The sequence below is a fragment of the Salvelinus alpinus genome, chromosome 8 (genome assembly GCF_045679555.1).
Source record: "Salvelinus alpinus chromosome 8, SLU_Salpinus.1, whole genome shotgun sequence".
Lineage (NCBI taxonomy): Eukaryota > Metazoa > Chordata > Actinopteri > Salmoniformes > Salmonidae > Salvelinus > Salvelinus alpinus.
In genome coordinates, this window is record NC_092093.1 from 69,590,299 (window position 1) to 69,712,194 (window position 121,896).

The window sequence follows — 121,896 nt, forward strand, 5'->3', positions numbered from 1 at the left end:
CAGCCGACCACTGTCGTCATCAGGGAAGATTGCCGGATTGTCCCAGTCCATGGCTGGTGGCACTCTGGGGGCCCTCTCCTTCCTCAGGCAGGCCACATTGTGGAGGACAGCACAAGCCACAGTAATATCACATGCCCTAACAGGGCTGACCCTTAATTTGTGAAGGCAGTGAAAGCGTGCCTTCAGGAGGCCAAAGGTCATTTCAACTCTGGCCCTGGTCCTGGCATGGGCATGGTTGTAGGCCTGCTGTGCTTCCTGGGGGTCTGTGAAAGGTGTCAGGAGAAAAGGCTGGCAGCCATACCCCCTGTCTCCCAGCAACACACCAGAGAATTCACCTGTCAACACAAAATCTCATCATTACTACCTCATAAACACAGTGATATTCTTGACACAGCCATGATGGTTATAAATAGGGGTTGTGTGGCTTACCTTGTGATAGGCACTGATAGATTTCAGAGGCCCGAAAGATTCTGGAGTCATGGACTGAGCCAGGCCATTTTGCCACAACATTGCTGATCACACAGTCAGCATTGCAGACCATCTGAAATCATAAGATGAGGAATATTACACCAATCAATGCACATCACTGGCAATGCAGAGTGTTCGTCAATGGACAATATCAAAAAGTTATGTTCACCTGAACATTATGTCATGTTTTGTCTTTGATCTTCATGTCTTGTCCCTGTGCTTCCCTCTGCTGGTCTTATTAGGTTCTTTCCCTCTTTCTCTCTCTCTCTCTCCTCCTCCCTCTCTCCCTCTCCCGCTCTCTCTCTCTATCGTTCCGTTCCTGCTCCCAGCTGTTTCTCATTCTCCTAACGACCTCATTTACTCTTTCACACCTGTCCCCTATTTTGCCCTCTGATTAGAGTCCCTATTTCTCCCTCTGTTTTCCGCTTCTGCCTGGTCGGATTCTTGTTTGATGTTTGCTGTTCCTGTGTCCTTGTTCCGCCCTGTCGTGTTTTTGCCTTCTTCAGATGCTGCGTGTGAGCAGGTGTCTATGTCAGCTACGGCCTGTGCCTTCCTGAAGCGACCTGCAGTCTGTGGTCGCGTCTCCTGTCGTTCCTCTCTACTGACGAGAGGATTTCAGTTTCCTGTTTTGGATTTACCTTTGATATATCCAGGAGAATCATTGTTTGTTTGATACTGGAATAAAGACTCTGTTACTACTTACGTCGCTGTTGGGTCCTCATTCATCAGCATAACAGAAGAATCCGACCAAGATGGACCCAGCGACTATGGATTCTCTCAACACTGCCGTCGAGTTCCAGGGAGCAATGCTCGGCAGACACGAGCAGGAATTGTTTGCTGCTCGTCATGCCGTTGAGACCCTGGCCGCTCAGGTCTCCGATCTCTCTGGACAGTTTCAGAGTCTTCATCTCGTGCCACCAGCTACTTCCTGGTCTTCCGAGTCTCCGGAACCTAGGGTTAATAACCCACCATGTTACTCTGGGCAGCCCACTGAGTGTCGCTCCTTTCTCACCCAGTGTGATATTGTGTTCTCTCTCCAGCCCAACACGTACTCAAGAGAGAGAGCTCGGATCGCTTACGTCATATCACTCCTTACTGGTCGGGCTCGGGAGTGGGGCACAGCTATCTGGGAGGCAAGGGCTGAGTGTTCTAACGATTATCAGAACTTTAAAGAGGAGATGATACGGGTTTTTGATCGTTCAGTTTTTGGGAAGGAGGCTTCCAGGGCCCTGGCTTCCCTATGTCAAGGTGATCGATCCATAACGGATTACTCTATAGAGTTTCGCACTCTTGCTGCCTCCAGTGACTGGAACGAGCCGGCGTTGCTCGCTCGTTTTCTGGAGGGACTTCACGCTGAGGTTAAGGATGAGATTCTCTCCCGGGAGGTTCCTTCCAGCGTGGACTCTTTGATTGCACTCGCCATCCGCATAGAACGACGGGTAGATCTTCGTCACCGAGCTCGTGGAAGAGAGCTCGCGTTAACGGTGTTTCCCCTCTCCGCATCTCAACCATCTCCTCCCACCGGCTCAGAGACTGAGCCCATGCAGCTGGGAGGTATTCGCATCTCGACTAAGGAGAGGGAACGGAGAATCACCAACCGCCTTTGCCTCTATTGCGGTTCTGCTGGACATTTTGTCATGTCATGTCCAGTAAAAGCCAGAGCTCATCAGTAAGCGGAGGGCTACTGGTGAGCGCTACTACTCAGGTCTCTCCATCAAGATCCTGTACTACCTTGTCGGTCCATCTACGCTGGACCGGTTCAGCTGCTTCCTGCAGTGCCTTGATAGACTCTGGGGCTGAGGGTTGTTTTATGGACGAAGCATGGGCTCGGAAACATGACATTCCTCTCAGACAGTTAGGGAAGCCCACGCCCATGTTCGCCTTAGATGGTAGTCTTCTCCCCAGTATCAGATGTGAGACACTACCTTTAACCCTCACAGTATCTGGTAACCACAGTGAGACCATTTCCTTTTTGATTTTTCGTTCACCTTTTACACCTGTTGTTTTGGGTCATCCCTGGCTAGTATGTCATAATCCTTCTATTAATTGGTCTAGTAATTCTATCCTATCCTGGAACGTTTCTTGTCATGTGAAGTGTTTAATGTCTGCTATCCCTCCTGTGTCTTCTGTCCCCTCTACTCAGGAGGAACCTGGTGATTTGACAGGAGTGCCGGAGGAATATCATGATCTGCGCACGGTCTTCAGTCGGTCCAGAGCCAGCTCCCTTCCTCCTCACCGGTCGTATGATTGTTGTATTGATCTCCTTCCGGGGACCACTCCCCCTCGGGGTAGACTATACTCTCTGTCGGCTCCCGAACGTAAGGCTCTCGAGGATTATCTGTCTGTTTCTCTCGACGCCGGTACCGTGGTGCCTTCTTCCTCTCCCGCCGGAGCGGGATTTTTCTTTGTTAAGAAGAAGGACGGTACTCTGCGCCCCTGCGTGGATTATCGAGGGCTGAATGACATAACGGTTAAGAATCGTTATCCGCTTCCCCTTATGTCGTCAGCCTTCGAGATTTTGCAGGGAGCCAGGTTCTTTACTAAGTTGGACCTTCGTAACGCTTACCATCTCGTACGCATCAGAGAGGGGGACGAGTGGAAAACGGCGTTTAACACTCCGTTAGGGCATTTTGAATACCGGGTTCTGCCGTTCGGTCTCGCTAATGCTCCAGCTGTCTTTCAGGCATTAGTTAATGATGTACTGAGAGACATGCTGAACATTTTTGTTTTCGTTTACCTTGACGATATCCTGATTTTTTCACCGTCACTCGAGATTCATGTTCAGCACGTTCGACGTGTACTCCAGCGCCTTTTAGAGAATTGTCTCTACGTGAAGGCTGAGAAGTGCGCCTTTCATGTCTCCTCTGTCACATTTCTCGGTTCTGTTATTTCCGCTGAAGGCATTCAGATGGATCCCGCTAAGGTCCAGGCTGTCAGCGATTGGCCCGTTCCTAAGTCACGTGTCGAGTTGCAGCGCTTTCTCGGTTTCGCTAATTTCTATCGGCGTTTCATTCGTAATTTCGGTCAAGTGGCTGCCCCTCTCACAGCTCTGACTTCTGTCAAGACTTGCTTTAAGTGGTCCGGTTCCGCCCAGGGAGCTTTTGATCTCCTCAAGAAGGGTTTTACATCCGCTCCTATCCTTGTTACTCCTGACGTCACTAAACAATTCATTGTCGAGGTTGACGCTTCAGAGGTGGGCGTGGGAGCCATTCTGTCCCAGCGCTTCCATTCTGACGATAAGGTCCATCCTTGCGCTTACTTTTCTCATCGCCTGTCGCCATCGGAACGCAACTATGATGTGGGTAACCGCGAACTGCTCGCCATCCGCTTAGCCATAGGCGAATGGCGACAGTGGTTGGAGGGGGCGACCGTTCCTTTTGTCGTTTGGACTGACCATAAGAACCTTGAGTACATCCGTTCTGCCAAACGACTTAATGCACGTCAGGCTCGTTGGGCGTTGTTTTTCGCTCGTTTCGAGTTCGTGATTTCCTATCGTCCGGGAAATAAGAACACCAAGCCTGATGCCTTATCCCGTCTCTTTAGTTCTTCTGTGGCTTCTACCGACCCCGAGGGGATTCTCCCTGAAGGGCGTGTTGTCGGGTTGACTGTCTGGGGAATTGAGAGACAGGTAAAGCAAGCACTCACTCACCCTGCGTCTTGGGCAGAACAGCTCCCCTGGGCTGAGTACGCTCACAACTCGCTTCCTTCGTCTGCTACCGGGCTATCTCCGTTTCAGAGTAGTCTTGGGTACCAGCCTCCTCTGTTCTCGTCCCAGCTCGCCGAGTCCAGCGTTCCCTCCGCTCAGGCTTTTGTCCAACGTTGTGAGCGCACCTGGAGGAGGGTCAGGTCTGCACTTTGCCGTTACAGGGCGCAGACTGTGAGAGCCGCCAATAAACGTAGGATTAGGAGTCCTAGGTATTGTCGCGGTCAGAGAGTGTGGCTTTCCACTCGTAACCTTCCCCTTACGACAGCTTCTCGCAAGTTGACTCCGCGGTTCATTGGTCCGTTCCGTGTCTCTCAGGTCGTCAATCCTGTCGCTGTGCGACTGCTTCTTCCGCGACATCTTCGTCGCGTCCACCCTGTCTTCCATGTCTCTTGTGTCAAGCCTTTTCTTCGCGCCCCCGTTCGTCTTCCCCCCCCCCCCCCGTCCTTGTCGAGGGCGCTCCTATTTACAAGGTACGAAAGATCATGGACATGCGTTCTCGGGGACGTGGTCACCAGTACTTAGTGGATTGGGAGGGTTACGGTCCTGAGGAGAGGAGTTGGGTTCCATCTCGGGACGTGCTGGACCGTTCGTTGATTGATGATTTCCTTCGTTGCCGCCAGGGTTCCTCCTCGAGTGCGCCAGGAGGCGCTCGGTGAGTGGGGGGGTACTGTCATGTTTTGTCTTTGATCTTCATGTCTTGTCCCTGTGCTTCCCTCTGCTGGTCTTATTAGGTTCTTTCCCTCTTTCTCTCTCTCTCTCTCCTCCTCCCTCTCTCCCTCTCCCGCTCTCTCTCTCTATCGTTCCGTTCCTGCTCCCAGCTGTTTCTCATTCTCCTAACGACCTCATTTACTCTTTCACACCTGTCCCCTATTTTGCCCTCTGATTAGAGTCCCTATTTCTCCCTCTGTTTTCCGCTTCTGCCTGGTCGGATTCTTGTTTGATGTTTGCTGTTCCTGTGTCCTTGTTCCGCCCTGTCGTGTTTTTGCCTTCTTCAGATGCTGCGTGTGAGCAGGTGTCTATGTCAGCTACGGCCTGTGCCTTCCTGAAGCGACCTGCAGTCTGTGGTCGCGTCTCCTGTCGTTCCTCTCTACTGACGAGAGGATTTCAGTTTCCTGTTTTGGATTTACCTTTGATATATCCAGGAGAATCATTGTTTGTTTGATACTGGAATAAAGACTCTGTTACTACTTACGTCGCTGTTGGGTCCTCATTCATCAGCATAACACATTAATGCTGTGAAAGGATTTCCTATTCACAAAATCGGCCTCATGGGCACCTGAGGGTGCTTTTATCCTTATGTGTGTGCAGTCCACTGCACCAATGACATTGGGGAAACCTGTCACACAAAGTAATGAGTATCCTACTATGTGTTAACAGTTGTCCTGTAATTTGTAGATCCTCTTACCTGCAATCCTATAGAACTCCTCTTTGATGTCACAGAGTCTTCTGTGGCCAGGGAAGGAGATGAAGACATCTGCTAATGCTTTGATAGCCAGACACACACTCCTTATTGTGCGGCAAATTGTGGCCTTGTTCAGCTGTTCTGCATCCCCCACTGAGTACAGGAAGGCTCCACTAGCAAAAAAGCGCAAGGCCACACAAACCATTTGCTCCACACTCAGTGCATGGCTCCGTGCAGTGCGGTGCTTAATCCTGGGACCCAGTAGTCTGCATAGATACCTGATGCCATCTGCAGAAAACCTGTATCTTTCATATAGATGGTCATCAGGGAAGGCCAGTGGGTCCAACCGGTCCCTGAAGACCCTTTCTCGCCTGAAGGCTCTCCTCAGCACAAGTGCTTCTTCATCCACCACATCTCGCACGAATGGGCATGCCATTGTCAGAGCAGAAAGGAACACACAATTTTGGACCTTCATATAGGCTAGTGGCCACACCTGGTGCTGGGGGGGTGGGCAAAAGAGGGCGATGCCTTATAACGATGACTTGGTTGTACTGATTGCTGGGAAAATAAAAAAAACCTTAGAAAGATGCCACCGTCCTGTGTGCTCACAATAAGAGCTCATATGTCATGGCTCACTTGACTTTACGAGAATATACCTAATTTTTATTTTGAGCTGTGTCATCTTCTTGGAGCTGGGGGAGGAAAGAAAAATAATGATTAATACATTTGTGTTACAGTTAGCATACAGTGTACATTGAAGGCATATCTCACCTCCCTCTCAAGTTTTTTTATTTCAAGGTCCAGTTTCCTAATTGTCCTCTTTTTTATTTCGGACTCCAGTGCAAGATTTTCCATCTTTTTCTTCTTGTACTGAATGTCTATGTCTGCCAGTTCTATTTGGCGCCGGAGGTGGTTGCCATACAACTTTCTGATAGCTTGTGAGCTCTGTGAACACAATACAATTAGCGCAGCTGGAATTTGGCAGGATGTGGTGTCCTTTTATTAATACGCACTATGTTGCCAGGCTGGTTTTCCCACTGTATAGCATCTGGGTCCTGTAAAAGAAATTAGATTTTTTGATTTTGATGAGGACTCCTCACCATTGTAGAGTAAATAGTACTTTCACAGTCTTAACATGATACCTCATGCCTTCTGGAATCCAGAGAGATGGTCTCCTCCTCATCATCGTCTCCATCATGTGCTGTTGCTGCTGCACTGGGGCCTTCACCCTATCACATTTAATCGGATTCATATTGAAGCTAGTAGACAAGACATGCCAGGCCTACAGTATGCCTTTGATGGAGTACTCACTGGATCAGCATCGTCTGGTGCTTGTGCTGGTGGCTCTAACAGGAACACAGTGCTGCCAGACACTGCAAGGCAATAGGTAAACCAAAGTCAGACAGTCCAAATTGATTCAATATGAATGTGGTTGTATCCCATGTAGAGATGGAAGGACATACCTTGAATGAAGCGGGTGGCATCTTGGGAGGAACCTATGCTCGTCTCTTTCCCCCCAGGGATCCCCTCTAAGACGGGCCTGCCTTTATTTAGCTCCAAGGCCATGTCCTCTGCTGGGGTAAGGTCAGCCTTTGGTGACCCACCACCCGTGCCTTGTCTGTGGGTATTCTTTTTCACTGCTAAAACAGTACAGACAATGTGTGAGCAGGCACCTTCTGGGTACAATATATGCTTGTGCTTTGTTAAATATTAGTCAGGGACCATACCATTCTGCAGAATGTTCTTGTATTTGATTTTGACCTGCTGCCATGTCCGTTTTGGCCCGTTCATGTTTAATCTACACACACACACACACACACACACACACACATTTAATGGAGTCACACTGCAAAAAATTACTTGGTATTTTTGTCTTGTTTTCAGTAAAAATATCAAAAAATTTATAATAGCTTTATACAGTGTGATGGAGTTACTTTACACAATTTCACTCATATCTGCAGTGCATTTCAATTAAAAATTTAACCGTTTCATAATTACAGTACAACTGCATTTTTGGAGATGTGAATTAAATATTTGAATTGTAATTGTGATGTTTCAGCGGAGCGGTGAGTGTGTAATTGTGCACTACTTACGCATTCAGGCGGTCTGCAATACTTTGCCACGCTTTTTCTCTTTGCTTTATCACTGTGGCGGTGTTGCCTTTCTTCTTAATTATATCTTTTACCTCCTCGTATGCCTCCATGAGGATTTGTGCTTCCGACGGGGAAAAGTATGCGGCTCTAGTTGCCATGGTAAATCAGTTAATCTGTGATCTGTGGCGGGGTCTATTTGAGTGAGCCGTGAGCGCGCACCTATCCAGGATTGGTTTCACCTGGCTTAATGAATCCGTGTCTGCTCATCCTGGCTTGGTCTTTGTGCAACCAATTAAGCCTGGACGCACATGTTTTGGCTTCATTGAGCTCAGCTGAGTCATTTATCCCGGATGTCTTAATTCTACTTTTGTGCAACAGGCCCCAGGTCTGTCTACATTCGTTTTTGTTATTTTGTTTTGTATCAAGTTTAGTTCGTTTTTTGTCTTGGTTAAATAAATATCATGTCGTATCATAACGCTGCGTCTTGGTTCAATCCATGCTCCTCCTCTTCGGATGAAGAGGAGGAGGAGAGCCGTTACATCCTTATAACTGAGTAAAAGACCCTCTGCATTTACCAGTTGGCTCACCAATAGGATATTATTTCGGAACCAATATTCTAAAAACAAAGAAGTATTTTTATACAATATATCCCGATTATTCCATATAATATCTGTGTGGAGAAAAATTGTGTTTATAAATTAAGGACCATGACAAGAAAACCTGCCGATGAAAAGCAGAAAGTTTCACTGGAATTTTGTCAATATTATAATTGCAAAACAACATGAAGTTATTAAGGCCACCAAAAGTAGAGAAGACATGATGAGGAATAAAATTCCAGATAGAAGTGGGTCTTCTTAGGTATTGTTTTATCCAATTGATCTTAAAAGTATTATTTAAGGTAGTAAAGTCCAGAAAATTCAGTCCACCATTCTCATAAGTGTTCATTCCAACAGTTTTCCTAATGTAATGGGTACGGTTTCTCCAAAGAAAGTTGAAAAGCATCTGGTCTATCTCCTTGCTTATTTTACTGTCAAGATATAAAGATAGAGCGCCATATGTTAGTCTAGAGAAACCTTCGGCCTTGGTTATTAGGACTCTACCTTTTAAAGATAAGTCCCTCTGTAGCCATTGATTTAGCTTCTTCTGGGTATTTTTAATAAGAGGGTTACAATTTAGTAAGCCTCTAGACTTCTGATCCGTTGTAATGGTTATGCCTAAATATGTAAGTTCTTCTTTTACTGGAATACCATAATATGAAGGTGTCACACAATCTTTGACAGCTATGGGTTCACATTGATTAATGTTAAGACATAGACCAGACGCTTTGGAAAAGGATTGTATCACATTGATCGATATGGGAATTTGGTTAGCGTTTTTCAGAAAAAGTGTAGTATCATCAGCCAGCTGGCTTATAATCATTTCTTTACCAGCTATGGAAATACCTTGTACAGGACTATTATTTAAAGAATTTGCAAGAAGTTGGGTGATTAATAAAAACAGGTACGGGAGATAGGACAACCTTGCCTAATTCCTCTCTTTAACTCAAATCTAGGTGAGGTGCCATATTTCAATTTGATAGAGCTGTTACCATTTGCATAGAGAGTCTTAATAGCCTTACAGAAAAAATCTCCAAAGCCAAGTCTCTCAAGGGAGTGGAAGAGAAACTGATGCTCTACTGTGTCAAATGCTTTATAAAAATCTAAAAATCATATGAAGCTATCCTCAGTTATTAGGTCTGAGTAGTCAAGTATGTCTAATACTAGTCTGACATTGTTAGAAATATGTCTGTTCCTCATGAAGCCAGACTGTGTTTCATCAATGATTGCTTCCAGGACTTCTTTAATTATTTTTGCAAGTAGTAAGGCTAATATCTTATAGTCATTATTAAGAAGACAAATTGGAAGCAGTGACCAACCACTGAACCATTGTGCCCAGCGCTCAAACGTCATGCCCTACGTGCGGCCACTGCGCCTGCCGTGCAGCAAGAAAGGTCCGGTTGCATCTGTAGACGCGAGTCGCGACGTAAATCACAGACGACAGTCGACTTCCTCATGTCGCTGTGTGATTGACCGTGCATAGCAGCTTCTGTTTGGAAGTCCTCAGCACACACAGGTACGATTTTAATGAGATTTCAAGCTTCGATTTCGGTTTGTGTTAGCTGTTTAAATGGTGCCGCTTTCGCTCTGCCTCACAGGTTGTCAAGCTACAGCTTTTAGAGAAGTCTGTGTCAATAGCTCAGCGACATTTTCTGCTGTTTTGATTTAGCCTGGTTGGTACCCGTCTCCTTGTTGTGCAAATGCAACATCGCCATACATTTGATTACAGTGTTGCCATGCATTTGATTACAGCCGGATGTTTGCTATTACAGGGTTGACACATTGTAACAACAAATTGCACGCACTGTCGCGCTCTTTAATGCACATTCGTTTGAAATGAATTAACATAGGCTAGATAAATATCATAATGACCATGCAATGATTCCCCAACGCCTTATAACTAATAGTGAGAATGGATGGTTTTGTCAGAGATGACTGGACTATATGTAGGCCTATTGGAGCATCCTTCAGTCTGGAGTACACAACTACAGGTCTGTCATCATATGTAAATGAAATGTGAGCGAGAGAGGAAGGGGGGCACAGAGGAGAGATTTCCAAGCCTTACATTTCTATTTAGCTAGATTTGGCCGTAAATACTTTCTTTCGTGCCATGGATCCAATTTGTTCCTTCAGATTGCGTCAGACCTATGAAAAACCAGATTCAATGCTGCATGGTAAATAGCCTGTGTTCATCAGTTATGGTCATTAAGATATGAATACTGAAGGATGTGTGGCTGTCTGTACACATTGCACTTGTTGAATTATTCAGCTGAAGGCAGTTTGTCTGAAGGCTATTTTAGGAAGGCTGTTGCCCTTAATGCTACAGAGACATGCTCTGGCATCTTGCAAATGGCATGTTCCTTGGTAATGACTACACTTTTGTCAATCAGTAAACAGGGAAAACACACACACAGCTCATAGTCTATGCTGATCTTAGCTCCTCGGGTGTATTGTTGTGTGTAAATTATGTAAAACATGAATATTTCAGAGTGCAGATTGCCAGGTACATCCCAGTCCCACCACTAAAACCAGTCCTGTAGCCTACACGCCACATTGAACTCTCACAGCAAAGGAATGTACAGTATGACTCTAAGATACTGTACTTCACGCCACAAATCTTAGCATAAAGTGTTTTCCACACCAGCGATGATGAGTATTGATAATGCCAGCTATCCCAGTTACAGTAATAGGTACTGTATATCAGTCGTCCTTCTCAGTCCCCCTCCAATTCCTGATTTTGTACATCTGACACAAATATGCAAGACCAGGATCACATGGACATTAAGACATATCAATAAGATGCTGTCTTTATACCGTAAACACTCAAATAAATACTTGATGCAAATACTCTGTTATTTTAGTATCAATTGTTTATTTCCCCTGCAAGTTAACCTTATTCTCAAATAAGTATTGTTGATATAACAACCAATCCAAAGGAACCCCAGTGTATGACCAGTGTGGGGTGACTGGGTTCCTCATTAGTAGTGAGTGACCCAGTGTTTACTAGTCCAACAGCTGTTTAGCATCGCTGCCACAGTGACACCATTTTGAGCATCACAGCTGACTGCCAAGCAGTTGAGGGGAGGATAGAGGCCCAAAATAGCACCCGGTGGTCACCGTTTTGCACTGCATTCTGGGTATAACCTCTCTCTAATAGGGTGTTATCATGTCAGCAGTGGGGCTTAACCTCAATCTCCCTGGCAATGGTTACTGTATATGAAATCATGTTTAGGAATTTGGATTTTGTCTAATGCATGCTAATACTAAACAATAGCGTTTCCTTCATTGGGCGAAGAATTGTAGAATATTGAGAAATATAGGTTCTTGAATTCAGAATTCAGAGGTGTTAAACTGTTCATAAGGGAAGATGATGTCAGTGATGGCAATGCCACTGACTGAGTGTGTGTTTGTAGTGCAAGTGTGAAATTGGTGTAGATATTGACTTTATAAAACGCATTTCCTGCAATTCTGCGTAGTTTGACATGACTTATTATGCCTCTATTGAGAGGGGTATATGGAGGAGTATTTTGAAAACACAATATAGAGGATGATGCCTCCTAAGGAGGATGAGATGGCCAAACAGCAGTCTACTCGCATGAATATTTTTTTTATGAACGGTATACGCCCACACCATTCTGTTGTTGGGTTATGCCCACACCATTCTGTTGTTGGGGTATGCCCACACCATTCTGTTGTTGGGGTATGCCCACACCATTCTGTTGTTGGGTTATGCCCACACCATTCTGTTGTTGGGGTATGCCCACACCATTCTGTTGTTGGGGTATGCCCACACCATTCTGTTGTTGGGGTATGCCCACACCATTCTGTCGTTGGGGTATGCCCACACCATTCTGTTGTTGGGGTATGCCCACACCATTCTGTTGTTGGGGTATGCCCACACCATTCCAACACAGAAAAGCTGCATTTTAACATACCATTTTTTGGAAGGAAAACGAAGTAATTATTTCACTTATTGTAATTAATTATAGGTCAAATTTATAGAAATCTGTAAACACTGGACAGCTACTTTAAAGCTAATTTCCTGCTATTTTTATTTTTTATTATTTTAAATAAATTACATGTCCCCCTAACCCCCATGGCAATTTCACTTATGTTGTAGGGACTGGGTCCTCTGGGTGCTAACAAAAAAAAAACAGCAAGGCTTTCCCTCTGGCTCCCCTCAGCAGATGGCTGGTTTATGGCACAGGGTAATCCCTCCACCCCCCTGGGAGACTGCATGTGTGTTTACATTGTGTGTGTGTGTGTGTGTGTTCCCCTGTCTCCCAGGCCCTGCTATGTTGAGGTGTATCAGCTATGACTGATGTGGAGGCGACATATGAAGACTTCATCGCTTCACAGCGGACCGGCCGACGGAACGCCGTACACGACATCCCACAATCCCCTGAGGCACAGGGTCCCAGCGACCTATCACCCGACTTGGCTCAGCTCAACATCAACAAATCCGGTGAAAGCATTGGACACACTCTGTTTCAAAACTTGGCTAGCATAATTCACCTGTTGGTCAGGAAGCTGATGAAAGATGCATTTGGTGTTTCAACTTGAGACAAAATCCAGACTTGCCAGGACCTGTGTTTTATAAATTGGGCTATATTATCTCTTTCTGTAGCGGTGCAATGTGTTGTTTTACATGACATATGGGAGAAAGTGTGACAATGCCAAGATAATGCCAATTTGGCCAACGCAGGAAGTTGAAACCGACAGGCGGCCAGACGAGCCATGTGTTTCCCTTGATAACTCATAGGGAGAATCTCAATTGCATACTCCTCACTCCTCTCTCCTGACCTTCTTTTCAAAACCCATTGGATGAGAAAGCCAGAGGACCCTCCTCAGTGGGTTTTGAGGAGGAAAGGCGAGAGGACGCAAGGAGTATACAATTAAGATTCTCCAATAGTGTTGTCTTGCTGTCCATATTTACATGGTGACATCATAGTCAATATGTCTTATATTCGCTTTAGCGGATGACTCAACTCAAACACCCTTCTTCTGCTCTCTCTCTCTTTCTCTCTCTCACTGACGTCAGATGTAATGATGTCATTTAGAGTCATTATTAATGCATGAATTGCCTACCCCTCTCTCTCTCTCTCTTAGGTGAAGGAGAGGATGCTGAAAAGAGCCAGGCCCCGTCAGAGTCTTCATCCCAACCAGAAGAGGGGGGTAAAGAGTAGGAGGGCTAGCAGACGATCAGTGGTCATCAGTGGACAAACTGCTGCTCTTTTTCCAAACTTCTAATCTGTGAACTGATCTCTCACCCTACTATCGTCCAGTAGTCCCTCCCCAACTTCTCTCAAAACTCTGCCCTGAGCCAATAATATGAATTGTTGGGGTTACTTAGGCAGCCGCAGCACACTGAGCCCTCTGTGCTGGTCCGCGTCCCAACAGTCTTAAAAAGTTCCCTTTCCTTACCTACTTTCCTTCTAAACCACTGAAGCTGAAATTAGACGAGACCCCAGTTCCGATTCTCCCCTCTCTCCTTGAAGTGTGTACACTTCAGGGGAACAGGAAGAAACAGAATGAATGGGAAGGAACAGAATTGGATTAATATGGTACAGCAGATGAAAACAATGTGGTGGAATCTTACCCATTGACTTTTCGGTGGTCCTTCCTAAAGGAAAGGAAGCCATTTAATGTGGTTGGGACGTGGCTGAAGATGTTTTCAATAGAGGAAGTGTAACTTACCTAACCAGCCTTGGGGATTCTCTATGGTTACCGCTCTAAACACAGAACTAAACTGTAACAATGAACAGTGATTGGACACTGACTCCAGCTCTTTCCTCTCTGCCCTGATGCCTTTGGCCCAGGCCCCCTGTCAATCATGTGGACATCCTTACAGTAACAACAACCTCCTTTCACTCTCTAAATGATTGAACCTTCATTTAACCAAGAGATCTCCTGAGTTTGAGAACCTCTTTTACCAGAGACTTGACAAGGCACGGCACTGGGGTTGGAAACTAAAATGTCATATACATTGACATGACGTGATAATTGGACACACTGACACACTAAAAGATGGCCGTTCATTTTGCTGCACTGTTTTGCTTGTGTCCAACAGGTTTGCTATGTAAGCGTACACTGCTAGCTGATGTCCACTCCATAGCGTGTGGCTGATCAGTGTGTTTACTGTCCCATGGTCGTGTCCTGTCTCACCCACTGTACCAGGAATTGAGCTGTGACTTACTCTTTTTTTGTCTGTATTTCATCAAACAAGTTATTAATCCAAACTCATAGGCTACAATTTCCGTAATGGATTATTTAATCAGTTTGGATTAGTAACTCGTTACGAGAAGAACACTAGTTTTGAAGGTGAGACTGACATCTATGCTCGACGCCATTGTTGAGTTGTTTGTTTGGATGTACAAATAAAGATCATTCATCATTAATAGGAGACTAGTGAGTTTATTGCCAGTGGCTCCCTCTTGTGGTCAACACGGTCTTGTGGTCTACATTGTCTTTTTGGCATTGCAGTTCAGACTTGGTGACAGCCAGCTCCACTCTGTTCCACTGCCATGTCTCTCAGCACAGTCCAGATGTTAAGGGTCATCTGGATAGCTTCAGGGTTTTGGCTCTTGATCAAAGTCTTCAACACCAGTAGAGCTATACGGCCCGTGGTTACAACAGGTTTGATAAGACCTAGCAATGTGCTGTTAGCTCAACCTTTATCAGGATGCGTCTATGTCACCCCTATTATCATTAGAAATGTGAACATTGGCTCGCCCATACGTTTGATATATTAATGTAGGACCAGCCCACTATTATGAGGGCTCTCCTGGCTTGCCCCGGGTGATCAATGTGTAAATCAACCCCTGACAGTAAGTAATATAATGACAGGATGGACAGCTGACCGCAGTGTCAGACCACGTGTAACAACACCTGCACAGGATTGGTACATCCGAACATCACACCTGCGGGACAGGTACAGGATGGCAACAACAACTGCCCGAGTTACACCAGGAACGCACAGTCCCTCCATCAGTGTTCAGACTGTCCGCAATAGGCTGAGAGAGACTGGACTGAGGGCTTGTAGGCCTGTTGTAAGGCAGGTCATCACCAGACATCACCGGCAACAACGTCGCCTATGGGCACAAACACACCGTCGCTGGACCAGACAGTCGCGGTTTTGTCTCACCAGGGGTGATGGTCGGAATCGCGTTTATCGTCGAAGGAATGAGCGTTACACCGAGGCCTGTACTCTGGAGCGGGTTCGATTTTGGAGGTGGAGGGTCCATCATGGTCTGGCATGGTGTGTCACAGCATCATTGGACTGAGCTTGTTGTCATTGCAGGCAATCTCAATACTCTGTGTTACAGGGAAGACATCCTCCTCCCTCATGTGGTACCCTTCCTACAGGCTCATCCTGACCTGACCCTCTAGCATGACAATGCCACCAGCCATACTGCTCGTTCTGTGCGTGATTTCCTGCAAGACCGGAATGTCAATGTTCTGCCATGGCCAGGGAAGAGCCCGGATCTCAATCCCTTTGAGCACGTCTGGGACCTGTTGGATTGGAGGGTGAGGGCTAGGGCCATTCCCCTCCAGAAATGTCCGGGAACTTGCAGGTGCCTTGGTGAAAGAGTGGGGGTAACATCTCACAGCAAGGACTGGCAACTCTGGTGCAGTCCATGAGGAGGAGATGCACTGCAGTACTTAATGCAGCTGGTGACCACACAGACTGTTACTTTTGATTTTGACCCCCGCTTTGTTCAAGGACACATTATTCCATGTCTGTGGAACTTGTTCAGTTTATGTCTCAGTTGTTGAATCTTGTTATGTTCATACAAATATTAACACATGTCCGGGAACTTTTTTGCTGAGTTTACAATTATTGCAACTTCCACAAATGTAATAACTAGTTGGATTGTAGGCTGTGCCGATGTTGTTGTAGACTAGGGTGGTTTCAGTATTATAGGGACCCACATATCTTCCATTCATCAAAGCAGTATAGAAGGCCACCTTTGGTCTGTCTGTGAGCACAGGAGATCGAACACACTGCTGGATGACTGTAGCATTCATAATTTTAAAAGATGAACATTTCAGCCTGATATTTATTTCAAATAAGTATAGGAATATCAACTATTGACTGTTCATACACTGACTATTCCAGAAGACAACATTAAAGTAGTGTATCACTAGTAATGAATGCTTCTCTACTTTTAAATTAGAGTATGAAGCAGGACTGACAGGGCAGGGATCCATGTTTTCTGGACGGTTACTTTGCTAAACTTGAAAGACTCATTAACATTATTATCCCAGAAACCCTAGACTAACTACAATTTGCATACAGCTCAAACAGATCCACAGATGATGCAATCTCTATTGCCCTCCACACTGCCCTTTCCCACCTGGACAACATGAACACCTACGTGAGAATGCTATTGATTGACTACAGCTCAGCGTTCAATACCATAGTGCCCTCAAAGCTCATCACTAAGCTAAGCATCCTGGGATTAAACATCTCCCTCTGCAACTGGATCCTGGACTTCCTGACGGGCCGCCTCCACGTGGTGAGGGTAGGTAGCAACACATCTGCCACGCTGATCCTCAACACTGGAGCCCCTCAGGGGTACTTGCTCAGTCCCCTCCTGTACTCCCTGTTCACCCAAGACTACATGGCCAGGCACGACTCCAACACCATCGTTAAGTTTCCAGACGACACAACAGTGGTAGGCCTGATCCCCAACCATGACGAGAAAGTCTATAGGGAGGAGGTCAGAGACCTGGCCGGGTGGTGCCAGAATAACAACCTATATACCTCAATGTAATCAAGACAAAGGAGATGATTGTGGACTACAGGAAAAGGAGAACCGAGCACGCCACCATTCTCATCGACAGGGCTGTAGTGGAGCAGGTTGAGATCTTCAAGTTCCTTGGTGTCCATAAGACTCCTGAACAGGTAATCAAATGGCTACCCGGACTATTTGCGTTGTGTCCCGCCACAATGCAAATTGTGTCCCGCCAACCCCTCTTTTACGCTGCTGCTACTCTCTGTTTATCATCTATGCAGTCACTTTAACTATACCTACATGTACATATTACCTCAATTAGCACGACTATCGGGATTGGCTACCCAGACTATTTGCATTGTGTCCCAAAAATCCCCACCTGCCAACCCCCTATTTTACTCTGCTGCTACTCTCTGTTTATCATCTATGCATAGTCACTTTAACTATACCTACATGTACATATTACCTCAATAAGCCCAACTAACCAGTACCCCCGCACATTGACTCTGTACTGGTACCACCTGTATATAGCCTCGTTACTGTTATTTTCACTGTCATTTTACTGTTTGGTTTTTTATTTCTTTACTTATCTATTGTTTACCTAATTTTTACTTAAAAATTGCGCTGTTGGTTAGGGCTTGTAAGTAAGCATTTCACTGTACGGTCTACACCTGTTATATTTGGCGCAGGTGACAAATAAACTTTGATTTGAATAGATTTTTCTTGGGTATGATGCTACAAGCTTGGCAGACCTGTATTTGGGGAGTTTCTCCCATTCTTCTCTGCAGATCCTCCCAAGCTCTGTCAGGTTGGATGGGGAGCGTCGCTGAACAGCTATTTTCAGGTCTCCACAGAGATGTTAGATCGGGTTCAAGTCCGGGCTCTGGCTGGGCCACTCAAGTACATTCAGAGACTTGTCTCGAAGCTACTTCTGCTTTGTCTTGGCTGTGTGCTGGCTCATAGTTCAATGTTTGTGAGTTCTAATCAATCAATCAAACACTTTTATAAAGGCCCTTTTTACATCAGCAGTTGTCACAACGTGCTTATAAGAAACCAAGCCTAAAACCCCAGAGAGCAAGCAATGCAGATGTAGAAGCACGGTGGCTAGGAAAAACTCCATAGAAAGGCTGGAACATAAGAAACCTAGAGAGGAACCAGGCTCAGAGGGGTGGCCAGTCCTCTTCTGGCTAATGGGGCATATTTTTTTTTTCTTCAATTCCTTTGTTTTCAATATTCATCCCGTGCCCACACAATTCTAAATCTGAAAGTGAAAGCATGCCTGTGAGAGGGGTCGCCCTGATAGTAGTTGTTGGTTTTTATACTGTACCCAAGCCCAATCCATGAGTTAATTTGACCATTGTAAAAATACATACTGCGTAACTACTGCAATGCGGGTTGGATTTAATTGAGCCACTAATCTTCATTTTCAATGAATGAGAATTTACATTTTTTTTGGCGCGCCATGGGCATTCGAACTTACACTGCAAGTGGCAATAGTTATCCGTAACTCGGCGCCTTCCAATATGACCAAACTGTACAGAAACATATTTTTTTGCGATGCACATACTTTTATTATCAGAGCGTGTCAGTGGACTTCTGGTAAGTAATGATTTAGTGAGAAAGCGTTGGGATCAGGTACAACTACGTTTACCCAATGGTGTATAGTACTTTTAAGTATAAATACTTTAAAGTTCGACTTGAGTAGTTTTGGGGGGTATCTGTACTTTACTATTTATATTTTTGACAAATTTTAACTTCACTACATTCCTGAAGAAAATAATGTACTTTTTACTCCATACATTTTCCCTGACACCCAAAAGTACTCGTTACATTTTGAATGCTTAGCGGGAGAGAAAATTGTTTAACTTCACTACATTCCTGAAGAAAATAATGTACTTTTTACACCATACGTTTTCCCTGACACCCAAAAGTACTCGTTACATTTTGAATGCTTAGCGGGAGAGAAAATTGTTAAATTCACACACTTATCGAGAGAACATCCCTCGTCATCCCTACTGCCTCTGATCTGGTGGACTCAAATGCTTTGTTTGTAAATGATGTTGGAGTGTGCCCCAGACTATCCATACATTTAAAAAAACAGAAAATGGTGACGTTTGGTTTGCTTAATATAAGGAATTTTTATTATTATTTGTACTTTTACTTTTGATACTTAAGTATATTTTAGCAATTATATTTACTTTTGATACTTATGTATATTTAAAGCCAAAAACTTTTAGACTTTTACTCAAGTATAATTTTACTGGTTGACTTTCACTTTTACTTGAGTCATTTTCTATTAAGGTATCTTTACTTTTACTCAAGTATGACAATTGGGAACTTTTTCCACCACTGCGTTTACCTACCCCCAAAATGTATATTTATGACTGGTTATAAGAGGTCCCTACCAGATTTCAACCAGTAAATGACATCTTTATCACATCTGATTGTCAAAAAATCACTTCAGAGGGCTCCTTTATTTATTTAACCTTCATTTAACTAGGCAAGTCAGTAAAGAACAAATTCTTATTTACAATGAAGGCCTAATGTATGGAGTAAAAAGTACATTATTTTCTTTAGGAATGTAGTGAAGTAAAAGTTGTCAAAAATATAAATAGTAAAGTAAAGTACATACACCCCCAAAAAATACTTAAGTAGTACTTTAAAGTATTTTTACTTAAGTACTTTACACCACTGGGTAATAGTTGTACCCGATCCCAACGCTTTACTAGGCTGACCGCGCACGTTAATCCAACTGCAACATATTTCCAGCCTCCAAACAGTGGTGAATGGAAAGAGACATCTGTTACACAAAATAGCATAATGGCATTTGGCGATGGTCATTAGGCCCGAATTTATGAGACCAGTGCTGTCCGCGCTCGTCTGTGAAGTCGGCCACACGTCTCTGCATTGGCAAAATCTCAGTGTTTTCGTGGAACCACATCGCATTTAATATAAGTAGGCTATACCATCCGTTTTCAAGTAGCCTAGTTTTCTTGACAGTTTGTTATTGTGATAGGCTCATGCTTTACTGGTACAGTACCCCCACTATTTATTTTGCCGTGATGCGGTACCAGACCGTACCGCTTACTTTCACCCGTTTATTAGCAATTCCCCCCACCCACAACTTCTAACCTGAATACATGTTTTTATATTTTATTTGAAGGGCGTAGGCAATGGCTAAAATTGGGATTTGAGTGTTACTATTTATTTAATAGAACACTTACTTGGCCATTTTATTGTTATTTCTGGCTAAAACTCATACTCTGAAACGGGGACTTTGCAGAATGAAATGTACATTTGTTCACTTCCCGCTTAGAGTTCAGTTTAGTTTTTCTTCTGAGGCTGAAGAGAATCATGTGAATCCTGGTCACCGGCTGACCACAAGGAACGCCCTGTTCAAATAGCGTGAGTTACATTAGGCACAAGGCTTTTGACTCTGTCAATCACCACATCCTCATCGGCAGACTCGACAGCCTTGGTTTCTCTAATGATTGCCTCGCCTGGTTCACCAACTACTTCTCTGATCGAGTTCAGTGTGTCAAATCGGAGGGTCTGTTGTCCGGGCCTCTGGCAGTCTCTATGGGGGTGCCACAGGGTTCAATTCTTGGACCGACTCTCTTCTCTGTATACATCAATGATGTCGCTCTTGCTGCTGGTGATTCTCTGATCCATCTCTACGCAGACGACACTATTCTGTATACTTCTGGCCCTTCTTTTGACACTGTGTTAACAACCCTCCAGGCAAGCTTCAATGCCATACAACTCTCCTTCCGTGGCCTCCATTTGCTCTTAAATACAAGTAAAACTAAATGCATGCTCTTCAACCGATCGCTGCCTGCACCTGCCCGCCTGTCCAACATCACTACTCTGGACGGCTCTGACTTAGAATATGTGGACAACTACAAATACCTAGGTGTCTGGTTAGACTGTAAACTCTCCTTCCAGACTCACATCAAACATCTCCAATCCAAAGTTAAATCTAGAATTGGCTTCCTATTCCGCAACAAAGCATCCTTCACTCATGCTGCCAAACATACCCTTGTAAAACTGAGCATCCTACCAATCCTCGACTTCGGTGATGTAATTTACAAAATAGCCTCCAAAACCCTACTCAATAAATTGGATGCAGTCTATCACAGTGCCATCCGTTTTGTCACCAAAGCCCCATATACTACCCACCACTGCGACCTGTACACTCTCGTTGGCTGGCCCTCGCTTCATACTCGTCGCCAAACCCACTGGCTCCAGGTCATCTACAAGACCCTGCTAGGTAAAGTCCCCCCTTATCTCAGCTCGCTGGTCACCATAGCAGCACCTACCTGTAGCACGCGCTCCAGCAGGTATATCTCTCTGGTCACCCCCAAAACCAATTCTTCCTTTGGCCGCCTCTCCTTCCAGTTCTCTGCTGCCAATGACTGGAACGAACTACAAAAATCTCTGAAACTGGAAACACTTATCACCCTCACTAGCTTTAAGCACCAGCTGTCAGAGCAGCTCATAGATTACTGCACCTGTACATAGCCCATCTATAATTTAGCCCAAACAACTACCTCTTTACCTACTGTATTTATTTATTTTGCTCCTTTGCACCCCATTATTTCTATCTCTACTTTTTCTATCTCTACTATCTCTACTCTACTTTTTTTTTTAACTTGCTATATTGTATTTACTTCGCCACCATGGCCTTTTTATATTTTTTATTTATTTATATATATATTTTGTTTGCCTTCACCTCCCTTATCTCACCTCACTTGCTCACATTGTATATAGACTTATTTTTCACTGTATTATTGACTGTATGTTTGTTTTACTCCATGTGTAACTATGTGTTGTTGTATGTGTCGAACTGCTTTGCTTTATCTTGGGCAGGTCGCAATTGTAAATGAGAACGTGTTCTCAATTTGCCTACCTGGTTAAATAAAGGTGAAATAAATAAAAAATATTTAAAAAATTGTTCCTACCCAGTCTGAAGTTCATTCCAACCAAAATTGATCGATTTAAAAAACGCTTTTTGAGTGTAGAAAATACAAACGTGTAATAATCATTCAAGTCGCATCAAACTGTTTCAGCTGGGACACTTCCGAACTGTACTAATTTGCCGTCTCAAAAAGGCACTGCTGAGATTCGAACTCAGGATCTCCTGTTTACTAGACAGGCGCTTTAACCAACTAAGCCACAGCGCCAGTGATGTAATCGGCATGATATAAGTTCCTCATACTTGACCTTTCGTAATGTGAGGATTTGTAAAGTATACTGTGTGCAGTTACCACATTACATTCCAATATGAACTGTAAAGACCAGAACGGTGTAAAGTGGTGGATCAGACATCAATCTAAAGGAAAATGGTATTCAGTCACATATTGGTATGATGTAGTAACAGCTAAATACCTCAGGGTGTCCCTATCCACACGTGTCAGAAAACACAAGCCCCACGTAACATTACGTGACCAAATCCAAAAGCTGCCACCGCGGCCAGAAAGCGGCGCACACTGTCGCAAGGTATCAATGTTGTGACGGGTCAAAGAGATCTAGCTAGGTACCTAATCGTCGCCTTGATCGTGCTGAATTTAAAAGTAAAAGGTAGCTAGCTATGCATGCTATTGATCTCTGTTTGACAACCGCTACCGGTCCAACATACATCGGCTTGCAGTGAAAAGGAACATCGATTGTGTTCTGATTGCGCGTGTCACGAAACAAGTCAAGACTGGGATTCTAGTGTCCATCAAAGTGGACACCATTTTATCAAGGATAGCTAGCTAGCTAGTTTATTCCAAATCGGCTAAAAACACTGGCCTTCGCGTTGTGAATGGGTTTGCGATAGCAAACTACTGCTGCAGAAGAGGGGAGCGCGTCATCCAGTAAAATGGAAACGGCAGATGAAGGTAAATGTCATTTTACAGTCAGTCTAACGTTACTTGTAACGTCAGCTGATTTACACTACTGTTAGAGACCACATTGTTGAGACTGGGAAACGTTAGTTTACCTTGCCAACGTCAGCTGCAAACACATTTTTCGTCGGCAGACACCCAAACAGTGACATGAGCCATCGATAATAAAATAAGGTGTTTTTTGAACAAATTAACTTATCTTCCTCTTTTGTCTGTTTGTAGCAGATATATGTCGCGTGTGTCGTTCGGAGGGGACCCCAGACAAGCCCTTGTACCACCCCTGTGTATGCACCGGCAGTATTAAGTTCATTCATCAGGAATGGTGAGTGGCTATTTGTCTGACTTGATCACACTGTGAGTATGCAGTCATCAGGAGCAATTACAAAGAATGTCATTGAATTGAGACCTCAAGATTGTTTTACTTATTAGGAGTCCACTGTATACTGTATGTAGGCCTAATATTTATAGTCCGACTATACCCCCCCCCCCCCCCCCCCCACCAGCCCCAAGTATTAGCAATAGAGAAACCTCCTCACTCATCCTCTGACATAATGGACATAGAATAACATTTGAGTCAGTAGGAGGAAGTAATGTTAATGTTGATATACAGCTATAGCATAGGTCCTAGTTTTTACCGAAGACTGTCCTGAGGTGATGGTTTTGGCTTGCGTCCAAGTGACCACCCTACATTTGTCTGCTTTCCCAGACGGTTTCTCTGCTTTCCCAGACGGTTTCTCTGCCTTCACAGCTGGCTTCTCTGCCTTCACAGCTGGCTTCTCTGCCTTCACAGCTGGCTTCTCTGCAGTGTGGGTCTAACAAAGGAAAAACAATTAGCTGGGTGTGCTGAAATAACGCAAAGGATAGCAGCCAGTAATTGAGACTATTTTAGACTGAAGTCTAAAATAACAATGTATTTTTCCATTGAGTGAGAATGATAGGCTTAGCCTCAAGGCCTGCTAGTGTAACTCTACATTACACACAGTGTGGCAACAGCTAGGGCGCAATCATTGACTTACATAACCCAGTAGTTAATTGTTCAGAGCTGGGTAGTTAATGCCATGCTACTGGTACATTTATTGGGTAGTGTGTGTGTGTGGCATTGGATCAGGCAAGGCTGGTTCGGGATTTAGGAGTAGAGGAATAACAATGCTGTCACTATCTCACTTTCCAACCAAGGGTGGCATAACAGAGGAGCAAACGGAAGATTAGAAAAACATTCATTCAACACTTTTTGGAAGACAATTAGTTGCTTCTAAAATAGCCTACTTTGTTATTAAAATTAGAACCTGGGGTACTGAGGAAAGTTGCTGATTTGTCATTTAGGCTATTAGCTACAGATTATTGATGATAAGCAGTCGGAACCCTCCTGAACTACTGTGATGTGGTTTACTGCCATGGTTTACTACTGCAGGCCCAGGTTTTGAAATGTGATAAGCCTTTAGGGTACTGCAGGTGAGGTCACAAACACGCTCTGCTCCTCTGGGTATAGAAGTACTGTGTCATCGACATCATCCCATTTCTGAGAATATTTCTATTTTACCTTTATTTAACTAGGCAAGTCAGCTAAGAACAAATTCCTATTTTCAATGACTGCCTAGGAACAGTAGGTTAACTGCCTTGTTCAGGGGCAGAACGACAGATTTTTACCTTGTCAGCTCAGGGATTCGACGGTTACAAGTCCAATGCTCTTACCACTAGGCTACCTGCCGCCACAATATCTGCTCTGTCATTATGTCACTGATCTCTAATAGGCCCTGTTGGGTCAGAGTACTGGTCACACACTATTCATTAAGCTGGACATATAGATACCATGTTACCTAGGCTTAGTTAGTTACACTTGGAATTAATGGTGTTATTAACATGTAGGCCTAACTGGGCACTAGCTCACGAATGCTAGACAGCTCATGGTTACAGTAGCAAGCGTTATACTCAGTCTTATAGAAGGCATTATAGGATGGTGGGCTTATGAATGAATGGACTGAGGTGTATGTATGAAAGAGTCTTGTGGGCGGTTCAGTGTGGGCTGTTCTCTGTCTCACTCGCGTTCACACGCACCACACCTCACATACCACCCACACATCGCCCCATGTGAGTTGAACTGAATTGCCCTACTTGAGTGAGGAAGCCAGTATTCCATGCCTGCACTTGCACATGTTAGTTCCTCCCCTACAACACACTTCTTTTACTATTGTTGTTGTTTACAGTTTGGTCCAGTGGCTGAAGCACAGCAGAAAGGAGTACTGTGAATTATGCAAGCACAGATTTGCTTTCACACCAAGTAAGTACCCGTCCGTGGCTTTGACCTGTCAGTCTAAAAACGTGCTCCGTTGCAAGGGGATGACTTCAGACTGGGAAGCTCTGCCATTGAATACAGTCTTAGAAACCTGTTTTCTAACTGGAACCCAAAAGGGTTATTCAAAGGGTTATCCTATTGGGACAGACCAAAAAACCCTTTTAGGTTCTACACACTTTTTGTTATTTTTAAGTCATTTCTCAACCTTATTATTCTCTCTCTAAGTTATTGACTAAGTTTGTAACTTTGAACATGGAGTGTGTCATCCCTCTCTCTCTGTCCCTGCTGTCTGTGCTCCAGTTTACTCCCCAGACATGCCCCCCCGCCTGCCCATCCAGGACATCTGTGCTGGCCTGCTGACCAGTGTGGGCACGGCCATACGATACTGGTTTCACTACACACTGGTAGCCTTCGCATGGCTGGGGGTGGTCCCCCTCACTGCATGTGAGTAGACTGACACACGCGGACACATACACACACCAATGCGTCATCACTTTACTCTTAAGTACAGTATCACTCACATAAGAACCTGTAGACACACACACACACTAAGTAAAGTTTCAGTGTGTTATGGTTTTACAGGATCAGAAGTGGACCAGTGTTGTATTACAGTCTGTCATTTCCCAGTTCGGTAAATCCCACTGGTGTGTTTGATTATTTGTACTAGGCTTGTCACGATGCTAACATTTTACAAACGATACGATACCAGGCCAAGTATCACGATTCCGTGAAGAATAACGATACCACGGTGGTAAAAAATCAGTGGCCTAGCATTCTGTTTGCTCTGTCCCCAGGACGCTTGTTCAAGTTTTCTAAATGTTCTCCAAAAACCTGTAATTGAAATTCACACCTCTACTCAATAAAACACATTGAATTCAGCTGACCACTGTTCAGTATATAATAGAATATTGCATAGAATGGCTGATTTGCTCATATTTGGTGCCATGTGGTGCCAGTATAACAACCTCTCCCTCAATGTGATCAAGACAAAGGAGATGATTGTGGACTACAGGAAAAGGAGGACCGAGCACGCCCCCATTCTCATCAACGGGGCTGTAGTGGAGCAGGTTGAGAGCTTCGAATTCCTTGTTGTCCACATCACCGACAAGCTATCATGGTCCAAGCACACCAAAGCAGTCGTGAAGAGGGCATGACAAAGCCTATTCCCCCTCAGGAGACTGAAAGGTTTTTGCATAGGTCCTCAGATCCTCAAAGTTCTACAGCTGCACCGTGGAGAGCATCCTTCAAATAATATTTTTGCAGGAATCTCCTTGCGAATGATTTTGCCGAAGATTGTATCTCCGCCGGGCTGGGCAACCTGAGCTTTTGCTCTCATCACTGCCTGGTATGGCAACTGCTTGGCCTCCGACCGCAAGGCACTACAGAGAGTAGTGCGTACGGCCCAGTACATCACTGGAGCCAAGCTTCCTACCATCCAGGACCTCTATACCAGGTGGTGTCAGAGGAAGACCCTAAAAATTGTCAAAGACTCCAGTCACCCTAGTCATAGACTGTTCTCTCTGCAACCGCACAGCAAGCTGTACCGGAGCGCCAAGTCTAGGTCCAAAAGGCTTCTCAACAGCTTCTACCCCACGCCATAAGACTCCTGAACAGCTAATCAAATGGCTACCAAGACTATTTGCATTGCAACCCACTCCCCTTTTACGCTGCTGCTACTCTCTATTTAACTCTACCTACATGTGCATATTGCCTCAATACCTTGACTAACCGGTGCCCCCAGCACATTGATTGACTCTGTACCGGTACCCCCTGTATATAGCCTCAATACTGTTCATTTACTGCTGCTCTTTAATTATTTGTTACTTTATTTGAATTTTTTACTTATCGCAAGCAATCAAATTTATTTATAAAGCCCTTCTTACATCAGCTGATGTCACAAAGTGCTGTACGGAAACCCAGCCTAAAACCCCAAACAGCAAGCAATGCAGGTGTAGAAGCACGGTGGCTAGGAAAAACTCCAGAGAAAGGCCGGAACCTAGGAAGAAACCTAGAGAGGAACCAGGCTATGAGGGGTGTCAGTGCCGGGTGGAGATTATAACAGAACATGGCCAAGATGTTCAAATGTTCATAGATGACCAGCAGGGTCAAATAATAATAATCACAGTGGTTGTACAGGGTGCAACAGGTCAGCACCTCAGGAGTAAACGCCAGTTGGCTTTTCATAGCTGATCATTCAGAGTATCTCTACCGCTTCTGTTGTCTTTAGAGGGTTGAAAACAGCAGGTCTGGGACAAGGTAGCACGTCCGGTGAACAGGTCAGGGTTCCATAGCCGCAGGCATAACAGTTGAAACTGGAGCAGCAGCACGACCAGGTGGACTGGGGACAGCAAGGATTCATCAGGCCAGGTAGTCCTGAGGGGAGGGAGAGAGAACTTAAATCCACACTGGATAAGAGAGGAGAAATACTCCAGATATAACAGACTGACCCTAGCCCCCCGACACAAACTATTGCAGCATAAATACTGGAGGCTGAGACAGGAGGGGTCAGGAGACACTGTGGCCCCATCCAATGATACCGCCGGACAGGGCCAAACAGGAAGGATATAACCCCACCCACTTTGCCAAAGCACAGCCCCCACACCACTAGAGGGATATCTTCAATCACCAACTTACTATCCTGAGACAAGGCCGAGTATAGCCCACAAAGATCTCCCCACGGCACAACCCAAGGGGGGGCGCCAACCCGGACAGGAAGATCACGTTAGAGGCTCAAATCACTCAAGTGACGCACCCCTCCCAGGGACGGCATGGAAGAGCACCAGTATGCCAGTGACTCAGCCCCTGTAATAGGGTTTGAGGCAGAGAATCCCAGTGGAGAGAGGGGTACCGGCCAGTCAGAGAAAGCAAGGCCGGGTCGTTGCTCCAGTGCCTTTCCGTTCACCTTCACACTCCTGGGCCAGACTATCAAATCAAATCAAAATTATTTATATAGCCCTTCTTACATCAGCTGATATATCAAAGTGCTGTACAGAAACCCAGCCTAAAACCCCAAACAGCAAGCAATGCAGGTGTAGAAGCACGGGGACTAGGAAAAACTCCAGAGAAAGGCCAAAACCTAGGAAGAAACCTAGAGAGGACCAGGCTATGAGGGGTGGCCAGTCCTCTTCTGGCAGTGCCAGGTGGAGATCATAACAGAACATGGCCAAGATGTTCAAATTTTGATAAATGACCAGCATGGTCAAATAATAGTAATCACAGTGAACAGGTCAGGGATCCATAGCCGCAGGCAGAACAGTTGAAACTGGAGCAGCAGCACGGCCAGGTGGACTGGGGACAACAAGGAGTCATCATGCCAGGTAGTCCTGAGGCATGGTCCTAGGGCTCAGGTCTTCCAAGAGAGAGAAGGAAGGAAAGAGAGAATTAGAGAGAGCATACTTAAATTCACACAGGACACCAGATAAGACAGGGGAAATACTCCAGATATAACAGACTGACCCTAGCCCCCCGACACATAAACTACTGCAGCATAAATACTGGAGGCTGAGACAGGAGGGGTCAGGAGACACTGTGGCCCCATCTGATGATACCCCCAGACAGGGCTATCTTCAAGGATATCTCAGGATATCTTCAACCACCAACCTACCATCCTGAGACAAGGCCGAGTATAGCCCACAAAGATCTCCCCCACGGCACAACCCAAGGGGGGGCGCCAACCCAGACAGGAAGACCACGTCAGTGACTCAACCCACTCAAGTGACGCACCCCTCCTAGGGACGGCATGAAAGAGCACCAGTAAGCCAGTGACTCATCCCCTGTAATAGGGTTAGAGGCAGAGAATCCCAGTGGAGAGAGGGGAACCGGCCAGGCAGAGACAGCAAGGGCGGTTCGTTGCTCCAGAGCCTTTCCGTTCACCTTCACACTCCTGGGCCAGACTACACTCAATCATAGGACCTACTGAAGATATGAGTCTTCAATAAAGACTTGAAGGTTGAGACCGAGTCTGCGTCTCTCACATAGGTAGGCAGACCATTCCATAAAAATGGAGTTCTATAGGAGAAAGCCCTGCCTCCAGCTGTTTGCTTAGAAATTCTAGGGACAGTTAGGAGGCCTGCGTCTTGTGACCGTAGCGTACGTGTAGGTATGTACGGCAGGACCAAATCGGAAAGATAGGTAGGAGCAAGCCCATGTAATGATTTGTAGGTTAGCAGTAAAACCTTGAAATCAGCCCTTGCCTTAACAGGAAGCAAGTGTAGCGAGGCTAGCACTGGAGTAATATGATAAAAATGTTGGGTTCTAGTCAGGATTCTAGCAGCCGTATTTAGCACTAACTGAAGTTTATTTAGTGCTTTATCCGGGTAGCCGGAAAGTAGAGCATTGCCGTAGTCTAACCTAGAAGTAACAAAAGCATGGATACATTTTTCTGCATCATTTTTGGACAGAAAATCTCTGGGTTTTGCAATGTTACGTAAATGGAAAAAAGCTGTCCTTGAAACAGTCTTGATATGTTCGTCAAAAGAGAGATCAGGGTCCAGAGTAACGCCGAGGTCCTTTTATTTGAGACGACTGTACAACCATCAAGATGAATTGTCAGATTCAACAGAAGATCTCTTTGTTTCTTTGGACCTAGAACAAGCATCTCTGTTTTGTCCGAGTTTTAAAGTAGAAAGTTTGCTGCCATCCACTTCCTTATGTCTGAAGCACAGGCTTCCAGCGAGGGCAATTTTGGGGCTTCACCATGTTTCATTGAAATGTACAGCTGTGTGTCATCCGCATAGCAGTGAAAGTTAACATTACGTTTTCGAATGGCATCCCCAAGAGGTAAAATATATAGTGAAAACAATAGTGGTCCTAAAACGGGACCTTGAGCAACACCGAAATGTACAGTTGATTTGTCAGAGGACAAACTGATATCTTTCCGACAGATAAGATCTAAACCAGGCCAGAACTTGTCCGTATAGACCAATTTGGGTTTCCAATCTCTCCAAAAGAATGTGGTGATCGATGGTATCAAAAGCAGCACTAAGGTCTAGGAGCATGAGGACAGATGCAGAGCCTTGGTCTGACGCCATTAAAAGGTCATTTACCACCTTCACAAGTGTAGTCTCAGTGCTATGATGGGATCTAAAACCAGACTGAAGCATTTCGTATACAGTCGTGGCCAAAAGTTTTGAGAATGATACATTTTCACAAAGTCTGCTGCCTCAGTTTGTATGATGGCAATTTGCATATACTCCAGAATGTTATGAAGAGTGATCAGATTAATTGCAAAGTCCCTCTTTGCCATGAAAATGAACCCCCCAAAAAACATTTCCACTGCATTTCAGCCCTGCCAAAAAGGACCAGCTGACATCATGTCAGTGATTTTCTCGTTAACACAGGTGTGAGTGTTGACAGGGCTGGAGATCAGTCTGTCATGCTGATTGAGTTCGAATGACAGACTGGAAGCTTCAAAAGGAGGGTGGTGCTTGGAATCATTGTTCTTCCTCTATCAACCATGGTTACCTGCAAGGAAACACATGCCGTCATCATTGTTTTGACAGGCAAGGATATTGCTGCCAGTAAGATTGCACCTAAATCAACCATTTATCGGATCATCAAGAACTTCAAGGAGAGCGGTTCAATTGTTATGAAGAAGGCTTCAGGGCCCCCAGGAAAGTTTAGCAAGCAAGGAGCCACTTCTCTCCAGGAAAAACATCAGGGAAAGACTGATATTCTGCAAAAGGTACAGGGGGTGGACTGCTGAGGACTGGGGTGAAGTCATTTTCTCTGAGGAAACCCCTTTCCGATTGTTTGGGGCATCCGGAAAATAGCTTGTCCGGAGAAGACAAGGTGAGCGCTACCATCAGTCCTGTGTCATGCCAACAGTAAAGCATCCTGAGACCATTCATGTGTGGGGTTGCTTCTCATCCAAGGGAGTGGGCTCACTCACAATTTTGCCTAAGAACACAGCCATGAATAAAGAATGGTACCAACACATCCTCCGAGAGCAACTTCTCCCAACCATCCAGGAACAGTTTGGTGATGAACAATGCCTTTTCCAGCATGATGGAGCACCTTGCCATAAGGCAAAAGTGATATCTAAGTGGCTTGGGGAGCAAAACATCGATATTTTGGGTCCATGGCCAGGAAAATCCCCAGAACTTAATCCCATTGAGAACTTGTGGTTAATCCTCCAAGAGGCAGGTGGACAAACAAAAAACCACAAACTCCAAGCATTGATTATGCAAGAATGGGCTGCCATCAGTCAGGATGTGGCCCAGAAGTTAATTGACAGCATGCCAGAGGTCTTGAATTGCAGAGGTCTTGAAAAAGAAGGGTCAACACTGCAAATATTGACTCTTTGCATAAACTTCATGTAATTGTCAATAAAAGCCTTTGACACTTATGAAACGCTTGTAATTATACTTCAGTATTCCATAGTAACATCTGACAAAAATATCTAAAGACACTGAAGCAGCAAAGTTTTTTATTTTTTTATTTTATTTTTTATTTTTTTATTTTTTGGGGGGTGGATCAGCTTAATATTGCGGAAAGAATGTTGCTTCCAATGTAATTGTCTGCATCATTTCCAATCCCCCATATTTTTTTGGGTAAATATATATATCCATACACGCATGCATACATATACACATATATACATACACATACCTATATAGACATACATACTTTTTTAAAGAATATACCTTTATTATTATTCCCCGCAACCCTACCACCGCTCCCCCAATTGGAGTAAACTAATAAACACTTCTGCTTTTACCTTCAATTTATACATCTTATACCTATTTTACAGACACAGTCTACTTTACAATAGTTCTCTCTTGTTTGTTCTTAGTCCTTCCTCTATTTCTGTTGTCCATCCAATTTTATTTCCACTTGTAACTGTGCTATTTGCTAAAAGCTCCGCACCTATACACATTTCACAGATCCCGCATGCCCTACATTGTTTATCCTGTTATTAGTCCCACCCTTCAGTTCCACTCAACCCCTCCCATCTATCTTCCAACATCATCCATTTCGGATTTTTATTTGCCATATATTTTGAAGCAGCAAACTTTGTGGAAATTAATATTTGTCTCATTCTTAAAACTTTGGCCACGACTGTATATTGTCTTCAGGAAGGCAGTGAGTTGCTGCGCAACAGCTTTTTCAACATTTTTTGATAGGAAGGGGAGATTTGATATAGGCCGATAGTTTCTTATATTTTCTGGGTCAAGGTTTGGCTTTTTCAAGAGAGGCTTTATTACTGCCACTTTTAGTGAGTTTGGTACACATCTGGTGGATCGAGAGCCATTATTATGTTCAACATAGGAGAGCCAAGCACAGGAAACAGCTCTTTCAGTAATTTAGTTGGAATAGGGTCAAGTATGCAGCTTGAAGGTTTAGAGGCCATGATTATTTTCCTCAATGTGTCAAGAGATATCATATTAAAAAACTTGAGTGTCTCCCTTGATCCTATGTCCTGGCAGTGTTTTGCAGACTCGGGACAACTGAGCTTTGGAGGAATACGCAGATTTAAAGAGGAGTCCGTAATTTGCTTTCTAATGATCATGATCTTTTCGTCAAAGAAGTTCATGAATTTATTACTGCTGAAGTGAAAGCCATCCTCTCTTGGGGAATGCTGGTTTTTAGTTAGCTTTGCAACAGTATCAAAAGTACATTTTGGATTGTTTTTATTTTCCTCAATTAAGATGGAAAAATAGGATGATCAAGCAGCAGTGAGGGCTCTTTAATACTGCACGGTACTGTCTTTCCAAGCTAGTCGGAAGACTTCCAGTTTGGTGTTGCACCATTTCTGTTCCAATTTTCTGGAAGCTTGCTTCAGAGCTCTAGTATTTTCTGTATGCCAGGGAGCTAGTTTCTTATGACAAATGTTTTTTGTTTTTAGGGGTGCGACTGCATCTTGGGTATTACGCAAGGTTAAATTGAGTTCCTCCAGTTAGGTGGTTAATTAACTGATTTTTGTACTCTGACGTCCTTGGGTTGGTGGAGGGAGTCTGGAAGGGCATCTAGGAATCTTTGGGTTGTCTCAGAATTTATAGCATGGCTTTTGATGATCCTTGGTTGGGGTCTGAGCAGATTATTTGTTGAGATTGTAAACGTAACAAAATGGTGGTCCGATTGTCCAGGATTATGAAGAAAAACATTAATATCCACAACATTTATTCCACGGGACAAAACTAGGTCCAGAGTATGACTGTGGCAGGTCCGGAGACATTTTGGACAAAACCCACTGAGTCGATGATGGCTCCGAAAGCCTTTTGGAGTGGGTCTGTGGACTTTTCCATATGAATATTAGTCACCAAAAATTAGAATATCATCTGCCATGACGACAAGGTCCGATAGGAACTCAGTGAGGAACACTGTATATGGCCCAGGAGGCCTCTAAACAGTAGCTATATAAAGTGATTGAGTAGGCGGCATAGATTTCATGACTAGAAGCTCAAAAGACAAACGCAGTCGTTTCTTTTTTTGTAAATTGAAATTTGCTATCGTAAATGTTAGCAACACCTCCGCCTTTGTACGATGTGCGGGGAATATGGTCACTAGTGTAAACAGGAAAATTCATCAGGTTTAAGTCATGTTTCAGTCAGGCCAATCACATCAAGATTATGATCAGTGATTAGTTTATTGACTGTAACTGCCTTGGTAGTGAGGGATCTAACATTAAGTAGCCCTGTTTTGAGATGTGAGATATCACAATCTCTTGCAATAAGGACAGGAATGGAGGAGGTCTTTATTCCAGTGAGATTGCTAAAGCGAACACCGCCATGTTTAGTTTTGCCCAACCTAGATTGAGGCACAGACACGGTCTCAATGGGGATAGCTGAGCTGACTACACTGACTGTGCTAGTGGCAGACTCCACTAAGCTGGCAGGCTGGCTAACCGCCTGCTGCCTGGCCTGCACCCTATCTCATTGTGGAGCTAGGAGAGTAAGAGCCCTGTCTACGTCCGTAGATAAGATGAGAGCAACCCTCCAGCCAGGATAGAGTCCGTCACTCCTCAGCAGGCCAGGCTTGGTCCTGTTTGTGGGTGAGTCCCAGAAAGAGGGACAATTATCTACAAATTCTATCTTTTGGGACGGCAGAAAACAGTTTTCAACCAGCGATGGAGTTGTGAGACTGCTGTGGAGCTCATCACTCCCTCTAACTGGGAGGGGGCCAGAGACAATTACTCGATGCTGACACATCTTTCTAGCTGATTTACAAAGCTAGCTGAAGCTATGTTGCGCTTGGTGACCTCTGACTGTTTCATCCTAAAGTCATTGGTGCCGATGTGGATAACAATATCCCTATACTCTACACTTGCCAGTTTTAGCCTTAGCCAGCACCATCTTCAGATTAGCCTTAACGTCCGTAGCCCTGCCCCCTGGTAAACAGTGTATGATCGCTGGATGATTATTTTGAAGTGTAATACTACGGGTAATGGAGTCACTAATGACTAGGGTTTTCAATTTGTCAGAGCTAATGGTGGGAGGCTTCGGCGTCTCAGACCCCGTAACGGGAGGAGTTGAGACCAGAGAAGGCTCTGACTGACTCGCTGCTTACTGGAGAGAACCGGTTGAAAGTTTCTGTCAGCTGAATGAGTGACACCGGTTGAGCATTCCTACAGCATTTCCTTCCAGAAGCCATGAGAAAATTGTCCGGCTGCGGGGACTGTGCGAGGGGATTTATACTACTATCTGTACTTATTGGTGGCACAGACGCTGTTTCATCCTTTCCGACACTTAAATTACCCTTGCCTAACGATTGCGTCTGAATCTGGGCTTGCAGCACAGCAACCTCGCCATAAGGCGATCATTCTCCTGTATATTATGAGTACAGCGACTGCAATTAGAAGGCATAATGTTAATGTTACTACTTAGCTTCGGCTGGTGGAGGTCCTGATGAACCACGTCGAGATAAAGCGTCCGGGGTGAAAAAGTTGAATCAAAAAAGTAGAGCGAGCGAAAATATAAAACGGCAATTAAAAAGTAAAAACTGAAGTTGGCAGGTAGCAAAGTAAGGTTAGCAACAAACCGCATTTCCTCATAAATCTACACACACCACCCCATAATGACAAAGCAAAAACTGTTTTATTTTTTAAATCTTTTGCAAATTCATAAAAATCTTAAATATCACATTTACATACAGTGGGGAGAACAAGTATTTGATACACTGCCGATTTTGCAGGTTTTCCTACTTACAAAGCATGTAGAGGTCTGTAATTTTTATCATAGGTACACTTCAACTGTGAGAGACGGAATCTAAAACAAAAATCCAGAAAATCATATTGTATGATTTTTAAATAATTAATTTGCATTTTATTGCATGACATAAGTATTTGATCACCTACCAACCAGTAAGAATTCCGGCTCTCACAGACCTGTTAGTTTTTCTTTAAGAAGCCCTCCTGTTCTCCACTCATTACCTGTATTAACTGCACCTGTTTGAACTCGTTACCTGTATAAAAGACACCTGTCCACACACAATCAAACAGATTCCAACCTCTCCACAATGGCCAAGACCAGAGAGCTGTGTAAGGACATCAGGGATAAAATTGTAGACCTGCACAAGGCTGGGATGGGCTACAGGACAATAGGCAAGCAGCTTGGTGAGAAGGAAACAACTGTTGGCGCAATTATTAGAAAATGGAAGAAGTTCAAGATGACGGTCAATCACCCTCGGTCTGGGGCTCCATGCAAGATTTCACCTCGTGGGGCATCAATGATCATGAGGAAGGTGAGGGATCAGCCCAGAACTACACGGCAGGACCTGGTCAATGACCTGAAGAGAGCTGGGACCACAGTCTCAAAGAAAACCATTAGTAACACACTACGCCGTCATGGATTAAAATCCTGCAGCGCACGCAAGGTCCCCCTGCTTAAGCCAGTGCATGTCCAGGCCTGTCTGAAGTTTGCCAATGACCATCTGGATGATCCAGAGGAGGAATGGGAGAAGGTCATGTGGTCTGATGAGACAAAAATAGAGCTTTTTGGTCTAACTCCACTCGCCGTGTTTGGAGGAAGAAGAAGTATGAGTACAACCCCAAGAACACCATCCCAACCGTGAAGCATGGAGGTGGAAACATCATTCTTTGGGGATGCTTTTCTGCAAAGGGGACAGGACGACTGCACCGTATTGAGGGGAGGATGGATGGGGCCATGTATCGCGAGATCTTGGCCAACAACCTCCTTCCCTCAGTAAGAGCATTGAAGATGGGTCGTGGCTGGGTCTTCCAGCATGACAACGACACGAAGCACACAGCCATGGCAACTAAGGAGTGGCTCCGTAAGAAGCATCTCAAGGTCCTGGAGTGGCCTAGCCAGTCTCCAGACCTGAACCCAATAGAAAATCTTTGGAGGGAGCTGAAAGTCCGTATTGCCCAGCGACAGCCCCGAAACCTGAAGGATCTGGAGAAGATCTGTAGGGAGGAGTGGGCCAAAATCCCTGCTGCAGTGTGTGCAAACCTAGTCAAGAACTACAGGAAACGTATGATCTCTGTAATTCCAAACAAAGGTTTCTGTACCAAATATTAAGTTCTGCTTTTCTGATGTATCAAATACTTATGTCATGCAATAAAATGCAAATTAATTACTTAAAAATCATACAATGTGATTTTCTGGATTTTTGTTTTAGATTCCGTCTCTCATAGTTGAAGTGTACCTATGATAATAATTACAGACCTCTACATGCTTTGTAAGTAGGAAAACCTGCAAAATCGGCAGTGTATCAAATACTTGTTCTCCCCACTGTAGGTATTCAGACCCTGTACTTTGTTGAAGCACATTTGGCAGCGATTACAGCCTCGAGTCTTCTTGGGTATGACGCTACAAACTTGGCACACCTGTATTTGGGGAGTTTCTCCCATTCTTCTCTGCAGATCCTCTCAAGCTCTATCAGGTTGAATAGGGAGCGTCGCTGCACAGCTATTTTCAGGTCTCTTCAGAGATGTTAGATCGGGTTTAAGTCCTTGCTTAAGTCCTTGCAAGAGACTTGTCCGGAAGCCACGTTTGGAGGGAGGGCGGCACCATTTTTATCTACTCAACCACTCAGAGGCATCTGCATGGTCCTAAAGCACACCATTGTTAAAAAAATGGGCCGACAGACATGGCAGCTCTGCTTCTAGCTCCTAAGCTACTTTGCAGTATTTTTTGTTGTTGTGTGTTATTTCTTACATTATTAGCCCAGAATGTTTTTTGTGTTATTACATACAGCCAGAAATAACTTATGGATATAAGAGCGGTAACTACTGCTGGTAACTCAGCAGCATTACCACCAGGAATACGACTTTCCGGAATTGGATCCTTTGTTCGTGCCCCCCAGGGCAATTGAACTTATACCAGAGCCTGCTCCAAGACGCTGCCGGCAGAGTATATTACTCGCTAATGTTCAGTCTCTGGACAATAAGGTAGACAAGCTCAGGGCGAGGATCTCCTTCCAGAGAGACACCAGGGACTGTAACATACTCTGCTGTTGCTCCTTCTTCACCACACTGTCTGTGTGGGTGGACCATTTCAGTTTGTCTGTGACGTGTACGCCGAGGAACTTTAAACTTTCCACCTTCTCCACAGCTGTCTGTTTGATGTGGATAGGGGGGTGCTCCCTCTGCTGTTTCCTGAAGTCCACGATCATCTCCTTTTGTTTTTTTTATGTTGTGTGCAAGGTTGTTTTCCTGACACCACACTCCGAGGGCCCTCACCTCCTCCTTGTACGCGGTCTCATTGTTGTTGGTAATCAAGCCCACTACTGTTGTGTCGTCTGCAAACTTGATGGTATTATCCTCAAAGCGGGCAAAGAAGGTGTTTAGTTTGTCTGGAAGCGTGATGTTGGTGTCCGTGACGTGGCTGCTTTTCTTTTTGTAGTCTGTGATTTCCTGTCGACTCTTCCACATACGTCTCGTGTCTGAGCCGTTGAATTACGACTCCACTTCGTCCCTGTACCAGAATGTTGCTTGTTTGATTGCCTTGTGGAGGGAATAACTACACTGTTTATATTCAGCCATATTCCCAGACCTCTTTCCATGTTTAAATATCGTGGTTCGCGCTTTCAGTTTTGCGTGAATACTGCCGTCCATCCACGATTTCTGGTTAGGGTAGGTTTTAATAGTCACAGTGGGTACAACCTCTCCAATGCACTTCTTTATAAACTCACTCACCGAGTCAGCATATAGATCGATGTTGTTATGAGGCTGACCAGTACATATCCCAGTTCGCGTGATCAAAACAATCTTGAAGCGTTGATTCCGATTGGTCAGACCAGCGTTGAATGGTTCTAGTCACTGGTACATCCTAATTGAGTTTCTGCCTTTAAGACGGCAGGAGCAAGATGGCGTCGTGGTCGGATTTGCCGAAGGGAGTGCGGGGGAGGGCTTTGTATGCATCGCGGAAGTTAGAGTAGCAGTGATCGAGTGTATTACACCCGCGCAATCAATATGCTTTTAGAATTTAGGTAGCCTTGTTCTCAAATTTGCTTTGTTAAAATCCCCAGCTACAATAAATGCAGCCGCAGGATATATGGTTTCCAGTTTACATAGAGTCTAGTGAAGTTCCTTGAGGGCTGTCGTGGTGCCTGCTTGAGGGGGAATGTACACCGCTGTGACGATAACTGACAAGAATTATCTTGGGAGATAATATGGCCGGCATTTGATTTGTAAGGAATTCTAGGTCGGGTGAGCAGAAGGACTTGAGTTCCTGTATGATGTTATGATTACACCATGAGTCGTTAATCATGAAGCATACACCCCCGCCCTTCGTCTTCCCAGAGAGGAGTTAATCTCTGTCGGCGCGATGCATGGAGAAGCCCGGTGGCTGAACCGATTCCGACAACATATCCTGAGAGAGCCATGTTTCTGTGAAACAGAGAATGTTGCAATCTCTGAAGTCTCTCTGGAAGGCAACCCTTGCTCGAATTTGATCTATCTTGTTGTCAAGAGACTGGACATTGGCGAGTAGTATACTCGTGGGCGATGTGCATGTCTACGGAGCCTGACCAGGAGGCCGCTCTGTCTGCCCCTTCTGCGGCGCCATTGTTTTGGGTCAGCTTCTGGTATTAGATTCATTGTCCTGGGTGGTGGTTCAAACAGAGAATCCGCTTCGGGAAAGTCGTATTCCTGGTCGTAATGTTGGAAAGTTGACGTCGCTCTTATATCCAATAGTTCTTCCCGGCTGTATGTAATAAGACCTAAAATTTCCTGGGGTAACAATATAAGAAATAATACATAAAAAAACTAAATACTGCGTAGTTTCCTAAAGACTCGAAGCGAGGCGAACATATCTGTCGGTGCCATCTTACACTAGTTTGTACACTATCCACTCTATTAGGACTGTGAGGAAAACATTCAGGATTACAATATAAGGCTTTCTCATACAATTACTTAGGCTGCCCCCTCCTAAACACATTGGGCTTCAGTTGTCAGTTAATGTTTTAGGTGTTCAATTGATTCTAAGAGTACTTTATATACATCTCTCTTCAGTGTTTCCTCCAATGGTGAGATGCCCATAGCTCCTCTCGGTCTCCCTCTTCTCTTCAGGTCGAATCTACAAGTGTCTGTTTACCGGCTCCGTGAGCTCGCTCCTGACGCTGCCATTGGACATGCTTTCCACGTGAGTTCTGATGTCGTATCCTCCTCCTTCGCCAATCAGACTCTGTAACTCCTCACCCCCTCCTCATATGAGATGTTTTATCCATTACTATAGGTCATCAAAAAAAAGAGAAACCCGCACACTGCTCTTGCTGGCATCACTTGTTTAAGCTCTCAGAGCTTTTTGATATTGTTGCATTATTCCTACCAACCTACAACAAGAACTCCGATGTGAATGCCTTTTTGAATCACAGTGTTGTAGAACATTCATCTGTCTTTCTCTCCTCCCCCTCCTGGTAGAGAGAACCTGCTGGCGGACTGTCTACAGGGCTGTTTCGTGGTGACGTGTTCGCTGTGTGCTTTCATCAGCCTGGTGTGGTTAAGAGAGCAGATTGTCCATGGTGGTCCCCCCCTGTGGCTGGAGCACCACCACCAGCCCCAGCCCAACGCAGCTGGACAACAGCCCAACGAGGTAACACACGCACGCAAAGTAACACATACATTCGCACACAAGATCTCACACCCACTTACAGCCCCTCCATCCACATTCCTCCCCCAGGCTGCAGGTGCAGGTCAGGGAGCAGCTGATGACCCCCCTGCAGCCCCCCCTGCCCCCGCCGCCCCTCCAGCTCACAACGAGGCAGAGCCAGAGCCCCCAGACGGCCTCCCAGAACAGGGGGAGGAACCAGAACTAGACAATGAGGAAGAGGGGGCGGCGGCTGAAGATGCGGACGCCAACAATGGAGCTCAAGGTAGGAGACTAGGGCCAGCCCTCAGCTGACGGGTAACATATGGCAACGGCAATACTAAGTTATATAATATGTCTTTCTCCCCATCTCTTTCTCGCTCTATCAATCTCTATCTTTATCTCTCTCACTATTTCTCTCTTTCTACATCTCTCTGTTTCTGTCTCTCTGTCTATGTGTAGATGATATGAACTGGAATGCTCTAGAATGGGACAGAGCAGCAGAGGAGCTCACCTGGGAGAGGGTAAGACTGGTTTAGTTTCAGCAATCTCCAACACATCTGTCATGTCTCAACTTCATTACACAACACTATCCATGACTACATCGATCACCTCGTAATGTCTCTCTCTACCTCTCAGATGCTTGGACTGGATGGCTCCTTGGTGTTCTTAGTAAGTATTTTACACACCTGGTATAGAGTAATATTTACACACCTGGTATAGAGTAATATTTACACACCTGGTATAGAGTAATATTTACACACCTGGTATAGAGTAATATTTACACACCTGGTATAGAGTAATATTTACACACCTGGTATAGAGTAATATTTACACACATGGTACAGAGTAATATTTACACACATGGTACAGAGTAATATTTACACACATGGTATAGAGTAATATTTACACACATGGTATAGAGTAATATTTACACACATGGTATAGAGTAATATTTACACACATGGTATAGAGTAATATTTACACACATGGTATAGAGTAATATTTACACACATGGTATAGAGTAATATTTACACACATGGTATAGAGTAATATTTACACACATGGTATAGAGTAATATTTACACACATGGTACAGAGTAATATTTACACACATGGTATAGAGTAATATTTACACACATGGTATAGAGTAATATTTACACCTGGTATAGAGTAATATTTACACCTGGTATAGAGTAATATTTACACACATGGTATAGAGTAATATTTACACACATGGTATAGAGTAATATTTACACCTGGTATAGAGTAATATTTACACACATGGTATAGAGTAATATTTACACCTGGTATAGAGTAATATTTACACACATGGTATAGAGTAATATTTACACACATGGTATAGAGTAATATTTACACCTGGTATAGAGTAATATTTACACACATGGTATAGAGTAATATTTACACACATGGTATAGAGTAATATTTACACACATGGTATAGAGTAATATTTACACACATGGTATAGAGTAATATTTACACACCTGGTATAGAGTAATATTTACACCTGGTATAGAGTATGATTAGCAGACTTAATATGGGATGTTATTGCAGTGAAGGAAGGGGTTTTCTAAGCAGTAGCACTAGAAAGTAGTGACGTGACATTTTGCGTTGTGTCTCGTCTTCCAGGAGCATGTGTTCTGGGTTGTGTCTCTGAACACTCTCTTCATCCTGGTGTTCGGTGAGTACACTAACACAAACTCTCTAGCGTAATACCCTTCTTAAAACCAACTAGCCTGGTACGGTGGTAGGGCTCAGTATAAGCCTGGGAGCTTTGATATATCTTCTGGTTCTCTCTTCCAGCGTTCTGTCCATACCACATTGGTCACTTCTCTGTCGTGGGACTTGGCTTTGAGGAATATGTAAGGAACCGTTTGTATCATACCTCTCCTGCCTTTCTGAGCAAAACGTAGAGGTATAATGATATGGAATTTTTGTGGAAAATTTGATCCAAAGATTAAGACAGTGACTATTTAATTGTGTAATAGAACAATCTTTAATCAAGCAGCTGCAGGGGAGATCTATCTCTGATTTCACAGGGAAGAACTCGAAGAGTAAATGGTTCCATGTCCCTTATTTAGTGGGAGGTAATAATACTATCATATTGTTTACACAACAGTTCTTTATACAAGCAACCATTCCCGGAGCACAATGGCCTTGTGTTAGGTTGCAGACATACCAGGAGTCTATGAAAGGCATAACATCCCAGTCCAACACAGAACATATCCCTGGAGAAGTTACAACAGCTCACCCCAAATTCTGCCACCACAGAATGGTATTGAATATGTGTGTCTTCTCTAGGTTCAAGCTTCCCATTTCGAGGGCCTGATCACGACCATCGTGGGGTACATCCTGCTGGCCATGACGCTCATCCTCTGTCACGTATCCTTCCGCCTACTGATGGGGATCACTTCCTGTGACCATGCAGTGTTACCATGGAGACCTTTCCATTGTTTTTGTGTATAAAATTATGTGTTTTAGAGGTTAATACGGGAGGAAAAATGCATTCCGGTCTTGTCCTGTCCCGATCCCACCACAGTTCTATAACCCCGACAACTTTCCTGTCCCGATGTAAAAATCACTCCCGTGCAGAAATCAGAAATAACTTCCTCTATTAGCTGCTCGTCTCTCTGTCCCCCCTCCCTGCACTTTGCTGCAAATGAGTTTCCATAGCAAAGGCCAGTTTTGTGCTGGGTGCGCAGTGTTCAAGAAATGAAAGAGAGAATTGTTAGCTATCTACTTTTCCTTGCCTGTCCAGATGATAAAAGGCCTGTTATAACGTTTTAAATAGTGATTTGAAGACTGAATAAGGTGTCTTAATGTTGGGAGGAGGGGCAGGGATGAAAAAAAATATTCAAAACGATATTTCCTTCTATAACTGCTTATAACACAAAATAACTCCACTGAAAAAAATGACTGTACTGCCTGTTCCTGTGGACTGTTGATCCTGTCCTGAACTTGACTCTAGAATTTCACTCTTGTTCTCGTGTCAACCTGTGTTTGTTCTTAAGTGGTGTCTCTCAGGGGTTTGCTGCTCTGGTCAGGTTTCAGAGGTCCCGCCGTCTACTAGGGGTCTGCTATATTGTTGTCAAGGTAACATTTCGGTTTTAAATCTAGGCTTTAAATCTATTACTGTAAATCTGAATTAAATTCAACACTGAGCGTACAAAACATTAGGAACGCACTTTCTCTTTCCATAACATAGACTTATGATTCCTTATTGATGTCACCTGTTAAATCCACTTCAATCAGTGTAGATGAAGGGGACGAGACAGGTGAAAGAAGAATGTTTAAGCCTTGAGACAATTGAGACATTGATTGTGTATGTTTAACATTCAGAGCGTAAATGGGCAAGACAAAAGATTTAACGGGGTATGGTAGTAGGTGCCAGGAACAGCAGTTTTTTTTCCCCCCACTCAACAGTTTCCCATGTTTATCAAGAATTATTTTATTTATTTTACCTCTATTTACCTAGGCAAGTCAGTTAAGAACAAATTCTTATTTTCAATGACGGCCTAGGAACAGTGGGTTAACTGCCTTGTTCAGGGGCAGAACTACAGATTTGTACCTTGTCATTTCGGGGATTCGATCTTGCAACCTTTCGGTTACTAGTCCAACACTCTAACCACTAGGCTTCGCTGCCGCCCCAAAGAATGGTCCACCACCCGAAGGACATCCAGCCAACTTGACACAACGGTGGGAAGCATTGGAGGCAACTGGGCCAGCATCCCTGTGGAACGCTTTCGACACCTTGTAGAGTCCATGCCCCAACAAATTGAGGCTGTTTTTGAGGGCAAAAAGGGGTGCAACTCAATATTAGGAAGGTGTCCTTAATGTTTTGTACACTCAGTGTAGAACGACTTGACTTTAAGAGGAAAACTAAATGAAGGTTGTAGCGCAACTTTTTTTAATGTGAATCTTCCTTTGACATCAATGAATGATTTATGAATTGTCTGAGTTTTCCTGCATAGTCCCTGTTGTCATGTGTGTGTTTAACATGGTGTGTGTGTGTGTTCCAGGTCTCTTTGCTGGTTGTCGTGGAGATAGGAGTTTTCCCCCTCATCTGTGGCTGGTGGCTCGACATCTGCTCTTTAGTACAAACATACCTCTTTCTTCCATATCTGTCACTCTTCTTGCTCTCTCCACCTCTCTCTCCCCTGTCTCTCTCCACCTCTCTCTTCCCTGTCTCTCTCCACCTCTCTCTCCCCTGTCTCTCTCCACCTCTCTCTCCACCTCTCTCTCCACCTCTCTCCCCCCTGTCTCTCTCCACCTCTCTCTCCCCTGTCTCTCTCCACCTATCTCTCCCCTGTCTCTCTCCACCTCTCTCCCCCCTGTCTCTCTCCACCTCTCTCCCCCTGTCTCTCTCCACCTCTCTCTCCCCTGTCTCTCTCCGCCTCTCTCTCCCCTGTCTCTCTCCGCCTCTCTCTCCCCTGTCTCTCTCCACCTCTCTCTCCCCTGTCTCTCTCCACCTCTCTCCCCCCTGTCTCTCTCCACCTCTCTCCCCCCTGTCTCTCTCCACCTCTCTCCCCCCTGTCTCTCTCCACCTCTCTCCCCCCTCTCTCTCTCCCCTGTCTCTCTCCACCTCTCTCTCCCCTGTCTCTCTCCACCTCTCTCCCCCTGTCTCTCTCCACCTCTCTCTCCCCTGTCTCTCTCCACCTCTCTCTCCACCTCTCTCTCCCCTGTCTCTCTCCACCTCTCTCTCCCCTGTCTCTCTCCACCTCTCTCTCCCCTGTCTCTCTCCACCTCTCTCTCCCCTGTCTCTCTCCACCTCTCTCTCCCCTGTCTCTCTCCACCCCTCTCCCCCCTGTCTCTCTCCACCTCTCTCCCCCCTGTCTCTCTCCACCTCTCTCCCCCCTGTCTCTCTCCACCTCTCTCCCTTTTTATCATCAAACATTGCTCTCTATCTTTCCTCCCTGCTTTCTTAAATAAAAACACGTTTCTCTTCCATCCGTTCTGCAGGAGATGTTTGATGCGTCTCTGAAGGACAGAGAGCTGAGTTTTAAGTCTGCTCCAGGCACCACCATGTTCCTCCACTGGCTGGTGGGAATGGTCTACGTCTTCTACTTCGCATCCTTCATCCTCCTACTGAGAGAGGTAGGGGACAGGGCTCACACTTAGGCTGAGACCCAAATGACACCCTTTTCCCTTTTATAGTGTGGTACTTTTGACCGGGGCCCATAGGGTTAGTTCTGTGGACCGTACAGCCTAGTGCTAACAGATTCGGGCATTGGTTAGAATCCGAATCTTGCCCTTCTGACTCGCAAACTCTCCTACCTCTCCTGTCTCCTCGTCACTATCCTATCTTAATAAAATACATAAAACCCCTTAAAACATGTATTATTATAAAAATAAAGTAGTGCACTATATAGGGTGACATTGGAGACATTCTCATTGACTGCTTTGTTAGTGTGTTGATGAGTTGCTGTGTTGGGTCAGGTGCTGAGGCCTGGGGTCCTGTGGTTTCTGAGAAACCTGAACGATCCAGACTTCAACCCAGTCCAGGAGATGATCCACCTACCTATCTACAGACACATCCGCAGGTTCATCCTGTCTGTGGTACGTACATCTACAGACACATCCGCAGGTTCATCCTGTCTGTGGTACGTACATCTACAGACACCTCTGCAGGTCCATCCTGTCTGTGGTACGTACACATCCTGTCTGTGGTACGTACATCTACAGACACCTCTGCAGGTCCATCCTGTCTGTGGTACGTACATCTACAGACACCTCTGCAGGTTCATCCTGTCTGTGGCACGATACATTGAGATCAGCACTTGGTGAACACTACATTTCAGACCTACATTGTTCCTAACGAGTAGTTATATGCTCAGCTCTGGGTTTGATCTCTCCTCTTGTCCCCCTAGGTGGTGTTTGGTTCTATCGTCCTCCTGATGCTGTGGCTGCCCATCAGGATCATAAAGGTCTTCCTCCCTGCCTTCCTCCCCTACAACGTCCTCCTCTACAGGTACACCTATGTGGCTCAACTGTGGCCAGCAGTGGTTGCCACCCCTGGTCCTGGAGAGCTGCAGTGTGTATAAGTGTTGTATTTGGATGTGAGTGTTTCCTAACACCCTCCCGTCTCCTTCCTCTATCCTCCTCCTCTCCTTTCTCTCCCCGCTCCTCTGTCCTCTCTCTCTGTCTCGCTCTCCAGTGATGCCCCAGTCAGTGAGCTCTCTCTAGAGCTGTTGCTGCTGCAGGTGGTTCTGCCAGCTCTCCTAGAGCAGGGTCACACACGGCAGTGGCTCAAAGGTCTGGTCAGGACCTGGACTGTTAGCGCTGGATACCTACTGTAAGTCTATGCATACTTCTATACACACTTAGACACTACTTCAGGGTACCTACTGTAATTCTATACATGCTTCTATACACACTTACACACTACTTCAGGGTACCTACTGTAAGTCTATGCATACTTCTATACAGACTTACACACTACTTCAGGGTACCTACTGTAATTCTATACATGCTTCTATACACACTTAGACACTACTTCAGGATACCTACTGTAAGTCTATGCATACTTCTATACACACTTACACACTACTTCAGGGTACCTACTGTAAGTCTATGCATACTTCTATACACACTTAGACACTACTTCAGGATACCTACTGTAAGTCTATGCATACTTCTATACACACTTGCACACTACTTCAGGGTACCTACTGTAAGTCTATACATGCTTCTTACACACTTAGACACTACTTCAGGGTACCTACTGTAATTCTATACATGCTTCTATACACACTTAGACACTACTTCAGGGTACCTACTGTAATTCTATGCATACTTCTATACACACTTAGACACTACTTCAGGGTACCCCAACTGGCAGTGATTTTATATAATTGCAAAAATATATTGTTGGACATTGAAGACTGTAAAAACACCAGGAAATTGGTTCCAAAGTATTCCCACGCGTAATAGAGAGATATACTGTGCCTTCGGAAAGTATTCAGACCCCTTGACTTTTTCCATATTTTGTTACGTTACAGCCTTATTCTGGATTACCTTTTTTTTAATCCTAAACAATCTACACACAATACCCTATAATGACAAAGCGAAAACAGATTTTTCAAAATAAAAAAACTAAATCTTATTCACGTAAATATTCAGACTCTTTGCTATGAAACTCGAAATTGAGCTCAGGTGCATCCTGTTTCCATTGATCATCCTTGAGATGTTTCTAGAACTTGATTGGAGTCCATCTGTGGTAAATTTAATTGATTGGACATGATTTGGAAAGTCACACACCTGTCTATATAAGGTCACACAGTTGACAGTGAGTGTCAAGAGCAAAAACCAAACCATGAGGTCAAAGGAATTGTCCGTAGAGCTCCGAGACAGGATTGTGTCGAGGCACAGATCTGGGGAAGGGTACCAAAACATTTCTGCAGCATTGAATGTCCCCAAAAACACAGTGGCCTCCATCATTCTTAAGTGGAAGAAGTTTGGAACCACCAAGACTCTTCCTAGAGCTGACCGCCCCGGCCAAACTGAGCAATCTAGGGAGAAGGGCCTTGGTCAGGGAGGTGACCAAGAACCCGATGGCAGTGGTGTAAAGTACTTAAGTAAAAATAAAGTACTACTTAAGTAGTTTTTGGGCTATCTGTACTCTACTTTACTATTAATATTTTGGACAACTTTTACTTTTACTTTACTACATTCCTAAAGAAAATTATGTACTTTTTTGTCCATACATTTTCCCTGACACCCAAAAGTACTCGTTACATTTTTAATGCTCAGCAGGACAGAACATGGTCCAATTCACACACTTATCAAGAGGACATCCCTGGTCATCCCGACTGCCTCTGATCTAGCGGACTCACTAAACACATGCTTTGTTTGTAAATTATGTCTGAGTGTTGGAGTGTGCCCCTGGCTATCAGTAAATAAAATAAAAGATTGTGCCTACTGGTTTGCTTAATACAAGGAATTTAAGAAATGATTCATACTTTTACTTTTGATACTTAAGTATATTTAAAACCAAATACTTTTAGACTTTTACTCAAGTAGTATTTTACTGGGTGACTTTCTATTAAGGTATCTTTACTTTTACTCAAGTATGACAATTGGGTACTTTTTACACCACTGCCCCATGGTCACTCTGACAGAGCTCTAGGGTTCCTCTGTGGAGATGGGAGAACCTTCCAGAAGGACAACCATCTCTGCAGCACTCCACCAATCAGACCTTTATGGTAGAGTGGCCAGACTGAAGCCACTCCTCAGTAAAAGGCACATGACAGCCCGCTTGGAGTTTGCCAAAAGACACCTAAAGACTCTCAGAACATGAGAAACAAGATTCTCTGGTCTGATAAAATCAAGATTGAACTTGTTGGTCTGCCGAAGGTTTGTATGTATGAAAACGAATTGCTGCCAAAGGTGCTTCAATAAAGTACTGAGTAAAGGATCTGAAAACCTATGTTAATGTAATATTTCATTAAAAAAAAATTTTTTTTGACTAATTAGCAGAAATGCCTAAACCTGATTTTGCTTTGTCATTATGGGGTATCGTGTGTAGATTGATGCGGACATAAAAAAAAAATATATATATATATATATATATATATATATATATATACAGTGGGGCAAAAAAAGTATTTAGTCAGCCACCAATTGTGCAAGTTCTCCCACTTAAAAAGATGAGAGAGGCCTGTAATTTTCATCATAGGTACACTTCAACTATGACAGACAAAATGAGGGAAAAAAATTAAAAATCCAGAAAAATCACATTGTATGATTTTTTATGAATTTATTTGCAAATTATGGTGGAAAATAAGTATTTGGTCAATAACAAAAGTTTCTCAATACTATGTTATATACCCTTTGTTGGCAATGACAGAGGTCAAACGTTTTCTGTAAGTCTTCACAAGGTTTTCACACACTGTTGCTGGTATTTTGGCCCATTCCTCCATGCAGATCTCCTCTAGAGCAGTGATGTTTTGGGGCTGTTGCTGGGCAACACGGACTTTCAACTCCCTCCAAAGATTTTCTATGGGGTTGAGATCTGGAGACTGGCTAGGCCACTCCAGGACCTTGAAATGCTTCTTACGAAGCCACTCCTTCATTGCCCGGGCGGTGTGTTTGGGATCATTGTCATGCTGAAAGACCCAGCCACGTTTCATCTTCAATGCCCTTGCTGATGGAAGGAGGTTTTCACTCAAAATCTCACGTTACATGGCACCATTCATTCTTTCCTTTACACGGATCAGTCGTCCTGGTCCCTTTGCAGAAAAACAGCCCCAAAGCATGATGTTTCCACCCCCATGCTTCACAGTAGGTATGGTGTTCTTTGGATGCAACTCAGCATTCTTTGTCCTCCAAACACGACGAGTTGAGTTTTTACCAAAAAGTTCTATTTTGGTTTCATCTGACCATATGACATTCTCCCAATCTTCTTCTGGATCATCCAAATGCTCTCTAGCAAACTTCAGATGAGCCTGGACATGTACTGGCTTAAGCAGGGGGACACGTCTGGCACTGCAGGATTTGAGTCCCTGGTGGAGTAGTGTGTTACTGATGGTAGGCTTTGTTACTTTGATCCCAGCTCTCTGCAGGTCATTCACTAGGTCCCCCCGTGTGGTTCTGGGATTTTTGCTCACCGTTCTTGTGATCATTTTGACCCCACGGGGTGAGATCTTGCGTGGAGCCCCAGATCGAGGGAGATTATCAGTGGTCTTGTATGTCTTCCATTTCCTAATAATTGCTCCCACAGTTGATTTCTTCAAACCAAGCTGCTTACCTATTGCAGATTCAGTCTTCCCAGCCTGGTGCAGGTCTACAATTTTGTTTCTGGTGTCCTTTGACAGCTCTTTGGTCTTGGCCATAGTGGAGTTTGGAGTGTGACTGTTTGAGGTTGTGGACAGGTGTCTTTTATACTGATAACAAGTTCAAACAGGTGCCATTAATACAGGTAACGAGTGGAGGACAGAGGAGCCTCTTAAAGAAGAAGTTACAGGTCTGTGAGAGCCAGAAATCTTGCTTGTTTGTAGGTGACCAAATACTTATTTTCCACCATAATTTGCTAATAAATTCATAAAAAATCCTACAATGTGATTTTCTGGATTTTTTTTTCTCATTTTGTCTGTCATAGTTGAAGTGTACCTATGATGAAAATTACAGGCCTCTCTCATCTTTTTAAGTGGGAGAACTTGCACAATTGGTGGCTGACTAAATACTTTTTTGCCCCACTGTATATACATTTTAGAATAAGGCTGTAACAAAATGTGGAAAAATTCAATGGGTCTGAATACTTTCCGAAGGCACCGTGACCGTATACAAATGTAAGGTTTGAAATAATGTTTTAGAAAAATATTATGTCTGTTTGGGCTTCTTGTGGTCAATTTGAAGTCTACATGTTCTGGCACCCTGACCATCCGCTCAAGAAAGAATCGGCCAGCGGCTGAATATAGTTGATGATCCCTGCCCTGCATATTCACACTTATATACACACACTCCCAAACAGTATAGTATATATTTATTAACTCTCTCTACCTCCTTCCCCATCCCACACTCCTGTCTGCCCCCCCCCCACTCCTACCCCTCTCCTCATTTCCCTCTCTTGTCCTCCTCCCTCCCCCCCTTCAAGAGACCTCCACTCTTACCTGCTGGGTGAACAGGAAGACAATGAGGCCAACCAGCCTGTCAACAACAACAACAACAACAACCCTGCTCCCGGTCACCATAACAACAACCCTGCTCCCGGTCACCATAACAACAACCCCGCCCATGTTGTTGGGGAGGGGCTTCATGCAGCCCATCAGGCCATATTACAGCAGGGTGGACCTATAGGCTTCCAACCCTACCAACGCCCTCTACGCTTCCCATTTAGGGTGTGTTACACTACACATTACAGCAGGTGGACCTAGAGGCTTCCAGCCCTACCACTTCAGGAAAAGTCCCCCCCTATAATATGTCTCTTTCCTCCTGTCTGTAGATCGTCTTGCTGATAGGCTTTATGTGTGTCACTCTGCTGGTGGCCAGCCTGGTGTGTCTGACGTTACCAGGTGAGACATGGTCACGCTCCATTATTTATTGATACATTTTTTTCATTTTTAGCAGACGCTCTCATCCAAAGCGACTTACAGGAGCAATTAGGGATAAGTGCCTTTCTCAGGGGCACATAGACAGATTATTCACCTAGTCAGCTCGGGGATTCGAACCAGCGACCTTTCGGTTACTGGCCCAACGCTCCTAACCACTAGGCTAGCTGCCACACTTTACATGTTTCTTAATTTAAATAAAATGTGTATAATTGATTCATCTCTAGCTGTAGGAAATGTATTGTATACCTTTTTTCTACCCTGAATGTCTAGAAGAAATATTTACATGATCGGTCATTCGGTAAGTATTCAGACCCTTTGACTTTTTCCACATTTTGTAACATTACAGCCTTATTCTAAAATGTATTAAATACATTTTCTTCCCCATCAATCTACACACTACCCCATAATGAGAAAGCGAAACGTTTTTTTGAAATGTTAGCAATTGTATTACAAATAAAAAACAGATACCTTATTTACATAAGTATTCAGACCCTTTGCTATGAGACTCGAAATTGAGCTCAGGTGCATCCTGTTTCCATTGATCATCCTTGAGATGTTTACAACTTGATTGGATTCCACCTGTGGTAAATTTAAATTGATTGGACATGATTTGGAAAAGCACACACCTGTCTATATAAGGTCCCACAGTTGACAGTGCATGTCAGAACAAAAACCAAGCTATGAGGTCGAAGGAATTGTCCGTAGAACTATAAGACGGGATTGTGTCGAGGCACAGATCTGGGGAAGGGTACCAAAACATTTCTGCAGCATTGAAGATCCCCAAGAACACCAAGACTTCGTAGAGCTGGCTGCCCGGCCGAACTGAGCAATCGAGGGAGAAGGGCCTTGGTCAGGGAGGTGACCAAGAACCCGATGGTCACTCTGACAGAGCTCTAGAGTTCCTCTGTGGAGATGGGAGAACTTTCCAGGAGGACAACCATCTCTGCAGCACGCTACCAATCAGGCATTTATGATAGAGTGGCCAGACTGAAGCCACTCCTCAGTAAAAGGCACATGACAGCCCGCTTGAAGTTTGACAAACACCACCTAAAGATTCTCAGACCATGAGAAACACGTTTCTCTGGTCTGATGAAACCAAGACTGTACTGTTTGGCCTGAATGCCAAGCGTCACGTCTGGAGGAAACCTGGCACCATCCCTACGGTGAAAGCGTGGTGGCAGCATCGTGCTGTGGGGATGTTTTTCAGCGGCAGAGACTGGAAGACTAGTCAGGTCAAGACTAAGATGAATGGAGCAAAGTACAGAGAGATCATTGATGAAAACCTGCTCCAGAGTGCTCAGGACCTCAGACTGGGGCAAATGTTCACCTTCCAACAGGACAACGACCCTAAGCACACAGCCAAGATAACGCAGGAGTGGCTTCGGGACAAGTCTCTGAATGTCCTTGAGTGGCCCAGCCAGAGCCCAGACTTGAACCCGATCGAACATCTCTGGAGAGACCTGAAAATAGCTGTGCAGCGACGTTCCCCATCCAACCTGACATGTCTTGAGAGGATCTGCAGAGAAGAATGGGAGAAACTCCTCAAATACAGGTGTACCAAGCTTGTAGCGTCATACCCAAGAAGACTCGAGGCTGTAATCGCTGCCAAAGGTACTTCAACAAAGTACTGAGTAAAGGGTCTGAATACTTATGTAAATGTGATATTTCATATATATTTTTTTTTTGAGTTGTCATTTTTGGGTATTGTGTGCAGATTGATGAGGGGAAGAAACACATTTATACCATTTTAGAATAAGGCTGTAACGTAACAAAATGTGAAAAGTCAAGGGGTCTGAATACTTTCCAAATGCACTGTATATCTGTTTCATAAGTAGCTGAAGCCTATCTGTGTACTGTAGTTTTTGCGGGCCGTTGGCTGATGTCGTTCTGGACGGGTAGCTCTAAGATCCATGAGCTGTATACAGCAGCGTGTGGTCTGTACGTGTGCTGGCTGTCCATCCGCGGTGCCACTGTGCTGTTGGCCTGGATGCCCCAGGGACGCACCATCATCATGATCAAAGTCCAGGAGTGGACCCTCATGGTAAGACCTACTCTCTGCTGGAACTGTATGTGGACAAAGATATGGTAGGCTGTACTAGTTATGAAGGTGGCTGGATGGATACCTTTATGTGGTTGTGTGTCCAAGGCCAAGATACTTTATGTAATATTTCAACATCCGATCATCTCGTGCCTTTCATTTTGTGTGTGGGTTTATGTAGATTCTGAAGACCCTGGTAGTAGCATTGCTGGTGGCAGGTGTTATTCCTCTACTGCTGGGCCTGCTGTTTGAGCTGGTCATCGTTGCTCCGCTACGCGTTCCTCTGGACCAGACACCTCTCTTCTACCCCTGGCAGGTACTGAGTGTGTTAGAGAGCTAGAATGTAATAGTAGTGATCACTGTATTTTAAACCGTAAGACTCATTGTACCCTGTGTGTGTAGGACTGGGCTCTGGGGGTGCTCCATGCCAAAATCATCGCTGCCATCACCCTCATGGGTCCCCAGTGGTGGCTGAAGTCTGTCATAGAACAGGTGTGTTACCTTACACCACGTCATTATTCCTTAACCCTGGCGTTCCTTCCAGCATTGGGGAACATCCCGTGCCACATCTATTTCTATGGGCACAAGCACTGTTCATGACTCAAACTGTTCACACCACTCTTGTTGGCAGAGAGAAAAAGCTTATTTCCTGCAATTCTAAACATTTTGTCATGGGGTGCAGAGAACATTTTGCTGTTTTAAAGCTAATTTTCTTCCAGTTCTATACACTTTGACATGTCGAATGTATATTCATATGATATCTGAGTGACCTAAACATTACAACAAAATCTATGGGCTAAAAAACATTAGCTGAACCTTTTGACCCTGTGTAAAGTGACCAGTGAGGGATAACATTGCCACCTCTCCTCCTGTCAGGTGTATGCTAACGGCATCAGGAACATTGACCTCCATTTCATTATCCGTAAGCTGGCTGCCCCTGTCATCTCAGTGCTGCTGCTGTCCCTGTGTGTCCCCTACATCATAGCAGCCGGTGTCGTACCTACCGTAGGTCAGTCGTGTGTGTGTGTGTGTGTGTGTGTGTGTGTGTGTGTGTGTGTGTGTGTGTGTGTGTGTGTGTGTGTGTGTGTGTGTGTGTGTGTGTGTGTGTGTGTGTGTGTGTGTGTGTGTGTGTGTGTGTGTGTGTGTGTGTGTGCTAATAACACTGTACCCCTCCTGGTGTGTCAGGTGTGACTCCGGAGATGCAGATTCTGATACAGAGGAGGATCTACCCATTCCTCCTGATGGTGGTGTCCATCATTGGCATCCTCTCCTTCCAGATACGACAGTTCAAACGCCTTTACGAACACATCAAGAACGACAAGTAACCACCCACCCATATCTCCATACAGTGGGGAGAACAAGTATTTGATACACTGCCGATTTTGCAGGTTTTCCTACTTACAAGCATGTAGAGGTCTGTCATTTTTATCATAGGTACACTTCAACTGTGAGAGACGGAATCTAAAACAAAAATCCAGAAAATCACATTGTATGATTTTTAAGTAATTCATTTGCATTTTATTGCATGACATAAGTATTTGATCACTTACCAACCAGTAAGAATTCCGGCTCTCACAGACCTGTTAGTTTTTCTTTAAGAAGCCCTCCTGTTCTCCACTTATTACCTGTATTAACTGCACCTGTTTGAACTCGTTACCTGTATAAAAGACACCTGTCCACACACTCAATCAAACAGATTCCAACCTCTCCACAATGGCCAAGACCAGAGAGCTGTGTAAGGACACCAGGGCTAAAATTGTAGACCTGCACAAGGCTGGGATGGGCTACAGGACAATAGGCAAGCAGCTTGGTGAGAAGGCAACAACTGTTGGCGCAATTATTAGAAAATGGAAGAAGTTCAAGATGACGGTCAATCACCCTCGGTCTGGGGTTCCATGCAAGATCTCACCTCGTGGGGCATCAATGATCATGAGGAAGGTGAGGGATCAGCCCAGAACTACACGGCAGGACCTGGTCAATGACCTGAAGAGAGCTGGGACCACAGTCTCAAAGAAAACCATTAGTAACACACTACGCCGTCATAGATTAAAATCCTGCAGCGCACGCAAGGTCCCCCTGCTCAAGCCAGCGCATGTCCAGGCCCGTCTGAAGTTTGCCAATGACCATCTGGATGATCCAGAGGAGGAATGGGAGAAGGTCATGTGGTCTGATGAGACAAAAATAGAGCTTTTTGGTCTAAACTCCACTCGCCGTGTTTGGAGGAAGAAGAAGAAGGATGAGTACAACCCCAAGAACACCATCCCAACCGTGAAGCATGGAGGTGGAAACATCATTCTTTGGGGATGCTTTTCTGCAAAGTGGACAGGACGAATGCACCGTATTGAGGGGAGGATGGATGGGGCCATGTATCGCGAGATCTTGGCCAACAACCTCCTTCCCTCAGTAAGAGCATTGAAGATGGGTCGTGGCTGGGTCTTCCAGCATGACAATAACCCGAAACACACAGCCAGGGCAACTAAGGAGTGGCTCCGTAAGAAGCATCTCAAGGTCCTGGAGTGGCCTAGCCAGTCTCCAGACTTGAACCCAATAGAAAATCTTTGGAGGGAGCTGAAAGTCCGTATTGCCCAGCGACAGCCCCAAAACCTGAAGGATCTGGAGAAGGTTTGTATGGAGGAGTGGGCCAAAATCCCTGCTGCAGTGTGTGCAAACCTGGTCAAGAACTACAGGAAACGTATGATCTCTGTAATTGCAAACAAAGGTTTCTGTACCAAATATTAAGTTCTGCTTTTCTGATGTATCAAATACTTATGTCATGCAATAAAATGCAAATTAATTACTTAAAAATCATACAATGTGATTTTCTGGATTTTTGTTTTAGATTCCGTCTCTCACAGTTGAAGTGTACCTATGATAAAAAATTACAGACCTCTACATGCTTTGTAAGTAAGAAAACCTGCAAAATCGGCAGTGTATCAAATACTTGTTCTCCCCACTGTATCTGGCCTGTTCATTCAGGGATAGTACAACCCTGGTCCTGGGGAGCTTCAGAGTATGCAGGGTTTTGTTTCGGCCAAGCACTACCACACCTGATTTAACTATTCAAGGTCTTGATCAGCTGCTGACACACAAACAAACTATGTAAGTGCTCTAGTATTGTGATTGACATGACTCTTTTCTCCCCTGTTCCCTCTCTGCCTTCCTGCAGGTACCTGGTTGGCCAGCGGCTTGTCAACTATGAACGCAAGGCGAGGGGAGCCAGCTCTGTCCCGCCCCCTAACCATATCCCAGAGTAGTCATGTTTGTGTGAGGTCAACGCTTTTGGAAACGACCCTTCTCGTGTTCTCCCTCCCTCTCTCGTTCTCTGTGGTGTTCATGCCTTGCTTTGGTTAAGTGCAACCTGAGAATTGTACATGTGTAAATACTTTGGACGCAGACTCGGTTGTCTGAAACGTAAAAGACTTGATTTAATGCAATCACCATTGTACATCTTAAAGTGTATTTATGAAATCAAACTGACAATTTGCCTCCTGTTTGTGTCCTGTTGATTGTCATGTTATAAAATTGTACATTAAAAAAAAGTTTTTACGTAATGGGGGTGGTGTGATAGCTTCATCTTTTGGGATAAGTGGAGATTCCAGTACATTTCCAAACTTCTCCTTTAGTATGTCAGGTATCTCATCTGTCAGCTCTCTGGTGGTTTTAGTTCTGTTCTTCCTCTGAGGGGAACTGGGTGGTAATGAGTCTGGCCCATGTAGGTGAGCCTCCTGTTGGGCTTCAGGATGGAGCAGAGAGACTTACAGAAGATGGAGCTCTGATGGTAGCCACACTTCTCTATGAAGTCTGCTCTGTGTCTTGTATCCAGCATCTCTCCCTCCTGTCTGATCCTGTATACTCTGTGGCCCTGCTTCTGGGGTATCTCTCCCTCCTGTCTGATCCTGTATACTCTGGCCCTGCTTCTGGGGTTCTGCCGTATCGCCATGTGATGGTGTTTCTCACCTCTCCCGCTAGGATGGTTACATCGAATCCCATTTCTGACAAGAGCCAGGAGAACAGCCCGTTATTCTCAAAGCAGAACCCTCGACGGCGGTGGTTAAAGATTTTATCATAGAGGTGCGGGAGTTCAAGTCGCACGCGTCCGCCGCTGTTCATGGTGAGGTTCTCGAAAAAGACAGTCATCAGGTGACAGCTGTGTGCATGCTAGACAGCAGACACACATTCCCACACTAATCAAAGTTTAGACCTATTTGTCACGTATAGTTGATACAACCGGTGTAAACCAAGGACCAATAAATAACCAATTTGCCTTTATTTTCAATTGGAAAATACTCTTTGTGGTCACGGTTGAAATCACTGTAGCTGTCCCATCTGTGAATCTGAAAGTGAAAGAACGGGAAAGTAATTTCTATGCATAATTACTTTGAGGTGGTTTATGCATTCAAACAAGAGCATGGTACCTGGGGGTCCATTCAATCGCAACTGAATAGTAACTGGTGGCCATATTGTCACGTTCTGACCTGAGTTATTTTGTTATTTCTTTGTTTTAGTATGGTCAGGGCGTGAGTTGGGTGGGTTATCTATGTTTGTTTTTCTATGTTGGGTTTTTTGTTTGGCCTGATATGGTTCTCAATCAGAGGTAGCTGTTAGTCGTTGTCTCTGATTGGGAACCATATTTAAGGAGCCTGTTTTCTATTGTGTTTTGTGGGTGGTTGTTTTCTGTGTCTGTGTGTTCCACACGGAACTGTTTCGGTTTTCGTTCGTTCACTTTATTGTTTTGTATTTCAGTGTTCAGTTTGATCCATTAAATATTCATCATGAACACTTACCACGCTGCGCTTTGGTCCTCCTCTCTTTCTCCCAACGAAGATCGTTACACATATAGCAGTGTTGGGGAAGCTACTCTGAAAATATAGTTGACGAATTACATCACACTGGAAGTTAATCTACGCTAAAGTTACCGTTAAGAAAAATATAGTTTACTTAATTAACTAAAGCTACTTATAAAAAAAAGTGTTGACTCCAAACTTTTTTGTGAAAAATTATAATATAATCTGAAATGTCATAGAATACTAATTGCAAGACAAGATCACTCTGTAGTCAGAGGTTTAATTTATCCTATTAAACACTAAACGATGTTTCAAGTGAGAATTTGGTAGGTCGGATGCCTGAAAAAGAAAGGAAATTCTTGCCTACTTCACCCATATTTTAATTTTGCCCAAAAAGTTGTTTGTAGCTGCTGTAGTAAGCTAAATGACAAACAAGTAATGAACTACTGAAAACACTACAAATGTTTGAATTTAGTTCAACTATCACCAAGCTACTGCAAAATGTAGTTCACTTACTAGTTGAAATATATTTAGTTCACTACGTCCCAACACTGCCATATAGTATTCATATTCATAATTTTTTATCCCTTTTTCATGATATCCAATTGGTAGTTACAGTCTTGTCCTATCGTTGCTCCCGTACAGACTCGGGAGCAGCGGGCCTTAGGTGTCTCCAACTGTGAGTCTTGGCCATACATGGTTTGAACTGGTAAGCACGTACCTACTGTATCAAATAAATTAGTCACATGCGCCGAATACAGTGAAATGCTTACTTACAAGCCCATAACCAACAGTGCAGTTTCAAAAAATATGGATAAGAATAAGAGATAAAAGTAACAAGTAATTAAAGAGCAGCAGTAAAAAATAACAATATATTCAGGGGGGTGCCGGTAAGAGTCAATGTGCGGGGGCACCGGTTAATTGAGGTACCATATACATGTAGGTAGAGTTAATTAAAGTGACTATGCATAGATGACAACAGAGAGTGGCAGTGGAGGGGAGGGGGGGGCAATGCGAATAGTCTGGGTAGCCGTTTGACTAGATGTTCAGGAGTCTTATGGCTTGGGGGTAGAAGCTGTTTAGAAGCCTCTTGGACCTAGACTTGGCGCTCCGGTACCACTTGCAGTGTAGTAGCAGGGAGAACAGTCCATGACTAGGATGGCTGGAGTCTTTGACAATTTTCACTCAGAACGGTGGGTGTGATATTTACACCCTGGTGCGAAGTCACGTGGGTGTGATATTTACACCCTGGTGTGAAGTCACGTGGGTGTGATATTCACATCCTAGTTTGAAGTCCCGCCCCCCTCATAAATCAACGAGGTGTGAAAGATAGTTTGACATAAGCGACCCTACAATAACTACTAATGTGTGTGGGAGTGTTGGTATAGTGTGTGTGAGTGAATACATAGTGTGCGTAGTGTCAGTGCAAGATATAGTCAGTGTAGATAGTCCGGGTACCATTAATTGACTATTTAGCTGTCTGGCTATTTAGCAGTCTTATGGCTTGGGGGTAGAAGCTGTCTCGGAGTCTGTTGGTCCGAGAGCCGATGCTCCGGTACCGTTTGCTAAATGGTAGCAGAGTGAACAGTCTATGGTTTGGGTGCCGGGAGGCTTTGGCAATTTTTCGAGCCTTCCTCTGAAACCGCCTGATAAAGAGGTCCTGGATGGTAGGGAGCTCGGCCCCAGTAATGTACTGGGCTGTCCGCACCACCCTCTGTAGTGCTTTGCAGTCAAGGGCGGTGAATTTGCCATACCAAGTGGTGATGCAGACAGTCAAGATGCTCTTGAAGATGCAGCTTTAGAACTTTTTGAGGATCCGAGGGCCCATGACAAATATTTTCTGCCTCCTGAGGGGGAAGAGGCGCTGCCGTGCGGGTGTGTGTGGACCATGTTAAGTGCTTTGTCGTGACGTGACTATCATTAATGTTATGACATGCTATTTATCAAATAATGAACTATGTTTAATTATTACGTGACTAAATTAATCACGTAACAATTAACTCATTAGTAACTTCGGGCACCATGGGAAAAGTTTATTTAATGAGTTACCATTTCCCGAATGAACTCAAAAATATATCAGAATCTTGATATCATAGCAGTCAATCATTTCTTCATATCAGTGTCATTCTGAACATCGCATAATCCTTTAAATCTGCACAAACCCGGGTCTCACTAATCATTCCGTACCACACAAATTGAGTTGATTATTTATTTACTTAGAAGCTAAATGATAACATAAGATACACATACACACAGTCTAGGTTATTGATTAGAACTTAATACAATAACAACAGGTCCCTAGCGGACCAACACAATATGACACGTGTTACACAAGAAGGAGATTTAAATAAAGAGAGAGAGAGAGCAAGAGAGAAAAGCAACACTTGGATACATTTGTAAACTATGCTTAGTTTAGCCCTAGTACCTTGCCCCGAACTGCCGCTTTTATGGGTAAGAAGTGTAATGCATGTATTTACGTGAAGAAGTTCTCTGTTGGATATCTTCGGATGGCCTGCTCTTCCGTCCTCAGGTGTAAGGCTCTGATTGTCCACAAGATGCCACAATGTCCTTTCTCTTAGTTGTCTGTTTCCTTGCATTCGTTCTGTAAGAGCGGTCTTCTCAGGACTGCTAATCAGCCGTGTAGATGATTCCAGCGTGAGAATGAGAGCAGTGTAGACAAACGATGACTTGAAGAGAATAACCGGGTGGTCCTGCTTGAATTCACCTTCTTAGATACAGTACTTAAGACAGCTACTCAACCGTAGCATTGATTGTTAAGAGGTTCCTTTGTCTTCTTCAACCTCGTGTTGCGTTTCGAAGTCGTGACTAATCGTAAACCTTGGCTGCAGTGCCTGGTCTTCTAGTCTAGTATGTTAATTCTTAACTCACATGCTTTATACCCTCAGGTAAAAAGGGGCATTTCCGTCTTTATGACACGCTCTCTGGGTTCCCTGGGGTGTCTTATCGTCACAAAAACATTCTCTTTAATCTGGATATTTTCTACACAACGTAAAGTATGTAAACATCATATACACATTATGAAAACTCTTCAAGTTACAATGTTTTCGTTGTAAAGTCTTCATTTAACTTTTAATAACATTGTAAAATAAACATTAATTTTCATATTCCATCCATCATTATTCCCACCCATTCAGATGATGAAATATATTGTCCCAGAGTCCATTTATTTGATGTTCTAGTTCAGGGTGTAAACTCTTCATAAGGCACAAAGACATTCCAGACACCCAAACTAGGCGTCATAGAACCCCCACCTTCAACCCTCTCCCCCTCTGCGGGAGAGATATCTCTGTAGAGCGGATCGACTGTAACCTGATCCTCATAGGCCAGTCATGACACCTTAGTGATGTGGATTCCAAGGAACTTGAAGCTCTCGACCCGCTCCACTACAGCCCTGTCGATGTGGATGGGGGCGTGCTCTCCCCTCTTTCTCCTATAGCTCACGATCAGCTCCTTGGTCTTACTGATGTTGAGGGCGAGGTTGTTGTACTGGCACCCCATTGCTAAGTCTCTGACCACCTCCATATAGGCTGTCTCATCGCCGTCTGTAAACAGTCGTCAGCAAACTTGATGATGGTGTTGGAGTTGTGCATGGCCATGCAGTCGTGGGTGAACAGGGAGTACAGGAGGGGACTAAGCACACACCCCTGGGGGGCCCCTGTGTTGAGGTTCAGCGAGCCAGAGGTGTTGTTGCCTACCCTTACCCCCTGGGGTCGGCCCATTAGGAAGTCCAGGATCCAGTTGTAGAGGGAGAGGTTCAGTCCCATGGTGACATCCTGGAGCATCAGCAGGCGGGGAGTGGGTTGAAGCCCAGTTTGAGACAAAGTTGAAAGTAGCTTGGGCTTTGCTTGTAATCCCATAGATCTGCTCAGTTCGGCCTATATTGAGTAGACAACCTCCCCATGAAGGCCTTTATAAATTGATGGCATGTCTCTGAAGACGAATGTGAAAAGTGCATTTCAGGACATAATGTACAGTTGAAGTCGGAAGTTTACATACACTTAGGTTGGAGTCATTATAAGCTTCTGATAGGCTAATTGACATAACTTGAGTCAATTGGAGGTGTACCTGTGGATATATTTCAAGGCATTCCTTCAAACTCAGTGCCTCTTTGCTTGACATCATGGGAAGATCAAAAGAAATCAGTCAAGTCCTCAGAAAAAAAACTGTAGACTTCCACAAGTCCGGTTCATCCTTGGGAGCAATTTCCAAATGCCTGAAGGTACCACGTTCATCTGTACAAACAATAGTACGCAAGTATAAACACCATGAGACCACGCAGCCATCATACCGATCTGGAAGGAGATGCGTTCTGTCTCCTAGAGATGAACGTACTTTGGTGCGAAAAGTGCAAATCAATCCCAGAACAACAGCAAAGGACCTTGTGAAGATTCTGGAGGAAACAGGCTCAAAGGTATCTATATCCACAGTAAAACGAGTCCTATATCGACATAACCTGAAAGGCCACTCAGCAAAGAAGAAGCCACTGCTCCAAAACCGCCATAAAAAAGCCAGACTACGGTTTGCAACTGCACATGGGGACAAAGATTGTACTTTTTGGAGAAATGTCCTCTGGTCTGATGAAACAAAAATAGAACTGTTTGGCCACCATCCCAACCGTGAAGCACGGGGGTGGCAGCATCATGTTGTGGGGGTGCTTTGCTGCACGAGGGACTGGTGCACTTCATAAAATTGATGGCATCATGAGGGAGGAGAATTATGTGCATATATTGAAGCAACATCTCAAGACATCAGTCAGGAAGTTAAAGCTTGGTCCCAAATGGGTCTTCCAAATGGACAATGACCTCAAGCATACTTCCAAAGTTGTGGCAAAATGTCTTAAGGACAACAAAGTCAAGGTATTGGAGTGGCCATCACAAAGACCTGACCTCAATCCTTTAGAAAATTTGTGGGCAGAACTGAAAAAGTGTGTACGAGCAAGGAGACCTACAAACCTGACTCAGTTACACCAGCTCTGTCAGGAGGAATGGGACAAAATGTACCCTAGTTATTGTGGAAAGCTTGTGGAAGGCTACCCGAAACGTTTGACCCAAGTTAAACAATTTAAAGGCAATGCTACCAAATACTAATTGAGTGCATGTAAACTTCTGACCCACTGGGAATGTGACGAAAGAAATAAAAGCTGAAATAAATCATTCTTTCTACTATTATGCTGACATTTCACATTCTTAAAATAAAGTGGTGATCCTAACTGACCTAAAACAGGGAATTTTACTAGGATTAAATGTCAGGAATTGTGAAAAACTGAGTTTAAATGAATTTTGCTAAGGTGTATGTAAACGTCCGACTTAAACTGTAGGTAGGCTACACGGAGAAAGTGTTTACTTTTTGCAATAAAAGGGATATTGTCATAATTTAACTGTAATCCAAAGTGTATTACAGTGAGTGAATAGAACTTACTTTTTAGGAATCTGAAAAGAATAGGGGTACTCATGGCAGGTTCAGTAATGTTGTCACGCCCTGACTTTAGTTATATTTGCTTTCTTTATTATTTGGTTAGGTCAGGGTGTGACAAGAGTGGATTGTTTAGTTTTTGTATTGTCTAGGGTTTTTTGTTATCTATGGGGATTTTGTATTGTCTAGGGGTATGTAGGTTGATGGTGGCCTGGATGTGTTCCCAATCAGAGACAGCTGTTTATCGTTGTCTCTGATTGGGGAGCCTATCTGGGTTGCCATTTTCCATGTTGGTTTGGTGGGTAGTTGTCCATGTTTAGTTGCCTGTGAGCACTACGTTGGCTTCACGTGTTCATTTGATGTTTATTGTTTTGGTGGTGAATTCTTATTCACCATCACAAGTATGTACGCTCAAAACGCTGCGCCTTGGTCCACTCCTTTAAACGGCCGTGAGAAATGTTCCTGCCTGTAAAACACACATACAGGCACACACACACTTCTGCAGTCAATTAAATATAGATACAACTACCATAAGAAGCCATTTAATCGAATGATATAGCCTACAATAAAATAAACATTTGTCGCTCTGTTGAAATCAAATCAAATGTTATGTCACATGCGCCGAATACAACAGGTGTAGTATACCTTACAGTGAAATGCTTACTTACAAGCCCTTCACCAGCAATGCAGTTAAGAAAAATAAAGTGTTAAGTAAAAAATAAAAGTAACAAATAATTAAAGAGCAGCAGTAAAATAACAATAGCGAGGCTATATACAGGGTACAGAGTAAATGTGTGGGGGCACCGGTCAGTCAAGGTAATTGAGGTAATATGTACATGTAGGTAGAGTTAAAGTGACTATGCATAGATAGTAAACAGAGAGTAGCAGCATCGTAAAAGAGTGGGAGGGGGAGGGGGAGGGTGGACAATACAAATAGTCTGGGTAGCAATTTGATTAGCTGTTCAGGATTCTTATCGCTTGGGGTAGAAGCTGTTAAGAAGCCTTTTCGACCTAGTCTTGGCGCTCCGGTATCGCTTGCCGTGCGGTAGCAGAGAGAACAGTCTATGACTGGGATGCCTGGAGTCTTTGACAATTTTTAGGGCTTTCCTCTGACACCGCCTGGTATAGAGGTCCTGGATGGCAGGAAACTTGGCCCCAGTGAGGTACTGGGCCATACGCACTACCCTCCGTAGTGCCTTGAGGTCGGAGGCCGAGCAGTTGCCATACCAGGCCGTGATGCAACAAGTCAGGATGCTCTCGATGGTGCAGCTGTAGAACTTTTTGAGGGTCTGGGGACCCATGCCAAATATTTTCAGTCTCCTGAGGGGGAATAGGCTTTGACGTGCACTCTTCATGACTGTCTTGGTGTGTTGTTGATGTGGACAACAAGGAACTTGAAGCAAGTTGGCTGTACAACTAGTTGGCTGTACAGGCCAGCTTTGCTATTAGGACTGCACTTGCAAGTGTGGGGCACTTGCGCACTCTACCGGGAGATGAAGGGAATTGCACATGGGAGTTTGGTACGTGACGTCACGCAAACACTCCCTTCGGTTTGGGTGGAAGAGTAAAGATGGCGCCCACCCACGTATTGAGATGCTGTCAACGGGGCTTAGCTTGGATACCTGTGATTTTTATCGCCCTAGTCGTATGTTGGTCTTACTATGCGTACGTCGTAGAGCTCTGCATTTGTAAGTATTAAAAAAATGCTTTTCACTGCGAGTGTCGTTGTGTTATGGTTGATATTTGTGCTAGTTAGCTAACGTTAGCTGGTCACAGGAAGTGAATGGAGCGACTGCTGCTAGATAACAAAGGCTTGGCTAGTTAGCTAGTTTGATCCTGTCAATGTAGCGCTATAGCTAGCCAAATAATCTGTCTCTGTAGCTACCCGTTAGCTAGCTAGCGAATTAAACTGTTCAATTTTAGCACTTAATTAAAAGCTATCATACATTGGTACAACGATAGACTACCAACCCCAGTTATCTGTTATTCTGTCGACATCTTGCCAGATGTAGAGAACTGTTCACATTATTTTCTACCTGGAACAATGTACCTAGGTAAAAGACGGAAGAAGCAAAGATAGAGAATGCTTATTATTTGTTTCAAGTGGGCGTGGCTTCCCTCTCCTTCCTCTGCATTGATGTCCAAGAACTGGACAGGTGAAAGCTTGCCAGGAATGCAAGAAAAAGAATGAGCCATTCAACAATGTCCACAGGAATGTGTCTTGTTGTTGCTAACTGCATACAGTATGTCTGACACCCACAACATACACCAGATGCAAACTTAACATTATTGTATTTCCTTCCCCCTGCAGTCACCATCCCCAACATAGCAGAAAAGAGTAAGTAGTAGCTATTGGATGGGATTGATTTCTACTGGTTGATTGGCTTTTACTGAAATGGGCCCATTTGCTGCTCATTGGGATTGTTGCTCAAGGGCCATGGCTGAAGTTAGTTTTATTTACTCTGGCTGGACTGGGCTCAATTTGGACACACGTAAACACACATACACACTGTAGACACTACTAAATTGCGCCCTTACACTTGACCTATGCATGTGCAGATAGTCAAAATATGAATATCTGCTATGTTGAAGCCAGGTGTGAATGTGTCTCTGACTCTGTCTGTGTGTCTCTTACAGTCATCTACATGGTGTTCTTCCATCTGTCCTTCGTCATGTTTGTGTGGTCCTACTGGAAGACCATCTTCACCAGGCCAGCCAACCCCTCCAAAGAGGTACCCTGCCTTTTAGATACCTGCCCTGAAACATCCACAATGCTCTAGCTCACAGCTCCACTGGATAGATGTCTATGAGTAGATTTATTCCAATGACACAAGTGGATGGACAATGTTGCTAAGGGACTAACCATAATTGAAGTTATTTTCCTTTGTCTGTTTTGTTTATCTCTCCTCTCTCTCTCTCTCTGCCATCTTTCTCTCCTGTTAGTTCTGCTTGCCTAAGGCAGAGAAGGAGCAGTATGTGAAGGAGGAGAGACCAGAGTCGCAGCAGGAGATCCTGTGGAGGGCTGCCGCTAACCTACCCCTCTACACACGCACCGGGGCTGGAGGTCTGTCTATCTGTCTTGTCTATCTATGTTTGTGTGTGTGTCTGTCTGTCTCTCTCCCAGTTGATTGATCCAGCCCTGGCCGTTGAGTGTGTAGCTTATCAGTTGGATTAATGTGTTGTGTACAGCGATCCGCTACTGTGACCGGTGTCAGGTGATTAAACCAGACCGCTGCCACCACTGTTCTGCCTGCGACATGTGAGTCTGCTATTTCCTGTCTCCTCTCCTCTCTTCCAGTCTTGCTTTTCCCGTTGAATGGCCTGATTCCGAAGGTTTTTTTCATTCTTCTTTCTCTTCTCTCTTCTTCCATGTATTAGGTGTGTGCTGAAGATGGACCATCACTGCCCCTGGTATGTTGTCTGTTTCCTCACATTCACAGTAGATCATAGTATTCTAATGTTCAGAGGAAGTATGATCATAACTCAACTTACTTTTTGTCTCCTCTCTCAGGGTGAACAACTGTGTGGGATTCTCCAACTACAAGTTCTTTATTCTGTTCCTGTGCTACTCTCTGGTGTACTGTTTGTTCATTGCAGCCACCGTACTGCAGTATTTCATCAAGTTCTGGACAGTGAGTAATGGTCTCACATTCACTGCAGCCTGCATCTGTTCTGGCATCCACTGCTTTAGTCTTGTTATTCCCCACCCACCCATACATTCAATGCTGCAGATGTTGGTGTGTGTGCGTGCTTTTTCCCACATGTAAGATAGTGTATGAAATGCTACAGTCTGTGTGTGGATGACAGTGGTGTGTGTGTCAAATGCTACTATTTGTGTTTGTTGTAACCGCTTGGATTCTCCCACATCCTGCTGCTTAACACTGTGGCCTCACAGCTGTACTGCTTCACTGTTATGCAGCTCCCTCTTTCTCTTTCTTTCTTTTGTCCTTCCTCTTCCCCCCCTTCCGCTCCTTGTTTTCTTAGTTGGCCTCCCTCCCAGCTTTTCAGATTTTGCTCTCCCTCTGACCCCCCTCTTTCCCTCACAGACATTATTATTGTTCTCTGTTCTGTCTACCCCACTCCTCCTCTCTCTCTATTCATTTCTACCATGTCCTCCTGTCCATGCCATCTCACCAGCCCTGACTCTGCCTGCTCCTCTGTCCTCTTAACACACCTTCTCTCTTTCTTCCACCTCGTTTTCTATCACCCCAAGTGACTCCTATTTGATCCCTGAACCCTTTTCTAACACTCTAACACTTCCTACCACCTCCCCCTCAATCTCTACCTTTCCCTCCCTCCGTCTGACCTCTCCTGGTGTCTAACAGTCTTGTCTCTGTTTGTACTAAAGCTTTGCCGGAGGAAATCGGCAGAGAACTGCCCCAAGGTAACCCAGCCTCCAGAGCCTTAGTGTAGCTGTTGCAGGGCATGAAGTGCACCTGTGGATGTTGTGTGATGGCGTTGTGTGTGTGTGTGCTGTGTTTTGTTGTGTTGACATGGTTATCAAGGCGCCCCGCCTCTCCCTCTCTCTCACCCCCACCCCTCCCTCCATTTGGTTTTTGACATTGACTCTCCCTCTCTCTCTTTTTCTCTTCTCCTCCTCTCCTCCCCAGAATGAGCTGCCAGACACTCACGCCAAATTCCATGTCTTGTTTCTCTTTTTTGTGGCGGCCATGTTCTGCATCAGCATTCTCTCCCTCTTCAGCTACCACCTGTGGCTCGTAGGGAAGAACAGGTCCACCATAGGTAACACACACAGTCCCACACACACTCTTTTTTTTAAGGGCTCCCAAGTGGCACAGCGGTCTAAGGCACTGCATCTCAATGCTAGCGGCGTCACTACAGACCCTGGTTCGATTCCAGGCTGTATCACAACCGGCCGTGATTGGAAGTCCCATAGGGCGGCACACAATTGGCCTAGCGTCGTCCGGGTTTGGCTGGGGTAGGCCATCATTGTAAATAATAATTTGTTCTTTACTTAACTAGGCAAGTAAAGTTAAGGTTAAAATAGAAATAACTCACGCACAGTCCCTCAACACACAGTCCCTCAACACACACACACACTCACTCGCTCCTCAGACGCTCACTCACTCACCCTCTACCCCCCCTCTCTTTCTCTCACTCCCCATCTATCCCCCTCTACCTCCCCTCTCTCTCCCTCTACCTCCCTCTCTACACCCCCCCTCTCTCTACACCCCCCTCTCTCCCTCAGAGGCATTCAGGGCTCCAGTGTTCAGGACAGGTTCTGATAAGAACGGTTTCTCTCTGGGCTTTGGGAAAAACATCGCCCAGGTGTTTGGAGACGAGAAGAAGTTCTGGCTGCTACCCATCTTCACCAGGTTAGTGTGAGGGATGTCTCTAACCCAGAGTTCCAGTCTCTAACCCAGAGTTCCAGTCTCTAACCCAGAGTTCCAGTCTCTAACCCAGAGTTCCAGTCTCTAACCCAGAGTTCCAGTCTCTAACCCAGAGTTCCAGTCTCTAACCCAGAGTTCCAGTCTCTAACCCAGAGTTCCAGTCTCTAACCCAGAGTTTCTCTTATCTTCTTTCTCACGGTGTGGTGTGATACTGTGTTGTGATACTGTGTGGTGTGGCGTGATACTGTGTGATGTGATACTGTGTGATGTGATGTGTTGTGATACAGTCAGGGTGATGGACTGACGTTCCCATCACGGCTTGTCAACATTGACCCAGAACAGCCCACAGTCAGCTTGCAGCCGGAGGCCAATAAAAGGTAATCAAATATGATCAATAGGTCAATCAATGCCAACAAACAGTGGTCAGATTTAAGATTAAGCAGAAACCTGAGAACTTCTATTTGACATACACTATATATATATAATCAAATATGATCTAAACATGTTCAGTAATGCATTATCAATCAGATGTTTTTAAATCGATTATTTTCTTCCCAGTATTGAAGACGTCCCGGCCAGTCCTCTCAGCGAGTCTCAGAACCATCTCCTTGGCAACGAGCAGCATGCCAACAACGTCACAGAACACCTGGAGAATGACAGTAGGTATCTGCTCACAATTGATCTGTAGGTTCTGCTCTGAATGGTATTGATGGTAGCTAATGGATAGTTTTGGTCATAAAGACCTCTGACCTCTGTGTTACAGCTGGGAGTGAGACCATCACAATCATCATGGAGAGGGAGTCATAACAAGGTGAGCCAACCAGAGTTCTGCCCCTGACTACATCTGTCTTCTGAGGCTAGATTTAATCAACTAAATGTATCTCTGTCACTCTCTTCTCAGGAGAAGAAACCAGCCATCTAATATGATGCCTTAAGTATACCACCATTTTTTATTTTTTTTGGCACCATGGAAACAGTCTCCCAACGCGTCCCTGTAGTTCCGAAAATGTCACACTCAGCATAACCATGGAAACGGACTCCTTTCACGCATCACCATAGATATAGCCCTGTTTTTAATCATCAGAAAGTTACACACACACAACTATTTATGCAGTTGCACAGAAGAACCACGCACAGCCTACTGTAAACATATTTTTTATTTTAGTTGACTGTGACCCGATTGTCCACCCAGGACTGTTAATGGATCTCAGCATCACTTGATGATGGCAGGAATAGTAATCAGTCTTCACGCTTCAGAGTTGAGAATGCCTGTGCCAAAAGCTAACAGACTGGGTGTTAAATGGACCACGGCTGAGGAAGTACCTGGACTGGGAGAAGACTACATTTGAGCTAGGAGGTACTGGGACATAATTTTGTACAGATTTTTCACCCAATGTTTATAAAATGGATGCTATGAAGCTGGAAGATATCACCAAGACTGATAAAACTACATGGAAGAAACCTAATTTTGTTTCCAAATAATTTAGTGGTGTTTGGTTTGTACTATGGATGGATGTTACAAGGGGTGCCTAAAAGACAACCTGGACTATACAAAGAAGACCCATTGGAGGGGATGCTGGACTAAACCAATTTTAAAGTGAAATGGGGGGTCTCCAACTGGGTTTTGATCATGTCATCACACAACATGGCGCATTTGCACTCTCAAGATTACGTTTTAATATCCATCATGTGCTGCATTCTTCATGTCCAAAAACAGATTAAGAAAGGTGTGTCCTTGAGTGGGTGTGTGTGTGTAGTCAGATTTGTGAAGAGAGGGAAAGAGGGAGTGCCTGCATGAGTGTGTATGTAGGCAGATTTGTTAGGACACCGAGAGAGAGTGTGTGTGTGCGTGCAGGCAGGTGCTTGCTGTAACTAACAGCCTAGAAGGATCAGCTTCAGATGTTAGTTGATGGATGGATTGATAGTTTGGTTTACATTCATTCACAAGCTGCTGAAGGGTATGTTATGTGAGAGTATACAGTATAGCCTCAAGCTCCTCAACCAGTTCTAGCTCATGGTCAAGTTATTACACGTTGATCAATGATTATTTTAACGCATCAGAGACTACAACCTTGAACATCACCTTTTACGAAAGCTGTGTCTGAAACTACACCCTATTTCTCCATATAGTGTACTTTTGACCAGAGCTATGTAGGGTTTGTGGTTAAACTTGTTTGTTATATGGGGAATAGGCTGTGATTTGAGATCAGCCCGAGGTCACCATTCATTGCCAAATAAAGGGCTGACCAATCAGCTGCTCTGACCTCTGAACTGGGAGTGTTTACAACACCTGATGCCATAGAATTAGAATCATAGACCATTGAATGGGAATGTCCATTTTAGTATTCTAGTCATTCTAGTTCTATGCTTGATACATCTCTGCTCTCACGTCATTGGCCTGTGTCATGGAAACCAAATTAAACTGCTTATCGTTGTGACTTGATGTTTTTAAGGTTTACCCATATGTGCCCAGTGCCTACCTGTTGAGGCTTGGCCACCCTGCGGTATTGATGCTGGCCAGCAGGTGGTGACACCTCTCAGCTGTCTAGCGACCTTCTGTTGTACAGTACTTTTTGTTCCTACAAAACGAGTTTAGGTCTAAAGTGGACCAGTATGTATTATATGCAGTAAGATTCCCTGTGATGTGAAAGTGTTCGGGGCTCAGTTTGCGTGAACTGTGAGGTGGTGGTGTAGTGTGTCCATGTGTCAAAACAGCTGTGATTGGAAGGTGTCAGTGACAGGGGTGGACAGAATCTGCGGGGGGGGGCATATTTTCCTCAACTGGTTTTAGATAAATGGAAAAGCGTTTCAAAACTTTACAGTTTTATCCTCAGTTGAAGTCAAAAGTGAAGACAACCGTTATAAAGGTATTGATATAGGACATTCCCAGTAGATTACTCTTGGCCATAGCAATGTACAAGTTTACAGACCAGAGGTGTGGGGTAAGTTAGTAGTAGGCCTAGGGGTGTGTGTCATTGTGGTTTAAGTTCTGAATGTAATAAGGAGGGATAATGATGATATTTTATACAGTTATGGAACCCCTACCTCTAGGTTCTTGTGTAATTCTGGAACGATTGGATAGGTATAAGCAATATGGTGAAAAGCTACCACCATATTGCTTATACCTATCCAGTCCTTTTGCATCTCGACAAGTGCCCTTGGTTGAGGGGCAAGGGATCCAATTTGGAATGAGGCCTTTGAGCGTGTGGCCTTTTGAACCTCCTCTAGTTGTTCTTTCATTCTAGTTTGAACTCCTGACCCCGGCTACGGTCATTGTTTGTTTAGCTCCTCCCTCATAAACCAATGAACATGAGACAGGATTATTTCACTCAGAATGGTGACCTTGGTTATACTGAGGTAGGGTTGCTACCGGCCAAGGTTTATAAATTCACTCTGCTGGAACTCTGAATAGTTATCCCTGTGTTCTACACTTTGTGTTCTAGAACCCATAATTAAATTGCAGTTTCTTTTCATATGGCCACTCTCTTTTTTCTACCTAATAGATTTAATTACAGCTACACTCTGAACTACTTGACCCAGAGACTAAGAGCTCGTTGTTTGACATTAATTGGAGTGCTCTGTTTTAATTCTGGGAGAATCCACTTCATTAAACCTACGTGGCCTTTACATTAGATTTTGATCAAAGTCTGTGTAAATAACATGTGGCTAATGCTCATCAGCATGGAGCTCAGCTGTAAATGTGTTTATGGGGATAGATGGGAGGTTGTGGTGTTAAAACAGCCATATTATTTATACAACTAGATCCATTTAGTTTGACCCTACAAGACTCCATCAACCGTTCCCACCATTATACCTGAATCCACAATAGTGACTCCTGTCAAAACGGAGGAAGATTCGGATCATTCTTGTCATATTTTAGGGGGGTTGATTTGACTAACCCACACCCATGTGTCTTCTGCATGTACAGTGCAGATGTATTTGTACTCTGCTTATTGCAAGCTTTGATTTATAATTTTTTTCAATGTCATGTTTTACAAAGTGTATTGTGTGTAATATATATATATATATATATTGATAATGTAAAAAAAAAAAAAAAAAAAAAGGTGTCAGCCTATCTATTTTTCTTGTCTGATTTTAATTTTTCCTGTTCCTATTTTGTGAATGAAGTACATGCCTCTATAAACTATTAACGTGGGAAAAAAATAACAATAAATGTTTTTTAAAACCTCCAGGCTGACTCCATTCTCTTTTGGAAAGTCACAATTTACAGTGCAGTTTTCAGACCCTTTTCTACATTCTGTTACTTCACAGCCTTATTCTAAAATGAACTATTTTTTCCACCCTCATCAATTTACACTCAATACACGGTAATGTCAACGTGAAAACAAGTTTGTAGAAGTTTTTGCACATAAAAACAAATACCTTATTTACATAAGGAATCAGACCCTTTGCTGTGAGACTCAATATTGAGCTCATGTGCATCCTGTTTCCATTGATCATCCTTGAGATGTTTCTACAACTTGATTAGAGTCCACCTGTGGTAAATTCAATTGATTGGGCATGATTTGGAAAGGCGCATACCTGTCTATATAAGGTCCCACAGTTGACAGTGCATGTCAGAGCAAAAACCAAGCCATGAGGTTGAAGGAATTGGCCGTAGAGCTCTGAGACAGGATTGTGTCGAGGCACAGATCTGGGGAAAGTTACCAAAAAATATCTGCAGCAATTGAAGGCCTCAATCATTCTTAATTGGAAAAACTTTGGAACCACCAAGACTTCCTAGAGCTGGCCACCCGGCCAAACTGAGTTTCTCTGTGGAGATGGGAGAACCTTCCAGAAGGACAACCATCTCTGCAGCATTCCACCAATCAGGCCTTTATGGTAGGGTGGCCGGACTGAAGCCACTCCTCAGTAAAAGACTCATAGCTTGGAGTTGGCCAAAAGGCATCTAAAAGATGCTCAGACCATGAAAAACAAGATTATTTGGTCTGATGTAACCAAGATTGAACTCTTTGGCCTGAATGCCAAGCGTCATGTCTGGAGGAAACCTGGCACCATCCCTACGGTGAAGCATGGTGGTGGAATTATCTTTTTTTCACCAATTTCATGGTATCCAATTGGTAGTAGTTACAGTCTTGTCTCATCGCTGCCACTCCCATACAGACTCGGGAGAGGCGACGGTTGAGAGCCATGTGTCCTCCGAAACACAACCCAACCTAGCCGCACTGCTTCTTGACGCAAAACACATCCAACCCAGAAGCCAGCCACACCAATGTGTCGGAGGAAACACCGTACACCTGACGACCTGGTCAGCGTGCGCTGCGCCGGGCCCGCCACAGGAGTCGCTAGTGCGCGATGAGACAAGGATATCCCTGCCGGCCAAACCCTCCCTAACCCGGACTACGCTGGGCCAATTGTGCGTCGCCCCATGGACCTCCCGGTCGCGGCAGAGCCTTGGCTCGAACCCAGAATCTCTGGCGGCACAGCTAGCACTGCGATGCAGTGCTTTAGACCACTGCGCCACCCAGGAGGCCCTGTGGTGGCATTATCATGTTTTGTGGATGTTTGTCAGCGTCAGAGACTGGGAGACTAGTCAGGATCGCGGCAAAGATGTACAGAGAGATCCTTGATGAAAACCTGCTCCAGAGCGCTCAGGACCTCAGACTGTGGCAAATGGTCACCTTCCAACAGGACAACGACCCTAAGCACACAGCCAAGGCAACGCAGGAGTGGCTCCGGGATAAGTCCTTGAGTGGCCCAGCCAGAGCCCGGACTTGAACCCGATCAAACATCTATGGCGAGACCTGAAAATAGCTGTGCCGCGACCCCATCCAATCTGACAGAGCTTGAGAGGATCTGCAGAGAAGAATGGGAGAAACTCCCAAATACAGATGTGCCAAGCTTGTAGCGTCATATCCAAGAAGACTCGAGGCTGTAATCGCTGCCAAAGGTGCTTCAACAAAGTACTGAGTAAAGGGTCTGAAGTCTTATGTAAAATCTTAACCTGTCATTATTGTGTGTAGATTGATGAAGGATTTATTTTATTTTTTTAATCAATTTTAGAATAAGGCTGTAATGTGGAGAAAGTCAAAGGGTCTGAATACACTGTAACATGGCAAAGTAGTAATTTTCTTTTACAGCACGTAATTCACATACTACTAGAAAATTGCACATAGCAGTTTTTTGACACTGCTCTAAAGAGATTGGAATTCTCTGGTACTTTTGTGTACTTTCTAGCCAGTAGTTCTGAAAGCAACACTCACGAGCCAAAAGTGGTCACAAAATTGCCTAAATTACATATATGCACCACATCATTGCTCTCTTTCTCTCGCTCTGTTGTGTGTGCATCATGTGCATCTTGCTAGCTGTCACTCATATGGCGAGGGGCCGAAGTTCATTGGTTGACCTCAAATTGCTAGGGGGCTGGCCCACATGGGGGGGAAATGGCACAGCTTCCAGAAAAGTTGCTTTCTAACTAGGGATTTAATGTCTAATTTAGGTATTTATTTTCATAGACTATGCATGTATGAACTACACATTGACATATCCAGCCCAAAGCGGGAAGATTAAAAAATACTTAGTAGTTGCCAAAGTTCCGGAGCACATCTTTAAGAGTGAGCGGTAGACAGGAGTCAGTCTTGGTATTGCAACATTGGTTAGTCACTCACACACACACACACACACATAATCTTTCTAATTTCATCATAATCTGCAAGAACACACACTTCTGATGGGACCCATCCCAGGTTAGTCAGAGCAGTGCCACTGATCATCTTTATCATGATCCTCATCATCCTCTCTCCAGACCTCTAACACTGTTGTACTGGATTGCTACCGTGTTACTTGCCTGATGATGTTAAATGCCCAGTGCAGTCAAAAACTAGATTATCCTGTGTTTTATATATTTCCACACTGTGAGGTTGGAATAATATTTAGAAAATGATTATAATGCCCTTTTAGCGTAAGAGCTGTTTGAAAAGAGCTTTGGCCTGCCTGGTGCCATCACATCAGAAATAGATGGTGGAGGTTAGAGGTGGAGGCCAGGACTAAAATCAAACAAAATAGAACTATTGTAAAATAAATTGTGTCTGTAAAATGTATATAGCAGTGGTTCCCAAACTTTTTATAGTCCGGTACCCCTTCAAACGTTCAAACTCCAGCTGCGTACCCCCTCTAGCACCAGGGTCAGCCCACACTCAAATGTTGTTTTTTTGCCATCATTGTAAGCCTGCCACACACATTATATGATACATTTATTACACATAAGAATGAGTGTGAGTTTTTGTCACAACCTGGCTTGTGGGAAGTGACAAAGAGCTCTTATAAGACCAGGGCACAAATAATAATATAATAATCAATAATTTTGCTCTTTATTTAGCCATATTACATATAAAACCTTATTTGTTCATCGAAAATGGTGAATAACTCACCGCAGGTTAATGAGAAGGGTGTGTTTGAAAGGATGCACATAACTCTGCAATGTTGGGTTGTACTGGAGAGAGTCCCAGTCTTAAATCATGTTCCACACACGGTCTGTGCCTGTATTTAGTTTTCATGGTAGTGAGGGCTGAGAATCCACTCTCACATAGGTAAGTGGTTGCAAAGGGCATCAGTGTCTTAACAGCACGATTTGCCAAGGCAGGATACTCTGAGCGCAGCCCGATCCAGAAATCTGGCAATGGTTTATGATTAAATTCAATTTTCACAGAACCGCTTGTTGCAATTTCGATGAGTTCAGATATCGATAAGTGGACTGGAGGCAGGGCATGAAAGGGATAACGAATCCAATTGTTTGTGTCATCCATTTCGGGAAAGTATCTGCGTAATTGCGCACCCAACTCACTCAAGTGTTCTGCTATGTCACATTTGACATTGTCTGTAAGCTTGAGTTCATTTGCACACAAAAAAATCATACTATGATGGAAAGACCTGTGTGTTGTCCTTGTTAATGCAGACAGAGAAGAGCTCCAACTTCTTAATCATAGCCTCAATTTTGTCCCGCACATGGAATATAGTTGCGGAGAGTCGCTGTAATCCTGGATTCAGATCATTCAGGCGAGAAAAAACATCACCCAGATAGGCCAGTCGTGTGAGAAACTCATCATCATGCAAGCGGTCAGACAAGTGAAAATTATGGTCAGTAAAAACTTTAAGCTCGTCTCTCAATAAAAAAAAACGTGTCAATACTTTCCCCCTTGATAACCAGCACACTTCTGAATGTTGTAAAAGCGTTACATAGTCGCTTCCCATATCATTGCATAGTGCAGAAAATACACGAGAGTTCAGTGGCCTTGCTATAACAAAGGTAACCATTTTCACTGTAGTGTCCAAAACGTCTTTCAATCTGTCAGGCATTCCCTTGGCAGCAAGAGCCTCTTGGTGGATGCTGCAGTGTACCCAAGTGGCGTCGGGAGCAACTGCTTGCACGCGCGTTACCACTCCACTATGTCTCCCTGTCATGGATTTTGCGCCATCAGTACAGTATATAGTATATATATATATTTACCCCAAAAATATATAGGGGATTGGAAATGATGAAGACAATTACATTGATGGAAGCAACAGTCTATCTGAAATATTAAAGCTGATCTACCCCCTAAAACAATAAAAATAAAAAATAAATAAAAAAATGTTTTATTTTTGACAATTTTAATTGAAAACAATCACAGTAAGGTTCTTACATTTTACCCAGAAATGATTTGATATTGTGATAAAAACGGCTTCATTGGACCTGTAGTCCTTTACACTCGTACCTGTATATGTGTTGAAAATGGTGCCTAAATTGGAACGTAGTGGCTGTACAGTAGCATGCTACCGCACCTGCTATCTCTAACTCTGAATGCTCGGCTATGAAAAGCCAACTGACATTTACTCTTAAGGTGCTGACCTGTTGCACCCTCTCAAATCAAATCAAAGTTTATTTGTCAAGTGCGCCGAATACAACAGTGAAATGCTTACTTACAGGCTACCAATAGTGCAAAAAAGGTATTAAGCGGACAACAGGTAAGTAAAGAAAAATAAAACAACAGTAAAAAGACAGGCTATATACAGTAGCGAGGCTATAAAAGTAACTAGGCTACATACAGACACCGGTTAGTCAGGCTGATTGGGGTAGGATGTACATGTAGATATGGTTAAAGTGACTATGCATATATGATGAACAGGGAGTAGCAGTAGCGTAAAAGAGGGGGGGGGGGGGCGGGTGGTGGGTGGCGGGACACAATGCAGATAGCCCGGTTAGCCAATGTGCGGGAGCACTGGTTGGTCGGCCCAACTGAGGTAGTATGTACATGAATGTATAGTTAAAGTGACTATGCATATATGATAAACAGAGAGTAGCAGCAGCGTAAAAGAGGGGTTGGGGGGGCCACACAATGCAAATAGTCTGGGTAGCCATTTGATTACCTGTTCAGGAGTCTTATGGCTTGGGGGTAAAAACTGTTGAGAAGCCTTTTTGTCCTAGACTTGGCACTCCGGTACCCCTTGCCATGCAGTAGTAAAGAGAACAGTCTATGACTGGCCTGGCTGGGGTCTTTGACCATTTTTAGGGCCTTCCTCTGACACCGCCTGGTGTAGAGGTCCTGGATGGCAGGCAGCTTAGCCCCAGTGATGTACTGGGCCGTACGCACTACCCTCTGTAGTGCCTTGCGGTCAGAGGCCGAGCAATTGCTGTAACAGGCAGTGATGCAACCAGTCAGGATACTCTCGAAGTTGCAGCTGTAGAACCTTTTGAGGATCTCAGGACCCAAATCTTTTCAGTTTCCTGAGGGGGAATAGGCTTTGTCGTGCCCTCTTCACGACTCTTGGTGTGTTTGGACCATTCTACACTGCCCTTTCCCACCTGGACAAAAGGAACACCTACGTGAGAATGCTATTCATTGACTACAGCTCAGCGTTCAACACCATAGTGCCCTCAAAGCTCATCACTAAGCTAAGGACCCTGGGACTAAACACCTCCCTCTGCAACTGGATCCTGGACTTCCTGATGGGCCGCCCCCAGGTGGTAGGGGTAGATAGCAACACATCTGCCATGCTGATCCTCAACACGTGGGTCCCTCAGGGGTGCGTGCGCAGTCCCCTCCTGTACTCCCTGTTCACTCATGACTGCATGGCCAAGCACGACTCCAACACCATCATTACGTTTTACGACGACACAACAGTAGGCCTGATCACCGACAATGATGAGACAGCCTATAGCAAGGAGGTCAGAGACCTGGCCATGTGGTGCCAGGATAACAACCTCTCCCTCAACATGATCAAGACAAATGAGATGATGTTGGACTACAGGAAAGGAGGACCAAGCACGCCCCATTCTCATCAACAGGGCTGTATTGGAGCAGATTGAGAGCTTCAAGTTCCTTGATGTCCACATCATCAAAACTAACATGGTCCAAACACACCAAGACAGTCGTGAAGGGCACGACAAGCCTATTCCCCCTCAGGAGACTGAAAAGATTTGGCATGGGTCCTCAGAACCTCAAAAAGTCGAGAGCATCCTGAAAGGTGGCATCACGGCCTGGAATGGCAACTGCTCGGCCTCTGACTGCAAGGCACTACAGAGGGTACTGCGTATGGCCCAGTACATCACTGGGGCCAAGCTTCATGCCATCCAGGACCTCTGTACCAGGCGGTGTCAGAGGAAGGCCCTAAAAATTGTCAAAGACTCCAGTCACCCCAGTCATAGACTGTTCCCTCTGCTACCGCACAGCAAGTGGTACCGGATTGCCAAGTCTAGGTCCAAAAGGCTTCTTAACAGCTTCTACCCCAAGCGATAAGAATCCTGAACAGCTAATCAAATGGCTTCCCAGACTATTTGCATTGTCCACCCTCCCCCCACTCTTTTACAATGCTGCTACCCTCTGTTTATTATCTATGTATGGTCACTTTAACTCTACCTACACCTACATATTACCTCAATTACCTCGACTAACCGGTGCACCCGCACATTGACTCTGTACCGGTACCCCCAGTATATAGCCTCGCTACTGTTATTTTACTGCTGCTCTTTAATTATTTTTTATTTTTATTTTTTACTTATCAATTTTTTACTTAACACTTATTTTTCTTAAAACTGCATTGTTGGTTAAGGGCTTGTAAGTAAGCATTTCACTGTAAGGTCTACACCTGTTGTATTTGGCGCATGTGACAAATACAATTTGATTTGATTTGATATGATATGGGCACGTGTAAAGACATGAGTATTGTGTGTGTGAGTGTGCATGTCTGCTTTTGTATGTACTCTCGGGTGAATAGCCTCTGTGCTGTTGATCTGACACACGGAGCTTCTGAAGACAGCAAACACCATTCAGTTCAACACCAGACCCACTGGAAACCCCACAAGGCCACCGTAACCACCCTGTACTGTTGCATCACACACAGACACATTCAGGCCAAAGCATTCAGGCCAAAGCTGACACAATGCTACCTGGGGCGGCAGGTAGCCTAATAGTTAGTGTTGGGCCAGTAACCGAAAGGTTGCTGGATCAAATCCCCGAGCTGACAAGGTAAAAATCTGTCGTTCTGCCCCTGAACAAGTCAGTTAACCCACTGTTCCTAGGCAGTCATTATAAATAAGAATTTGTTCTTAACTGTTTAAAAAATATATATTAATAAAAAATGCACAAGACCAGGAGAGGAAGCCATTCCAGACTAGTGAGAGGCATTCTGAGTTCCCCCTCATTATGTCTTGGCTCAGTATTGCCCTGCCGTCTCTGGCCAAGTGGGTCTGGGCCAGATAAGGTGTTCCACGGGTGTGTGTGATCACCAGTCTCGGACACACATCTGTCTAGTAGGGGGGTTCCGGTGTCATTCAGGTGCACGTACCCTAAATTGGGCCTGACCAGACCAGCGTGGGCTAGGGCATGCATCCTTGCATGTAAATCTTTAAGTATTTGCACTTGCAGCTCAGAGATCCCAGATTTAGGAAAGAAAGCAAGAAAGACAGAGTGTGGGAGAGAATGAGATATCGAGAGAAAGAGAGATTTTAGTTTCATCCTCAAGTGGCGCAAGAAGCTCCAAGGACGTTTCTAGGATTGTGTCTTGTCTTGTGTGTGTCTTTTGCAATCCAAAACGGTCAACGGGATACTAGGGTAGCTTAACTTGTTTTGGTTATGTGTCTGGGTCACCTAAATCATCCTCTTACCTACCATTTGCCCCTGGCTGCTTGTGTTCTAAGTGCTCCACTGGCCTGCTGTTGGCATCTGTCCTCCTCCTTGGCACATCTGCAAGGTAGCAAGTTAGAGTGCAACATGTCATTCGTTTGTTTAAAGATACTGTATACTGACACAACCAGAGCAACTCAAATGTAAAGAAAAATCTGAATATAAAAAGGCATGAATTATAAGACCTCTATCATTCATTTAATTTAATCAGTTATACCAGCTAATGTGAGATTTTTACATTACATAACAGGACACATACAGTGGGGCAAAAAAGTATTTAGTCAGCCACCAATTGTGCAAGGTCTCCCACTTAAAAAGATGAGAGAGGCCTGTAATTTTCATCATAGGTACACTTCAACTATGACAGACAAAATGAGAAAAAAAATCCAGAAAATCACATTGTAGGATTTTTTATGAATTTATTTGCAAATTATGGTGGAAAATAAGTATTTGGTCACCTACAAACAAGCAAGATTTCTGGCTCTCACAGACCTGTAACTTCTTCTTTAAGAGGCTCCTCTGTCCTCTCCTCACTCATTACCTGTATTAATGGCACCTGTTTGAACTTGTTATCAGTATAAAAGACACCTGTCCACAACCTCAAACAGTCACACTCCAAACTCCACTATAGCCAAGACCAAAGACCTGTCAAAGGACACCAGAAACAAAATTGTAGACCTGCACCAGGCTGGGAAGACTGAATCTGCAATAGGTAAGCAGCTTGGTTTGAAGAAATCAACTGTGGGAGCAATTATTAGGAAATGGAAGACATACAAGACCACTGATAATCTCCCTCGATCTGGGGCTCCACGCAAGATCTCACCCCGTGGGGTCAAAATGATCACAAGAACGGTGAGCAAAAATCCCAGAACCACACGGGGGGACCTAGTGAATGACCTGCAGAGAGCTGGGACCAAAGTAACAAAGCCTACCATCAGTAACACACTAGGCCGCCAGGGACTCAAATCCTGCAGTGCCAGACGTGTCCCCCTGCTTAAGCCAGTACATGTCCAGGCCCGTCTGAAGTTTGCTAGAGAGCATTTGGATGATCCAGAAGAAGATTGGGAGAATGTCATATGGTCAGATGGAACCAAAATATAACTTTTTGGTAAAAACTCAACTCGTCGTGTTTGGAGGACAATGAATGCTGAGTTGCATCCAAAGAACACCATACCTACTGTGAAGCATGGGGGTGGAAACATCATGCTTTGGGGCTGTTTTTCTGCAAAGGGACCAGGACGACTGATCTGTGTAAAGGACAGAATGAATGGGGCCATGTATCGTGAGATTTTGAGTGAAAACCTCCTTCCATCAGCAAGGGCATTGAAGATGAAACGTGGCTGGGTCTTTCAGCATGACAATGATCCCAAACACACCGCCCGGGCAACGAAGGAGTGGCTTCGTAAGAAGCATTTCAAGGTCCTGGAGTGGCCTAGCCAGTCTCCAGATCTCAACCCCATAGAAAATCTTTGGAGGGAGTTGAAAGTCCGTGTTGCCCAGCAACAGCCCCAAAACATCACTGCTCTAGAGGAGATCTGCATGGAGGAATGGGCCAAAATACCAGCAACAGTGTGTGAAAACCTTGTGAAGACTTACAGAAAACGTTTGACCTCTGTCATTGCCAACAAAGGGTATATAACAAAGTATTGAGATAAACTTTTGTTATTGACCAAATACTTATTTTCCACCATAATTTGCAAATAAATTCATAAAAAATCATACAATGTGATTTTCTGGATTTTTTTTCTCATTTTGTCTGTCATAGTTGAAGTGTACCTATGATGAAAATTACAGGCCTCTCTCATCTTTTTAAGTGGGAGAACTTGCACAATTGGTGGCTCACTAAATACTTTTTTGCCCCACTGTATATTCCTGTGCCGCGAGAGGACAGAGTTAGATGTTTGAGAGAGTGGTGAATGTGCTGCTAAACTGGCAAATCCAGGGGACTTAGGCAAACATGACCAACAAACTACTATTCATTAATCCACTCGTTTGCAAAGAGGCATGCACCATTAGAACTCAGTCAGATCAAGAATATAAGCGTTCTGAGCTTTGATCAAAAGATGCAATATTTACAGTGCATTCGGGAAGTATTTAGACCCCTTGGCTTTTTCCACATTTTGTTACGTTACAGCGTTATTCTAAAATGGTTTGAATTTGTTTGTTTTTTACTGATCAATCTACACACAATACCCCATAATGACAAAGAAAAAACAGTTAATATTTTATTTTATGCAACAAAAAAAACGGAAATATCACATTTACATAAGTATTCAGACCCTTTACTCAGTACTTTGTTGAAGCGCCTTTGGCATCGATTACAGCCTCAACTCTTCTTGGGTATGACGCTACAAGGTTGGCACACCTGTATTTGGGGAGTTTCTCCCATTCTTCTCTGCTTGGCCACTCAAGGACATTTAGAGACTTGTTCTGAAGCTCCGTTCCTTTGCTCCGTTCATCTTTCCCTCGATCCTGACTAGTCTCCCAGTCCCTGCCGCTGACAAACATTCCCACCGTATGATGCTGCCACCACCATGCTTCACTGTAGGGATGGTGCCAGGTTGCCTCCAGACGTGACACTTGGCATTCAGGCCAAAGAGTTCAATCTTGGTTTCATTAGACCAGAGAATCTTTTTTCCCATGGTCCGACAGTCTTTTAGGAGCCTTTAGGCAAACTCCAAGCGGGCTGTCATTTGCCTTTTACTGAGAAGTAGCTTCCGTCTGGCCACTCTACCATAAAGGTCTGATTGGTGGAGTGCTGCAGAGATGGTTGCCCTTCAGGTTCTCCCATCTCCACAGAGGAACTCTGGAGATCTTTCAGAGTGACTATCGGGTTCTTTGACACCTCCCTGACCAAGGCCCTTCTCCCCCGATTGCTCAGTTTGGCCGGGCGGCCAACTCTAGGGAGAGTCTTAGTGATTCCAAAGTTATTCCATTTAAGAATGATGAATTGACGTCTGTGTCCAGTGGGCAGTATCTAGTCTGGTGTATTGTGTGATCTTAGGCATGCTCTCTCTAATTGCCCTCTTTCTCTCTATGCCTCCCCTCCCAGGGCACCCGAGCCCTAGGACCATGCTTCAGGGCTACCATGCCTGACCATTCCTGGCTGTCCTGATCCCAAGTTCATTCGTTTGTGCTGCTGATCCAGTTCTCCTGTGGTGTTGAACTGTTGCACCCTCTATAGCCATAGTGGTTATTACTAGACTATGCTGGTAATCTATGAACGTTGGAATGTCTTGGCCACATGTACTCTTTAAATCTCCACCCAGTACATCCAGAAGAGGACTGGCCATCTCTTGGAGACTGGTTCCTCTCTAAGTTTCTTCACAGGTTCCTGCCTTCTGGGGAGTTTTTCTTAGCCACTTTGCTTCTGCATCTGCATCTTGTTCTTTAGGGTTTTTGGCTGGCTTTCTGTTAAAGGGCAACTCCACCATTTTTAACATTTGGGTTGTTATTATGAAGTATTTAGTGATGTCCTACACAGTTTTCATTTCTATTGACTGTTTAGTGACGAGCAAATCTGGAAATTGCTTCCCTGTGACGTTTTCAAGTAGGATCCCTGAGATGACTAATAAAAGAAATGATGGACAGTTATTTTCAGCTGTCTATATAACCTGTCTGTAGTTTTCAGATCATATTGGAACTCCCTGCTATATGTTGCTCTGGCTGTCCTCGTCTAATACCATCTGTAAATATTTTACAGAAACACTCAAAAAGCTATAGAATGATATTTATAGTCAGTTTACTCCAATCATTTAGTGTTGTTCAAGGCTCAAGCTCCCAGGAGATTCCATTTGGCAAAACCCCCACCATCACTGATGAAGTTGCTGTCCTTTCTAAATTGCCTATATTTTCTTAGCGAATTACTTGTAAACGTCATACTTTATTTTATATACAGTACCAGTCAAAAGTTTGGACACACCTACTCATTCAAGGGTTTTTCTTTATCTTTACTATTTTCTACATTGTAAAATAATACTGAAGACATCAAAACTATGAAATAACACATGTGGAATCATGTAGTAACCAAAAATGTGTTAAACAAATCAAAATAGAAAATTGAGATTCTTCAAAGAGGCCACCCTTTTCCTTGATGACAGCTTTGCACACTTTTGGCATTCTCTCTCCCGAGTGGCGCAGTGGTCGAAGTCACTGCAACTCAGTGCTAGAGGCGTCACTACAGACCCTTTTCGATCCCAGGCTGTATCACAACCAGCCGTGATCAGGAGTCCCATAGGGTTAGGGGAGGGTTTGGCCGGGATAGGCCATCATTGTAAAATAATAATTTGTTCTTAACTGGCTTACCTAGTTAAATAAAGGTTAAATAAATAAAAATTAAAAAACATCTTCATGAGGTAGTCACCTGGAATGCATTTCAATTAACAGGTGTGCCTTGTTAATAGTTCATTTGTGGAATTTCTTTCCTTCTTAATGCGTTTGAGCCGATCAGTTGTGTTGTGACAAGGTAGGAGTGGTATACAGAAGATATCCCTATTTGGTAAAAGACCAAGTCCATCTTATGGCAAGAACAGCTCAAATAAGCAAAGAGAAAGGACAGTCCATCATTACTTTAAGACAAGAACTTTGAAAGTTTCTTGAAGTGCAGTCGCAAAAACCATCAAGCGCTATGATGAAACTGGTTCTCATGAGGACCACCACAGGAAAGGAAGACCCAGAGTTACCTCTGCTGCAGAGGGTAAGTTCATTAGAGTTACCAGCCTCAGACATTGCAGCCCAAATAAATGCTTCACAGAGTTCAAGTAACAAACATATCTCAACATCAACTGTTCAGAGGAGACTGCGTAAATCAGGCCTTCATGGCCCGAATTGCTGCAAAGAAACCACTACTAAAGGACACCAATAAGAAGAAGAGACTTGCTTGGGCCAAGGAACACGAGCAATGGACATTAGACCGGTGAAAATCTGTCCTTTGGTCTGATGAGTCCAACTGCTGTGTCTTTGTGAGACGCAGAGTAAGTGAACGGATGTTCTCCGCATGTGTGGTTCCCACCGTGAAGCATGGAGAAGGAGGTGTGGGGGTGCTTTGCTGGTGACACTGTCTGTGATTTATTTAGAATTCAAGGCACCAGCATGGCTACCACATTATTCTGCAGCGATACACCATCCCATCTGGTTTGCGCTTAGCTCATGTCACGTCTACTCCCGCTGCTCCTCTCTGACGCGTGTTATCGCAAGTTTACTCATCATTACGCACACCTGCCACCATTGTTACGCACACATGCGCTTTATGAGACTCACCTGGACTCCATCACCTTCCTGATTTCCTTCCCTATATCTGTCACTCCCCTTGGTTCTGTCTTCAGGTGTTATTGACTCTGTTTCTTGTGTTGTTCCATGTTTTATTTATTATAGTATTTTCATTCCCTGTACTTGCTTCCAGTACTCCCAGCGTACATGTCACAGAGCCGCCATCGTTACGCGCACCTGCACCTCATGACACTTACCTGGACTCCATCACCTTCCTGATTACCTCCCCTATATCTGTCACTCCCCTTGGTTCTTTCTTCAGGCGTTATTGACCCTGTTTCATGTCTACGCTTTTTGTGTTAATTGTTTTGTACTATGTTCTATTTATTATTGCATTTGCTTTCCCTGTACTTGCTTCCCGACTCCCAGCATACACGTTATAGAATAACACCTCACCAAGGGGAAGCAACAGGGATTTTTTTTTTTTACTGGCGATGTCGGGTCCAAGTGCTGCTGCCGAAGCAACCGGGATGCCCCAGCTGGCTCGGCAGGCTTCCTATGCCTCAGCCGGCTCGTCAGGCTTCCATGTCTCAGCCGGCTCGTCAGGCTCCCATACCTCCAAGAAGGAGAGTGATTGAGTGCTGCATCAGATGACCTGGCCTCCACAATCACCCGACCTCAACCCAATTGAGATGGTTTGGGATGTGTTGGACCACAGAGTGAAGGAAAAGCATCCAACAAGTGCTCAGCATATGCGGGAACTCCTTCAAGACTGTTGGAAAAGCATTCCAGGTGAAGCTGGTTGAGAGAATTCCTAAAGTGTGTAAAGCTTTCATCAAGGCAGAGGGTGGCTACTTTGAAGAATCGAAAATATAAAATATATTTTAATTTGTTTAACACTTTTTTTGGTTACTACAGGATTCCATATGTGTTATGTAATAGTTCTGATGCCTTCACTATTATTCTACAATTGTAAAAAAATAAAGAAAAATCCCTGAATGCGTAGGTGTGTCCAAACCTTTGACTGGGACTATTTATATATATTTCCTTTTTCAATCTTGTCTCATCGCTGCAACTCCCCAATGTGCTCGGGAGGCGAAGGTCGAGTCATGTGTCCTTTGAAACATGACCCATCAAACCACGCTTCTTAACACCCGCCCACTTAACTCGGAAGCCAGCCTCACCAATGTGTCAGAAGAAACACTGTTCAACTGACAATCAAGGTCAGCCTGCAGTCACCCGGCCCACCACAAGGAGTCGCTAGAGCACAATGAGCCAAGTAAAGCCACCCCGACCAAACACTCCCCTAACCCAGACGATGCTGGGCCAATTGTGAGTCACCTCATGGGTCTCCCGGTCGCTGCCGCCTGCAACACAGCCTGGGATCAAACCCGGGTCTGTAGTAATGCCTCAAGCACTGGGATGCAGTGTCTTAGACCGCTGCGCCACTCGGGAGGCCCATGTCTAGCCTACTTTTATTGTAATATTGTTTTACTATTTTAATTTGTGTAATTTTAGAAAACGTATGGTGCTTTCATCTTTCATCTTTCTGACCTTTTATTCTTTTATTTGTTAAGCGCTTTGAAATATATCCCCTGTAAGAAATGTGCTCTATCAATACAGTTTGATTGAACCACAAGAAGTCAACAATAAGCCTCCTACAACAGCTTGAAAATAGGAGGGTAGGATCAGAGAAACAGAACGCTTGATAAAGCCAAAATATAGGCTACTACTGTACAGTTGATATTGTGTTCAAGTAAACGGAGGACTTTGATTTTATCTTGTAAAAACATTCTACGAGCTGGGTGTGATTTCACAATTGACCCTGTGGAGGTGTCCCTGCGTTTAGAGAACTCTGTTCACAGAAAACGACGTGCGCTGCAGCCGGGCAGAGGGCGGGTCCAAGTTTTTAGAAACTGGTGATTTCTCTGAGTTTGTCCGCAGTTGCAGTCCAGAGGTGAACTGCAGCCCATGTCCCTTGCAGCACTCCAAACATAATTTATTTTGAGATTTTCTATCAACATTGACGCCAATTAAGTGCATGTGGGTGGTAGAGGGACAGAGCACGGATAAATAGTTTTTTGTTTTCGTCAACGGCGCCCTCTCTCTACTCAAACTTCTAACCAAACCGTCTGAGGATGGACGGGAATAGAACCATCGACCCGAGCTGCAGGGACAGACCTCCCGTGGCCATCGACATAATTTCCCGTGAGTTGAACCGCTCGAATAGGCCTATGTTTTCTATAGGCGTCTCTTTTATACGAGCCTATCGATAACTTTTCAGCTGTTCTGGGACAAGTGCCGTTATTTTCTTCAATCTGCCGGTGGTTAGGCCTACTCATAACGTAAACATGCATTGCCACCCATGTCCCTGGGCTATTAAACACACATTTAGGTAAGGTAGAATTTTAGGCGACATTGATACAGATTGAGCGTGCATATTAATTCAGTCACCATTGAGACTGTTGGAGTTTGGAGAGATGAGCCTTTTTCAAATCGAATAATCACATTAATCCAATAAAATAATTTAGAAACTGACAGGCAGTGACTTGTTTATGATTTTTTTTTAACCACTGTAAACTCTCCTGTGCCTGCTGATTTCAAACTGCTGTTTATAATGTAGAATTAACATACCAGTATGGTTTTTAGGGTGAGGGTCAACAGTTCTATATTGTACCCCATCACCTGAGCTCTGAATCGGGTCTTGAGGTGTGTGTGTGTTGGAAAGGAGGGTGTGTTTGCCTCCTTACTGGTTAAATTGTGGTAAACTAAGCTGAAGTAAGATGACTAGAAGTGAAAAAGCAATGATTTCACAACACTGCATCAAAACATCTGTTACTGGCATGTGTAACATTGCAGGGGCAAGGGGTCAGTTAACGTCCTACATTTTGCCATGGGGCAAAGAGAAACGTGCATTTTTTTAGCTAATCTCATGGTATTCTACACATTTTGCCATGAGGCTGAGAGGAAAATGTGCAGTTCTATAGCTATTTTAAAGCTAAAATATACATGTGTTGACTGATAAACACACTGGGCTATGAGCTGTCTTGTTTGTGTAACGGATGTGAAATGGCTAGCTAGTTAGCGGGTACGCGCTACTAGCGTTTCAATCAGTTACGTCACTTGCTCTGAAACCTAGAAGTAGTGTTGCCCCTTGCTCTGCAAGGGCCGCGGCTTTTGTGGAGCGATGGGTAACGATGCTTCGTGGGTGTCAGTTGTTGATGTGTGCAGAGGGTCCCTGGTTCGCGCCCGTGTCGGGGCGAGGGGACGGTTTAAAGTTATACTGTTACATTTGCCAAATGTACAAATGAAGTAGGCAGTGGCATGGTGCATTTAGCCAGTGAACCTCAGTGACATGCCTCAATGTGGTCATATTCGTGGCTTATTGGTGGTGTGGCTTTCAGTTAGTTATTTTTGGCCACCCATCCCATGAGATTGAATGTCATTCCAGTGCACTTCTTGCTATGAATTCTATCTGATAGTGTTTGCATGTTTAGGTATGTCAATTTTAGATTATGGGGATATTATCTATATGCGTGCAGCACTAGATGCTGTTTTCAATTGTGCCCTTAGGTTTATTACTGGTGATGGTTATAGAACTCACCATTGTGTTTTGTATCTCTTTGTATGTAAGGAGAGAGCAGCATTCCCTTGTTTATCTACATAGCACTCACGTAGAAACTTCCTATGTATCTATCATGAATTCAATTTAGGTAAAAAGACAAATGTCCCGTTTTGGAACACTGACAAGTAGAAAGCATAATTTTTTTTAATTTTTTTATTCTCATTTTTTTATTCTCTCATTGGGATGAGGGCGGGGTGAGATGAGTGCCTACGCGGCTTCCCTCATCTCACTCCCCCATCCCTCCCCACTCTTCTCTAATCATCTCCTTATGTGTCTGTCTATGCCTGTTACACAAATCAAGTTGCTCTTCCCAGAAATCCGAGCAAGGACTTTCTTTCCCCACTTCCATAACACATGGCTTTGTCTGCTGACACGTGTGTTGTGTTGAAGTGTATTTGTGTATGTGTTAGTGCAGTCTTAGTTTGTGTGTTTGCATGTGTGAGTTAGTTACTCAGTCTTTGGCAGAAGGGTTTTGTGCTGTTTTCCAAACCTTTTTTTTTCTTTACTACTTGTCTTGATTTCACATAAACACCCTTGTTTTCCAGAAAACATCCATTCTCTTTCTCTGAAATTGACACATCTCTTCATTTTATATGCTTTTTTGGAACTGGGAGGTCAGAAATGAGTTCCAGAGAAAATGGTAAAGTGAATCACCAAGCCCCTAGATGAGGCCTGTGTATTGTCCCTAAAACTGGTCCTTTAGCTTCGTGGACTCCCTCCTATTTCTTTCATCAATCTGTTTTATTGTATCACACAGTGTAGGTGAAGAGAGGACACCAGGAAAGGAAGCTACTTTAGACTGTTGCCACTCTATAGTCCTTTGCTCTGTCTTTTTTTTGTTAATTCTTTCCAACGTGTCAAGTTATTATCTTTTTGTTTTATCAGGATTTGGTTGGGTCTAATTGTGTTGCTGTCCTGGGGCTCTGTTTGTGTTTGTGAACAGAGCCCCAGGACCAGCTTGCTTAGGGAACTCTTCTCCAGGTTCATCTCTCTGTAGGTGATGGCTTTGTGGTGGAAGGTTTAAGAATCGCTTCCTTTTAGGTGGTTGTGGAATTTAATGGTTATTTTCTGGATTTTGGTCATCTCTCTATCTCTTTGTCTTTCTCTGTCTCACTCCCCCTCTCTTGTTTTCACCCCCCACCTCACTCTCACTCTATCCTCTCTCTCTGTCTTTAGAGTTGGACATATTTGGTATCATCCTGTACTCTGTGCTGACCTTCATGGCAGTGGTGTCCATGCTGGTCTACATAGAGGAGTGTTGGTACATCTACCGGAAGGTTCCCTCCCACAAGAAGAGCGCCATCATCTGGGTCAACGGGGCAGCGCCGGTAAGCACATACTGATTTATCAGGAGGCTTTAAAGGTGCAATCTGGTACTTACTACTTTCATATCCTCTCTGTGACAACTCATTGTGCTACAGTACAAACACATGCGGCAAAAAACAAAACTTTTGTGAACTTGTGACCCATCAATCAAATGTATTTATAAAGCCCTTTTTACATCAGCTGATGTCACAAAGTGCTGTACAGAAACCCAGCCTAAAGCCCCAAACAGCAAACAATGCAGATGTAGAAGCACTGTGGCTAGGAAAAACTCCCTAGAAAGGCCGGAACCTAGGAAGAAACCTAGAGAGGAACCAGGCTCTGAAGGGTGGCCAGTCCTCTTCTGGCTGTGCCGGGTGGAGATTATAACAGAACATGGCCAAGATGTTCAAACGTTCGTAGATGACCGGCAGATAATAATAATAATAATCACAGTGGATGTAGAGGGTGCAACAGGTCAGCACCTCAGGAGTAAATGTCAGTTGGCTTTTCATAGCTGATCATTCAGAGTTAGACAGCAGGTGCAGTAGAGAGAGAGTCCAAAACAGCAGGTCCGGGACAAGGTAGCACGTCCAGTGAACAGGTCCCATCCTGTCAGTTTACTAGGAAATTCTAGGGCAGTAGCACGGTTAGGAAGGATGCATTGGTATAGCATTCAGACTAAGTCTGTATGTCTGTGTGTGTCAGGTGATCGCCACCATGTCCTGTCTGGGGATGTGGATTCCCCGAGCCACCATGTTCACTGACATGACCTCTGCCTGGTATGTCACTCAGCCTTTGCTCCTTTTCTCTTCTCTCTCTCCTTCTGTCTTTTGCTTTCTTTACATATCAGTTTCTCTTTCTTGACATATCCTCTTTCCTCTCCTCCACCTTCCATCTCTCCCAGTGTCTGTCTGTGTGTGGCTCTGGGCTTCTCTGGATCTCAGATCCCTGCTGTGACGGGCAGGAAACTCTGTAGGAAGAGACACTGTGTCAGCAAAACATACAGAGCGATACTAAAAACACTTACAATATTGATTGTCTAAAACCGTGCTTGTGTAGTTCTTTCCAAACCCATCTCTCCCTCTGTCCATCTTTTATTCCCTCCTTCCCTCGTTGTATATTTGTGGTGTGTGTGTGTAACGTGTGTAACGTGTGTCTGTCTCCGCAGCTATTTTGCGATCGTAGTGTTTAAGTTCCTGGTGCTGATGATTGAGGAAGTGGGGGGTGACGAGGCGTTTCTACAGCGAGCAGGGGAAAACAAACTGAGGATCAGTACTGGTCCCTGTTGTTGTTGCTGCCCCTGTCTACCCCATGTTAACATCACACGGTAACACATGCATACACAAACGCGTACTCACACACACACACTGTTTAGGATCAAATGTACTTCATAGCAAGACCTGTTTCTTAGTTGAGTCAGAGTCCAGCTACTAGGTTAGTAGTAAAACAGTAGCTGGATTTGTAAAGGATCTGGCAGGTTGAATGTGCCCCTGGCCACTCACCCTGGCTCTGTATGGGCCCCTCCATGTCTCACAGTACATCTGACAACATTATCACTCCAAATATGCTACCTACTGGTCATTGTCCGCTATAGGCATGGCCTATAACAACATTTTAGAAATATGTAGAAATTAATTATTATTTTCGATATGAAATATTTGTTGAATGTTTTCCTCTGGTTTTCCCCAGACGGAGTCTGTTCCTGCTGAAGTTGGGATCGTTCCAGTTTGCCGTGCTAAAGATCGCCTTCACCATACTATCAATCATCCTCTGGACCAATGGCAACTTCGACATCGCAGATGTTAGTATGGGGTGTCAACACACACACACACAAAATTGGGCTTCAAAGGAAGAGAACACATTCTCAATACACATACTCCCAACACTGTGTGTGTGTGTGTGTGTGTTCCAGATGGCGATAACGGGAGCAGCCATCTGGATTAACCCAGGTGTGGGGGTTCTGACCATCATAGCACTGTGGCCTGTAGCCATCATGTTCATGCACCTCAGGATCACACTGCGCAGCCTCAAGATCATCCCCAAATATGCCATGTACCAGGTAAGATTACACACATGCCATGTAAATGAACCAATCTGAGGAAAGATATACAGTAAGGCCCTCCTCAACCAATCAGAGGTCAGTTAATTAATTCCCTGAAATGACAGGAGTTTCTGCAAATGATAACTTGTGTTTACCTGTTTACATCTGCAGAGTGATGTCCTTTTTTGTGTTTACCTATGTTATGTTGTTGGGTTTTACCCATGATGCTGTGCGTGTAGCTGGTGCTGGTGCTGAGTCAGCTCCAGTCGGCCATCATCAACATCCTGGCTATGAACGGAACCATCGCCTGCACGCCACCATACTCCTCACAGGCCAGGGGATATTGTGAGTCTTATCTCCATCCATCCCTTCATCACTGTATACCTTATTACACACAAACTCTACTGCTCTCAGGCAAGCAGATAACTTAAGTGACCTATCCTCCCTCTCTCTCTCTGTGTGTGTGTGTAGTGATGAGTCAACAGTTGTTGATCCTGGAGATGTTCATCATCACCTTGGTAACCCGCCTGTTGTACCGCCGCCAGTATGACCCACTCCCTGACGACGAGAATGACGATGAACACACCAAGATGGTTATACCGGCCAATAAATCTGACATAGCGTGAGGGCATGAGAGACTGTATCTGTGTGTGTGTGCATGTATTAGAGACAAAGTGTGTGTGTGGTTTTGTTAGAAAGGCTGTGTGTGTGTTCAAGAGAAAGAGTATGTGTGTATGTTATGTTACACTGATGTCTGCAGTAAGAATTTAATCAGTTATGGCATTTTCTGGGTGAGCAATGCTGTTAAGATTGATCAGAAGTCATAATCCCTCAGCCAGTGTGTTTGGATAGTGTTGCTATTATGTAACTGTAATCTAAGAATTATTTCAGAAATGTATTTTTCCTCAGAAGTTGTATCTTTTGCCATAGCCTTGGTGGACATTATAGTGTATTATCATGATCCATTTATAATATATACATTTTGAAACATTTTCTCTAAGATTTGCTTTGGCATTTGTTTTTTCATAGGCATGCATACACACGTATTTGTAAAGAAGAACCCTGTATTCATTGTAGTGGCAAACTTGCTCCACTAGGTGACAGTATGAACCAATGGGTCTGCCTGCCAGAGTGACACTGAGCAGTAGCCTACATTGATAACATTTGGATAAGGTCATTCTATCATGATCATTGACAGATCAACACAGACACACCTCTTTATTCTCTCCTCTTTAGACCTTCATCTTGTGGAATCTGAGTTATCACAACCCAGATGCACTCTGCAGATCAGGTTAAGTTTAGAACTCTAGGTGAACATACTAAAGTAACTATCAAATGGTAGGTGTGCAAATTGAAACTTTAAATAATTGTTCTAATTTGTATTATTGTAAAGGATAATTAGTAGATTACTTTGAACTGTTCCAAGCTCTACCACTTTCTAGTTAAGGCTACTGTATCCAGCGGTGTAAAGTACTTACTTAAAAGTATTTTAAGTACTACTTAAGTAGTTTTTTGGTGTATCTGTACTTTACTTTATTTATATTTTTGAGTAGTTTTACTTCACTACATTCCTGAAGAAAATGTACTCCATACATTTTCCCTGACAACCAAAAGTACTTGTTACATTTTGAATGCTTAGCAGGACAGGAACATTGTCAAATGCACGCACTTAACAAGAGAATACGAGGTCATCCCTACTGCCTCTGGCCTGTCTGACTCACTAAACATAATTGCATCTTTTGTAAATAATGTCAGAGTGTTGGAGTGTGCCTTGCAGCACATACATTTTAAAAACATGAAAATGGTGCCTTCTGCTTTGCTTAAAATACTTAATTTGAAAGGATTTATAATTTTGATACTTAAGTATATTTTAGCTATTACATTTACTTAAGTATATTTAAAACCAAAAACTTTTAGACTTTTACTCGAGTCGTATTTTACTGGGTGACTTTCACTTTAACTTGAGTAACTTTCTATTAAGGTATCTATACTTTTACTCACGTATGATAATTGGGTACTTTTTCGACCACTGACTGTATCCACAGGTATTCTATGTGGGCTAGTTATGTTGCTGATCTGTTGCCCTCTCCATAACTTATTCAAGGTTAGCTGACTTTTATGATCGGCTATACACACACAAAAACTGGATCAGTTACATGCGTGTTGGCATCAGTTATCAAGGATACACATTGACGGCTACTGTTCAAAGCAACATTTAATTCTATCCAATTAACCGGTCTGTTAAACTGCTACAGACCCGCCCCTTTCTGGCAGACAGACCAGCACTTCAATCGCTATCTCCCATTTTCTCTTTTCCGGGTTTGACAGGGCAAGTGTCGACCAATCACCGTTAAACACCAACAGACTCAGAGTAATGCGCGATTGAGTTAGGGCTCGCGACAGTACGTATTCTCCTGTGCAACAATATTGCATCGAAACCATTCCAGAAAATAGAAGTGCTACATATTGAATGATTAAGCTACAGTAACACTTTTAGTTATATCGTTCAGTGATTTGCAGGTCTAGACAGAGAGAAACGTCAAATGAAGACGTTGTCTGTGGAGGATGCACATCGCTGTCAGTGTCATTGGATGTGGTGGAGTGTTTTTAATTTAACCATCATCATTCCGGAACGACATCTACAATAGCAACTTTTCACAATGAGGCTGTATACGGTTTTATTGAAAAACACCAAAAAAATTGAATATTATTCAAGATTTTCACCGTCGCCTCTCTCCATCAAGCAATTTTTGGAATTTGGTAAGTAGCCTAGACTAGGCCTACACTCTCTTGGTAATGGGCTGTCACTATCAATGTGTTTTAATTTTAGGCTGTTGTCTATTATTCTGTAATATGAATGAAATCCTGATGAACAAACATAAGGCGATGTGAATCTCTGAAGGTGAACATCCTTGCAAGTGTTGTTTTTATTCCCTTGAATACGGTCAATGTTTTTATAGTATGCCACAGTACTCAATGATAATTCTGTTCTGATATAATTTGCATGATTTATTTTGTTGTTGCCACAATTAGCATGTACATTTTTTGTTGTTGTAGTTATGAGCAATATGCCTATCAGTGCACCAGTATAGACTGGGGGCTATAGCCTATAGCTACAGTATAGACTGGGGGCTATAGCCTATAGCTACAGTATAGACTGGGGGCTATAGCCTATAGCTACAGTATGACTGGGGGCTATAGCCTATAGCTACAGTATAGACTGGGGGCTATAGCCTATAGCTACAGTATGACTGGGGGCTATAGCCTATAGCTACAGTATAGACTGGGGGCTATAGCCTATAGCTACAGTATGACTGGGGGCTATAGCCTATAGCTACAGGATGACTGGGGGCTATAGCCTATAGCTACAGGATGACTGGGGGCTATAGCCTATAGCTACAGTATGACTGGGGGCTATAGCCTATAGCTACAGTATAGACTGGGGGCTATAGCCTATAGCTACAGTATAGACTGGGGGCTATAGCCTATAGCTACAGTATAGACTGGGGGCTATAGCCTATAGCTACAGTATAGACTGGGGGCTATAGCCTATAGCTACAGTATAGACTGGGGGCTATAGCCTATAGCTACAGTATAGACTGGGGGCTATAGCCTATAGCTACAGTATAGACTGGGGGCTATAGCCTATAGCTACAGTATAGACTGGGGGCTATAGCCTATAGCTACAGTATAGACTGGGGGCTATAGCCTATAGCTACAGTATAGACTGGGGGCTATAGCCTATAGCTACAGTATAGACTGGGGGCTATAGCCTATAGCTACAGTATAGACTGGGGGCTATAGCCTATAGCTACAGTATAGACTGGGGGCTATAGCCTATAGCTACAGTATAGACTGGGGGCTATAGCCTATAGCTACAGTATAGACTGGGGGCTATAGCCTATAGCTACAGTATAGACTGGGGGCTATAGCCTATAGCTACAGTATAGACTGGGGGCTATAGCCTATAGCTACAGTATAGACTGGGGGCTATAGCCTATAGCTACAGTATAGACTGGGGGCTATAGCCTATAGCTACAGTATAGACTGGGGGCTATAGCCTATAGCTACAGTATGACTGGGGGCTATAGCCTATAGCTACAGTATAGACTGGGGGCTATAGCCTATAGCTACAGTATAGACTGGGGGCTATAGCCTATAGCTACAGTATAGACTGGGGGCTATAGCCTATAGCTACAGTATAGACTGGGGCATTGTGTCCAGTCAGAAGACACAAATGCTGAGTATGGGTTAATAACATGCTCCCATATGTGACTTGTGTTAAATCATCAGTTTCTGACTGCTAAGCAACAATTTAGTTAATGAAGTCAAAAGGAAAGCTTTCTGTTTCTTTCCCCCCCTATCTCTCTCTCCCTCTTTCATACAGATAGGCTACACTCACAGGTGTACAGAGGGCTGTTTATTACTAGTTGAACAGGTCTACAGTACTAACAGCTCGTGTCTTGTTGCGTCACTGGAACTGTTTCATAATCCTTCCTTTGTGTCTGGGCCTGGGAACCAGAGACTGCTCAGGGGGACCACTGCTGTTATTGAACCACTTTAACTTTCTCTTTCTCTCTCTCTCTGTGTTTGTGGCACATGTGTGTGTGCATACTTGCCTGTGATAAGAAAGGATAAAATAGGCAGACAGTTAGTTAGTCTGCCTATTTTCTGAGTGCGTTCAGCGTATTTGAGCCTTTCTTATCAAATTAGCCACGCCTCGGCCCAGCATTAGTTGCCTTGGGCGCCTTTCCCTGGAGGTTAAACAAACATTACTCATTGCTGTTTCAGAACACACAATGAAGTATCTATGGATAGCATGTGGACTGTGTATGTAAGTGAGAAAGAGATGCTGGGATGTGCCTATAGTCAAACACACAGCAGCTCTGGTATTTCCAGCATTCATCACATTGTAACTATGGTGAGATGTCCATTTGTTCACATCAATATGTCACAGAGGGGTGTCTTTTGTTGCTTTTTCAGACAGAGAAGTTGAACATCATGGTAGAATGGCATTTGCTTTTTAGAGTGGATTTTCCCAGTCAACTTTTAAGACTCTCCCTCCCTTCCCCTCCCATCTCCTCCTCTAGGTCGGGACAATGCGTGTGAGAAGACATCCTTTATGTTCCTGAGGAAGGAGCTGCCGGTGAGGCTGGCTAACACCATGAGAGAGGTCAACCTGTTGCCTGATAACCTGCTCAGTCAGCCCTCAATCAAACTGGTGCAGAAATGGTGAGACATTTAGCCTGAGTGCCAGTCTGTTTGTGCTATCATGCCAAACACTTGACAATGAGCAATGGAGTTGGCAAAAGCACAAAAACATATGGGACCAGTCTAGTGAGAATGAGTCATAACACACAAACATGCCCGTGACATCAGCACAAACATGCAATTTACATACCCCAAACGTATTGAATGAGCTGTGTGTGTGTGTGTTCCCCTCAGGTACATGCAGAGCTTTGTGGAGCTGTTGGGGTATGAGAACAGAAAACCAGAGGATCCTCAGGCCCTCAATGAGTGAGTATGGAGGACAATGTTTTTTCTAGATATTTTATTCCTTGTTGGTTCAACAGATCAATCATCTGATGTTGAACTGAAGACAGCAGGGAGGTAGAATGGTGTGAGAACCTGAGAGGGATGTTTGGAGCTATGAAGAGGTAGAGGGTAGCTTACTGCTAACTGCCTGTGTCCTTGTCCTCATACTCACCTGATGCTAAACTCCTGGACTTACCTGTTCAGATAATCATGTATATTTATACCATAACAGTGTTCACACCATGTGAGAGAGATTTAGATAGGAAGCACTGATAACAACCCCAGCTGACAACTGTAAGTCAGCAGAAATAAGGTATTTTTTTTACTCTCTCTCTCTCTCTCTCTCTCTCTCTCGCTCAGTTTCCTGGAGTTGTTGATAGAGATCCGTAATCGTCATAATGACGTGGTCCCTACCATGGCCCAGGGGGTTATAGAGTACAAGGAGAAGTTTGGCTTCGACCCCTTCGTCAGCAGTAACATCCAGTACTTTCTGGACCGCTTCTACACCAACCGCATATCCTTCCGCATGCTCATCAACCAACACAGTGAGAGCACACACTCTGACACACATTTACAGCACGTTAATAAGCACATGTCCGCTGGACGATGTTTAAGATATGTGGACAGTGTGTGTGTGTGTGTGTAAAGGCGTTATGTCTTTGGGGGAACTATGGTATCCATAATGTTCATGTCTGTCTCCTCAGCTCTCCTGTTCGGCAATGACACTAACCCAGCCCACCCCAAACATATTGGCAGCATAGACCCCACTTGCAACGTGGCTGAAGTAGTCAAAGGTGAGGACTGGTCGGGGGGGGGGGGGGTGACTTTGTCTGACTCACTGTGTTTTTCAGAAGCAGTGGTAAAAGATCACGTTGTATTTGTCACATGATCTGTAAACAACAGGTGTAGACTAACAGTGAAATGCTTACTTGCGAGCCCTTCCCAACAACGCAGACAAAGAAATAATAGAAAGCTAAAACACACATGCTCACAGAACGGGAACGCCGTAGCGCGTAAAAATAGGCTGTCCTCGGTTGCAACACTCACTACCAAATTCCAAACTGCCTCTGGAAGCAACGTCAGCACAATAACTGTTCGTTGGGAGCTTCATAAAATGGGTTTCCATGGCCGAGCAACCTCACACAAGCCTAAGATCACCATGTGCAATGCCAAGCGTCTGCTGGAGTGGCGTAAAGCTCGCCGCCATTCGACTCTGGAGCAGTGGAAACGCGTTCTCTGGAGTGATGAATCACGCTTCACCATCTGGCAGTCTGGCGGACGAATTTGGGTTTGGCGGATGCAAGGAGAATGCTACCTGCCTGAATGCATAGTGCCAACTGTAAAGTTTGGTGGAGGAGGAATAATGGTCTGGGGTTGTTTTTCATGGTTCGGGCTAGGCTCCTTAGTTCCAGTGAAGGGAAATCTTAATGCTACAGCATACAATGACATTCTAGACAATTCTGTGCTTCCAACTTTGTGGCAACAGTTTGGGGAAGGCCCTTTCCGGTTTCAGCATGACAATGCCACTGTGCACAAAGCAAGGTCCATACAGAAATGGTTTGTCGAGATTGGTGTGTAAGAACTTGACTGGCCTGTACAGAGCCCTCACCTCAACCCCATCGAACGCCTTTGGGATGAATTGGAACGCCGACTGCGAGCCAGGACTGATCACCCAACATCAGTGCCTGATCTCACTAATGCTCTTGTGGCTGAATGGAAGCAAGTCCCCCGCCACATTGTTCCAACATCTTGTGGAAAGCCTTCTCAGAAGAGTTGAGGCTGTTATAGCAGCAAAGGGGGGACCATATTAATGACCGTGATTTTGGAATGAGATATTCGATGTGCAGGTGTACACATTTTTGGTCATGTGGTGAATGTACTATACATATAACTAGGAATAAAGTGACAGATAATAAACATTAGCAGCAGTGTATGTGATGAGTCAAAGTTGGTGCCCAAAAAGGGTCAATGCATATAGTCCTGGTAGCTATTGATAACTATTTCACTAACTATTTAGCAGTCTTATGGCTTGGTGGTAGAAGCTGTTCAGAGTCCTGTTGGTTCCAGACTTGGTGCATCGGTACCGCTTGCCGTGCGATAGCAGAGAGAAGTCTATGACTTGGGTGGCTGGAGTCTTTGAAGATTTTTAGGGCCTTCCTCCGCCTTGTATAGAGGACCTGGATGGCAGGGAGCTCAGCCCTAGTGATGTACTGGGCCGTACGCACTACCCTGTGTAGCGTCTTGCGGTTGGATGCCAAGCAGTTACAATACCAAGTGGTGATGCAGCTAGTCAAGATTCTCTTAATGGTGCAGCTGTATACCTTTTTGAGGATCTGAGGGCCCATGCCAAATCTTTTCAGCCTCCTTGGGTTAATCCAACCCTAACCTTAATAGTGATGATGGCAGTTTTCTGAAACAAAACAATAGTCATCTCTCTCCCCTTAGTCCCTTCCTCTTTCTCCCTTTTCCTCTCTCGTTACCACCCCCAAATGCTTCTGCTTTTCTTAGGTAGTTGTGTGCATGATTGCATGTATCCATCTGTCCATCATGTGACACTGCCTTCCTGTTTCAGATGCCTATGAGACAGCCAAGATGCTGTGTGAACAGTACTACCTTGCTGCCCCTGCACTCCAGATCCAAGAGTTCAACAGTAAGACATCTTCCCTGTTTTACCACATCTCTGATCCCCCTCCATGTTGTCTAATGTACAGTCAACACACACACAAACTTTCCACACGGTCTCATGATATCTTTGATCTCTATATGCTGTCTAAACACACTCTTTACAGTATGTTTGTGGTTTCATAACATCTGATCCCTCTCTGTGTGAGAGATAACAGAGCTCCACCTTTAAAGGGAAGTGTTGTAGCCACAGGACTGCTCCTATTTAGAGATGATGGTTGCAGAAGCCAGATTTAGTCCTGCTGTGATTATATATATATAGAGAGATATCTTATTTTCTCTCCCTGTGTCCCAGTGAAACAAGACAAAGACAAATCGATCCAGGCTGTGTATGTTCCCTCTCACCTCTTCCACATGCTGTTTGAACTCTTCAAGGTGTGGCACGCACACACACAAGTACACATACACAATGCACGACCATCATCATACTAATAAAACTGTTTGGTGTGTGTAGAACTCTATGCGGGCCTCCGTGGAGCTCCATGAGGACAGTAAGGAGGGCTTACCTCCGGTGAAGGCCAAAGTCACACTAGGAAAAGAGGACCTGTCCATAAAGGTAACACACACACACACACCTGCCAATACTTAGACATGCCATCTATGAGTGGGATGTATGATAAATGCTCTGTAAATTGTTATATTTACCATCATCTTTTACCCAGTGTGTCAAATGTACAGTTGTGACATATCCTCTTTCTCTCCCTTTCCTCTCTATTTTATCTATCTCTGTCAGATCAGTGATAGGGGTGGAGGTGTACCTCTGAGGAAGATCGATCGTCTGTTTAACTACATGTACTCTACTGCCCCCACGCCCAGCCTAGAACCCTCCAGCACTGTCCCACTGGTACACACATACACATTGTTCCCCATATTTTTCAGGTGCCAGTGTTTTTCTGTAGTGATTGTAAACAACTTCTTCTGAAGAAGTGACTGCCCTTATATTACACTCTCACCTATGTCATTTCTCTCCCCCTCTTGTCTGCTATCTCTGACTCCCAACTTTCTCTTCCTTCTCCCTCCCTGCTTCCAGGCTGGTTTTGGCTATGGTCTGCCCATCTCCAGGTTGTATGCCAGGTATTTTCAGGGAGACCTGAAGCTCTACTCCATGGAAGGGGTTGGCACTGATGCTGTCATTTATCTCAAGGTAGGAGGGGCTTCTCTCACACCACCAATCATTTTGATGTTACTCTGTGATTCTCAGACTCTGATATACCTCTGCTCTGTAATACAATTCACTATCAACATTACTCCATCCCTTTCATTGGTTCTTCTTTTGTCCCGCCCCCAATCCAGGCTCTGTCCAGTGAGTCGTTTGAGCGCCTGCCCGTCTTTAATAAATCGGCATGGCGACACTACCAGACCAGCCCTGAGGCAGACGATTGGAGCAACCCGAGCAAAGAGCCACGAGACACCAGCAAATCAAATTACAAGGCCAACCGATAACTCTGCCCTAAAACACTTCCCCCGCCCACCTGCCTGGCACACTGAACTCTGCCCCTTCAATGATCCCCTCGCTAACAAAATCATCATGGGTTTAACTTCAGCTGCCGCGGCGATACAACGCCCTCTCTGCAGTCATTGATGTTGTTGTCCCAGGGTGGACTTTGGAACAGGATTTTAGCCCCACCCCTTGACTCCTCTGATAGGTTATTTGGTCAGTTGTTCCTCTTCACAATATGTTCTAAGTGGGACTACAGCGACCAGATTGGTGGACAGACAGTCAGTTTGAGATGGTTGAGGTTGAGTTCAGCCACTCTTTCCTTCGATCCCTTATCTTCAGCTTTACTGACCACAGCACTCCCTTGTGGTTCTCTCCAGCCACTGCAGCTAGAGGCTCTGTCTTTGGGCTGGGAAAGGTTTCTGTTCTGCTCTCTCTGTGTCCAGTCTCGGTTTGTTCAGTCAAACATAATAGAACCTCTGTTTCTCTCTTCTCTCCCCTACAAAGCAGAAGGCTGTGACAGGCTGAGGGTTTGGGTTTCAGGCCCGACAGAGAAAAGGGAAAAGGAGCTCCTTTTCTCCCTTTTGAGGACACAGTTTTGAATGGGCACTAATCTCGTCCACCAGCCGGCGCTCTCTGTCGATCCGTCTGGTCTCACAGCGCCTCAGAATGGAACTTGAATGGGAGACTATGGCAGGAGCGGCGAAAACTACTGACTGATCTGGCTGATCTCTGTCCATCGCCATCTAGCCCAACCCTGAGAACATACCCCAGCTACATTGTGGACTTCAAAGCGCAAGTGATTTAAACAAGGAAGTGAGTTCGGGAAAATCTGAAAGTATGCATATTGGAAATTATTTTGACTTATAAACTTTATACGCCCAAACTCAGAATCAATTGGGCTTCCTCAAAATAATATTGTTTATGTAATAGAACATTTATTTTGATTGACAATTTTCCAGCTAATAAAACGGTTGCTATCTCTCACTTCCTGTCAGTTACCACTAGCTTCCACTGCCACAAAGTCAACATTGGCTACAAAAATTGACTTTGTGGTCTTAATTTAAGGTTAGGGTTAAGTATGAAGTTAGCAGTTTGGTTAAGGTTAGGTTTAAGAAGAGACATTTTAGAGATAGGCAGCGTTTATGACTTTGTGGGTGTGCTAACTAGTGACGACCCTCCTGCCTCGATTTTAAAGACATGCCTCATAGTTGTGTGATTCGCTTAGAAATTGACTTGATTAGCATGGCACTCAGTAAATCAACACCCCCTAAGTTCTAACCAGTCCCACCTTATTACGGTCCCTGATATCTGGAGTCCTTGGGACGTCCCTACCCCATTGAAGTTGAAATGTAAAAGTGTTAAGGTAGGGACATCCCAAGAATCCCAGATAGCACTGACCACCCCGTTACCAGACTATGTGCGCCAGCAATTCGACCCGGGCACGAGGTTAATTAGGCACAACGAGGGTCAGGGTGGGCAGTTGTCATAGTTACGATTGTCATGGTTACAGTGGTGTGGCCAATGCCAAGTTATAGAGAAGAGAGAGTTGCAGTGACTAACTAGACCTATAAGAACATTTTAGGAACAATGGGAACAAGCTTTAAACTAACTAAAGATAGTTATTATGCATTACGCATGTTGCATTATATTATAGAAAGAATCTGGAACAAACAGATGTATGTTTTATTCATTGTTATTCCATTATCTCAGAAAGAGGGGGAGACTTAGAACTCTGAGGAGTTAAGAAACAGTATTGCATGACAAATGCCCTGATGGCTATAGTTTAATTTCAACTCCATTGTTTTATTTTGTTTTTACTGTATTGTGACGTGTTGGTTTGAGAGGAGAAACTAGTGAAATAGGCATCCTCAATCTTTCCCCCAGATCTTAACCAGCGATACTGATCCTTCCTGAACCCTTTGAAAGGTTAAAACTGTATACTCCGAGACAGCCCACCTAGCTGTCTTGCCCCCTTTCTAAAAACCTTTGGTGTTAATTTGTTTCTATTGAACAACTTGGTGCCCCATTTCAGGTTTTCTATGGGAAACACTGCTCTGAGTCTCAAAGAAAATGGATGTTTTCAGGATGCTAATGTTAACTAACGATGGTTCACCATGTGAGCCTTGTCTTTCCTGTAGCTTATTGCTTGTAAACCTCTCCAGCATTACATGTGTTACTGTTAACCCTCCCAGCTCCTTCCACACCCTGATAAGACCATGCAAAGGCTACATGACCTATCCTAAAGATGGCTACATTTTGTTAGCCTTGTTTGTCCCCCTGTGGCAGCATCAACCCTGCAAAGCATTATGAACATTCTCACGTTAACCAAGACTATCGCTAACAACGTCACACCGACTCAACCTTTTAATTCACCTAGTAGTGGTATTACTAAACATTATGAACATTGAACGAGCTTGAACATCAACTAGTATTTTGAATGGTTTTCCGATAAGACATGTAATAGCTGTCATTGGTTGAAGTGTGTGAATAATGCTCTTCAAGGATGGAAGGGATTGGATGAGATTAATATTTGTATCTTAAGTGTCAAGAAGAATCTGTGGCATTGTAGTGGTGTAAAACAGCGGCCATTTTGAAACCCCATTGTTTGTGCAGGAGTATGCAGGAGTATGGACCTGAACAAATATCTTGTGTTTCTGAAACAAGGGTTCTTTTGCATAGGAAAATGGTTGATTTTTGATCTTTTGTTTTTTACTTCAATTTTTTTGCATAATTTTTTTGTATAACTGGATGATGATTATTCCAGAGGGGGCTCTTTCCTCCCTCTTTTTTGATTTTTAAGTCACCATCTACAGTATACACATACTGTTTTTCTTCATCAATGACTTCGTATGTGGATTACATTTCATTCAGGCCTCTCTGATAAGAATCAATTGTCTTAGTTAACGCTGGGATAATATTAGCTTGTTTGTTTCTAGTTATCCTCATTCTCATTGGCCGGTTTATGAAAAGTGGGCCAAACTTGGACCAATCATGGAGCTCTGATCTGACATCATCCATTCTCAGTTTTCAGCAAAACCTGAACTAACTCATTCCAGCACTGCCAAGGTGGCACCTAAAATTTTAAGTGGGCTTAGCTGTAGATAAGGTAGTGAATCCTTCCTTACCTTTTTGTACCTCTAAGGTATTAGTAGTAAATGTAATGTAAATGATGTAAGGAGATGACTGAGCACTTTGAACTCCTCTCTGTAGAGAAAGTGTGTACAGACGTATGCAGACCATCTTATCACAAAACAGTAACTTCTGTATGTATACATGTGGTACAGTAGCGGCTAGCATAGATAGTAGACACAGTGATATACAACAATATAGAGGTATTCAGCATGAGGTCAAGCTTGCAATACCTACTGTCAATTTCCCAAAGCTACAATAAAGAGAACAAAACAGCCAGTTTTTTTTCTATGCATGTGTGCAAACGAGTCTATCTGTTGAAAAAGAGATTTGTTTCCTCTCAATCACCAATCTGCTCTCTTTCAATGACTTTCATTTTCTATTTATTTACATATTACGCCATTAGGAATTATACATTAGAAAATAAGACGATACAAACAGAAACACACATTCCCAATCTTGTACACACAGTGCAGGATTACATATAATGCATACAGGACAAGAACGTATCTAAGGTGGATCAGGAGGTGTGGTAGGAAGTGATGTTATGTGGGTTTCCGCTGTGGAACAGTTGTGGCCTGTGAGGTGTCGTAGCGAGAGACATCGAGTTGAAGAACAGTTCTGTGTCATGTGTGACTAGCAAGAGGAGAGCACAATGATTCTACTACAACAGGGCGGGTCAATCTTATTCACAAAGGACCAGTGTGGGTGCAAGCTTTTATTCCAGCCAAGTTATAACACCTGATTCTAGGACCACACCAGCCCTTTGTGGATAACACTGGCCATCCCTGTACTATAAAATCATTTGATCTCCCATTTCTAATAAGGAAGGCTCTTGAATAAGCTGTCACAATTGTACATTCTCTAAAAGCAAATAAATTGACAGATCAGTTTCTCCTGTTGAAAGCACTGTTTACAATTGATGGGCCGGGCAGGCGGCCATATTGGGAAAGCGGGGGGACATCCCTGATACTGAAGTCCCAAGTGTTCTGTTCATTATGCAATCACCAATCACGTACTGAGTTCCATGGTGTTACCGTTGTTGAAATGTAACATCCATTAATTTGGGTTGCTATGTAGTCTCGGAAATCTCAGACCTATGCTAGAACATTTAACACTGTGGGAGGCAACACTTCTGCCTAGGGAGACTAGTTGCTATGGCAAATAATCTGGTACAGAATTATTTGTGATTCTGTGGGGTGCATCTCCCTAGTCTAAAGTGGCCTCTTGTCTCCCAGGAAGGCTGCAGTTACTTACTCCTCTAGAGGACAGTGTTTCTCTCTTAAATCTACAAACTAGGGCACAGTCAGTATGCAATTAGAAACAGAATGGTGCAGACAGTCTATTCTCTTATTGTATAGAGAACTGTGTCGGTTTGTCTATAAATTCAATCTCTATCTGGAGAGTTCTGTAATGGTGTAGGTCTACTCACCAGGGTTGGGGCCATTTCAATTCAGGAAGTACACTAAAATTCAGATTATTTTCCATTAGGAACATTGGTTTGGAAATTGACCGAAATTCAAATGGAATTGACCCCAACCCTGCTACTCACGTAATATCACAATGCAAATAGTCACACTGCAGATGATTGTTGTGAAATTGCAGAAAATATCTTCTATCATGTTTACCCTAGTTTTTCTCTAAAATATGACCATAACATGAGATTTAAAACCAAAAGAAAGGATAGAGAAAAAGGAGGACATAAAATGATGGAATGATATGATCAACAGGCGCTCTTTTATTTACCGTCTCTGTCAAACCTGAGCAATCAAAAACAGGTCAGTCGCATCATCTTCTGTTCTCTATACTCCTGTCTGCTTCGTTACCCAGGCAACAGAGACTGATGGCTTCTTCGTGCTACAGCACTACACTACATTTCCCATGACTCCCTTCTGTCTTGCATATCTACAACTTCCTTCAGCATCCAGTCATTGCTGCCAGTGTGTGGAAGGGGATGTCGGGGAGAGAGAGCGAGAGAATGTGTGTGCGTGACAGCACCTTTCAGGCAGTAAGTGAGTGTGTGGTCTTAGGTGTGTGTGTGTGTGTATGCATGGCATCAGTTAGGTGTGTGTGTGGTGTCAAGTGTCTGTTCCACAGTCCAGGCTCCTACTTCTCGTTCTCATCTTCACTCATGCTACTGAAAGAGGCGGAAGCCCCTTTGGGTGAGGAAGGGGAGGCTGGTCGGGGGTGAAGCCAGCGCGAGGGGGGAGACGGGGAACGAGACAAAGACAGTTGCCGGGGGGGACTGTTACTAGGCGACCCGTGGGGTGATAGGGCGTAGGAGATCATCCGACCACTACGCTCACTAAACACCTGTTTCTGTTAAGGTAAGGAGAGAGAGAGGTTTGTGAGAGAACTATCACTTCAAAGACTAGGCTAGAGGTAGAAGCTAAACACAGTTTAGGTTCATAGATCAGATTTGCAAACAAAGAAGTGAAATGTCAGATGAGTGATTGAAATATGTCCATGAGTGGAGCATTAGAGGCAGGCTTTAGCTTACCCATGTTCCATCTGGGCCGAACAGTTCCAAGAAGTTACCGATGAACTCCCGTGATTTCTCCTCCCACTTCTGTATGAGGTCATGGCTCTTCTCCTCCACGCGGTAGACAAAGTGTTTACTCTTCTCCTCCACCGTTTTCACTTTCTCCTTCATACGGTCCACCTGGTTCTGCAGGCGGTACTTCTTCTCCTGAGGTTGTAGAAAGGTTGTAGGAATGTAACTGACATACAGGTAACTGCCAAAATAAAGGAAATACCAACATAGTGTCTTAAAAGGGCATTGGGCCACCACAGAACAGCTGCAATGCGCCTTGGCATATATTCTATAAGTGTCTGGAACTCTATTGGAGGGATGTGACACCATTGTTCCATGAGAAGTTCCATCATTTGGTGTTTTGTTGACGGTGGTGGAAAACGTCTCAGGCGCCGCTCCAGAAGCTCCCATAAGTGTTCAGTTGGGTTGAGAGCTGGTGACCGACGGCCATGGCATATTGTGAAACATCAGCAAGTTGAGCAGTCTTCGTCTCTGAAGCTCCAGCCAAACTTGCCCCAACAATCCCCCCTCTTTCGAAGTCACTGAGGTCTCTTCTTCTAGCCATGGTAGCTAAAATAATGGGCAACTGTGCCTGCTCAGCATTTTTATACATGACCCTAAGAATGATGGGATGTTAATTCCACACCTGTGTGCAAGCACCTGCTTTCAATATACTTTGTGTCCCTCATTAACTCAGGTGTTTCTGTCAGTTACCTGTATGTGTCTCTCAACAAATACAGACAGAACATACTGTATGTCTGTGTGTGTGTTCGTTGAAAGACATCAGTTATGTTCCCAGTGTACGGAGTACACACACGTTATTTTTAAGGTAGACACACACACTTACGTTGATGAAGCTGACATTGAGCTCTTTAGCGGTGTAGCCCCGCTGTAGATTGCGTCTAGCGTAGAGGTCGTAGTCTCGAACGATACGAGTGATCAGGTCAGAGGTCGAGATACCCTCTGTCCGCTGAGTTGGCACGAACATGCCTGGAACACACACACACACACACACATAAATACCCACACATTATAAATACACACATTATACAAACACAAATACACACATTATATATTATAAATACACACAAGGAGAAACATGAGCACAAACACACACACTATAAATACACACACATGGACGAACATGAACACACACATACACACACATACTATAAATACATTATAAATACACACACATACAATAAATACACGCACATGAACACGCACACACATTATAAATACATATGGACGAACATGAACACACACACACATTATAAACACGCACACAGGAACACATACACTAATCATAAATACAGCTTCACACACACACACACACACACACACACACACACACACACCTGCCTCCTTGATGTGTTTGTAGACGTCCTCAGTTCCTGCTGAGGAGTATGGGATATCGTCATGAGCCACAAAATCGATCTGAGAAACAATCAGAACACAAGACAAGAATCTATACACAATCTCTATACAGTCTATACATAATATATACCCCATCTCTACACAGTCTCTACACAGTCTACACACAATATATACCCCATCTCCACACAGTCTACACACAATATATACCCCATCTCCACACAGTCTCTACACAGTCTACACACAATATATACCCCATCTCCACACAGTCTACACACAATATATACCCCATCTCCACACAGTCTCTACACAGTCTACACACAATATATACCCCATCTCTACACCGTCTACAGAGTCTACACACACAATATATACCCCATCTCCACACAGTCTCTACACAGTCTACACACAATATATACCCCATCTCTACACCGTCTACAGAGTCTACACACACAATATATACCCCATCTCTACACAGTCTACACACAATATATACCCAGTCTCTATACAGTCTATACACAGTCTATAAACAATAAATATACAGTGTCTACACACAGCACGGGAGAAACAAAATGAAAACACATTCAGATAAACTGACACACAGAAAAGAGACATGCTTGCATGCATCATAAATAGTCTCTACACACACATATACACACATAAACACACAGAGAGCCTTGATGGGAATAGACAAACACACACACACCTTGTGCTTTTCCAGGAAGTCCTGTGTGAGCGTCCATGGTGCATCTCGGACCACTTCGTCGACATAGCGACAGTGTCTCAGAGCCTCGTACCTCTCATCCTCCGTCATCACAGTGAAACCCTTATACTTATGGGTCAGCTCATCACTACACACTGACACACACACAGACAAACAAACATACACAAACAAACACACACACATGAAACAGTCACAAAGGTACAAAGAAACAGATAGCAAAACATGTATGAGTTATTCATACTAAGAGTCATTATATCCACATGTGTATGAATGTGTGTGTTTGTGTACATATCTGCATGTGTGTGTGTGTGCATACCTCCCACTATGAGGTATGCATTGGGGAAGAGGTTCTTGGCCTGCATCAGAGCTCTGGCATGGCCGGAGTGGAACAAATCAAATATCCCATCTGCATATACACGCACTGGACGGTCTACTGTAGAGGACAGACACACAGAGTGTACATCTAACACATACCTTCTCCTCTCCTGATGATGTTGTAAGTGAATGTGAGGAGGAGAGGATGCGGAAAAGAAGAAGAGATGGCTATGAGGGAAGATGCTGAGGATGGTAGGAAGAGAGGATGAAGAATGAGGATGAGAGGAGGAATAGTGAGAGAAGAGTGATGAGAGGGGGGCGTAACAGAGGACGAGAGGAGGTATACCTGGGGTCCCTCTGCGGGCTTGAGCAATGGAGAGTCTCTCATGAGGGGCGCGACACTCACAGCTGGTGTCCTTAGCAAAGAGAGCAGGCTCAGTCAGCATCTGAGAGAGGGAGGAGAGAGAGATTTAACTGTTAAGTGCTTTTTGTTCAGTATAATAGTGCTAACATCAGCATATTAGAACAGCACATGCATCAAATTCAAACCCCTACAAAACTCTCACTCCTCTCAACAAACCAAAAATGGTATGGAGTCTCAGACACATGATAGGTGAAGTGTGTTGAGGGGAAGAAAAGGAGGGAAATAATGTGATAAAACCTGAAAAAATTTAATTTGAGAGGGGGGTGAAGAGAGGAACAGGAGATACAGGGAAGGATAGTGACTGATAAAGAGAGGAGAGAAGGAAAGCGATGGAGGAGAGAAGGAAAGTTGAATGACATTCATGTCCCCTTCTTGATAGTCATCCCCTGTTTCTCTCCGGCATAATTCCAGTAATTACATTATTGATCAGGCCTGATATCTATTCTCTATCACAACTATTGATTACATGATGAGGGAACGAGCAGCACCCAGTGCTATTGATCTGCTACTGGCTAAAATGGAACTTCATCCCTCCCTCTACCAACACCTCATTTTCCATCTCTCGCTCTCTTTCTCTAGGGGGGAGAGAAAGAGGAATTGGAACATGCATGACTTTCTGTCCCCAGTAACTTCATGGATCCACTCCCAAACACACGAGAGAACTGAGAGACATACTGAAGACTATATGTTACCCTGGGAGACTAGATCTCATTCACAAAGCGAGAGAGAGAGAGTGAAGGTGCAACTGAACAGTAACCATGATCACAAAACACACAGCAGTCTCCTCTAGAGGGCAACATAGAAACCATGGTTTCTTGATTTCTAGGGATAATGGGATCTTAGATTGTTCATATTAATACCTTTGTCTACATTTGTCATCCATAACACTGAATATTTAAAGGTAATTCCACCTCTACATATTCCATTTGGATAAGGGATGAGGAAGAACAGAAAGGAGGTGGAGATGATCATAACATCATCAGATGGTCTTGGCTAGCAACCGTCTTGTGAGCTCCCATCCCCATAGTAACAGATCGGACAGAACAGAACAGTGAGGAGGACGCACTGAGGTAACGTTTCTCCCACAATCCACTGCAAGGTGAGAAGGGGGAGGAGCCCAGTGTGGACAAAGGGCAGGCGGTGGCCTCGAACGATCGACAGATCAGAGTGACCGCAGCGAATGTTCTCACTAAAGCCCTGAAACTGGCACAAGCAGGCAACATCTGGTCTAAGAAGGATTAACTAAGAAAAAAACACACACTAAAAACCTCAACTAAAAAATCAACCACAACACTGTGATGGTAGCACACAGGAGGAAAGAAAGAGAGGGAGAGGCACAGGGATGTGGGAATAGGGAATAGGGAGGAGGATATGATGAAGAGAAGGAGAGAGGCACAAAGAATAAAAGGGAATAACAAAGACAGAGAGAGAAAGATAGAAAGAGAGACTGAATGGAGCTGGCATGGAGCTAGCATCGCCCCTCTGTATACTTGCGCTTTCGTGTCCTCATCAGGAGATCTATGCCAGGCTGCCTATGCCCACACATACACACACCCCTGCCAATACTGCGAAACACGCCCAACCCCCCATCCTCCACACAGACACACACACAGTCCATTCAGCACTCAGAGCATCCCGCAAAGACACACATAGACAGTGGATCTGTTTCATAACAAGAAGACTAGCCAGCCTCTCCCTCTTTCTCTCCTTCACACACAAACACACCCTACCGTGCGCGGCTGGGGGCAGGTGTGCTCGAGCTCCTCCATGTTTCCCCTAAAGGCTCATGGGATACGGCGGCTGAACCCCCTGTCTGTGACTCAGCATCAGTGAGATGATCCCTCTCTCTCTATTTCTCTCTACCGCCCTCTCTTCCTCCCCCTCCCTCTTCACTTCCCTCTGTATCCCCACCCACTCTGCCCTCTTCTCTCCCTCCCTCTATTCCACCTCTTCCATCCCTTTCTCCTCCCCCTCTCCTCTCTTTGGCAGAGTGATCTCTCACTCACAGACCAGCAGCCAAGTGCCTCCAAACTCAAGCCATGGCGACGACAAATATGTGAGAGAGCTCCAATCAGTGCACAGATCCCACTGTATCATTTGCATGGAGGACAAGGATTGGCTGAGCTGGCTAGGACCATCAGTGAAGGACGGCATTGAGCATCAGTGTCTATCTAGGAGGCTATATCTCAATAGTCTACAGTTGCTCTCCTCTCCTCTGAAAACACAATATAGGTGAAAGTAATATGATACATGCACATTGAGGTTCCTCCCTGTGCGGTGTCCCAACAGTCTTAACCAGCTTCTGTTTCTTGTCCCCTTTCCTCTTTGACCACATCAGGATAGGTGAAAGCAGAAGGCTTTTACAGCAGTAGACACACCTATCCAGTGCTTTTGGGGATCAGTTGTTATGGGAGAAAAGAGGAGAGAACACATTTAAGAATATACAGGGAACAGTATCTGTTTTCCACTGAATTACACTGATACACAGAATAGACCTTATTCTATTTATATGAAGCAGCAGGAACAGGACATTGAAGTGGATCTTGCTGAACTTCACACTTCTCTCTCCATCCATCTCTATCTTTACTTCTCTCTACCCCAGACCATCCTCTCACTTTCTATCTTTCAACCACTTCATGTAAGAATCTCCTAGACTTTTCATCTTGAAATGAAAGTTCAAAAACATATAAGACACTGTCTCATTGTCAGAGACAACTTTAGTTGTCTTGGGTTGAATTTCATGATCCATGCATACCTCACTACAGCCACAAACAGTAACCTGGGAGAAAGTACCTGATAGCCCACTTAATTTCTAACATGCGAATAGCCCAAGTCCATTATGTCCCGTGCCATAATGGTCCTGACATCATGTCATAGTACACTTAGGCAATAGGTAAGTGTACACAGTTGGTTAGCTAACTTACCGTGCCCGATTCCCTCCTGTGTCCGGCCACACCCGGTGCAACAGGGTCGCATGCATACTTGTGAGTTCCATTGCTTGTACGCCCCACCATCTTGAGAGAACCGTATCTGTCCGTCGTCAGTCAACCATTGAGTATTTAAAAACGGTCCTGGATTTTCCCTTCCCTCGTTCCACCCGTCGCCAACAGGCAGCGAGACCCAGACACTGACACACTGCGTGCAAGTGTAGCGGACTAGACCGAGAGCCAGATCACACGCACGAGCCTCAGGAAACACCGGCCAGTATAGAAGATTAGGGTTAGGCATCCAGGTCGGCGTGTGCGTTTTTAACCGCTGTCTGGAGTCGGACACCGCATGCATGACCGACCACACATCACATGCATGACCGACCACACTGGGGGACAGCGGGGACATAAGCCTAGTTCACCAACAATGTCCAATTGGTGGGTCTTGTTCTGCGGCCAAGTGGGTTGAACAAACGAGTAGGCTGTGTCCAGGTTACTAAAGTTTGTGGCCAAATTAGGTGGTCTCTTGAAAAAACACTGCACAGTAAAATCAAATCAAATGTATTTATATAGCCCTTCTTACATCAGCTGATATATCAAGACAGGAGACAGGAGAAATACTCCAGATATAACAGACTGACCCTAGACCCCCGACACATAAACTACTGCAGCATAAATACTGGAGGCTAAGACAGGAGGGGTCAGGAGACACTGTGGCCCCATCCGATGTTACCCCCGGACAGGGCCAAACAGGCAGGATATAACCCCACCCACTTTGCCAAAGCACAGCCCCCACACCACTAGAGGGATATCTTCAACCACCAACTTGAGACAAGGCCGAGTAGAGTATAAGTCTCCAGTGTTAAATTAGCAGTGTCAAAAACAATATACGCCCATATATTAGTGCAATACTGGATCTTTAGGACGTCCTTACCACAAACCATAACCCCTACCCTAACCCTAACCCTTACCAGTTAAAATGTCAACTTCAATGAGGTGATGTTAGAGTTGGGACGTCTCAAGGATCCCTGATAGCAAGGACACTGTATTTGGTTGAACAACCTGCAGTATCAAACGACCCCTAGTGTGGTTGTAGATAACCTCTAGTTATGGTGTAATTGTTTTACACTAAATAGTTTAAGAAACATAACTGGTCAGCCCACCAATATCTGTTGTTGCCTTCAACATTCTCATCAACGCCATTATGAGGCAGCACCTTGCAGCGAGGTAGCCCTTGATCATGAATCTCAGTACACATAAAGTGCATTCGGAAAGTATTCAGACCCATTTACTTTTTCCACATTTTGTTACGTTACATCCTTATCCTAAAATGGATTAAATAGTTTTTTTAATTCTTCTCATCAATCTACACACAATACCCCATAATGACAAAGCAAAAACCGTTTTTAGAAATGTTAGCAAATTTGTAAAAAAATAAATAAATATCACATTTACATAAGTATTCATACCCTTTACTAAGTACTATGTTCAAGCACCTTTGGCAGCGATTACAGCCTCAAGTCTTCTTGGGTATGACATCAGAAGCTTGGCACACCTGCATTTGGGGAGTTTCTCCCATTCTTCTCTGCAGATCCTCTCAAGACATGTCAGGTTGGATGGGGTCGCTGCAAAGCTATATTCAGATCTCTCCATAGATGTTCGATCGGCTTCAAGTCCGGGCTCTGGCTGGGCCACTCAAGGACATTCAGAGACATGTCCTGAGGCCACTCCTGTGTTGTCTTGGCTGTGTGCTTATGGTTGTTGTCCTGTTGGAAGGTGAACCTTTGCCTCAGTCTGAGGTCCTGAGCGCTTTGGAGTAGGTTTTCAACAAGGATCTCTACTTCAGATGCCTTTTCGCAAACTCCAAGCGGGCTGTCATGTGCCTTTTACTGAGGAGTGATTTGCGTCTGGCCTCCCTACCATGAAGGCCTGATTGGTGGAGTGCTGCAGAGATGGTTGTCCTTCTGGAATGTTTTCACATCTCCACAGAGGAACTCTAGAGCTCTGTCAGAGTGAACACCAGGCGGCCAACTCTAGGAAGAGTCTTGGTGGCTCCAAACTACAGTTGAAGTTGGAAGTTTACATACATACTTAGCCAAATACATTTAAACTCAGTTTTTCACAATTCATGACATGTAATCCTAGTAAAAATTCCCTGTCTTAGGTTCAGTTAGGATCACCACTTTATTTGAAGAATGTGAAATGTCAGAATAATAGTAGAGGGAATTATTTATTTCAGCTTTTATTTCTTTCATCACATTCCCAGTGGGTCAGAAGTTTACATACACGCAATTAGTATTTGGTAGCATTGCTTTTAAATTGTTTAACTTGGGTCAAACATTTTGGGTAGCCTTCCACAAGCTTCCCACAATAAGTTGGGTGAATTTTGTCCCATTCCTCCTGACAGAGCTGATGTAACTGAGTCAGGTTTGTAGGCCTCCTTGCTCACACACGCTTTTTCAGTTCTGCCCACACATTTTCTATGGGATTGAGGTCAGGGCTTTGTGATGGCCACTCCAATACCTTGACTTTGTTGTCCTTAAGCCATTTTGCCACAACTTTGGAAGTATGCTTGGGGTCAATGTCCATTTGGAAGACCCATTTGCGACCAAGCTTTAACTTCCTGACTGATGTCTGGAGATGTTGCTTCAATATATCCACATCATTTTCCTCCCTCATGATGCCATCAATTTTATGAAGTGCACCAGTCCCTCCTGCAGCAAAGCACCCCCACAACATGATGCTGCCACCCCCGTGCTTCACGGTTGGGATGGTGTTCTTCGGCTTGCAAGCATCCCACCTTTTACTCCAAACATAATGATGGTCATTATGGCCAAACAGTTCTATTTTTGTTTCATCAGAACAGATGATACTTCTCCAAAAAGTACAATCTTTGTCCCCATGTGCAGTTGCAAACCGTAGTCTGGCTTTTTTATGGCGGTTTTGGAGCAGTGGCTTCTTCCTTGCTGAGTGGCCTTTCAGGTTATGTCGATAAAGGACTCGTTTTACTGTGGATATAGATACGTTGTACCTGTTTCCTCCAGCATCTTTACAAGGTCCTTTGCTGTTGTTCTGGGATAGATTTGCACTTTTCGCACCAAAGTACGTTCATCTCTAGGAGACAGAACGCGTCTCCTTCCTGAGCGGTATGACGGATGCGTGGTCCCATGGTGTTTATACTTGGGTACTATTGTTTGTACAGATGAACCTGGTACCTTCAGGAGTTTGGAAATTGCTCCCAAGGATGAACCAGACTTGTGGAAGTCACATTTTTTTTCTGAGGTCTTGGCTGATTTCTTTTGATTTTCCCATGATGTCAAGCAATGAGGCACTTAGTTTGAAGGTAGGCCTTGAAATACATCCACAGGTACACCTGACATAATTTTCCAAGCTGTTTAAAGGCACAGTCAACCTAGTGTATGTAAACTTCTGTTAGTGATACAATGAATTATAAGTGAAATAATCTGTCTGTAAACATTTGTTGGAAAAATTACTTGTCATGCACAAATTAGATGTCCTTACCGACTTGCCAAAACTATAGCTTGTTAACAAGAAATTTGTGGAGTGGTTGAAAAACGAGTTTTAATGACTCCAACCTAAGTGTATGTAAACTTCCGACTTCAACTGTACTTCCATTTAAGAATGATGGAGGCCATTGTGTTCTTCGGGACCTTCAATGTTAGACATTTTTTGGTACCCTTCCCCAGATCTGTGCCTCGACACAATCCTGTCTCGGAGCTCTACGGACAATTCCTTCGACGTCATGGTTTGGTTTTTGCTCTGACATACACTGTCAACTGTGGGACCTTATATAGACAGGTGTGTGCCTTCCAAATCATGCCCAATAAATTACATTTACCACAGGTGGACTCCAATCAAGTTGCAGAAACATCTCAAGCATGATAAATGGAAACAGGATGCACCGGAGATCAATTTGCAAAAATAAATCTAAAATGCTTTGTAATTATGGGGTATTGTGTGTAGATTGATGATGGGAAAAATGATTTAATCCATTTTAGAATAATGCTGTAACATAACAAAATGTGGAAAAGGGAAGTGGTCTGAATACTTTAGAAGGAAGAAAAGGAAGAAAAGAGGCGACCCCCTGTGCTAATTAGCTTAGAACACTTGTGTGTAAGCATATCTCGGGAAATGCAGTGGAAGTGTAGTTGTGTCAGATGGAGGCTCCATAGCTGTATAGATCTGTGCAAAACTGCTACAGTTAAGTGTATGTTTTTCATTTGAAAGATTCTTTCCTGCTGATGAATGGTGGAACAAACTCCCTCACGACGCCAGGTCAGCGGAGTCAATCACCACCTTCCGGAGACACCTGAAACCCCACCTCTTTAAGGAATACCTAGGATAGGATAAAGTAATCCTTCTAACCCCCCCCCTTAAAAGAGTTAGATGCACTATTGTAAAGTGGTTGTTCCACTGGATATCATAAGGTGAATGCACCAATTTGTAAGTCGCTCTGGATAAGAGCGTCTGCTAAATGACTTAAATGTAAATGTAAATGAAAGATAAGGGCCATGTGTTTCGAAAGCCGTATCACAAGCGATGATTATTGGCGTTTCTAAACATTCAAACACAGCGTCGGCATTGTAGTTCACGTGAGGCAGTCGTAGGCGAAGCTAATGGCTGAGAACTGTAGGGAGAAAGCAGAATAGAGGGTGAGTTTCAAACAAACTTGTCTTAATGTCATTTGGTATTCCAATTAAACTTCATATTTGATTGTCAGATTTATTGTACAACATTTTTTTGTTAACATTTGATAAAAGTCACTAACTAGCCTATAGCTAAAGTGGTTAGCTAGCTAGCTTGATTGACTCTTGCTCAATATTTTTCCCATGAAAGGCTTTTAGACCAATGTCTGTGAGGGACATTATTAGCTAGCGAGCTAATGCTTCTAAAATTATATGTAATTGATTTTGAGTGTTGTGCAGGTGTTCCATGCCAGCCACCACCTAGCGTTAGCTAGCTAGCTACTGTAGCTAGATGCTGTGCCGCCACGTACAGCTAGCTCTCGGCTGCTTAGCTAGCTAGCGGCTGACAACGACTGTGAACACCATTTTTTTGTGCTTAGCTAGCCAACAATACCTGATACTAATGCTATGGGTTGTTCTTTCAATTTCATCTCCTTCTATGTGGCGGACTATTCTGATAAAGGAGAGTGAATAATTATAGACAACTTGCATAATGTTATCCTGCAATCACTGCGTCCAAAATACCAGAGTCGACTGCAGTTACTGCACTTTTACTGCAGTTTCAAAACGGCAATCTTTTTTTTTGTAAGGGGTTGGCTAATAATTCAGTTATTTCGGTCATTTTTTCCCATTTTTAGATTACTTGCATTTCATTGTTGGTGCGACAAAAGGTACATCAGCCAGCAAGCTTTTTAGGACAGGGGGTGAACTCATGGGGGTGTTTATTGACACATGGAACTGGTTGGTGGTTTGTTTGATACTACCCTCCTGCTTGAAGAGAATCAAAGCATTATCTGTAGCTACCAACAAGCGACAGCTGGGCGAATGGGAGAGCAAATGTTGAGTAGCTAGCGAGTTGTCACAGGTGTACCGGTAATCAATTGGATGGAAACGCAGCGGTGTCCGATTGATGCTCCATTTATATTACATCTGAGCAGTCCGTTGCGTTGCACCAGATGTCATTCATTTCAATTGGGACCGTCCGCAAAGGAGTGGTATCGCAGCTCCGTCGAAGGCTCCGTTTGAGAAATGGCTGACGCATACATTGCATTTCTTCAAACTTTGCGTCATCTTTAGTGCAGCCAGAGTCCATCAATTTTAACAGGAAGTTACCAAAGCACAGGACAAGTTGACAATTATGTGGTTTTCGGGATGGCTTTATGGGATAGCTTGCAACTTGTAAACAATTATCCATTCCTAAGTGAGTACTATTTTAATAGTAATGTTAAATAATAGACATTGGCTGTTTATAATTATATTATGACTGGTGCTTCCTTATGACTGGTGCTTCCTTGTGATGGTAATGATGTTTGTTTTGATAAAAAATATTTGGTGGAGGTTGTAAAGGGTTGCTTCAATCAAATCTGGTATCAGGATAACATGTGATTCAGAGTCACCATATATACTTTAAGTATTTTTATTTAACACAAGCGATAAATGGTAAATGCAATTTTCGTATACAGTATACGGGTTCACTGTATCACCACGCAGGGTAAAGCAGAGAACTAACTGAAATAGTCTGAAATCTTCTTTTATACTGTGACAGAGGTAGTTCCAACTTTAGAGTTGGCCTGTCACAGTAGAGGCTTAGCGTGGTTTAAACTTGCTAGCCTATCGGTGGTGCCCAGGCTGGTCCCAGCCTCACAGCACACAGGATCCAGATATCCGGAAGTGTTTGTTGTGTAGATTGAGCTGAGTTGTCGGTTGCTACATTGCTCAGTTCCTGTTTTCTTGTTATTCATAAATTTTCCATCTTGTCTCAACCTTGTGATTAGCACAGTCGACACCCTAGATTAGCAACAGCTTTTCTGCAGTCACGCTATGTTTCGTGATTAACATGTCCTATTTCTATAAGGCATATATTTTTGTTAAAAAGAGAACAAAACCATCCTTCACAAGGTGGCTAACTAACGTTACAGTACAGTATCTTCAACCTTGCTTTAAGCTCAGCCTGGTCACTAGAAAAAAATTCAATTTTGCCTTTATTCCAATGCATTAGATTTATCTGTTGATTTATAATTGTTTGCTTTTGTCAGTGAGCTGTTTAGAGCATTCATCGCTTTGTTTTCCAGGTGCATGCGGGTGTTGATATTCTCTGTGCAGTCCTTGGCCAGAAAAAGTATACCATTTATTTAGCGTTATTGATCAGCTGATGATGGTCACCAATATCACTAGACAACTAGCCTACAGCTGACCAGACTGGAGAATACAGCCAACATTGTGCAGAGACTTGGAGAAGTTGCTGACACATCCGAAATCCCAGGGGGTAAAAGGGTCGCTGTGGTACATGAAAACACCGCAAACATGGTTTTGTGTGCAGATATACTGGGGCAGGAAGAGGAATGGGCAGATGTTAAAGGAGTCAGATATGCTGGGCAGCATAAATGGCAATCTTAAACAAGACCAAATCTGTTGCACTGTGGCTGCAGCCAGGCACCTTGTGGCACATTTTAAGAAGGGAGCAAAAGCCAGAAACAGGAACTACAAAAGTGGTTGAATATGCCTGGTATGGCAACTGCTCGGCCTCTGACCAAACCACTACAGAGGGTAGTGCGAACAGCCCACTGGGGCCAAGCTTCCTGCCATCCAGGACCTCTATACCAGGCGGTGTCAGAGGAAGGCCCTAGAATTGTCAAAGACTCCAGCCACCCTAGTCATAGACTGCTCTCTCTGCTGCCACACGACAAACGGTACAGGAGCACTAAGTCTAGGTCCAAGAGGCTTCTAAACCGCTTCTACTCCCAAGCCATAAGACTCCTGAACATCTAGTCAAATGGCTACCCAGACTATTTGCATTGCACCTCTCCACAGCACTGCCACTCTCTGTTGTGTCACTTTGCATAGTCACTTTAATTAACTCTACCTACATGTACATACTACCTCAACTAACCGGTGCCCCTGCACATTGACTCTGTACCGGCACCCCCCTGTATACATTGTTATTTTTTTTTACTGCTGCT

General features: G+C 44.1%; 6 protein-coding genes, 2 long non-coding RNA genes, 1 other non-coding gene and 1 pseudogene across 18 annotated transcripts in view; 5 read left to right on the top strand and 5 right to left on the bottom strand.

The window, feature by feature from the left end:
- The window catches only part of LOC139582398 (uncharacterized), a 1,038-nt gene extending 438 nt beyond the window's left edge, over nt 1-600 (bottom strand). Inside the window, exons 1-2 of the long non-coding RNA XR_011676346.1 lie at nt 430-600; nt 1-335 (exon numbers count right to left, since the gene is read on the bottom strand). The exon at nt 1-335 is cut by the window's left edge and continues 438 nt beyond it. This is a non-coding gene — a long non-coding RNA (uncharacterized lncRNA). The remainder of the gene's footprint in view (nt 336-429) is intronic.
- Nucleotides 601-5,449: 4,849 nt separating this feature from the next.
- Nucleotides 5,450-8,053, bottom strand: LOC139583595 (uncharacterized). Its single transcript, XM_071414848.1, has 8 exons — nt 7,304-8,053; nt 7,040-7,216; nt 6,888-6,949; nt 6,719-6,805; nt 6,590-6,631; nt 6,348-6,521; nt 6,233-6,268; nt 5,450-6,134 (listed from the first exon to the last, which is right to left on the bottom strand). The coding sequence occupies exons 1-7, from the start codon at nt 7,365-7,367 to the stop codon at nt 6,233-6,235; spliced, it is 642 nt and encodes a 213-aa protein (XP_071270949.1). The 5' UTR covers nt 7,368-8,053; the 3' UTR covers nt 5,450-6,134.
- A 1,518-nt stretch (nt 8,054-9,571) lies between these two features.
- LOC139583596 (uncharacterized) lies at nt 9,572-14,663 on the top strand. The gene is made up of 3 exons (XR_011676579.1): nt 9,572-9,781; nt 12,553-12,730; nt 13,375-14,663. It is a non-coding gene; the product is annotated as an uncharacterized lncRNA (long non-coding RNA).
- A 7,449-nt stretch (nt 14,664-22,112) lies between these two features.
- Nucleotides 22,113-22,186, bottom strand: trnat-agu (transfer RNA threonine (anticodon AGU)). The gene has a single exon. It is a non-coding gene; the product is annotated as a tRNA-Thr (tRNA).
- A 318-nt stretch (nt 22,187-22,504) lies between these two features.
- LOC139583597 (E3 ubiquitin-protein ligase MARCHF6-like) lies at nt 22,505-56,828 on the top strand. 4 transcript variants are annotated; one of them, XM_071414850.1, is made up of 26 exons: nt 22,505-22,885; nt 23,114-23,213; nt 25,096-25,169; nt 25,485-25,628; nt 39,655-39,727; nt 40,006-40,177; nt 40,265-40,457; nt 40,634-40,695; nt 40,811-40,843; nt 41,821-41,872; nt 41,995-42,053; nt 42,493-42,573; nt 43,216-43,284; nt 44,211-44,285; nt 45,151-45,285; nt 45,628-45,747; nt 46,059-46,159; nt 46,346-46,483; nt 50,783-51,026; nt 51,131-51,200; nt 53,099-53,280; nt 53,459-53,593; nt 53,680-53,769; nt 54,154-54,286; nt 54,463-54,598; nt 56,444-56,828. In XM_071414850.1, exons 1-26 carry the CDS (start codon nt 22,867-22,869, stop codon nt 56,529-56,531), a joined length of 2,778 nt encoding a protein of 925 aa, XP_071270951.1. In that variant the 5' UTR covers nt 22,505-22,866; the 3' UTR covers nt 56,532-56,828. The 4 variants fall into 4 exon arrangements, with proteins under 4 accessions (XP_071270951.1, XP_071270952.1, XP_071270953.1 ...); XM_071414851.1 differs by having other exon boundaries at nt 22,717-22,885; nt 23,117-23,213; XM_071414852.1 differs by lacking the exons at nt 25,096-25,169; nt 25,485-25,628 and having other exon boundaries at nt 22,746-22,885.
- Nucleotides 56,625-61,580, bottom strand: LOC139582327 (uncharacterized; annotated as a pseudogene).
- Nucleotides 61,581-65,025: 3,445 nt separating this feature from the next.
- On the top strand, nt 65,026-73,035 carry zdhhc20b (zinc finger DHHC-type palmitoyltransferase 20b). 6 transcript variants are annotated; one of them, XR_011676580.1, is made up of 14 exons: nt 65,026-65,182; nt 65,806-65,832; nt 66,132-66,226; nt 66,438-66,558; nt 66,684-66,753; nt 66,873-66,905; nt 67,006-67,126; nt 67,843-67,878; nt 68,105-68,237; nt 68,704-68,830; nt 69,133-69,222; nt 69,404-69,504; nt 69,587-69,656; nt 69,747-73,035. XR_011676580.1 is itself a non-coding variant. In XM_071414860.1 (14 exons), exons 1-13 carry the CDS (start codon nt 65,065-65,067, stop codon nt 69,616-69,618), a joined length of 1,086 nt encoding a protein of 361 aa, XP_071270961.1. In that variant the 5' UTR covers nt 65,026-65,064; the 3' UTR covers nt 69,619-69,656; nt 69,747-73,035. The 6 variants fall into 6 exon arrangements, 3 of the variants coding, with proteins under 3 accessions (XP_071270961.1, XP_071270960.1, XP_071270962.1); XM_071414860.1 differs by having other exon boundaries at nt 69,404-69,508; nt 69,609-69,656; XM_071414859.1 differs by having other exon boundaries at nt 65,027-65,182; nt 69,609-69,656.
- Nucleotides 73,036-87,965: 14,930 nt separating this feature from the next.
- On the top strand, nt 87,966-94,146 carry LOC139583606 (organic solute transporter subunit alpha-like). Its single transcript, XM_071414867.1, has 8 exons — nt 87,966-88,383; nt 90,977-91,128; nt 91,811-91,884; nt 92,274-92,432; nt 92,795-92,906; nt 93,018-93,164; nt 93,386-93,491; nt 93,618-94,146. The coding sequence occupies exons 1-8, from the start codon at nt 88,314-88,316 to the stop codon at nt 93,770-93,772; spliced, it is 975 nt and encodes a 324-aa protein (XP_071270968.1). The 5' UTR covers nt 87,966-88,313; the 3' UTR covers nt 93,773-94,146.
- Nucleotides 94,147-95,129: 983 nt separating this feature from the next.
- pdk3a (pyruvate dehydrogenase kinase, isozyme 3a) lies at nt 95,130-106,224 on the top strand. The gene is made up of 11 exons (XM_071414864.1): nt 95,130-95,906; nt 98,237-98,378; nt 98,592-98,663; nt 99,042-99,226; nt 99,386-99,475; nt 101,254-101,331; nt 101,659-101,738; nt 101,818-101,919; nt 102,097-102,207; nt 102,394-102,507; nt 102,657-106,224. The coding sequence occupies exons 1-11, from the start codon at nt 95,807-95,809 to the stop codon at nt 102,804-102,806; spliced, it is 1,224 nt and encodes a 407-aa protein (XP_071270965.1). The 5' UTR covers nt 95,130-95,806; the 3' UTR covers nt 102,807-106,224.
- A 75-nt stretch (nt 106,225-106,299) lies between these two features.
- On the bottom strand, nt 106,300-114,513 carry pcyt1ba (phosphate cytidylyltransferase 1B, choline a). Of its 2 annotated transcripts, none has more exons than XM_071414865.1 (8): nt 114,228-114,513; nt 111,226-111,325; nt 110,881-110,997; nt 110,547-110,698; nt 109,825-109,903; nt 109,314-109,456; nt 108,434-108,622; nt 106,300-108,252 (listed from the first exon to the last, which is right to left on the bottom strand). In XM_071414865.1, exons 1-8 carry the CDS (start codon nt 114,315-114,317, stop codon nt 108,040-108,042), a joined length of 1,083 nt encoding a protein of 360 aa, XP_071270966.1. In that variant the 5' UTR covers nt 114,318-114,513; the 3' UTR covers nt 106,300-108,039. The 2 variants fall into 2 exon arrangements, with proteins under 2 accessions (XP_071270966.1, XP_071270967.1); XM_071414866.1 differs by lacking the exon at nt 114,228-114,513 and adding an exon at nt 113,034-113,192.
- Between the last annotated feature and the right edge of the window lie 7,383 nt (nt 114,514-121,896).

Excerpts from the sequence above, each read along its gene's own strand:
- pcyt1ba (XM_071414865.1), bottom strand. The coding sequence starts at position 114,317 with ATGGTGGGGCGTACAAGCAATGGAACTCACAAGTATGCATGCGACCCT. Across the intron at positions 109,457-109,824 it reads CAAACACATCAAGGAGGCAG|GCATGTTCGTGCCAACTCAG; the intron begins GTGTGTGTGTGT and ends TGTGTGTTCCAG. Across the intron at positions 108,623-109,313 it reads TCAATGTCAGCTTCATCAAC|GAGAAGAAGTACCGCCTGCA; the intron begins GTAAGTGTGTGT and ends CTACAACCTCAG.
- LOC139583597 (XM_071414850.1), top strand. Across the intron at positions 40,844-41,820 it reads ATGGCTCCTTGGTGTTCTTA|GAGCATGTGTTCTGGGTTGT; the intron begins GTAAGTATTTTA and ends CTCGTCTTCCAG. Across the intron at positions 54,287-54,462 it reads CGGTGTCGTACCTACCGTAG|GTGTGACTCCGGAGATGCAG; the intron begins GTCAGTCGTGTG and ends CTGGTGTGTCAG.
- pdk3a (XM_071414864.1), top strand. The coding sequence starts at position 95,807 with ATGAGGCTGTATACGGTTTTATTGAAAAACACCAAAAAAATTGAATAT. Across the intron at positions 101,739-101,817 it reads TGCTGTTTGAACTCTTCAAG|AACTCTATGCGGGCCTCCGT; the intron begins GTGTGGCACGCA and ends TGGTGTGTGTAG. Across the intron at positions 102,208-102,393 it reads CCTCCAGCACTGTCCCACTG|GCTGGTTTTGGCTATGGTCT; the intron begins GTACACACATAC and ends CCCTGCTTCCAG.
- LOC139583606 (XM_071414867.1), top strand. The coding sequence starts at position 88,314 with ATGGACGGGAATAGAACCATCGACCCGAGCTGCAGGGACAGACCTCCC. Across the intron at positions 92,907-93,017 it reads GCAACTTCGACATCGCAGAT|ATGGCGATAACGGGAGCAGC; the intron begins GTTAGTATGGGG and ends TGTGTGTTCCAG. Across the intron at positions 93,492-93,617 it reads CTCACAGGCCAGGGGATATT|TGATGAGTCAACAGTTGTTG; the intron begins GTGAGTCTTATC and ends GTGTGTGTGTAG.
- zdhhc20b (XM_071414859.1), top strand. The coding sequence starts at position 65,065 with ATGGCGCCCACCCACGTATTGAGATGCTGTCAACGGGGCTTAGCTTGG. Across the intron at positions 66,227-66,437 it reads CAGCCAACCCCTCCAAAGAG|TTCTGCTTGCCTAAGGCAGA; the intron begins GTACCCTGCCTT and ends CTCTCCTGTTAG. Across the intron at positions 69,223-69,403 it reads CAGCCGGAGGCCAATAAAAG|TATTGAAGACGTCCCGGCCA; the intron begins GTAATCAAATAT and ends TTTTCTTCCCAG.
- LOC139583595 (XM_071414848.1), bottom strand. The coding sequence starts at position 7,367 with ATGAACGGGCCAAAACGGACATGGCAGCAGGTCAAAATCAAATACAAG. Across the intron at positions 6,950-7,039 it reads TGCCACCCGCTTCATTCAAG|TGTCTGGCAGCACTGTGTTC; the intron begins GTATGTCCTTCC and ends ATTGCCTTGCAG. Across the intron at positions 6,632-6,718 it reads TGGATTCCAGAAGGCATGAG|GACCCAGATGCTATACAGTG; the intron begins GTATCATGTTAA and ends TTTCTTTTACAG.